Raw genomic sequence first — 141,456 nt, 5'->3', positions numbered from 1 at the left:
ATTTATCTATTTTCGTGTCCTTCCCAACATAGGTGTATGGGGTTCATATCAAAGTATCTGACCAAGGAGATTTATTACCGGGGACAACTGAACGGTAAACTTCTTTGCCAAATTTATTGGTTTCTGTAACTACTTTTCATTTCTGTATTGTCTTAATAAGAACTTAAATAAAAACAATTTTTTTTTTTTTTGAGATGTTTTAATAGTTCATAAGCACTTTTAAATGTTTTCTAAAGCTGTGTTTGGATTTTGGTTGATGTAGCACAATAACTATTGTTGGAAGCATAGATAATGTATATGCAGCTCAGCATATGATCCAACAGAAAATAAGTCAAACCTCATTGGTTGATCATACAAAATGAATTGCTTTTTACCTTGACGGCCTCTCTACAGACTATCACAAACGGAGACTTCAGATTATGTGGTGAAACAAGAGGAGAATTCGTTGAAGTCCTAATATCGTGTTTGTTGATCCTACAAGAATCGACGTCACGAACATAATGAAAATTTATCGAATCATTGAGAATTTTCTCTCAATTACAGAATAGAAAGGAGGGCAAGATTTTGTGTTTTGACTAACCTTCTGGTTTTCATCACACTTTTGTAACATTAATGTGTGTTTTTTGAGTGGTTTATTATTATTATTATTTGTCTTGAATAAGGCCGAATATTTTCCCTTATTAAGGATGAAAAAGCGGGGATTTGAACCCTTATTTTTAACTTTGCTGACACTATGTATGTATAATGATGATTTGTAAATTGTCAGTTTCTATGCTTACAGATTTTTGAACTTCAACTCTCATTGCCACTTTGAGTGTAGTGGAGGAAGGTTTGGTAACATTTAATACACATAACTTGATTAATGAATTGAACTACAATCATTGTCACCTCGCCATTCTCATCAATTTGTTAGAGGAGAAGATAATGTTTTTACAAAAATACAAAATGTATATGTAATATCAAGTAAAAAGTTGAGAATGCCTCAAATTGAAATCAGAATGTTGTCGACCATCTTACACAAGTATGTAAGTTAAAGTTATTGTTAGGATATTCAAATAATGGATGATTCAAAGAACTAATGAGAAAGCCTTTTTTGAAATGCCAATGTGTCACAATTTTGAGGGTCATGTTTTCACACATTACATTACATACATTGCACAATTTGCTTCTCTTAACGTGTAAACTACAAAATCATCTTCTTCTTTCACCATGCAAATTACACCCATCCATACATGCTTAGGGACCATTCCCTTGCTTATAATATAGACCATCCATTCCATTTGACTAGCTCACATTCTCTTTTATGTGAGACAAGGAATTGGAAAACCAAGTAGGAGACTAATCAACTAAGCATGTTTTGGTCCCAACAAGAATATGACACATTCTCCATCAAACCTCTACTTATTATCATAATCAAGCTTGTTTTCCCTACATTTTCAACCTTGACATAGCCTTATGTATGTTTCTTTCTCAATCCCTCATCAATGCATGAGTATTACACATTCTACTACATGTGCTCTGCCCAAGATGACATTCAAGCTTACTTTCCCCACGTTTTCAACCTTGACCTTGCCCTACACACATTTCTTTCCCAAGTCTTCATCAATTGCACATATGTCATATGGAAGCGATTGATCTTGTTCCAATAAGTCACATATGCCATAACAATAAGATAGCCATCGAATCGAGAGAATCCAAAGTATTTGGTCGTTGCAATGCGCTTGGCCTTGTCAATAAGGGCATATTTTGGTTTCAACTTTCAAGTGATATCTATCTATCTATCTGTGTCACTAGCATTTGAAAAGGTAAATGCTATCTATATTTTAACTAAGGATATAGTAGTAAATACATATATGTAGTTATCAATCTTTTTGTTGTGTTCCTCTGTTCCTCTGTTTCTCTAATGGAGCTAGGAATAAGTGTAGGGAGGAGTTTCTTCACACCTCAATCTCCTCACAGGAGCTCCATTTCAAGACCCTCTGCTTCTTGCCTATGCTTAGCTTCACCATTTCCACCTCAGGTGAGTAAATCCATTCATTCGTACGCACTTGTCTGCCCTTCTCTCTGGTTTTTTAAATTTTCAAGCAAGACCATCATTTTATGGTGCTTCCCTGTTATGATTTAAGCAGAGAAAAAATGTGATTATGTTTATGATTCTCTCTTTCTTTGTATGTGACATTAAGTAAAGAGTATTGATGTTTCTCTTTTTCTTTACATGTGGTTAAACAAGAGAAAGAAATGTGATTATTTATTTGTTGTCCTCTTTATATATGTCTATGCGATCAGGTAGAAAATGCGGTGAAGTCCTTGCAACCCTGTTTCTTGGAAGTAGACCTTACTGTGGCTACCCTTATGAACAGAGTTCTAAAAGCTTATTCAAATGCCAGAGTTGGCCCTCATGTAAGTTCTTTTTTGTAGTCTTCATGCAAATTGAAATTGGGAACTCAATTTAGTTTTAGGCATAAGAAGTTGAGCAAACGGTTGAATTTCCATTATCTTTTTATTAAACAAAGTGTTTGGTACTGTACCATGTTTCCTATATTAAGTTTCCAAGTCTTCATGCTTTTGGCTAAGCATGAGACCAGATGTTTGGATTTTCATCGTTTTCTATGAACCAAATGTGTGGTATTGCACCATGCCTTTATACCATTAGAGTTTCTGCTGTATAATATTTTAGAATGAGTTCTCAAGGACATGCAACTTATTAAACCTATTTTGGCAGCATTTTAGTGGCTCCACTGGCTATGGCCATAATGATGCCGGCGGACGTGAGGCACTGGATAAAGCGTTCGCTGAAATTGTTGGTGCTGAAAGAGCCATTGTCCGTTCTCAAGTATGCATTGTACACTTATGTCAGAAAAAATATGCATCTGGGAAAATATATTCACGTGTCATGCGAATTGGATATCTGTTGAAACTTTACAGTTATTCTCTGGAACTCATGCAATCGCTTGTGCATTGTATGGCATCTTGCGACCTGGAGGAGAAGTATGTGTGTCAATAATATTGTCTTTTTGAACCAGATAGCCTTTCGTAATAATACAAATGTTTGATGTTACTTATGTAAATGATTTTGTCATCAACTCATGTAATCTTCAGCTTTTGTCAGTTGCAGGAAAGCCATATGACACATTAGAGGAGGTTATTGGGTTACGGGGCACTCCTGGTCATGGTTCTTTGATAGAATTTGGTGTCAAATACCGGGAGGTTGGAGTGAGTATGATGTACATATTACAGATAAACAGATATACTCAGCATAGAAGTTTGTAAACTAGAGCCAAACTGAGGAAGTAAATGTACACACTAATATTTTGGTACTCATAGTTTGCTTCTCTTTATCGGTGCATTCAGCTCACAGATGAAGGCAAGATTGACTGGGATGCATTGGCATGTAGCGTAAAGCCAGAGACACAATGTGCTCTACTGCAGAGGTCATGTGGCTACTCCTGGCGAGATACCCTTACGATTAATGAGATTGAATTAGCAGTAAAGTTGATCAAGGTATGCGGGAACTTGGTTTCATATGTCTACTTCAGGTTTCTGAAAGTTTCATCATTCTTTCGTACAGGATCAAAACCCAAATTGTGTTGTTTTCGTCGACAACTGTTACGGAGAGTTTGTGGACCTGAAGGAACCAACTGCTGTGGTTTGCTTTTATCCTGACTATGAAGTTTGTCATAAGAATGAATAGTAAATATTGCACATCCTATCATTAAATAACTAAAATCTGAGATACATATTTCCATCCAATGGTTAATATACTTGGAATTTACTTAGAGAGGGACAGAAATTCATTCTGTTTTACCTGTGGTTATGGGTACAGAGCATGATCTACAATCTCATGATGTTAGAGAGGCCATCCCAATAGAGAAAGTATATACATGACCTACAAAAGAGAAAGCTGTTCCTGTTTTACTTTAGTAGATGAAGATAAAACCAATACATCATGATCTAGTATCCCATTAGGCTCATAGAGAACCCATATACATTGTCTAGACGCAAAAGAAATGTTGAATTGTTCAAATATATGAATGATAATGCACGTGTATGGGATTAATGTTTGGCCAAATCTATTCTTCTTATTAGGGAGCTGACATTATGGCTGGAAGTTTGATAAAGAATCCAGGAGGCACTATTGCTCCAAGTGGAGGTTACGTGGCAGGAAGGGAGGATTTAGTGAAAGCGGCGGCTGCTCGTCTTGCTGCCCCGGGGTTGGGCATTGAAGTAGGATCAACAAGTGGAGAAATAATGCGTTTGCTATTCCAAGGTCTTTTCTTGTCTCCACAAATGGTTGGAGAGGCCATCAAGGTAAACATCATATGGGGTTGGTTAGATGTATACCCTATTTCTTTGTTTTTTTTGTCAGAATGTGTATTATAGTATACAATACAAAAAAGGATACAAATAGTTATGTTATGCCCTCTGAATCCTTCGATCTATTTGTGTCAGGGGAGTCTTCTTGTTGCTGAAGTTATGGCTAGCGAAGGATACAGGGTAAAACCCCTTCCCCGTGTCAAACGTCATGATATTATACAGGTCTGGAATCCCGACTCATCTTCTGTATCAGATGTTATAAAATATGTGAACAGTGGGTAGTATTCGAAATGTGTGAAGCTCATGTCTAATAAGTCTATATATGTCAGATTTTTCATAAGTCTTGATTACAATATGGATCTAAGATTTAAAATAGACTGGCGCATGAATATACAATATCATCTAGCTATAGTTCTCCTTGTTCCATTTTATTTATGAGACACTGCTACAAAATGGCCCATTGTATAGTACAAAATGCTGAAGAAGTAAAGATGATGGGCGTGATTAAGCTAAAAGACCTAGACTAAAATATTTGTTTTTCCTTCTTCTTTCTTATGTTAAAAAATATATGTTTTTTACAATGAGCATCATGATATTATAAAGCTGAAATACCTGATATGTTTTAACTGATAAATGTAGGCAGTGGAGATGGGGAATGCAGAAGGGTTGGTCAAATTCTGTAGAGCGGTGCAAAAACGTTGTCCCATTGGTTCATATATTAACCCAACAGCTGGTGCAACTGCAGGCTATGAATCTGAGGTAAGAAGAAAAGAAAAACATAACCGTTATTTTCAGCTGCATATTGCAGCATGATCAAAACCTTTTAGATATTTGCTAGATAAGTTCACAAAATATCAAATGAACTGATTTGGGAGTATTGTGGTATTATTTTATGGTTGTTTTGATCTAAAATCTTGTGTTTGTTTTTCAATAATGTGTCCACTGCTGTGGGCCAGGTTATCTTTGCTGATGGAACTTTCATTGATGGGAGTACAAGTGAGTTATCATGTGATGGACCTCTAAGAGAACCATTTGTTGCCTTCTGCCAGGTCAGACCAAAGTTCAAACGCTATGTTCGATTTATTCAATATTCTCTTGTTCTCTTTATCTTCTCAATTTTATCCATTATTATTGACACAACTAACAAAATGTATATGTATTGTGAAGCAATTACATGGACTTGCATCCAACAGTACTACACATGCACACCTCTTATTCTCGATCCAAATGATAATATATCATACCATTCCTTTCAATTTGTTAACATAAACTGGGTATATTTTTTCATGTAGGGAGGAACGCATTGGACTCATTGGGCTATAGTATTGGAAGATGTCTTGGAAGCATTGAGAAACTCGTGAACTTTTCCATCTGATATAATCAAAGGAGCAAAGAGTTCCTTTCTCTTATCGGCTTGATGACGGAAGAAGATAACATAGATCTCATTGTTTTATCATCTTGGTTACGATCTTCCATTTCATTGTTAATGAGATACCAATTTGGCTGAGAAGAAAGTTTCTTGCCTTAAATTTGGAAACATATCAGTAACTAGATTTTACTGGTTTGAAGAGAATCTTGTAAAGCTTTGAATCATTTGTAATCGTTCAATGTTTTCTTAGCAACTTTTGCAGCTTCAATAACAAGAAATAATGGCATTGCTTAAAATCAATAATGAGAGTAGTCATGGTTTAATACAAAAGTTTAAGAATCGATAATTCTAATCTGCAATCACGAATGCGCTTTTATTGCATGTTCTCAATATACTAGCTGAGTTCGATTTATTGATGAAATATGTTAACATTTTCATTGTACCCATTGTTAGAAGGTCTGACATCTTTTTAATGATCCATATTTTTTGGGGCTTAGGTATTCTGATGCGTGCTCAAGTTTCCTAATTTCTTAAAATAGCTGACATTATCATTCTTTGATGTACCTCTTCTTTTCTCGTTTGGCTTATACGATTCCGTTCAAGACTTGTTTGATACATCGTCGTGTGATGTTGACACAACCATATTTGCATGATATATACCTATTTCTTGATAAATCAATGAACTTTAAAATATATTATGATAATCCTTCCATGGTATTAAACCATCTTGAGGTCATTAAAGGCAATCTTTACATGGAATCATTCAAATATGAAGAAATTCAATGGCAAAGTATGCAATATACATCTACATAAAGATATGATCCCCAAAATAAGATTGCACAATAGGGTGATAGGAGTTAAATAATTGGGTTAACGTGTCTTTTCTAAGTTTTGGCTATTAGTTTTATAGCTCTCAATAGAAATTCTGAAATGATTGTTTTAATTCCATTCTAAAATAGTGACCATCATAATAGCTTTCTAAGATAATGCAATTCCCAATAGGAATGGTAAAGTGGTGTAAACAGTAGACGATTGTCATTAGGATTTTCTAACATGCTCAATGCATAATTATGAATGTTGTACTTTTCGTAAGACCAAAGAGACTTGGATGGATCTAAATATAAAAAAAATTCAATAGGTTTAAATGTGTATCATGCATCCTTGTAAAGGTAGATGGTTGTATTTATCTATATATGGAGATGTAAAAGAACATGTGCACAACATAGGAAGATGTAAGTGTAGTCGATGTGAAATAGGAAAGACTTACAAGGGAAATCTGGTTGAGGATAGCAAGAGGGAACACAAAGATCAAATGTACATCCGTAGGAGAAGATCATGATGTGGGGTAAAGGGTTTATCTCATGTTGACATAATTGAAGGGGTTGAAAAAGCCATTGGGTGGGCACCTAACCTAGGTGATGAACATATATCAAGTTGTACAAGTTTAGATATATAATGGAGGGAACAAAGAGATATCAGTGGTATGGTCATCATATTGCACTATGTGGATATATACAAGCTTAGGAACATAGGAGACAAACACCATATATAATTGAATGATCTGTTGCATTCCTTTGACTTCAACCAAAAAAGAAGGCAAAGCATGGTTCAATAGACAATGTTGATAAAGGAAGGGGGGCACACTTGTGGGTGGGATGACTTGTTTAATGGTACCCCGTAAGTGCGTTTGTGACATTCGGAAAAAGTCGTAAGAGCGCATGAAGATTGATTTGATAAGAAAGTAAAACCTATCACGACCACAGTGGGCAGGATAACAAAATATACCCAAGGAATTGAGGCATATCCAAACATAGTGTCACGTTCTAACGCCCAACATTTAACATTTTAGATATTATACAAGAGGCATTCGCTACACTTTAACTAGGTATATGATGGACCATCTAAAAGTTTTACATGTATCATTGTAGTAATGGTTACATATGTATAACATTCATGTGTCACATTCATTACGTATCTTATCTTTGCAACCACATTAGGCTGCAATAATGTCATTTTGCAATTTTAATCAACACATGAGATATGATGAGAACACCATTTCTCAAATCAATGACATGTTGTTGATATACAATCCACAACAACATTACCGATAAATTATAAAATGATACATAATGCTACAAAGCGAAAGTGGGTTAGAGGAAGCCAACTATCAACAACCACTAGTTATTGGAGCACTTATTATAAACACACGCAACATCCCATCACATATAGCAAGGTATCTTAATCATTGTAAAAGTAAAATTAATGCTACTACTATAATGCTTTTGTCATGTGTCAATATTCTCTTAACCTCTCTTCTATATAATATAAATTATTTATTTATTATCTAGAAGCCTTCAGATTGTACAAAACATTCATATCTCACATGCCAAAAGGACTCGAGCATAAGTGCACAAACCATGCACCTTGCAATGTCTGTCAATGGATGTGAATAAATAACCGTTTTCATAAATGAAAAGCTTAATCCCTTATTATTTATATTTTAGCTTTTGGGTGTTCACGGTGGCTTCTATCTATGTAACCATACATTAAGGCGGAGACCTAAGTTTTCCATTGTCAAGTTGTTAAGTTTGACGTAATGATCAAGCAAACCAATACCATGTCTACATTTCGTGCAAGATGAAAGAACACCCATTGTCAACACGATGTCAATCAAATGGAACATGAGCTCGGAGAGCATCGTTGAGTGTTTTGGGTAAATGTGCACAACAAGATTATGGATGAATGCATTTATATCTTAAAATATCTAGACATTTACATGAAAGTTGAAACTGACTATCACATGGCATTTGAGAAATGAAAGCAAAAACCTCTCTTCTCACGGAGCCCGTGACACACCCAAATGATTTACAAAGATGGAATGTGGCTAGAGATGTGGTGACAAACATCAATTCATGCTTTATATATGTGGTGACAACCAAATGGAACAAATTGGAAATACCTACACTCAAATAAAACCAATATGTTGGAATATCTACAAGGAAATGACAAGATGCACCAACCACATCTTTTGACCCTTAAATGCATTTCACACAAATGACAATTATCCTCCGTTGCGATCATAATCATGCTCTTGAATTTGAGAATGGAGTTTGGAAAGGACCAGTGAGATCAAGCAAACTACATTTGTACATTTTTTCCTATTCAAGGAAACGAGGATGAGTAGCATCTTTAACCCAACAATGTTTCCACCATCAACTCTAGAATGCATGAACCTCCAACAAGTTCTCTAAGTTGTATACAAATATGTGCTTAAGAGAATTTGTTACCTCTTAAGTGCATGTGTGGTCTTTCCTTAAGATTAGGAGTGATTGTAACAAAATACATGAGCCGCATGTGGTTCCACCGTCTAGACAAGTGGAAGAGACACTAGTGTGACATTGTTTATCAGGTTCCGTAAAGCCAGTTTTCAAGACATTGAGATATCCTGAGGAACCTTGTCTATCCCAAGCTTTTGTTGGACTCTCGAGGTTGTTAAAAATATTGTCTCCTCTCGCACACAACATGTGGGTTGTCTCATAGAGAGCCGATTCTTGGCACATTTGGGTTGTCTCCTAAACAACAGTTTCTCGACTAGAGATTCTTGGCACATGTGGGTTGGCACTGTTTCTTGGCTCTGGTCGAGCTTAAAACCCAATTGCTTTCACTCTTCCACATATAGAAGTGTGTGTGCGTGTGTGCGCGCACACACACACACACACACAAACATTCGTGCATATATCAATATTACAAGTGGTCTCTTAATGAGGAGGAAGGCTAGATATATGTACAAACATAGGGCCGAAACAAAGAGGGACCCTTGGGAGTAGAATTGAGTTACACTTAAAACTATGGAGGAGAAGGAGAGGGAGGCGAAGGCGGCATTGACGGCGAAGGAGGAGGAGGTGGCACGCAGACGAAGCACGAGAGTGGGAATGCGGTGGGGTATCGTGTGGGGTGGTGGTGGCGGACGTAGTGGAAGACGGGAGGGGGAGGGGGGAGTTTAAGGTGTCTCCGACACATGGGGCACGACGTGTGGCGGGAGAGCCAAGTGTCGACACACTTGAGGTGGAAAGTGTGGTTGCACGTGGGTAGGACTCGAACCCGCTCCCCTTGCTTCAACTCACAAAGGCAAATTGGGCATTGGGAAGAAGAAGAAGGAGAGGCGGACATCTTTAGGAGGACCACACCACTACTAGCCGCCCCACTCTTTTGTCCGCCCAACTTCACCACACATTCTGGACCCTTCTTCCTCCTCTCTCTCCCCCACCCATCCTGTCCATCCTGTCCATCCTGCCCATCGCCATCCCCATCGCTTCCTGCTCCTCCTCCTCCTCCTCCTCCTCTTTCGTCCACCTGCTCTGCTCTGAACCGTCCCATGAATCTCACCACGCACTTTATGATGAAATGCGTGCCCAGCGCGCATACCAGGGCCAGCAGCAGCGCCGTGGTCACCGCCACTGTGTAAACCGAGCTCCTGTGCGGGACCGCCCCATGGCTGTGCTCATCATCAGGTGCTGCTGCCGCCATGGCCGCCATCACAGACACAGAGAGATATAGAGAGAGAGCGAGCGAGAGAACGAACAGGAATTTCGCCTGATTGATTGATTGATTTTGAAAGAGAGAGAGAGAGAGAGAGAGAGAGAGAGAGAGAGAGAGAGAGAGAACAGAACTTCGCGTATACTGAACTGAAATATCTCTATTTTATTTTGTATTATACATATATAAATACACAAATATATAAATAACTATTAATATTCCCACGCATATGTATATACATACATATATATATATGTATACTATATTCCACGTGGCACATTCTCACTGTCTTACGTGGCACATTCTCATTGTCCTACGTGGCAACATTCTCATTGTCCTACGTGGCACATTCTCCTTGTCCCGCGTGGCACACCATCTCCACCTCACTACTAGTTGCTAAGGCCTATGCAACTCACACTACACACACATTGATCTTCTTCTTCTTCTTCTTCTTCTTCTTCTTCTGCTTTTGTTTCCTCGGACGCGCACACTCTTGTATCGAGTAGACCCATTGGCCTCATTGAGAAAAGAAGGAGCTTTTCTTTCGTCATGTTTTTTTTTTACTTAGGCGCCTTCATTCTTCACCATCCTTTATATCATTCCCCCCAATTTTCTTTTTTCAGTCCCTTGGGTCCTCCCCCCACCCTCCCCCCTACCTAGATTTACTGTAACTCATTTGACCTCCTTGTTGGATTATAATGCGTCTACGTCTTGTCGAGATGTTCCGTGATTAAAGGTCCAAAATTTTAGGAGCTACTCTCTTGTGAAAGAAAAAGCTTCGAAATGAAAAACTACGAGAGTGCCCTCACGACTCTCTTATCTATCACAATTAGAGCATGCTCTTTCTTTCTCTACCACGCAAATAAAGCATGTTCCCATGACATTTTCATTCACTCTCTTTAGTATGAGCATGTCGATAAGCCTTCCCTTTAATCACAATCAAAGCATGAACCCCGCTTTTTGTTATGTCTACTAACTCACCACTACTAGACATCAATATATGAAGACAATAGGGGCTCACTTCATATGCATGCTATTTGTCGCTAATCTCATTGGTAACCATACATTTGAACTACAAACAATGTTGCCATCATCATTTTATCTCTTCTTTTTTGGTTTCTATACACTTAGTGCAAACTCATTGTCACTAGAATATCGGCTTCTCTTCATTGAATCATTGCATTAGTGTGTCCAAACTTCGGTCTTCAAGATTTCTAGATTGTGTTCATTTACAGAGCAAATTTTTTTGTACGTAATATCATGTCAATACCTTGATGTAGCAAACTATGGTTCGGTAACGCACACATATACATACGCAAAACGACAAAAGTTGTTGGGGGGGTCATGATTATTGAGGATTCCCACCTCCTAAAATCGTTAGAATCATGTGTGGAAGAAATGTGACACCTCAATTATTATGTAATGCTACCATTGGCATGTAATCTTACTTGCTTTTGTGCTCTATTAGCAAAGGTGTTATTGGCAACAATGTAGTTTTTTGATAATATGTATTTGTGCAGAGGAAACAGTATTATGTACTATTTGTATATTGCCTTTGGCTTTTTATTAATACCAATGGAGCATATTTTTATGGAAAAAAAAATCTTACTTGCTCTCCAATTTCATCATCCTATGGTTCCAAACTAGAACTTGCAGTATTAATATTCCTCTTGTAATTTACTATCATTTGCAAAGATATTTGATGTATGTATGTATGTATGTAACACGTATGGTTGAATGCCTATGTATGTATCCATTCATGCAAGTTCTTATTCACATAGATTTTATAAATACATATATACATAATATATAAAAACACCATGAGAAAGAACCTTGTTGTTTTCTGAGACATCAACACTATGGAACTCCTCTAAATTTGGTGGTTGTGCTTCTTATTCACATTATTTTACCTGGAGGCTTGACAAGTTGTAATTGATGATAATATGATCATAAATATATCTAAAGTTGAGTACTAGGAGGCATATATCCATAGCCCAGAGTTAGGGAACATCGACTAGTAATGATATCAATCGATTAATGATTAAAATTATGAGCGCATGATTGGAAGCTCATCAATGAGTGCCAACCTATTGTAACAATTGAACAATCGCATGAGAAAAGGTAAACATGAATTTCAAAAAGTTTCGATGCTTTTTAGACGATGTTGAATAGGTTGCTGCTTGAATCAACATCAATGTAAGAGTATTAATGTGAAGAGTAAAGACACAAATTTGGATATGTGATCCAAGGTGAGACCTTGCAATGGGCAAAATAATGTCCAAACTTTGGTTTGTTTGTTCAGGCTAGATTGTTAATAACATCATTTTTTTTGTAGAATGTACAACTATCTAAAACTCTGAGTATATTTGATTGTTCTGTTTAATATATGTCAATGACCTATTTTATTTGGATCAGTGTGGAATGATGAATGGAAAGGACTGATTCCTGTTTCATTTGGATCAATGTGGAATGATGAATGGAAAGGACTGATTGATTTCTCTCTCTATGAAGCCACATCATATTGCTTGCTCCACACATCCGCTCAATGCACTCCTTCAAGTCATGTTTGAAATACAAAATCTTGGCACTTCTTTTTGTATTGCAGTTTGTAAAGAAAGAACGCTTTGCGTAACTTAAGAAAAGAAACTTGAAGGATGTATGTATGTCTGAAAATGGAATGGAACAGTGGATGTATATATTAGATGCATCAAGAATTGAAAAAGCATTTTGCCAAAACATTGAGAAAATCATTCGGGATGCTTCACTCATTTCCCCTTTTACAACTACACTTTGGTTGTACATTATATTAAGGGGGAAATCCAAATATGTATAATTCTGATGAGGTTGTATCTCTTCAAGAAGATCAATCAAGAGTGAAATAGCTGTGTTTTGTTTTGAGGAAGCACATTGAAGCACTTGCTATTCATTACACAAAAAGGAAAGAGCAAGTATGGTTCAAACTTTGTTTTTTTTATTATCAAAACCAAAGCCTCAATCTTCCTCTTCCCACTTCTTCATCCCTTGATGTCAATATGCAAAAGAAACAGAGATGCAAGTGCTGGCAAAAGGTGGACATTGCATTGATGAATTTAGAAATCTTACAGAGTGTAGTAAAAAAGTAGAGAAAACCCCCGAACGTCTGTTGCTGAGAATAGGTCTAATGCAAAGAATGATGAAGCTAATGTTGCTCAAGATGTGCAAGGGCATGTGTTGTTACAGGTCATTATTATGATTCATCATCGCATTCTACATTTATGGCTGATAGTGAGACTGATTCTGGTTGGTTTTTTGATACACAGTGGGGCATTAAAGCATATCGCTTCCTGCAAAAGATATTTTGCATCTTTGCACCCAAAGGAGAACATATTTTATACCACGCAGTGCTTCTTATCCTATTATTGAGTTGGAGAACTGATTGTTACTGTCAAGAATGCACATTGTATGTAGCAGGTATCAAGAAATTTTTTATTTTGGTTTCTGCTATTGCTAGTTTGGGACTTTACATGTATACGTTGTTGATAGAAAGTGTATATAGTTCATGATTTCAGAAATGATGATGTACTGTGATGTGTGGGGCACTATAATGCAGTGGCTTAAATCATTCAGATACATATAAGAGAGTTGCCTCAAATGTCTTACACATACACATACTGTTGGTTGCAAAAGAACGATATGGTTATTGGTTTGACAACACTTAGACTCCCTTGAAAAGCATGCATGTGAAGATTGTATGCTTCGAAAAAGGCATCATGCTTCTTTTCCCAAAGATGGTACTACACATTCTACATAAAACTTGCAACTTGTTCATAGTGATGTATGTGGTCCAGTGAAAACTCCCATCTTTTGGCAAGCATGTATACTTTGTTACCTTTATTGATGATGATGTAACACACCACACCAATATATCTGGTTGTATCCTCTTACTTTAAAGATATTTTTAGCTTTAGCTGAAATTTATTGTTGCAACAGGCTTTTGACTCTTCATATGGATTATGGTGGTGAATACATGTTACATGAAGTCAATGTTTTTCTGTTTGAGAGAGGTATTTCTCACCAATGTCCAGTGCCATATATATCTCAACAAAATGGTGCTGTGAAGTTCAGGAATAGAACACTTCTTGAATTGGCATGATGCGTGGTTAAAGGAAAGCATTTTTCATAAATGTTTTGGATGGAAGCAGTCATGTGTGCAAACAATGTATTGAATCGTTATCCTACAAGAGTGTTGAGGGTCATTACACCTTCTGAGGCTTGGAATGGGCAGAAGTCAATGGTTAGTCATATGCACAGATTTGGTTATTTGGCATAGGCTGTTGTGCTGTCACAACAACATCATAAACTTGATGACGAGGCTAAGGGATGTGTATTTGTTGGATATAATAGTAAGAGTAAAGCTTATTGATTATACACTCTATAGGTGGATAAAATTATTATAAGTTGAGATGTGGTAATTGTTGAAAATTCAGCTTATTCTTTACTTGATAGTAAACTTAAACCAACAATCAGCCTTTGTTTCAAAGTGGTGCACTTGAATATAGCCATGTTAACCATCCAAATGAAGTTCAAGGAGCTGAGAATTTTCATCCCAACATGGTTGAAAATTTGCAGCCACATAAGGCTGAAAATAAACACGATTTTCAGTCCACCAATTATTTACATTCTGATAATGTATTACATGAGAATAACACTTCTCTGAAGGATGTACAATCTATAGTTAAATGGCTACAAAAGACGTTGCAAGATAGCAAATTGAGTGTGCCTTGGTAGAAGAAAGTGAAGCTCTCACCATACATCAAGTGACTTTGTAGATGAATCTCTTATTGTAACTGCATGTAATGAAGAGCAACTCATTTTTGAAGATGCATGTAATGATTCAAATTGGATGAGCGTAATGCAATTGGGATAGGATTCTACTCCAAAAACTTGTATTTGACAAATATGCGACTTGCCAAAAGGTAAGAATGTCATTGGTACCAAGTGGGTTTATACAGTCAAAAGAAAGTCAGATGATAGCATTGATGGCGATAAAGCCAAGTTTGTTACAAATGGTTTGCACAAAAATATGGCATTGATTATGAGGAGACATCTCCACCTACCTCACGCTTGACAGCTATTTGTATTGTGATTGCACTACCTTTCCCATCGTGGATCAATTGGGCAATGTATCAATTGGATATAAAAATAACTTTCTTGAATGATGATTTGAAGGAAAAGTTCTATGTGAAGTGGCATCCTAGATTTTCCATGAAAGGTCATAAGCATATGGTTTTCTGCCTGTGTAAAGCTTTGTATGAAGTTAAGCAAGCTTCACATGCATGGCATGAAAAAAAAACAGCATAATTTTGATGTTACATATCTTGATCTTTTGGAGTATTCTCTTAGCATCCAGTTTATATCCGTTGATGGGGGAATTGTGTGCATCAAGCAAAGTATATTGAGGAACCACTTCAGCATTTTGGATTTGTGGATTGCCAGCCTATCTCAAGACATATGGAACCTTGACAATGCAAATGATGCATTTGATACTTCTTTTTATTAGCAAGTTGTGGAATGTTTAATATATGCATGTAATACAATGCCGGACCCGCAGTTTTCCAATTGAATCAATTGATGCATAACCCTGACACTACGCATTGGCTAGTGGTAACACTTGCATTTAGCATCAAGCAAAGTATATTGAGGAACCACTTCAGCATTTTGGATTTGTGGATTGCCAGCCTATCTCAAGACATGGAACCTTGACAATGCAAATGATGCATTTGATACTTCTTTTTATTAGCAAGTTGTGGAATGTTTAATATATGCATGTAATACAATGCCGGACCCACAGTTTTCCAATTGAATCAAGTGATGCATAACCCTGACACTACGCATTGGCTACTGGTAACACGTACATTTAGATATCTCAAAGGAACTTTGAGTTTGGGTCTCTTTAATGGTAGAGATGCTAGATCATGCTTACATGCTTTTACAGATAGTGATTGGCCTGGTTTTTAAAGATACATGAGTATCCACTTGAGGTAAATGCATTTACCTTGGAGAATCATGCATATATTGGAGAAACCCAGTGTTTCATGCATACACAAACATCATTTGCCCATGTGGGGTTTGTTACAATTATGTTTCCCTCCATTAGTTTTCATGTGAACCGTTTCCCTGGACAAGGACATTTTTTACTCTATAGCTGGCTTGAGCATTTTTTCCCCATGTAACCAACCACATTACACACGTAACACAATATACTCCTATTTGGTGGTACATAATGGTTAGGGGGTTCACTTGTAGCTATCTTCACTTATTTTAATACATAGATCATTGTTCATTATCTATCAATAGAGAGCTCTCTCTTCCAGCCATCACACTTCTTCGCGTGTTGATCTGATCTCCGTCGTCTCTCTTATGTGTGCTTCTATGCATGCTTCCTCACTCTCTTAGAAACTCAACTGTGGTCACTAATTATTCAAATAACTTTAAACCTAGTCTATACACCACTGGCTTGGGTAAATCGGGCCTGATCTAAAATGCATTTCATAAAACTATTCAAATGATCTCTTCTTGGGTCGAAGTGGCATATTGTATTCCAATGAAAGGGTTTAGTTTTGGTGAAATGATCGGTGCATCTTTGCATAACTATTTAAATGGCCTTTTTTTTAACCATCATGGAATTCTATATATTATCATAACAACTTCGCTCATGCTCCCCATTCCTTCACCTTCATCATTTTGTCAATGATATCTTCGTGGATATCCACCACCATGTTTCAGCTTTTGGTTAATGAGTAAACAACATATTCTCTGACTCATGGGTTTTCCAATCTATATGTATACAGTATCACCTATAACACTTGTAGGTCAACACTACAATCTACAACCCTAATCGAACAAAGTTAGTTTGCATTTTAGCACAATACTTCTTTCTCAAGCTCGTTATGATATTTCTAGTCACATCAATTACATCAATTTTTAAGACTTGGTCTCTTGTTTTTATGCCCCATGTAGACTAGTGATCCTGGAGATTGGCATGCATCCATTGATCCTCCCAGAAATATTCTTTTGGCCAACTCTTGATCTTTAGATATAAACACATAGTAAAACATTTCTTGAGTTTAAAGTGCTTCCACAAAAGTGGACGAAAGTTTCATCATCCAATTGCCACAAAACGCCATGTTTGTTCTTTCACTCCCCATTTAACTCTAGTTTGCATTTGGCTAAGCTTTTCATAAACATTTGTAAATGAGTTTCCATACAAAATTTTGATGTTGGAACTCAAAAGGAACTCCTATATTTCTAAGGCCATATTTGGGAGCCAAGAAAAATGTTATTTCTTTCTGCTCGAGTATGTGAACAAAATCTTTATATTATTACATGTTTGTCTTTCAAAGAATGTATAATTTGGCAGACAGAATCCTCGAATCACCCCAAGAATTGAAATTGAACTATGCACCTTCGTGACTTTTTACCAAGTTGGTTAGTGAGTTTTGAATCTTTTGATACATATGTACTTGGGGTCACTTAATCAAATTATATGAATTTTCATTGCAAAAGTGCATGCATTCTTACACTAGTTCTAAATTTTTTGTTATGTTGAGCTCAATTTCCTTGTCCAAATCCTCTTATTATATGTATCCTAAATTACATAGTTTTTGGATCATCCTTTTTTGTTTGACCGTGAATGGTATGCTCGTATGGAAATTCATGGACAGAGTTATGTGGGTAGATGAGTACTTCTTTTTCTAACGTCATAAATGTGATATTATGGAAGGTTGCGGACACATGTGGAAGAATATGAAAGAGACTCTTCATGAACATATGTGGAAAGTGTATATTTTGAGTTCTCGATACTCCAACCAACATAAGGCAACGACCATAGTAGCATCAAGATAGGATTATCCAAATGCTACAATACTATACCTTTAAAAACTTTCATCGCAATCACTTAATAATTCATTTAAATGGACATATTAACAATTAAGATGCGAAGGTGCTTTTAGAATTTATATGAATTTCTAGGTAGAGAACCCAGACGCACCTAAAAACAAAGATATTGTACAATATGAAAAGGAGTTATTGACTATTGAGCATCGTGTTGTCTTGCTTGGGCCATGTTGTTCATGAAATTAAGTTGTTTGTCCATTGCTACAATAATGCATGACTTATTTATTGATTGATAGGTTTGAGCATCAACCTACAATATCCTAATGCTCGATATATCCTTGAAGAGTTGGCCCATAGTTGTTAACATTCAAGTGAAAATATGAAGATTCAAGAAAATTGCAATTGTGGAATATGAACTCGGAAAGAGGAGCGAAGTTTATTGTGCAATGATCTCAAAGTAGAAACATGAAGATTCAAGACTTATTGCAGCAACACAATGCAAAACCCATTGCTATAAACTTGAAGCCAACACCTCACTATTGGATTATTTCAAGAAATCTCATAAACTAAACACTTTTTGCTAACTTGGATTGTCAAGTATGTCTAAATTCTCCTGTATGATGTAAGTATAAAGACAATGGCTTCACATTTTGATTTAGTGCACTAAACATTGTAAAAGCATAACCTGCTTACAAGTCTTGTTAGTTTATTCAAGAATAAAAAATCGTGATGATTCAAGGAGGACATAATCATGATAAGTTTTATATGAGGTTGCATGCGTGACTTTAACCCCCAAATGAATAGCCAAAATAACAACTACAACAGGGCATGGTGAAAGTTGATTCGCTGCATTCTTTTACTCACCTGGCTATTAATAAATCATGATAAATAAATAAAAGTATGTTTTGTAATCTTTTGTTGTAATTTTTACCTTCCATTCAACAAAAGAATCGCAAAGATCATGATGATATGTTGAATGTGTTTGAGCTTTTAGAGTTTCATTATGTTTTTGAGCAAGCATCAAATCTAGAAACAAGACTTTGAAATATCTTTTGTGATTGTGTGCGCAATTACCCATTATGACAAGGCTTTAGTAAAATGCTTATAGTTGTAGCATGTTCCTTGATATGAAATACTTTCTAAAACTCATCCTCCATACGCAAGTGTGAATGTTGTGAAGCATCAACAACATGTGCAAGATTGTAAAGGCTGGCTTGCTCACTCACACATTATTCACACACAATTTATGCTTGGGAAAAGATTTACATCACGAAGCTCAATATTTACTGGGTATTATAATATACACTTGTGTTCTTTACACCCTTCTCGAATATTGTTTGTTGGAAATGTATTTTTAAGTTTTTTTCGTGCTATTCTAATTTCTCAAGACTCTGAGAACAATTATGCGTATTATTAAAAGTTTTTGGTAGATCTTATCGAATGCTCGAAATCAAGGGTAATGATGAGTCGTAAGGTGATTAAGAAAGGGGGGTTAGACTTAAAGGTTATTCTAGAAGAGAAACTGACACATAAACCATGTGAACCATCAAGAAAGTATAGAAAGGTGTGAGATTGATCGAGAGACTGAGGAAAAAAAAGTGTGAGACACCCAAGTTATTCAATGGCTTTGGTTTTTATGTGGAAAGGGTCTTCGTTGACTGACGTGAGGAGAGAAGTCATGCGTGGTTTTTTTAAAACACAAAAACGCGTACAGAGTTTGTAGACATTTAATGGTATGTGGGTTCGAATGGGTCAAGCCGAAACCTACAAGTTTATACTATGCAAAGAGACACATACAACATACAACAAAATACAACCCACAACAATCCACATGGGAGGCAGAGAGAGAGAGAGAGAGAGAGAGAGAGAGAGTGTGTGTGTGTGTGTGTGTGTGAGAGAGAGAGGCTCTCAAAGTAATTTACCCTCTGTTTTTTTGCTCTTAATGGGAACAAAACTTTTTACTTTGTTTTTTCCCCAAAAGCATTTTACTCTGTTTCTTGGTCCCAAAAAGCAATTTACTCTGTTTCTTTCCCCTTGCCTCTACTTTTAGGATCTATATATTCTTAGCAAAAGCATGGCTTAGAAGAAGAAGAAGAAGAAGAAGAAATACAAGCAAGAGAAGGAAGGAGAAAGAAGGAGAAAGATGGAGAAAGCACAGACACAAACAGCAGAACAGGGGACTATTGGCTATCCTCCATTAGGTATGTTTTGCTTTAGAGGAATCGATCAAACTTTACATGAAAATCTCACTCACACACACACAGATACATACATACAGACAGAGATAGGTAGAGATGTGATATGTGGTATGTGAATTTTGGGCAGGCTATCCTATCCCTTTGCAACAAGAGCAACCACAAGCTCCTGTTGCTATCAAAGCTCCCCAAAAGTCTATCTTTGGTCGCAAGGATCGCCCGCAAACTCGTGATGATCGTGACAAGGGTTGCATTGAAGGCTGGTTTGTGTTTTCCTCTCTCCCTCCCTCTCTCTCTCTCTCTCTCTCACGTTCCATTTTAATTTTTTTTCTAGTGCTTCTATGTAGGTATGTGTATGTAATTATTGTATGTATGTATCTATGTACACATATGTGTGTCTTGGTTGTATGCACTACGTCCATGCATATACAAGGCAATTTCGAGATTGTTTTTCACCATAAATTCATGCTTTGCAACTTATCAGAACATGATGAGATTCTTCAAGCTACGAAAACATCCTGAGTAATAGGATTCTGTAGGTGAGACATAGATTATGTAGGGTAAAGGTGCCGATATATTAAGGCAGGTACACATAAAGGGCATGAATATGTATGTAGCATAAAGATGGCAACTTATGGAGGTCTCATTGAACTTTGATTAAAAGAAAAAGTGAAGCGATCATATAGACATGAAGCTCATGATGCAGTCTAGAGTCTGATGGATAAAGTATGGGTTTAGCTCACCCGAGCAATGGATTGAAGAAAAATCAAAGTTAAGCATATTGCTCTGTTCGAAGACAGTGAAAAGGTCTTTGTAGCTTATCCAAAATGGGCTCAGGAGAGAAATCGATTATTTTTAGCTTATCTGAAATGGGCTGCAAAAGATGAGCATCAGAGGAGCGTGGATTACTCACAAAAATCGTATGAGTTAGTCAGATTTGAATTGTGTTAAAAGTAGAGTGCTCAAAATACTTAGACACAATCTATTTTAAGAAAACTAATAGATGACACCAGAAGGGGAACCCTTTTTTCTTCTTATTGATTTGAAATTTTCTGTGGTTTCGTTTTTTGTTTACTTTACCTTGGATCTTGTGTAAGGAAAAATAAGGGAAGAAGGGCCTCTTTTGGAAAGGCATAAAGAAAAATCCCAGGAAAACCTTGTTGAATAAGCCTTATGATAACATTTTGCTCCAATTCCATGGTCTGATTTTCTTTTATGGGTTCATGAATATAGCTTAGCCGCACTTTGTTGCTGCTGCGTGTTGGAGGAATGCTGCGGTTAACTGCGGTTAACAAGCAAACTACTATGTGTTGGAGGGGTATTGTGCATTTTAGAGGAATGTCCTGTTTTAGTACTACTAAAGAAAGAACCTATACGATACCTACATATAACCGTGTGTATTATGTTTGATCTATTACATTGATTTTAAAATAATCATTGCCTGTAGACAGTCAATAAAAACTATGGCTCATTTTGCAAATATAAGTGATCTATATTTTGGTCAGTCGATATGCTAGTGTTTACTTGAACTTGAACATTTATCATAAAGTATTTCAATATGATATCTCCAAACAAAACATGTGCAGAACAGTCGGACTGTTTTCCATTGTGTTGGTCCTCTGGATAAGGATTATTAGGTTTTATCCTTTGGCAATGATGACTTTCAGTATATAAGGCATCACTTTTCAATGTTTTTTTTGAAAATGAAGTGACTATGTATGTATCACTTTAATCTCACTGAAATATTGAAGGCAAATCAAGGAGTGAGAGGAATTTAATTTTGTGTTTTCTTAAAAGAAAGGTAGTAAATCTCTGAAGGGAAATCATTGCAAGTTCAAGTACATATTGATATATGCTAGAAAAGATAAAGTGTAAAGTGCTGTGGTGTAAAGAGAAAAAGATATTAATTTTGCCAAGCTGAGCACTGAGAATCAATATCAGTGTATGTTCTATTAGAGTTGAACATGTTGCACTACATGGCATTTACCTGATGTTTGTGCTTGTCATCACAATAAGAATTTGATTATACTTAAATTGGTTGGGATTGTAGCTTACCTTTATATTTAGAGTATAGACTACTCAATAAAGAAAATATTCAAGTTGTCCCCTTTTACGATGGTTGGCCTCTTTCAAGATTTTGAATGTGAGGGTAGTAGAGGGATGCCTTAAATATAGATCTGCACTAAATGAGGAATACATAGAACCTTAATACCTATTAGAATGAGAGAGTTGAATAGAGCATTTACTTACATTATGCTCTCACTACATGATTTCTATGCAAAATATGCAATTGAAGACTAGATTTGATTAAGCTAATTTACAATATGTTACATGTCATTTGGATGGACAACAATGTGGTGCTCAAATTCATGAACAACATAAGAGCATGTCAAGAAGATTGTACGAACTATGTAATTTCGTGACGAGAATGAGAAGAGGGAATGGAAATAGGTTCGTGGAGGCCTATGACAATATGTGACGGTTATCCACCCTTCTTGGGCCTCTAAAAACATCACTTGACATGTAAATTCTAGATGAAAGAGTCTAGGGCTCAAATGACACTTGTCAACATGAATGGGGAGAAAATATGTTCTTGGTCCATGGAGAAGTAGCTTTTTTAAACGCGTGTCCAAAACATATGCTATGATTTTTAAGGATAATGGTCAATACATAATTATATATGTGTCATCAACTCAATAATGAGTCATGTCTATAGTCTACGGTGGATATAGTTTTTAGCCATAGCTGATATCATATGATTTAGAAATAAATAACATTATAATATATATGTAATACGTGCTTGTTAGTGAGCATTTTATTGTTTGATACTTCCTTGGTAAAGTATGTGTCAATGATAGAAGGGTCAAGAAACGAATCCAAATAGAGAGAGTGGGGGAGGATAGAGAACAAGATAGAGAGATAAAGAATATTGTAAAACTTCAAAAGAGGGAGCAAGAGAGTGGATGAAGAACACCTCCACTCAATGCAAGAGAGTGTTCATTTGAAGACGTCGTCTCAAACAAAATAAAAACCCAGTACAGCCCTCTGGCCTTACCTCTTTCTTTCCTTTTTTCTTCTAGTTCACACCATTTCTACTACTACTTCAAATGCAATTCAATATTTTGTATTTGTTGCTAATTAATCACCAAATTATAACCCCTTTATACTAATTGATCCTTAAGTTATAAGATTAATCATTGGAAATCCTCTTTCATAACATCTTGTGTGTGTGTGCTTCAATATTGGCTTCATATTTCCTTTCATACTTTCACCCACCACAACAAACCAAGCATCACTTTTTATGGATAAAAAGTGATATAACCCATCAATGAAACCATAAAACCGACTTGTACTAATTCAAACGGATTTTCTAAGATGAATAATATCAAATTTAAACTTCAAAACTGATTTTCTAATATTAATAAGATCACAATTAAATTTCAAAACCAAAATATGCACGTTCTCTCAATCTCAGGAATGTAATTTATTTATGTTTGTGGGCATACATGAAATGAGACCAACTTTGATAAGGTTGTGGAGCTTATGTTTGGAAGTTTGGAAGGATATGAAGAATAGAAGAATTGGATAATTGGTAGCAACATAATATTATAAATGAATATGCCATAACATGTGTGTAGAAACATTATATTTCTATAATATCTCATGTGGTTTGTGTAGTTAATATTTTTTTCTCAATGAATTAAATCATCTCTATAATAATATTATGAGGTTTGTTTGAGAGAATACATTTAACAACCAAGTTAGAAATTTACCATTCCAATAAGATTGACTTTTTTAAGCCTACATACACATTAGCATGGCTTGCAGGCCAATCTTAAAGTTGGAGGCATACAATCCTCACAAAGAGTAAAAGAGAGCTCATAGAAAACATTGGGCTCTAATTATAAGATTTATTTTCATTAGGACACTGAAAACAATGTTTATAACCCTATGTTTTTCTTTGTTGTAAGACATTGACTTGAAGTCATACAAAGATAGACAGGCATAGCAAGGAAATTTACCTTACAAGAATGTGGATCCAACACAACTTGACAAAAATAAGTACGCACAATTTCAAGCACTTGAATTAAGTCTGAAATCATCATAAATTTACATGCCCATTCAGGCCATGACAACCAAAATATCCAACGAAAAGATACAACTTTCTCCATCGGTCAATAGTTGTCATACAACTACAGTTTCAATTTGCATCAGCATACAAATTTGACATTAGCACATATGCAGCAACATCCATTGGGTCTGAACATGTCGCATGTTCAAATGCTTGTTTTCCCAATGCCAAATTACCATGGGTAAGGCAAGCACCAAGCAATGTGGACCAAATCGCAACATCTCCTCGCATTGGCATACCTTCTAGAAGTTTCTTCACCTTTGCAAAATCGCCTGCACGTCCTAAAAGCTCTATCATTGCGGCATAATGTTTCACGTCTGGAGTTAGGAAATATATTTTCATCATAGATTTAAAGAACATGATACCCATATCAATGATACCAGAATGATTGGTGGCACAAATTAGAGAGAGGAACGTAACTCTATTAGGGCTAATATCAATAAGTTGCATGCTCTCAAAAATACAACAGCTGGAATGACAATCTCCTTCTAATGCATAACCAGCAATGCATGCACTATATACAAAAACATCAGGTTGAGGGAGTAGATCAAAGATCCCTTGTGAGTCTGCTGTGCTTGCACAACTTCCATATGCATGAATGAGGGAAGTGGCTAAATGAGGAGTCATTCCTGTTTCTGAGGCAGCAATCAAGAAGTGTAGTTGCCAGCATTCTTCTATGCTTCCCAATTCACTGCAAGCTTGCAAAACCCAAGCGCATGTGAATTTATCTAATGGTAGACATTTCTTTCGCATATACTTATAGAGCTCTAACGCCTGGTTAACTTGACCCTCGTGAACATATTCAGCAAGTAAGGCATTCCAAGAGGACACCGTGGTTCGGGACAACCCATTCAAGACAGTTAGTGCATCATTTATGCACCCAACCTTGCTATATGTACAAACAATAGTATTTCCAACTACGCAATCATCAGCTAATCCCTTATGTACACAATCAACATGAAGTGAATAGCATAGTTTTACCAACATTACTTTACTGAGTTCATTATCAATGGCAGCTTCTTCATCCCAAGAAATCCCACAGGCTTGAAGGACAATATTAAGAGTCCATTTATCTGGATTTACACAACATTTGTGCATCTCTTTGTACAGATATAGAGCCTTCTTACCTTCTCTCACCTCTAGCAAGGCTGAAAGCATGGCATTCCATGAGACCACATGTTTGGATGTCCTATTAAACACATTTTCTGCTTCATGAACACTTCTACATTTGCCATAAATACCCAATATGGTGTTCTCAACAAACACATTTGATGCAAAGCCTGATCTCACAGCATCAGCATGCAATGCATGCCCAATTTCTAGAATGCTTTTAAGACTCAATTTACTGTCCTCAATTAGAGGTTCATGCTCATCTATGAGGCAGCAACATGCACGGAGGGCAAACATTAAGGTTCTATCATCTGGACTGATGCTTTGCTTCTGCATCCACGAGTATAGTTGCAAAGCCTTTGTTCCTTGTCCAACTTCCACATAACCTGACATCAGCACACTCCACGACACAACATCATGCTGAGATAGTTTACTAAATATATCCTCTGCATCACGGATGTTTCTGCACTTGCAGTATGTACTCAAAATTGTGTTACCAACAAAGCATTTAGAGGTAAAGCTTTTCTTCATTGCATCTGCATGTAATGCATGCCCAATGTCTAAAGTTATCTGTTTCCTCAATATATCATCTGAAAATTTATCTTCTTCAACAGCAAGGAGAGCACATGCTTGCAGAGCCATTATAAAAGTCAGCTCATTTGGATTCATATTTTCCACATGCAATTGTCTATAGAGGAGCAAAGCTGTCTGACCTTCACCGTCAACGACATATGCTGACAACATGGTGTTCCAAGATATAACGCTGTATTGTGGTAAGCTATGAAACAATGCCTCTGCTTCTGCAACAGCTCCACATTTTGCATAGGCACTCAAAAGGTTATTAAAAATGAAGGTATCTGAGAGAAAATTTCTCTTCTTGGCATCAAGGTGTAAAGCTCTGATGATCTCCAATGCACTTATCTTCATCTGCATCCCCTCTATGTTGACGGCTTCTTCCTTCTCAGCAAGAAAACAACAAGACTGAAAGGCAGTCATAAAGCTCAGTTGATCAGGAAGCACATCAGCCTCTTGCATCCTCCTATACAGCTTCAAGGCCTTTTCATACTTCTCTTGCTCATTATATGCTACAAGCATTGCATTCCATACTTTCACATCATCCTTAGGTAATCGCTCAAATATATACTCTAGCTCCGGAAGTTCCATGAGCTTGCTATACATGCTTATGAGCATGCTACAAACAAAGGCATCTTCAACAAACCCTTCCCTCCGCACCTCCACGTATAGTCCTTGGACAATATCTCTATATGAGACTTTGATTGACTTCCCTTCAAAAACACTTGCCTTCTCTGCAATGATGCAGCATGCTTGAAACACACTGCTGTAACTCCATTGGTCTAACTTTAACCTATCCTCTTGCATTTGTCTATATAACTGTAAGCAATTTTCTCCTAGTTCATGCTCAATGTATGCTGAGAGCATTGCATTCCATGTCACAAGATTCTGCTCATTCAGTGAACCAAACACAAGTTCTACCTCTCCAATGCTTCCACATTTACTATACATACTAAGGAGGGTGTTGGCAACAAATAATTGAGACGAATGACCCTCTCTCTCGATATCAGAATGTATTGCCTGGCCTATCTCTAATGACAATAACTTAGCTTTTTCCTCATTCTGACAGAGATTTCCACATGCTTTAAGAGCAACTACGAACATCCATTCGTCAGGCTGTAGTCCTTCATCCTGCATCTTCCTATAAAGCTGTAACGCACTCTTTCCTCGGTTGTGATCAACATAAGCTGTGATTATGATACTCCAAGACACAACATTACGATCACATAAATCGTTGAATACATTTTCTGCTTCCCTAAGCCGTCCAAACTTCCCATATATTCTCAGAAGATTGTTCCCCACATACATGACAGAATCAAAGCCCTTCTTTTCAGCATCAGCATGTAAAGACATGACAATGTCTAAAAGCTCCATGTTTCCTAGTTTCTCCTCTGTATTATTTTGATCTATAAGACACACACATGCTTGGAGAATAATTGCATATGTCCGCCCATCCATACTCACACCTTCAAAATGCATCTGCCTATACATTAACAGCGCCCTTTCACTTTGACCTTGGTTGACATATATGGAAAGCATGGCATTCCAAGATACAGAATTAAGCTGAAAAAACGCTCCAAACACATTCTCAGCGTCATAAATGCTTCCACACTTTCCATACATACTCACAAGGGCGCTTGCAATAAAAGCATTTGATAACCCTTTCTCACATACATCCTTATGTAGCTCTCTACCCTTTTCAATATCAGCAATAGTGCCACAAGCCTTGATCAAGCTTACATAAGTATACTGATTTGGCTGGACCTCTTTTTCTATCATGCATTTAAATAGTTTAAAAGCTTCCACAGCTTTGCCACTATCTATATAGCCGGAAATCACGGCCGTCCACGAGAGAACAGTGTGAAGCGATAACTGTTCGAACACACAAATTGCATCATCTAGCCCACCACATTTAACCAATGTTAAAACCAGATATTCACCGAGAAAACCACTTATTTCCACATTGTGATGTACCAGATGGGCATGAAGATATTTTATATGGTGGAGTGATTTTCGTTTCCGGCACGCCTCCATCAGAGGCATGTACACATGATGAGGATGCAGAGGTGAAAGCCTCCTCTTATCCATGTTTTCCAAGGTTTCCATGGCCATGTCCAGGCTTCCTTCTTTGCACATGATCTCAAGCTGAATAGCATGTTCAGATATATGAAGAGAGCCTGGTTTGCCAGCGAAAAACCTCTCCCATTTGCATCTTCCTGAGCTCTTCGGATGGTGAGAGGAGAGGGTAGTGGAGACGGATGAGAAGCTTGAAGGTATCCGTTTCAGGGTATGCATGGGGCCATGGTGGTGCTGAGAGAGGAGGGGCCATGGCCTGGGGCTTGGCAACGACCTCTGCTCTGCAGCTGCATCGCTAGTACTGCTGTTGTGTATTCTTAGAGAAGATCAAGGAAGAAACAGCTAAGTAAGCACCACTTCACATGGCCTACCTACTTTAACTTAACTTAGCCTAGAGATTATTGGTTTTGATGGGAGAGAGACATAGAACTAATTTTAGAGAACTAATTTTAGTGTTGGTATGCTTCTTTATCTATACATAAGTTAGTTATATGAGATCCCAGGGGTACACAGACCCCCCCCCCCCATGTATCTTCCGATTAGGGTCTCCACCATGTCACGCACTTTTCATTGTCGAGGACCGAAATCACTCGGATCTGCTTTGTCTCGTGGAACATCCATCGTGTGGGGGGGCGGCGGCCATGTTTAGCTTCGCTATGTGGGGCAGCCCATGGAGGAAGCATGTAATTATCGTCGACCTTAACGAACGAATGTTCCTTGACCACGTACCACCTGCGCCGAGACTCGAGCCCATGTAGAGTAGACATGACACAAGTGAGCTTCCCTAAAAAGATTGCCTTTAAGAGGATTGAAGAAATATAGGTTAGGAGACACCCCCCACCTAGTTAGTAGAAGAATTGAGTATCCTCTCCACAAACATATAAGAACCATCATAATGAAGCAGAGAGAGAGAGAGAGATTCGTCCTTTGGTATTTGTTAACATGATCTATACATAATTTCCAAGAGACCAAAACAATGGCATATAGTTTGTTCGCTTGTAACTTTGAGGAGTGACAATTAACATATACTAACCAGAGAAAGGTAAAGAATTTGCCTTGTTGACCCATCCCTAATCACCATGATACATCTCATCTTGACGGCTAAACCCTAAACCAATTGTCTCACGGGCCAATTTTGGTCTTAGAAGAGATAAGATGTGTCACATTTGTTTCATGATGTGTCAATAAATTCCTTTACCAAATAAGCTTTTATGCAACGCCAATGTTCACAACTTTGGAAAGACATTGCGACTAGCATTTCACACATATGTTGCATTTGCACTATATTCTTCTCCGATCAAGAAAACCACATTTATGAATAAATGCCAGACACATCCGTTTGTTCACCATATGCACTATTCCTTTACTATTAGTGAGCTAATATTCTCTTTGAAGTGAAGCGATACGCTAACAAGTGAAAAGACTTGTCAATTGTACTTATTTTGTTATTTCACATACGAATATCTAATGAACTCTGAGAGCTTTGCTATCGCCATCGTTGCCCCTTGCACAACCTTTTTTCCTCTCCTACGGAAGCGAGTGGCCGCCAAAATCAGCAAGGATTAGCAGAGAAGAGTCAATTTATCATGGTAATCCTCTTCTCTATTCTTAATAACAAATTTATTTAACAAAAACTAGGGAAGTTACAGTATACAAAAAGGAGAGAGAGGGAATACATTAAGGAAGTACCTACTCAGTCATGGAGGGACCGTCGACATCAACGCCTCGAGAGCGATCCAATGCATCAACTCTCAACCCAATCTCAGTCGAAGAGACTTTAGACATTAGCCTAGCACCAGAGGATGAAGTGATTGTTATGCAAGAGGTGATTCGTCTTCAAGCCGTCTCAATAGTGGTAAATATTTTGGGAAGCCGGCCGAGCAAAGGGGATCTTCGACATTTGTTACAGGCTTCTATCCAATCTAATTTTGATAAAATTATTGACATTCAAATATTAGGACATGTTTGCTATCAATTGGAATTCGAGAATGGTGAATCGGTTTCTCGTCTCTTATCATTGGGCTTGGCGGATCTTAAGGGTGCCCTGGCGGCGTGGCGTCACGGATTTCATACATTTGCATTACAAGAGGATTCAGCCGCTATGTTCACTTGTACGACGGTTTTCCCAAATTTGGAGAAAGAATGGAGGAAGATATTGCCTAAACTAAGTGCATCTATTGGTAAGGTCTTGGCATTTCAGTCATGTACTACGAATGAGGTTTTGGAAGGAGGAGATCCATCAGTGAAATTGTTATGTAGGAAAGGGGACTAATTGCCACAATGGATTCGATTGCCGAAACTAGATGGAAATGCTTTTCCAAAAATTCATAAAGTTGTATATTATGGTTTACCAAATCAATGTTACATGTGTAAGGAAATAGGTCATATTGCCAAAGCTTGTCCATTGGAACAAGATACTACCTCGTTTGGTGAAGGTCTTGTTCAAAAATCTTTGCAATGGCAGACCGTGAATAGAAGTTAGGCGTCTCAGGGAAAGAAAAAAATTGAATTGCTTGATAGAATTTATAATAATCCTTTGCAACATTTTCCACTTTTGAATACTGTTTCACAGGCTGTAGAAGCACATTACAAGTTGTTACCTATTGTTGATACCCAACAAGCTAGTATGGTTCGGGAGGTTGGTCTTTGTGACGATGTAGTGCCTATGAGTAATTCTTCAAAGGTTCAAAAGTTGGTGCAACATTTAGAGAATCAATCAAACATGCAAATATGTCCTTTTAAGCCAGAAATTCAGTAAATTTCTATATCTAAGGATATTGTGCCATTTTCTTATGCTGAGATTGTGAGAAAGAACGTATAGGATCACTCAAAGAAGATGGTGTTGCATGCTGAAAATGTTCCCATTCCGTATAAATTTTTAGCATCTAATAGTGTAGTTGAGGTTGTAGGGAATACCAAAAATAGAGTATATAAGGATAATAGAAATTCTAATATGGAAAAAAGAATTACTAGAGCAGTTTCTTCAGCTCGGAAGGAATGACGTGATATCTTGAAGGATAAAAGGTTGTTACCTCCCTCCTTGTGATATGGATTCATTGACTTTACTCTCTTGGAATGTACAAGGGTTAGGAGGTGATAAATTTCATAAAGTGAAAGGCTTGTTTAATCAGGAACTATCATCTCAGAATGTAGGTAAATTTGACATTTTATTTATACAAGAGCATCGTTTATCACAAAATATAGTGGCTAAAATTCGTAAATTCTTGAAGGGAAGGTGATTTTATGATTGGATTCCAGTTTATGGCCCAACTAGAATGCAAGGGGGGCTTGCTATTGCATGTTCTGAAAAATGGGCTTCTTTGATTGTAGACAAGGGTTTTTTACAGGGTGGTCGTGCCCAATTTATAGTCTTAAAGATATTAGAGAAAAAAGTTGGCTTCTTGAATGTTTATACGCCAAATTCAGCAAGGGGAAGGGCACAATTTTGGTGCCAATTGTGGAATGATCTCCCTGTAATGGATCATTTGTGCATTGTTGGGGACTTTAATATGCTTGAAGACCCATCTGATCGTATAGGTGAGAGCACAGTTACAATCTTAGGTGTTGAATTGGCTGAGTGGGAAAAATTATGCTTTAAATTTAACTTGCAGCATGGTTGTTTAAGTACCCGTATTTAACGTTTAAATACGTACAATACCTCATCATTTGTATAGTACGTACTATACCTCAATGTTGTCCAGTCAAATATCATGTACATTTGTCCAATACGGTATTTAACGTTGTCGTGAAGATCCGTCACTACGCGCGGATCGTGAGGCGGAACCGCCGGGGTTCTGGACCGGAAGGATTCAAAGTCGATACAAGCTTTGGCAAGAAAGTACTTAAGATAGATTGGGAAAGAGAGAAGTTGAGATTAAACGATTGAGAAAGATTGATTGAACTTTTAACTTTAGATTTAAGAAATAAGTTACACGATCAATTTGATAACGAATTTCCTCTTCTTAATTTTCATAAAAAAAAACCGTGTTTTTTCTCCTCCCCCTTCCCTCTTTTATAGATGCATGTGAGGGTACAAGACATGCATAAATTGCATGTTTGCCATTTGGCGCTTATGTATTACATGTGGTGCATGATAACCATGTCACTCATTTTAGTTCTCATGTATAAGAATTTACATGTAAAAGTATAATGATAGAAATATAATTTTAACTAAAGAGCATGGCTTAATGGTAAGCCAATTGACTCCTAACTTGGAGGTGCAAGGTTTGAATCCTTATATACTTGCCCTCCTTGTATATGTAAATATGTATATATATTTATATATTTATTTATCTAGTCGTCGGATGCCGTCGGTTACCGTTGCCGTCGCCGGATGTCATCGGTTACCGTTGTCGTCGTCGGATGTCGTCGGTTACCGGTGCGTCGTCGGATGCCATCGCCAGATGCCGGTGCCGCAACCGGTGCCTCGCCGGATTGCCGTCGGATCACCGTCGCCGGATTGCCGGGTCCGGTTTTGGTTGGCCAAAACCCTTTACAAGTAGCTAGCCCACCTCCACTCTTAGTTCAAGTTACCTTGAACTCTCTATGCTCCACACATAGACACAAATATAATATCTTTTGCTCCACCTTATATATGATGAGAGCTGTATTTGTCGTGCCTATGTGGGATATCTCACAATTTTCTCCTTTCCTTTTACAAACTTTATACCCTCATATCTTGACATTTAGTTGTTTGTTTCTCGTGTAATAAAGTGCATTCGAAACCTCCATCATTTTGTACTTAGATATTAAATCTATTTAAAATGTTATCTTCACAATTATTGTACTATGTGATTCATACTCGATTTCGTACGTTTTATGGGATTTTCACACTATTGCCAAAAATCTTCACGACAACGTATTTATAAAAAACAGGTATAATATGTATTTATAAAGAAAATGTAAGTAAAACCCCAACAAAAACCAAAAGAAAAAAAAGATTTTAGTGAAAAAGAAGCCAAAGGAAGGAAGAAAGAAGAATAGAAGAGACGATGATGAAGAAGATGAAGAAGAAGAAGAAGAGAGAAAAGAAGACATAAACCTGTCTTGACTCTAAGTGTGATAATCGCAGAAGATAGAAGAAGAAGAAGAAGAAGAAAACGAGGAAAAGAAAAACCTATCATGAGTGTGACCTATCACGATTCCTCAATCTATGAAGGCATAATTGTAAATAATTACAATTTGAAATAGAACATCGTGATACACACTTACACTGATTTATAGAATAAGGGAATGTCGACATCCATATTACTACAAGTATTTTAGGATGTGAAATGTTCAAATGTCTTATATGCATTTTAGGATGTAGAACTATATTGTACATCACAAATTTGTGTAAACATAGATGTTTTTTACAATATTATAGATATTTTTTAGAAAGGTAAATAATTTTCAAATTCTAGAAGTATTTAACATACTATACGTAAAATACGTATTTTATAAGTATTTAACATATTAAGAAAACGTATTTAACGTATTTTTAAATTGGGAGGTACTATACACGTATTAATACATTATATACGTATGGTATCCGTACCGTACCTAACAACCTTGCTTGCAGGATTTAAGGTTTATGCAGTCTTTTGCAAGAAGGGTAGACTCTTTGCAATTTTCTCAATCGAACAGGCGGGTAGTGGATGCTAATCTCTCTAGGATTGGCAGGTTTTACACGGATCAATTTTTTTGGGAGTTAGGTGGATCTCTAGGGATAGTGTCGGGTACAAACTTTTCGGATCATGCACCAGTAAAGCTAACTTTGAAATTGCTAGTGATTGTATTTCATGATCATGCTAAGATTCCAAAGTGGATTCTGAAGGATGATTCTATTGCAGAGAGTGTTGCTTCCCTTTGGTCTAGTGTCTTTGCTCCTGACAAGTTAACTAAGGTTTTCGTCGCTTTATTTCAGCTTAAGAAACTGCTTTTAGGCAAGGCTAATGATAAGAATTTTTTTCTTATCTGTCGGTTAGCAAATGCAAGAAAAGGGCTAGCCTCGATTCAATGCTTGTAAGGAAGAGATATCAACTCAATTTATCTTGAAAACAACTTACGGAAGTTAAGAGATGAGATTTTTTTTATGCAATCTAAAATGGCTGATTTTAAATACTCTGCATTTGCGGCAAAAATGGTCTCAAAAAGGGGATAAAATATTGAAATTATTTTTTTATGTAGTTACTCCAAGATCGCAGAAGTTTCAGATGGGTGCATTAAAGAGGAATGATGGTACTCTCGCAACCGATCCAGATGAAATGCAAGAGTTGGCATCATGGTATTATGAACAATTGTTGTCTGCTGATAAGGTGAGTCAAAATGTATTTGTAATGAGGGGTATAGTTTTTGGTACAACAAAGCCATGTGTTACAGATCGAATGGATCAAACTCTTTTATACCTTTTTCTTCTTCTGAGGTTCTACAAGCATTAAAATCTTTGGGTTCCGAGGTTTGCCCGGGAGAGGATGGACTAATAAGAGATGTTTTCTTACGGTATTGGGACATTATAGTTGATGATTTAACTAGTGCTTTTCAGATAATTTTTTATTCGGGAGCTATGCTAGAGGAATGGAAGGAGGGGCTGATTTATCTTATCCCCAAAGGGGATGGAGCCTCGGAGGACATTAGGGCATGGCGGCCGATCACATTACTCGATACAGTTTACAAAATTTATGCTAAGGTATTGGCATTGCGTTTGCAACCTTTATTGCCTAATATTATTCATACTTCTCAGATGGGTTTCATGCAAGATAGGAGTATATTTGATAATATTTTTTTGTTTTGGGAGTTGTCTGCCTCAGCTACGGCAAAGAAAGAGGAATTAGTAATTTTATTGTTAGATTTTGAAGAGTCCTATGATAGAGTGAATTGGGACTTTTTAGAAGAGGCGGTGAGAAGATTAGGGTTTCCAGAAGCTTGGATTATTGGGGGATTATTGCAGTGTCAACTTTGTATAGATTAACTTATAGTTCTATCTTAATAGCACGAGGTAGAGGACGAAGGTTTCAAATGTCACGATCTGTTCGCCAAGGGTGTCTGTTAGCCCCTTTCTTATTTCTTATTGTTACGGAGGTATTTTCAGCATTTTTAAATTCCGCAGGTGGTGGGATCCAAGGGCTGGTCGCACTAATCTCTAACAAGATGATTTTAGATGTGGCGTTTTCAGATGATACATCACTATCCATGCGCGCTAAAGAAGGTAATTTGTATAAAGCACAAGCTGCATTGGAAACATTTTGTGTTGCCTCAGGTGCATAAGTTAATTGGTGTAAATCAGTGGGTTTTTGGGTTTCTATGCGGCCATTGCCATCATGGAGACCATTTGAGTTTTTTCGTTGGATTCAAGAAGTAGTTTTAGTTTGTTACTTAGATGTGTTGGGAAATCGGTCTCTTCGGTTGGGATCGGTGATGGATGTAGAAGACCCGGTCATAATTGGATGTAGAAGACCCGGTGATAATCAGATGTAGAAGACATATTTGTAAATAGCCCTAAAGGCATATTAGTATAAATATGACCTAGGGCAAACACTTATGAAAAAGGGTTGTATTGTTGTTATATTGTTGTAACTGTTGTACAGAGATACACAGAGAGAGAGAGAGTAGCTACGAGCACTCTCTGTTGTAACCGCCCTATGGCGAAGATCGCGAGCTCGAGGTCGTTGCCTCTATGCCTCCACTTTGTATTTCCTCTCATATAGTGATAGTTGGAGTTTGTGAGCTCCCGTGGTTTTTCCCTATTAGGGTTTTCCACGTAAACTCCCTGTGTCATTTCTATGTACTCTCTCATCCATTCCCATTTCTGTGATTCAAGACTCAGTTGTGGCCGAGCTATCTTCCGCGATTCTCAACAGGATGTCAGGTTGGTATAAATATGCATAAGGAGCGATTGTTAGCTCCTCTAATGTTATCACTTAGGAAAAATTTGTTGATTTGGGACATTACAGAGTTGTCTTTAGCAGGCAGAGTAATGATAGCTAATCAAGTTCTCCTTTCATCGATGTGGTATATTGCATCTACATGTTTGCTCTCTAGATCTTGTTTGTTACTGTTTCAACGACTAGTTCGAAACTTTATTTGGATAGGACGAAGTAATAATGATGCTCTTGCAAAGGTAGCTTGGTCGACACTTACAACGCAATTTTCTGATGGTGGTTTAGGGTTGGTAGACCCAGACAGCCAATGTAAGGCTCTTTTGACAAAATTTGTTGTTAGGGCTATGTTGCCTGCTCAAGGTATATGGTCAGAGTTGCTTTTAAACCGATTGCTTGATATTAAACCGTCTACGGGGGGGGGGGGGGTTGGAAACCATCTCTAAGATGGCCATTCTTGTCAAATTTTAAGACGAGACCGATACATGGTTTGATAGATGGTTTTATGGTTGGCATTTGTAAAGCATGGGATGTTGTTAAGTTTTTTTTTATTCGTAGATGCCCCTCTTCGAATGAAGAACTATTGCGGCAACCTTTGATTTGGAATTTTATTTTTTCTGATGAAAGGGGTGTATTCCTTGGCTGTAGACTGCGATTACAGTGGGCTACGTTGGATAATGGTATAGCTGCCACAATAGCCTCTTGGGGAAATTATGTTTTTCATCTTAATAATTCACAGCTAGATGCTACCATGTGTAGGGGTTTTAGACTTATGTTTGATGAAATTCAATTATCTTTAGGGAATTTTCTCTCTAATTGGTCACCTTCTTTTGAGCATGTTTTGGTTGGTGTTATTATAGGAGTAAAAGGAAAAACATCTCAAGGAGACTGTTACTATTTTGATGTGTTCGAGGAAGGAAGATTATGGTAGATTGATGTGGAATCGTCAATTTGGCAAATAACATTGCAATATCCGGTGAGAGTGTTTGGTAAATCGGGTAAAAGATGGATTTTAGATCCTTCTCCTTCAGATAGTATGTTGTTTTGTCAACAATGGGTTTTAAAAAAAATGTCATTGTTGGACTTGCATTGGGATCCATCAGTTTATCTTTGGAAACATACAAATCCTTCGTCTCATACTAAATTTTTTCAATTTTTTCAATATTCTATGAAGTTGGGACGAAAGTTGCTCTTAAGTAGGAAATTTCATCCACCATCCGCTATGAAAGTGTGGTTGGCAAATGGGGCCTCTTTAATGGATGCATCTAAATATTGGAAGTGGTTATGGAGTATGCAGATTCCCAGGAAGATTGTCCATTTTCATTGGTTATTGATCCATTATGCACTACCGGTTCGGGCTTGGTTGCGGCAATTAGATATGGATGTATGATAGAATAAATTAAGCATGTATTGTGGTATTGTCCCAAAATTATGCAAATATGGCAAAGAGTATTAAGGTTGTTGATATTGATACATGCTAATTGTGTGGTCACTTGGGGTGCAGTTAGGTGGGGCATTCTAGAGGGACAACTCTTGTTATATGAAAATGAGGATATAGTGGAAGCCTTTCACATAGTTCCTCCTCATATACAAATGGTTCAACCTCTTATAAGTGACAGTTTGCAATTTAGGGATGATATTATCTGGAAGACAATTTCATCTATTCTAATGTGGGTAATTTGGAAGGCGCGATGCGCATCAATATTTGACAATGCCACTCAAGATGCTTCTATTATCATTGTTGAATTCTGGTTGTTACTTGTTCATACATTACGTGGTCAATATGAAAGTTTCACAGGCAATGTTGATGCCATTTTCAGGAAGCAAGTGCATTTTAAAAGGATATGGACCTCTATGCTCATTTTTAGGGAAGATGGAGATCACATAATTTGGATGTATACTGTTCCCGTCATTTTGGGAAACAATGTCTACTAACTTTGTTCATGGACATTCTGTTGTTACAGATTTTGGGTGTTATAGGTTACATTGCATGCTCAATTGCAATTTGGGAGGAGTAGACGATAAAAATCTTGGAGATATGGTGTACAAATAGGTGTAGTTCTTGTATATACACATCAAATCGACTATGAGGAATGGTGTTGGAAAGTTGCAGTTGTTGCACAAGTTGCAAGATGGATTATGAAAGAGAGGCATCCGTCAGAGTTTGAAAAGCAGAAATTCAAAAACAACAACAGCATATTGCTTGAAGTTTAGCTTAAAACATTACTAGTTTCTGGCATTCAAGTGAAGCACTTCTTAGAGATGTTGTTAGAATGATAATGTTTCAATGTGAGTTTTATCAAGCAGTAATTCGGAAAAAACAGCCATCGATAAGGTATCGTCAATGTTGTGGCATTTCTCAAAGTTTGTGCTCAAAGAAAGGATCTTTGTGAAGGTTATAGAATACATGAATATATTGTGCGAAAAGGATTGCTTGAAAAAAGCTCATATCTAGCAACCGATTTGATAAGCATGTATGCTAAATGTGGCGCTCTTTTGAAAGCACAAAAAGTGCTCGAAAAGGTGCCAACCCGAAATGTTATATCGTGGAATGCGTCAATTTCAGGTTATGCACAAGAAGGCCGAGTTTATGAAGCTTTAAAAGCTTTGAAACGATGCAAAACAAGGGCATCTCTTCTTGTACCATCAACTTTATTTGCATCTTTAAAGCAGGTAACATAGCAAGGGATATAGAAATGGGCATAAAAATTCATGTAAAGATTGTTTCTAAGTGCTTTCCATTAAAAGATATCACACTTGGAAATGCACTAGTGGATATGTATGCCAAATGTGGTTTGATTATTAAAGCGCAAGATGTACTTGAAGAGCTTCCAGTCCAAGATGTAGTTTCTTGGAATATTATGATCGACGGATGTGTGCAAAATGAACAAAATAACAAAGCATTGAGAATCTACGAACGAATGCAAAGTGAAGGTCTTGCTCTAGATTCATGATGAGGTCATGAAAAGGAAATTGTTGGAGAATAATGTTTTCTTGCCACTGCTTTGGTTCATATATATGTATGTTTTATTTTATTTTAAAGAAAGATACACCTTAGTATATTACTTGAGAAATGTACATATAGAAAACAAAAGGAGACATTTCATCTCACCTCTATTGTAATACAAAAGCTAATACCAACATCTGATCAAACTGATGATATCATATAAGGAACAAATGGAGCACAATCTACAAGTTATGCAATAAAAAAGAAGGTATAGCATAATTCCACTTCATACCAGAAGTCGTATCTGAAAATAAGTGAAGCCCTCACCACCTTTTCTTAAAGTCCACTTGACGTTGCCTTTGAGCATTAGTTGAACCCTGCATATCATCATACTGTCCACGTATGGTATGGACAAATAACAACCAGAATTCAATAAGCATAGTATTGAGATGTATGTGAGCATTATTAAAAACAACCTTGCATCTCATTTTCCATATTGTCCAAAGCGTTAATGACGTAATAGTACGCCAAATAACCAAATTTTCAATTCTAAACCGTGGAATAAAAGATGGAAATGAAGTGAGATAAATGTACCCATTGGAAAAGTGAAAAACATGAGAAGCATGCATACTTTCATACTTCATAACATCTCCATGAAGGACACCCCATAATACTGCACTCCACGAGAAGATAGAACGAGCATAATGGTGTCTCAGTAATAAAAACAACTTACTCCAAAATTGCTTGATTTTGGGACATAACCAAAACAAATGCAAAATAGATTTCATAGATGCACCACAATGCATTCCACAAGCATATTGCTGATTTTGCCTCAACCAATCACCAACAGGAAGAGCATAATGCATTAACAACCAACGAAAACCAATCACTTTTTTCGGCAACTGCATACTCCACAACCATTTCCAAATTTTTGTAAGTTGTAATGCATTCACATTATTTGTAGTCCAATGCTTCATGGCAACATGGCATTTATACTTTGATTGCAATAATAAATTTCTACCTAGCTTAATTGAATACTGGAAAAACTCCAAGTGTTTACCATTTCCACTAGCATTCGATTTTTTCCATTGATAATCAGTTGGATCCCAATCCAAATTATAAAGCGGTTTTTTAAAAAAAATCCACAATGAACAGCACCGTAAGCATTCTTGAAAGGGTTCATATGTATGTTACCTGTGGTATGCTTGAGAAAGCAAGAAAAGTACTGGAATACCTTCATCTTCGATATGTGTTTGCTTGATTAGCCCTTATTGTTGGCTATGCTCAACAAATAGGCTATAATGAGAGTATAAGGGAATCGGTTGGTATATTTGTTTATCCAACACAACTTTTGTATTTCTTATGATTTCATAATACCAAGTCATATCTTTTTAGGGATTTTTTTTTTTTAAATTGTACTTATTTTGTTGTAAACGAGTTTGAGTCATAGTCACCCATTGGTACAATGTGTTTCATTCAACCACAATAACTTTGCTTTCCATATATTGTCATTAATTCATTAAATACAACACGTATCTCACTCGCGTAAAAGAATAGAAGCTTTGAAACTTGAGACTAAAGCCCAATGATTGAGCTCAAGTGTTAACAATGACTATAAAACCACATTTTAGAATCTCTTACTAGTAAGTAGACCGAATTAAAGTAAAATATACCCATTCAACCCACAACAATTGTCTCAATACCAAATTCACTCAATAACTTAACTCTACCAACCAATACACCCACCTCATTAGTGAGGACGATTTGTGTGATGGTTGTGATATTTTGTAAGAACAACAAATGTAGGATGTTAAAGTTGATGACCTTCAAGTAGTATGGCCATATCAAGATAACCACAAGGTTGTTTACAAAGTGGTGTACTTATTGGCTCAAGATCAAAGCTGGGCACATAGAGCAAACTATAATATCATTATAATGATATTATAGTTTCGTGGTCTAATATCATTATAATTCGGAAGATGATTTGGTACCAATATGTTGTGTACATGGAGCTCACTACTAAACAAACTATAGCTTGAGCTCAATTCAATTGAAAAGGTAGAGCAAACCATGATTCGATGACCTTCCCACTCGAGTTGAATACCCTTGTGGTTGGTGTGTTGTCACTCTTGGTGACCAATGAAACCTAGTTATAGTGAGTAATGATGTTACACTCATAATTCATATCAAATACATTGTTGGCACCATATACTTTCTAAATAAAATGGTTGATGATGTGTTTGTGAATCCCATGAGTGCACGTGTGGTTGCTGTTTGACCAGGGTAATGTAAAAACCAAGTAGATAGGGTGGTTTTGTAATTATAAAAGTACTTGAGCCTAAACTTCATGCAACGACTCCATTATGGGTCACATATGAATGACCAAAAGACACCTATTTACTTATTGAGGGGCAAGAAATGGTTTGATATTAGCACGAGTGACGAGAGTCCTTGCATGAATATGTGTAATTGAGTACATATTATATTCTATTATGCTATAGTGCAAGTCTCTCCACTTTAATAAATTATTAATTATGTGTCTATTTGTATGGGAGGCATGTCACCTTTGTGTGGACTTAATTGTTTTTTGTTAATTATTCAACAACTAGTTTGAGTGTTGAGCAACCTTGTGTAGAGATTGAGCGTATTTTATCCAAAGTATCATCAAGGTGACTTCTTGAGCTAGGTAGTAACTAAGTTAGAGGGAACGTTCGCATACACTTTCCTTTCTTCGTAGAAATGATTAGTTTCGTCAATTGTTTTCTTAGGGTCATCGATTAGAGACATCCCTTATCACTCACGAGGTAACATTCCCCTCATGAAAACGTTTTCACAAAGCTCAAATGCGAGAAATACCAAATGAAAGATGTCCTTTAGCATATGTGCTTCTCGCGGTTTTGTATGGAGACCATCAATCAAGAACTCGTTTCTCATACCCCATACATGCCATGGACACTCACACATAAGGTAGTCAAAGCTTTAATATTTGGATTGAAAAACATATGAAAGGGTTTTAATGAATACCATAGTTAACAATGTTGAGAGTTGCGATAAATCAACCCACACAACTTTAGCAACTATGCACATACAAATTTAGTGCATGGGATTCTCATTGACCATCCGAAATACGACATCATGTCAAAGATGTAGCAAATGGCAACCTCTATGCAAGTAAAGAATTAGTGCATGGGATTGTCCTTAGACCATCCAAAATACATCATCACATTTTAATCATATCAAATGGCAGCATACCCACTTTAGCTAGATGATGGGACAATAAACTTGAGCCGAAAATCCTTTGAGAAATGGGATCTATATAACCTTGTTTACTCCAACACTAAACAAAGCAAACACTATTTATACAAGATAGGAAGGAGAAATGTTTCTCATGTATATCATTAACTTATGAACGTCTCGAACCCAAATGTGAACTTGAGCCGAAAACATGCATCAAACGCCGTGTGCAATGTAAGTGACACCCCTTTTCACCACTAATTGAAGAGCCTAGTCTCCACGAACAACACCTCTGATATTTATACAAGATAGGAAGGAGAAATGTTTCTCATGTATATCATTAACTTATGAACGTCTCGAACCCAAATGTGAACTTGAGCCGAAAACATGCATCAAACGCCGTGTGCAATGTAAGTGACACCCCTTTTCACCACTAATTGAAGAGCCTAGTCTCCACGAACAACACCTCTGATATTTTGGGGAATAAGAAGGTACAATAGGTTATTGATGAACATGGGTTCATCCATCCATCCATCCATCCGTCTGTGTGCATGTCCATGCATTCATGTGTCCATGTCCATGCATTCATGTGTCCATGTCCATGTCCATCATGTCCATGTCCTTGTCCATGTCCACGTCCATCATGTCCATGTCCTTGTCCACGTCCACGTCCATCATGTCCACGTCCATGTCCACGTCCACATCCATCATGTCCACGTCCATCATATCCACGTCCATCATGTCCATGTCCATGTCCACGTCCATGTCCACGTCCACGTCCATGTCCACGTCCACGTCCATGTCCACGTCCACGTCCATCATGTCCATGTCCACGTCCATCATGTCCATGTCCACGTCCATCAGGTCCATGTCCACGTCCATCATGTCCACGTCCACGTCCATCATGTCCATGTCAAGAGTGTGGGTTGTTAAGGAAAGTGTTCCATTTGGTTACCAAAAACCCTTGGTGGTGGTACTGAGAGAGAGAGAGAGAGAGAGAGAGATCCAGAGATACAAATTGAAAGCTATGAGATGAATCCACTGCTGCAGCATCAAGGTCCGTAGAAATCCGACCACAGCAGCAGAGACGACGACCACGACGATCTCTGTCAACAACATCCTTTCTCCTTCTGATCAAAATAGGAGGAGGAAGAAGAAGACGCAGCAGCATCAGAAGGTTTCTCCTTTTCTCCCCCATCCCTGCAGACCTTTCTCAGGTCCTTCTCAACCTCTGCAGTGTTAGAAGCTCCCATGGCTCAAGCCCTGCAAGATGCATTTCAGAAAGTCGGCACTCCTTCCACCAAGCTTCGCATTTCCATCTTTAGGGATTCTGTTGCTTCCCTTCTAGATAATCCAGGTAAGGACGCATTGCATCACTTTGGCAAAAGAAAATGAAGCCTTTTTTTGATGATTTGGTTCACTGGGTTTCAAACAAGCTCGCTGTATTGGAATTGTGATAGATCATAGAAGCATTTTGAATAACATGCCATTAATTATTTCATATATGGCCCATCAATTCAAAATTATTTCCCTGTAGATTAAATGGAGTTGACATTTACTATTCCAAAATCAAACTCAACAATTGAAAAGCATTTGCTTGGATAGAAGTGATTTTAATTACTTGTCAATAACTAGCTGAAAATAAACCTCTCAAATTTAAGAGCATTAGATTAGATAGAAGCCACTGGGACAACATGTTATTAACAGTTTCAAACAAGCTTCATCATTGAAAGATTTGCTTGTCCAGAAGTGATCAAATGAACTGTGAAACGATCATCAATTGATTGATTGGAAGTAATTTGGATGATATGCCATTAACTGTTTCAAAACAAGGTCACCAATTTAAAGGCATGCTGGTGCAAGGATAGAAGTGACGTGAGTAGCGTGCCATTAATTGATTGTGTTAATACATTTGGCATCAAACCACCAAATCTTCTCTGATTGTTCTTGGAACTCAATGTGGAGACACTTAATCTCCTCATCCTAGGTTTTGTCACACAAGTTGACTCCCAAATATTCATTTGATATACAATGTCCATTATTTCCCCCATGCAGGTGACCTATACTCCAAATGACTCTGATGTTTTTGAGGTCCAATGTGAGATCCTAATCACAGGAAAACTGTTGTGCAGCATTCAAGTGGCAGTGGAGTCCCGAGTCTGAGATAAGATGAACGTAAAGTGAAATGAATGTACTAAAATGGAGATAATTTTACCACTTATAATGTCTATCATTCCCCTGCATTGTGCAATGGATGTTTCCACCTCATCAACATCAAGATAAAGACAATAGAGGATAGGGCCCCTCTTTGTTTCACTGATATGGCATTGGAATCATCATTTCTTCATCTCATAAAAGTAACATCTTTGTGATCACTTGCTTATGTTTTTTAACAATCTCTTATTATGTAGAGCCTTTAAGTCTTGAAGTTCAATACTCGTCTGCTTCAAAGTTCATTGGAGTATTCATTCTAGAAACTTATTAAACTGGTCACACTGTGTTCTTGCGCTGAATCTAGCATTGATTGTTGCGAGATAATATTTCCTATAATATTATTGATGATTGAGAGCTGATATTACACCCTTTCCAAGTTGGCGTTCAATCCACGCTGATATTAATTCATGACATCCCAAACTATTGGTTTGAGTTTGGTTATGTGAAATATGCTCATACTCTCTATAGGGGTCATGGTTGATGATGAGCGAGTGCTCAAACTTTATGTGTATGATTTCTCGAAGTAAGTTTTTATTCTTTCTAACGTCACAATGTTGATATAGAGTCCAGATTTAAAAATTTAACCAGTTCCACATCATGTTTCTAGCTTCATGTGGAAATGATACGAGAGAACTCAGTCTTATTACTTCTTTCTAATTTAGTTCTAAAAACTAACCTGGCTTCCTAAGCAAAGTATTATATACTGGTTTGATAATCTCTCATATACTGGTTTAGTACCAAAAGCAAACTAGAATTTATGTAAAACGTGTCCTTCTATATTACCTTTCCGTTAATTCTATTGCCAATTCTCATTGTAGAATTTAAGAGTGGACACTTAGTCTAGTTCATGTAATAAACTCATTGGTTCACATTCATCTATTTTATAATTTCTTTATTCTACTAGTGTTTAAACTGGTATATCGAAAATCAATTGTGTATGAAATTTTCTTGCCATTATTGAATTTTTGTTGGGATTGTATATGGTGTTTTATGATTGATATGATTTCTTTCTTTCATATAGATGAACACCTTGCAGATTATGGAATATCTTTGGTGGAATTGATTTTTGAGACACTGTACCTCTATAGTGATCGGCCTTCCCAAGCTGCAGTTGAATTTGTTATCGTAAAGTCTTTGAAAGAGTCCACCTTTGTAAAAGCTTTTACTGGGATGTTGGTACAAACTGCAGACAAATGTGTGAAAGCAGGGACAATCTCTGTATATTACAAACTACTAAGGTGGTCTTGCCTATTGCTGCGGTGGAATACTGATATTTTAACTGCAAAGACAGCATTTGCCAAGCTTTCTGTAGTGCAGGGAAGTCTCTTGTTTTCTCTTCTGCAAGGTCCTTATCGTGTAAAGAGAGCAACCAAGCACATCTTCTGGTACACCTTGTCTCAGGTATAACCGAGTTCTAGTTTGCTTTTGGTAGCATTATCTTCTTTCAGCCTGAAGCTGAGAATCGTGGAAATAATTCAGGTGCAAGGCCTTTTTGAACTATATATGAATGAGCTCAAGGGAGCAAATCTGGCGTCAGAATCTGCCTGTGGCTTGCTTACAATATTACTAGATCATTGCAGTAAGAATGCTGTCATATTTGATCGTCAAAAGGTATGATCTAAACAAATTCTTCTAGAACTTCATAATTCTCATTGGGTATTATGAAAATATTCCTTGCACTTTTTCTTTCAGGACATATTCTTGGACTTCTATATTAAATCTGTGCTAAGTTCAAGGGAAAAACCCTCTGGTGTCCTTAGCTATTCATTCAGTCCTCTTTTAAGGCAGATGACACATGAAGACTTTGGAAAGATCCTCATTCCAACAGCAGTAAAAATGTTAAAGAGGAATCCGGAACTTGTTTTAGAGGCTATTGGCATTCTTTTGAAAGTCACTAACCTTGATCTGAGTAAATATGTTGCTGATCTGTTACCTGTCTTGTTGGTTCAAGCACGTCATAGTGAAGAAAACAGGAGAAAAGAATCCTTAGCAGTGATTTCCAGTCTTGCATTGCAGTCAAGTGATCCTGATTCTATATCATCAATGTTCCAAGTCATGAAGTCTGTTCTTGGAGGTAAAAAGGAAGTTGCATTTTTGTTGCCAGATTATTTACGTTGTTGTTTTGATTTTTGATTTCCTTGGTTAGATTAATGCCTCGTTCATGCGATATACATTCTCAACAAGGAAGCTATTGTAGTGTGATTAATGATCAATGTTATTACATATTGTGGACCAGCTGGCAAGATTACTATATTTTAGTGCTGGTGTAATTACATTTGGTTGACTCCCATTTCTAGAGTAACATATTGTAGTGCTATGATTTCAAAAGGTAAACATAGGAAATTGAATGCTGATCATTCTTATGTCTGACGTTACTTGATCATTGATGACATATCCCGACCTGGATCAACTTATTCTTGCGCATCAGTGATGGAGATGAGTTCCACATCTACGAGAAATAGTTCCATAATACCTAAGTCACGTCACATGCACATGGATGTCTACCTCTACTTATATGCAGTGTACATTAGCACATGCAATATGCGCTAATATAAAAGTGACCTTTTTGGTAAATATTGTGGATTTAAGTGCACATTTTGATCTTGCAATGATATATTGATGTTAAGACAGGTTCTATATTGATATTTTCAGCTCATTCCTTGTAGCCATTTGTATTTGTATGATTGAGATACATATGAAAATATGTAGCTATTTTTATAGACAAGTCTGCTCTCATCGGAGACGTTGACATAGTCTTTCTTAAGTTCTGTAGTTGTATTTATGATTTCTCTTTTTGTCCGTTTGAAGACTTAACATAATATTTCCTCCGTTTCTTTCTTGTATCCATTGATTTGGTATACTCTGCTTTTGATCCCATATGCTTTTGTGGCATCCTAATATGACTTTCTGTCTTTCTTCTTTCTCTCCTATGCATTATTTGCAATGGAACTTATAGCCTCATTAATAACCATGTCTTCAAGCATTCTGTGTTTTCTTATATTCATAAGTGGGATAGTATAAATGCAGTCTAACTGTATGAGTGATGATGGTTTTTTTTGATAAACGAGTTTTTGCATCTTCCACCAGGATCTGAAGGAAAGCTTTCTTCGCCGTATCAAAGAGATGGTATTATAAACGCAATATATGCATTATCAAGTGCATCAACTGGGAAGACGATAAATCAGTTGGCTGCCACTGTTTGCCTTTTCCTCATGTCGTACTATAAGGAAGAAGGTATGTATCTTTTTTCCTGTTTTGTGAGAGTTTCTTTCCTGTGATATTAGTCTCCTCATCGTTCAGACTCTTTACTGGCTACATTAAGCAGGGAATGAGGAAGTTCGGATTTCGGTATTATCAACTTTAGGAATGTGGCTTTCTAGGGCAGGGGATCTGATCCCCGACAGTACAACTGTGTTTTTTCTGGCCGGGCTGAAGGAAAAAGAAAATTTAAGACGTTCTCATCTGCGATCTCTTCGTTTGGGCTTCAAGAATCCTAGTTTTTGCATGAAGGTGTGTTACTGCAATTTCTGTTTCTGTCTTAAAACCATATGTATGGTGCATTCTCAGATATTCATTTCATATGCGCAGATGTGTTCACTCCTGGAATCACTTCTTATTCTCAGCAAAAGTTTGGTAACCAAGACTTCACAGCGAGCAGACTGTGTATATGCTCTTCTAGTATTGTTCCAGATTGCTTCAATTGATGTTAGAGCAGGTTATTAGTAAAGTTCGCACTTGCATTTGCCCATTTCCAAATGTTCTTATTGGATATCCTTTGATTGCAAGATATATTGACAGAATTCGAATGCAGGATCCGCACATTGTCTGTTTTATTTCTGATCACATTCAACTTAATGCTGAACTGTTGTTTCCCCCTAAATCAGATGACAAAGTTGCAAAAGAGAAGCTCTGGGGACTTGTATTACAAAAAGAGTCTTCCATTTTCTCTACTTCATTGGTAATCGTATCTAAATAGCAACATAAATTGGGAGATTAAATATCTAATAATCCTGAATACTGGGGAGTTCAAAACAATCGACCAATTTTTTTCACTTGTAGGTAGGGAAATTGCAGAATGAAGATTGTATTGCTCTTATAGAACTGGCTGAAGTTATTGTTTTGAAGCACTCATCAAGGTTGGCCTTAAATCTACTTTATGCACATGAATAGAAACTCGACATATCGTTTTTGCACATTGTTAGCTGGAAATTGAAAAACAAGCTCATTATTCTGCAGATTGTCTGAGTATGCGGAAGGAAGTCAGCAAGTGTTTCAAGTAATTAAAATGCCAATGCAGTTTTATTCTATCATGTTAACTTATCTATTTTTTTCATGGTGATCACTCATGCTAATAGATACTTGTCTGGGTTTGGTATTGTAGATAATTGTCTTCTTTCTCTGGCATTCATCAGCAGAAGTGCGTAAAACTGCATTTGAAGCAGTTCGCCGCATGCATTCTGCATCAGCAATTTTTTCAGAAAGTTTACTAGATGGATTTACATCATGGCTTCTCTTGTTTGAAGATCAATTGGCTCTGAAATCAAGGTCTGTAGATCATAAATTTCTATTCAGAAGATTATATCTTTTGTTTCAACTATCTGTATGATTGCGTAAGGCAGTGATATGGAAAGCACACCAGATGCTGAAGTCATGCCAAATTCTGAAGCTTTATCAAAGGCTTTGACAGCTTTGGCCGTCCCTGCAATCTTCTATCAGTGTAAAAAAGGTGCCCAGCTTATATTGGCATGCCATAACGAGTGTCTTGTACAAGGTTGCCATACAGATGCAATTTGGAAGGTATGAGCAAAAAATGATGTATGATATGATCTGGCTTCTAAGTATTTTTCTGAAAGTGAAGTACTGAAAATCCTCTATTCTAGTATTGCGTTCATATTTATGCTGCCGTTTTGAAGTTGCATAACTATTTGCAAAATTATATCTAAAGACATCTTTTGGAGATATATGTAAATTATATAATGGGTGCCAATCACTATAACTCTGAATATTAATGGGCCATTTTCTTGGATGCTGATAGATAGTACCTGCTAATATTGATTTAATGGATCAATATGTTTGGTTTCATTGTTGTTGCCAATGTCAACAATTTGGTTCTCAAACACATGCTTCAAACTTTGTGTATCAGGTTATATTTACGAGGTGGAAGAGACAACATGTTGATATTATCAGCGCTTTGGCCTCTGACACTGACTCCATCTGTGAGGTATACTTACTTATGTTGTTAAGGTTAAGAGTAAATACATTGATTATTTATGTATGCTAAATGGTGTATCATAATATTAGCAATGCATTGAATGCAGGAAATGCAAGTATCACACACTCTCTCTTTTGTATATACACTCATAAACGTCCACATATGTATCTATTTATTATGCGTTGTGTGTGCAGGCTGTCTATATATCTATACGTGTGTCTATCTGTAAGCTAATTCAGTGCTTTATTTGCAATGGGCAGGCGTTGCTGGGAGAACATGGGTTGCTCAGTAGAAGCAAATTTGAATCTCAAGCATCACTTCATGCTCTCCATTCCATCATGAAGACCATACCTATGGAATTTTTTCCAGAATTTCGAAATGTAAAAATACCTCTATGCAGACATACCCCGATACTGTTCTATTTATAATTTCGTAGTTATCGTATTATATGCACAAAAATCTCAGTAGTGTTTCTCATGCAGGCACTGGGAAATTTGCTTGATAGGCGTGAGCATGATCAGCTCAGTGAGAATGATATCAAGGTATTTGATTTCGCATAATTTGGTGTGCCTATGCATAGATATCTATTTTCTCTATTTACTTAACCTTTAGGTTTCTCATATGAAGAAATAATTTCTACTCTAGAGTTGCTCAAGTCCAATTACAATAGATCAGCAAGTCATTAAATTGCAATGAAGCAATAATCCCACTTTTTTGCTCAAAAAATAACTATTTCTCATCGAACATTTGGCCTAAATGGGCATCTCATAAGAGTGGCATTGTCAAGCAGTCCAAATAAATATAGCAAGATATCCAGAACCAGTTTTCTTCAGTCACAGAACAATGGTTTTTGAAATTCATAAGATTACAGTTTTACAGGTATACACATGCACGTATAGATACATAAATGTAATGTATGTTTTATCACCAACAGCTTTTTGTGTCAATGGCTTTGTGAATATTGCTGCAATCTCTGAATTGCATTTTATTAATCTCGGAAATGTCTTTAACTTACTATATATTACGTATATATGTATCAGTACACTATGTAAATATCAGAAATTGCTATTCAAAGCTTTTTTAGGGCTAGTCCAATCCTCCAGTAGGAAATGTCAGATTTTTAGAATTATAGATATGGTAATGTTTTTTGAAGGATCATCTGAGTGAATCTCAGCATTTAATATCACATTATACATCTTCCGAGAATTTCTTCTAGAAAAAGCTTGGAGATTCGTTTATAGCTTGTCTGTGTATGATTCTGCAAATCTACCAGATAGGATTTTTAGAGTGCTCATTTTGTTTCCGATATGAAGTTATGTATTAAGGTAATTGGTCAATAGAAAACTAAAAAGATAATGGATATTTGGAAGGAAGAGTTGTTTTGCATTCTTTCAGAGGTTATTTTGTACTTTCGTGAAGTGATGTAAGGTTTATTTTAGTAGAACTTGCATCCCTCCATTTTTAGCAAGTCTTAACAAATCAGGTAATTGACACTATTTTTCGTACCAGATATTTAATACACCAGATGGTACACTATCGACTCAGCAAGGTGTCTACATTGCTGAAGTTATTGCAGACAAGAATGTCAAGCATGCTAAAGGAAGATTTAAGATGTATGATGATGATGATGATGGCCAGGTATGTTAGCAAAACTCTAATCTTTGTTACCAGCTCTTCATTTGGATTGTGTTTTGATGTTGAGTAGGATATTTTCTTTTTGCTTATATTATGTTAGGAGCCTGTGAAGACAGTTTCTCAACCACGGCATCCGTCCTTAAAGAAGGACGGGCCTCTATCAGGAAAGAAGGATTCTTTAAAAACGGGAAAAAAAGTTGGTATGGTTGAGTTTTAATTAGTATCCTTAGTGACTTATAACTTTATTTGTTACAGTGAATTATGAATCCTGTTAATGTTGATACATGTCAAAATGTTTCTAGGTGAGGCTGATAAAACTAAATCAGCAAAAGAAGAGGCTCGAGAATTACAGCTGAAAGAGGAGGCATGCATTCGGCAAAGAGTTTACAACATAAAGCAAAAGCTTTCTTTGGGTCTTAAAGCAATTGGAGAAGTTGTCTCGGGAAATCCAGTTATGTCTCACGAAGAGCTTCCCTATCTGGTCAGTATACAGTTCATTATGAATCCGTGTCTGATCTTAGGTGGGGAAGAGAGAGTGCTTGTGCTAAATATGATCAATGAGAAGTTGGATAATTATTAAGTCATCTAGAGCAACACCACAAAAAATATTTTAGTGTCGAACAGCTGCCATAAAACTTCATCTTTGAAAACAAATCTTGAAATAAACATTGCAACAAGTCTAATTTCAAGTCTGGTCTCATTTGGATCCTAGAAAAAATAAAGCAAGCTGTATGTGTTGTCATCTTTGTGCATCCCTAAGAATTGCCTTTCACACTGATTTTAATTCTATGCAAGCCCTTGCTTGTCAGTTAGCCATGCTTTGATGCAGTTTTAGGGTAGTCTAGAATTTTCTTGCTGAAGCTCTATGTGGATAATCATCTTTGGGCATCCAGGAGATGCTTTTCAGACTGATTTTGACTCTGTACACATGGTTGGCCGTGATTCTGCCAGCCTTCGACCATATGACACTGTTGGGTGTTTAATAATTACAATTCTTATGCACCATGATATAAACCACATTATATTTGCATAATACTAATGTATTTATATATGGTTTTGAAAATTCTTGAATTAATTCTAGGTATTATTGGCTTCCTTTCCTCAATAGATATTTTTTTCACCATATCCTTATCTAACTTGCAACAACGATGATATGATGATCTTTATGTCACATGCACTGATATTTGTTTTAGATGGTAATTGTAGGATCTACATATCCATATTCTTTCATCTGCCTTAAATCTGCATTTATAGTCCAATAGTGCATGAATGATCAGGCATGTAATAGATTGTTCAATTAAAAACTTATTTATATGCATAAATAGCACACAGGAAAAAGGCTGATGTTAATGGCAGATTTAGAGGCAAGTTGCCCATAATTCTTTTTCATTGTGTTATTTTTGCTGATCACTAAGTTGTCTTTATATTCTAAAAACCTTTTTTGGGGTCACATGTTTTTGTGATGTAGTCATTTCACCTGAATTTTCATGTCTTCCTGAGAGACAGCTTTTTTCAAGTGAGTAAGATAATTTGATGTACATACTCGATTTGCATCTTTATGTCTTATTCTAGGGAATTGACAATGGTTAAATAAAAGTCATCAAGGGGATAAAAAATCGATTGAGGACATTAGTTTATATTGCTTTTAAGTGGCATCTTATTCTTATTGAATGGAAGAGGCTTAAGCTAAAAGATTGCTTATATACATTGCATGCCACTTATGACCAAGACCAGAGGCATCTCTTGGAAAAACAAATTATATGGACCTTCAACGGAAAGATGATATACATATCACAATCTCTTCTTCTTCCAATATGACGCTTCTCATTTTTTGGAAGCATTCTATAAACTTTACTCTAAAGATTCAAGTATATCCATTAAAAGAACTTCAAGACTTTCAACCTGCTGCAGATCATGCTATTTAAAATGTGTTGATCGTTATTGAGGAATTAGTAATCTATTGTTCATGGTAGAACTCATTAGGATGTTCTGAATAACACATTTATTTATTGTTATTAAGATGTTCTTCTGTAGGCCTAACAATGTATTTATAAAAGGATTCAGGCGGAATTAGTAGTCTATTGCTCATGGTAGAACTCATTACTATTCCAGGAGGAAGAGATCACACCATTGCTGAAGTCTCCCATTGTCAGTGAAGAAGCTTATGAAGCAATGATCAAGCTTGCAGGATGTGTGGCACCATCATTGAGGCACTTGGCAACAGACCTGGCAGCTGCTTTAACAGGATTATCAATATCACACTTCTTCATTATGCAAGACCTCCTGAATCCCCCCAAAAATTTGGAAGCTCAGAAGAAAAAACCCACACTGTTGGAACGCATTGTTCATGGGTTGGTTATTGCTTGCAAGGAGGGAGCACTTCCTGCTCCGACCTTTGCTTTTGTATTCCCGGTAAGTTGGATTAATACAACAAAACTCAGCTTGCAGCATAAATACAACTGATGTGTTACTTGTATGCTTATAGATGTCAAGCAATTGGAGCATGTATATCTTGCATTTGAATCTCTCTAAAAAGATATTCCTCTTGACAGATAATTGAGAAAATTTTGTTTTCTCCAAAGAAGACAAATCTTCATGATGATTTGCTGGAAGTGATTGCTCTTCACACTTCCCCAGTTATGTCATTACCAAGATTAAAGATGCTCGAGGTTATGACTCAAATTCTATTGCTTCAAACACTTAGACATATTCATGTATAAATATTCTGAAATTGCTAAATCTGAAAATTGAAGGGTAGAATTCGTTTGGAAATGCTAAATGTAACTGTCAATGCAGGTTCTGTATCATGTTCTTGGTTGGATACCTTCATACCAGAATGACATACAACCTTTACTTTGTGAGCTTTGTGCAGGCTTGAAGTCAGAAGAACTTTTTGATGTAAGTTGTATAGATTTGACAGGTAATTTGGAACAAACTCTCAAAGGTTTTAAATCCGTTCTTGAAATGGGAATTACTGCTGCAGGCCCTTAGTGGACTATATTCTCAACATGCACATGTACGGGCTGCGTGTTTGTTTGCAGTGAAATATGTCCCCGCACTAAAAAAGCAAGCAGTTCCATATAATTCTTCTTTGGCAACTACCTTGTGGATGTCACTTTATGATCCTGATGAGGTTTCTATCACAATGAAAGTTTAACGCAAGAATTCAAGAGTTTACACAGTTTCAATATTTGTTATTTTATCTTGCTTGGTGGATCTAATGCAGTCTAATGCCGAGTCAGCTGAAGAAATTTGGGATATGTATAATCATGATCTGGGAAAAGACTTCACTGGACTCTTCAAAGCTTTGTCACATGATAATTATAACGTTAGAATGGCTGCTTCTATGGGGTTGGCAGCTGCAATGGATGAATATCCTGATTCTGTGCAGGTGCTACGCCTTTTTACTACATTCCTACATTTATTATGCCTTTTGTGTACTGGATAGACTCAAGGCTTTCTGTTTTACCCAGGAAACTCTCTCCACACTGTTTTCTGTATATGTGAACCATCTTCCTAGATCCCATGCTGATGCAGATGTGACATGGCCTGCGAGACAAGGGGTGGCACTTGCACTATGCGCTGCCGCAGATGTTCTAACAATAAAAGACCTTCCAGTGGTTTCAACTTTCCTTATAGCACGTGCTTTGGTTGGTTCTATGGATGAATGTGGTTTTCTGTTATGTTGATGGTTGTATTTGTGTCTAAAATGTTATGAACATGAAGAGTTATCTGTATGTGGTTTATGACTATCATTTTGAGCAGGGAGATGCCAATATAGAGGTTCGAGCAAGAATGGTTGATGCTGGGATCATGATAATTGATAAGCGGGGAAAAGACAATGTTTCCCTTTTGCTTCCAATTTTTGAAAATTATCTTGACAAAAAGGTAAGCCCTAGAGCTTTGCGGTTAATTGGTTATCCATTCTAGAATGGTTATCTAATGTTGTGCTTGTTTTCTGTTAGGCAACCAATGAAGAACAATACGATCTTGTACGGGAAGGTGTTGTTGTTTTCATGGGAGCACTCGCAAAGCATCTCTCCATGGTAAGCTTTTTCAACGATAGTGTATTTTCAGTCATAGAGAGTAAGGGTTCTCTATGTTATAATCTGATGTTTCTTTGTACTAATCCAAAGTTAATCTTTATCTTATAGCTCTGATGTGAAAATAAGGGAGTTATTGCTTAACTATCTGTCACCTGGAAATAATATACAGAACAAAGAATTTTTGTTTATTTAAAATTTGGCATTCTCTGGATTTAATGTAACTTTACCTTCTGAGAAATCATCTTTAATATAGGACGATCCAAAAGTGTCAACTGTAGTGGAGAAATTATTGGAAGTTCTGAAAACCCCATCAGCATCTGTTCAACGTGCTGTTTCTGATTGTCTTCCGCCTCTTATGCAATCTCAACAGGTCAGCAAGGAAGAAATCATTTTGTTTGCTGCTTTCAGAAAAAACTTGATATGGCTCCATTGTATATTTTTCAGAAAAGTCATTTTATTTGGTGGCTGATATGGGTCCATTATATATCTTTATAGGGAAATGCTGAAGTCCTTCTCTCCAGGTTATTAAAGCAGTTGATGCAAAGTGATAAATATGGCGAACGTCGTGGAGCAGCATTTGGGTTGGCTGGGGTTGTAAAAGGTTTGGGTCTCTCTAGCCTTAAGAAACATGGCGTTATGGATGCATTGAAAGCAGGAGTTGAGGACAGGTATTATGGCCTGAACAATGCAGGTCCTTTAATTGTATGCATAGCTCTTGTTTCTTTGGGCTAGAATTTCAAATTTAATGTTCTTATTAAATAAAAATGATGGCTGGGTTTGATTTCTGGTTTATAGGAACTCTGCAAAGGCTCGAGAAGGTGCACTGTTTGGTTTTGAAGCCTTGTGTGAAAAGCTTGGCAAATTGTTTGAACCGTAAGTTTCGGGTGATGTGAGTTAAATGGTGTAATTTTTATGTAAGAATTGATACATTGTGTAGCATGGAATCTTTGCAGGTATGTTATACACCTGTTACCTCTCCTATTGGTTTGTTTCTCTGATCAAGTGGTTGCAGTTCGTGAAGCAGCTGATTCTTCTGCAAGAGTAATAATGGGTCAGCTTAGTGGACAGGGAGTAAAGCTTGTCCTACCAGCACTACTCAAGGTTTGTTTTGATAGTTATTTGTACTGGTGGCTTTAATTCATCAGGTTTGAGACTCGCATATACACTTTCCAACTTCTTTACTTTTCAGGGTCTGGAGGACAAAGCTTGGCGGACAAAACAGGGAAGTGTCCAACTGCTTGGAGCTATGGCATTTTGTGCTCCCCGCCAGCTATCACAGTGTCTTCCTACAATAGTTCCAAAGCTAACTGAGGTTATATTGCTGAAACAATTAGTAAAACATCCAAGGTAGGTCCCTGCATAATATTAATTTCGAGATTCTTGTAGGTTTTGACAGATACACATCCTAAAGTCCAAACAGCTGCCCAGACTGCTTTGCAGCAGGTATGCTATTCAAAGTGTTATTGAGTGGATATTTGTAATGGAGTTTTTACTTTGAGCTTATTGGAAAGGTATCATAGCTTTGGTAACCGGAATTTGTGTAGATTGGTAGTGTGATAAGAAATCCTGAAATTTCAGCACTAGTGGGCACGCTCCTACTGGGTATTTCTGATCCAAATGAGAACACAAAGCACTCTCTGGATGTTCTTTTACAGGTATGCGGTAACTATTGATTAATTCTATTTGGTTGCTGCATTGGGATAATTATAGCTATCAATCTTTCAATTGGATCTGTATGTGTAGACTACATTTGTGAATAGTGTCGATGCCCCGTCATTGGCCTTGATTGTCCCTATTGTCCATAGAGGACTGAGGGAGCGGAGCTCAGAAACAAAGAAGAAAGCTGCTCAAATTGTTGGAAACATGTGCTCACTTGTTACAGAACCTAAGGATATGCTTCCATACCTTCTGTTATTACTCCCTGAAGTAAAAAAGGTATGATCCCTGCCCCTTGGAACCATTTGACATAGCAGTTACATGATATTCTAAATTAATCTGTAAATGTGTATCAGGTTCTCGTGGATCCAATTCCCGAAGTCCGTACTGTTGCAGCTCGTGCATTGGGATCTCTAATCAGAGGCATGGGAGAGGAGAATTTCAAGGACCTGGTTCCCTGGTTGCTTGAGACTCTGAAGTCTGAAACCAGTGGAGTGGAACGATCGGGAGCTGCTCAGGGTTTGAGTGAGGTATATTTGAGAAACAGTTGAAGCTGATTTAATTTTTTTCTCAATGGAGCATATTTCACAAAACGTTTCATACACAGGTATTAGCAGCACATGGCACGTCACACTTTGAGTCCCTCCTTCCAGAAATTATTCAGAATTGTTCTCATCAACGAGCTGCTGTTAGAGATGGTTATCTGACCTTGTTCAGAGTAAGTTTCCTGTGTATTCCAAATAAGTTTCTCATTGGTTTATGCAGATGAAAATTTACATTGTTTTTGTAGACTGGGGTTTATCTTTTGATACTACTTGTGATTATAACAAAGAAAAACAATAGTAAAAATTCATCAAGCTCTTGAGGCATTTCAGGCAAACCTTGCATTATACAAAACTTATGTTTTGCAATATGGAAGGTTCCTTGCATTGTATTCGTAGATTGGGATTCATATTTTGATAGTACTGGTGAGTATCACAAAGAAAAGCAAGAGTTAAAAACCCATTAAGCTCTTGAGGCATTTTGGGCAAACTCCACAGTATAGACAACTTATGTTTTGTAATATGTAAGGGTTCTCCACCATAATTAGACAAAAAAGCCCAAGGTTCTCCATCCTGCTAAGGAGGGGATTTTTAGAGCCTTCACTTGGGGGACAAATTGCCTCTGGGAACTCCATTCGATTCTTTGCATGGTTGTAGCACAATTTGCCTTATGCTGGATGCGTATGCTACAAATATGATAGACTGAAGTGTAGGCATGTCAAATTGATATGTAATCCACACATGGCTATTTTAAGAAGTTCGTTCTGTAAAAGAGCTCAATGATTTAAATAAAAACTCCATTTTTAAATTTCATTCTGACATGTTGCCTATAATGACTAGGATATAATCTGGGGCTATCAGCTTAAAGTTTTTTCAAAATTTATAGTGCTCTATGCTTAAATTTAGCTGTAAATTTTTGTAATGTTTTTGCAGTACCTACCTATTGCATTGGGGACAACTTTTCAACAATATCTACCACGTGTTTTGCCTGCAATTTTAGATGGTAATAATACATATATTGTTTATAGACTTTGAATTGTTATGCATGGTAGTAATTTCTGATTAAAGATATTCTGATCGTCTTCTTGTACATTTCATTCTTCGTTTCTCATCTGAGAAGGAGTTTTCATATTATTAACTTACTATTTTATTATCTGACCTGTGCTGATGTATATATGCCTACGGTATTAGAGTCTGTTTGCAAATATTGATTCAGTTTCTATACGTTTTACGTTAGTTCATGTTTTGACTGCTGGACATCAGGGCTTGCTGATGAGAACGAGTCAGTTAGAGATGCTGCATTAGGTGCTGGACATGTTTTTGTGGAACATTATGCCACGTCGTGAGTACCGCTCCCTGCTGTGGTAATTTGTCTAATTACAGTCACTAAATAAAGACATTCTCTTTCAGATCGCTCCCATTGCTATTGCCTGCTGTTGAAGAAGGCATATTCAATGACAATTGGCGCATCAGGCAAAGTTCTGTAGAGTTACTAGGCGATCTACTTTTCAAGGTTTGATCTCACAATTACTTTCTAAAAAATCAGATGAAAATTCATACAAAGGCTAAATGAAGTTTGATCAATGTGTATAGGTTGCTGGAACTTCAGGAAAAGTTGTTCTTGAGGGTGGAAGTGATGATGAAGGTGCGAGTACTGAGGCACATGGACGTGCTATTGTAGATATTTTAGGTAAAGCTCGACGGAATGAAGTTCTTGCTGCAGTGTATATGGTTCGTTCTGATGTTAGTCTCACAGTCAGACAAGTAAGTAGCTTCCCACTCAGTTTTGTGATCGTTTTCTTGTGATTCTGGTCTTTATATGAGGTTTGCATGTCCAGGCTGCTGTGCATGTTTGGAAAACTGTGGTTGCTAACACCCCGAAGACCCTTAAAGAGATTATGCCAGTATTGATGAGCACGCTAATTGCATCACTGGCCTCTACATCATCAGAACGCCGTCAGGTGACTTGCAATTCTAGTGTGAAATTTTTCCTTGCACATGTGGCTTTGTTATAATATTGGTATGTATTTCTTGAATCATAGGTTGCAGGGAGAGCACTTGGTGAACTGGTTCGTAAACTAGGGGATAGAGTCTTGCCTTCGATCATACCCATACTTGCTCAGGGTTTGCAAGATCCTAATGAAAGTACTCGCCAGGTATGAAATTAATATTGTGTTTCATTGATGATTAGTGGCCCATCGAGGGTAGAATACTCAAAAGTCACACGAGTTTAAAGAGGACCTATTATCCATAGCATGTTGACAAAGTTATCTTGTAATTCAGTTCTGGTGGAAGCTTATTGTTGAAATCTATGAACCATAGTTACATTATCTGGCCCATTGAGAGTAAACTACTCACAAAGCACATCAGTTTAAAGAGGACATATCATACATAGAACATTGACAACGTTATCTTGTAATTCAGTTTTGGTGGAAGCTTATCATTGAAGGTTATGAACCATAGATACAGCCCATCAAGAGTAAACTACTTGTTAGGCACATGAGTTTAAAGAGGACTTATCATCCATAGCATGGTGACAAAGTTATCTTGTGATTCAGCTTTGATGGAAGCTTATCTTGAAACGTATGAACCATAGTTACATTATCTGGCCCATTGAGAGTAAACTACTCACTAGGCACATGACTTTAAAGAGGACATATCATCCATAGGATGGTACAAATCTTGTAACAGCTTTGGTGGAAGCTTATCATTGAAAGCTACGAACCATATTTTCTGCTTCTTGATGTTAGCTTAAAATCTATTTATAGAGGTTTGTGTTTGCACAAGAATATACACAAAAACATATCTTTGTGTGTTTGCGTGGTAATCCGTATCGCAAGTTGCAGGTAGATTAACATGTCCTGGTTCAAAAGCATTCTTGCCATGAAGAATGTCATCAAACTGGTCAGAAGTGCAGGGACGTTGAAGGAAACTTCATGTTTGTAGACTTTATTTTGTGATAAGGGGTGATGCCAGTGTAGTTTACAATTAAAATTTTGCGTTAGAGCCTGATAGGTGGTAATATGTACAGGATTAAATCATTTTAAAATATTGGTTATAGGGCGTTTGTGTTGGCCTAAGTGAAGTGCTATCGAGCGCTGGGAAACATCAACTTATTTCTTATATGAATAGCTTGATACCAACAATACGTGATGCTCTTTGTGACAGGTATTGTCATTTAAAAAATTTCAAATCATTGAAAATGTAGTTCATGGTAATGTTTGCTCCACCCACAATCATGTAATGATAATTTAAATAAATATCTATGTGTTGCAGGGTTTCTGAAGTACGTGAAGCAGCAGGATTAGCGTTCAGCACTCTTTTCAAGGCATACAAATTTTCTCGTTTTTCAGTTTATGCATGTGAAAATGCAAATGTTCACGTATTAAGCTTTTTATACCGTAGAGTGCTGGAATGCAAGCTGTAGATGAGATTGTACCTAGTCTTCTGAATGCTTTGGAGAGAGATGAAACATCAGCCACTGCATTAGATGGCTTAAAACAAATTTTGAGGTTAGTTGATCATTTTCTTTTCGAGAACACATCTGGAAGAAATGATTCATTTTCATTCATGGATATCATTTTGATTGATCAGCGTACGAACTGCTGCTGTTCTTCCCCATATATTGCCCAAGCTGGTTAAACCTCCATTATCGTAAGTTTTTCATGGTATTTCTGACCAGCTTCAATTCAACAATCTAACCAAGAGTTTTCATGCATTTATACTGTATGCTTGATGCACTTATACCTTACTGACAGAAAATAAAATATACTTATATTGCATTGGCTTTTGCACAGTTTCAAGGTTACATGAAGTTAATTAGGACTGGAAATTGTTAGTACTACCTGATTCATTTTCTTGCCAAAATATCTCCTTCTAGAAGCTTTTTAGATATTGCTTTGTTGTCTGTTCAATAAATTGCAGAGCATTCAATGCACATGCTTTGGGAGCTCTTGCTGAGGTGGCTGGTGCTGGATTAAATTCTCATTTATCTATAATTCTGCCACCCCTCATCTCTGGAATGGGTAACAAAGAGCAGGTAAGCTCTGTTAACCAGTTCTCATTCTTTTACAGGAATTATTCTGTGCAAATATAGTGGACTTCTGCTAAGAGGTTGTAAGGTATTTTATATATCTTCCCCTATATGGATTTTCCTTTGTGTGAAATAGGACGTGGAACCTCTTGCAAGGAAGGCTGCAGAAACTGTTGTTATGGTCATTGATGATGAAGGTTTGTACTTGCTTATCGCAGAACTTATGCGAGCACTTGGAGATTCACAGGTTGACACATTCTCTTCCATGTACCCTAGGTTTGAAATAAAATAAATACTAAAGATAAATAAACTAAGCCTTCCTTCCCAGGTTTTTATGAGACGAGGCAGTGCATATCTTGTTGGGTTCTTGTTTAAAAACAGCAAGATGGATCTTTCAGATGAGGTTCCAAACCTGATTACCACTTTAACGGTTATGTTGACTGACACTGATGGTTTAACTGTGACGGTAATTATTATCCATTAACTTCTATGATTTGAGCTTATGTGACATTCTAAGTGACTTGAGATTGACTATTATGCAGGCTGCATGGGAAGCTTTATCAAGTGTCATTGGCTCTATAGCAAAAGAAGATCTGCCAAGTTATGTCAAAGTCTTGAGAGATGCAGTGTCTACTGCTAGAGATAAAGAGCGGCGAAAGCGGAAGGTTATAACATGCCTGCTAATTTCATGTTATCAATCAAGGCTAACTAAAAGGTAGATCATAAATAGCTCTTTTTTATGTCTGCTGTAGGGGTTGCCAATTACAATTCCGGGATTTTGTCTTCCAAAAGCTTTGCAGCCAGTTCTTCCCATCTTTTTGCAGGTTAATGTTGTTTGTAGGAAACTATTCTAGAGTTGTCATGTGTGGTTGTCTTAAGATTTCAATAATTTTGAGATATTAAATCTTGTGTCAGGGGCTTATGAGTGGAACGGCAGAGTTACGCGAGCAGGCAGCTGATGGATTAGGAGAATTAATAGATTTAACCAGCCCCGAGGCTCTGAAGCCATTTGTAGTTCCTGTGACTGGGTATACTGTATGAAATTTTGGAGATTAAGGCCATTGGTACATGTATGTCGCAAAAGTTGACTAGAATAGTGTATTATTGATTTTGCAGGCCTCTGATACGCATTGTAGGAGACAGATTCCCTTGGCAAGTAAAGAGTGCTATCTTGTCTACGCTTGGTATCATCATCTGCAAAGGTGGTATTGCTCTCAAGCCTTTTCTACCACAACTACAGACGACATTTATCAAGTGTCTGCAGGACAATTCAAGGTACATTAAGCATGCAAGTGTGGTATGCCATTTTGTGTATTTCATTGCTGTATTCAAGTGTCATTCTTGTGTTAATCTTGTCATGATTATTATTATTCCATTTTGTGCTAAGCCTGAAACTTTTGTTATTGTGCCATTCTGAACATTATTTGCAGGCCTGTAAGATCGAGATCAGCCTGGGCATTAGGCAAGCTTGCGTCGTTAAGTAATCGAGTTGATCCATTAGTGGGAGATCTTCTCAATGGACTTCTGGTGCACTATTTGCTCAACAAATTCCCTCACTTTTTTGTTGGATAATTTTCTTACATCCGTATTCTCTTGTTTTATGATCTTTAGACATCAGAAGGTGGAGTGAGGGAAGCCATGCTCAGTGCATTGAAGGGGGTACTAAAAAATGCAGGAAAAAGCGTTAGTCCAATTGTTATTTCTCGGGTAGTGTCAACTCTTCAAGAATTCCTTCAATCAGATGAGGATGAAATCAGGGGCTCTGCTGCCAGGGCACTGGGAATGGTCTCACAGGTTTATCAACTGTCCTATTCTGAAATCTCATGCCAGGGTTTTGAATTACTGCTTCTGCTTGTCAAGTGGCAACGTTTGTCATATCTGTAATGCAGAGCTTTACTAACAATGTTCTATGTAAAATTATGGACTGATTGGTTATTGCAAGTTCCCACTTTCTGTAGAAATGATGCAGGAGTACATAAACTTAGATTCTCATTAATATCCTTATTTTAGTCCTGTCGCAGCCTCTCTTTTGTCTTAGAAATGCCCTCATTCCTGTGTTCCTTCCTGTATGGGCAATAGGCTTATCATCTGTAAGGGTTGTAGCAGGTTAAAAATTTGGCTTATTTTCATTGCCTTTTTACTCTGTTAAATTTGAATTTCTATCTCAAGCACTTTTGCATCACAAACTGCAGTATCTTGTAGAAGATGATCTTCAAACTTGGTTGCTTGATTTATCAAAAATGGGGCAAGATCAAGCTTGGACTGTACGCCATGGTGCTATACTTGCTATATCTTCAATTCTGCGACATAGTGTATCCAAGATTTCTCCTTCATCTTCATCTTTGTCCGTAACTGTTGACATTATAAAAGGAAGGGCACGGGATGACAAGGTATGGTTTCATAACATACAGGAACATGAGGTATGGTTTCGTAACATATAGGAATTTTATGTCCTTTTGATACTCTATTTCTTTTGAAGGTTCCTATTCGAGAGTCAGCTGTCAAGGCTCTAGGCAGACTTCTGACACATCAGGTCAAAGAGCATCATGCTGGGCTTCCAACACTAAAAGAGTCAATGCCATTCATAGTAGCGTTTTTGAAGGATGATTCCAGTGATGTGCGGAGAAGGGCTCTTAGCAGCTTGAAATCAATTGCAAAGGTCAATTCTATAATCATCATTTACAGCATTTATGTGAAATGTTGTGCTCAGCTTTAATCCTTCTTAGCGTTTTTGTTATGCTTTCCATGCTAACTTCAGCTCTCTGCACTTCTAAATTGTGTCAGCAGGTAAATTCTGATGCAGTGACTCTACACTTGAACATTTTAGGCCCAGCTCTTGCAGATCTAGTAAAGGATGCTAATACCCCTGTGCGTTTGGCTGCTGAGCGATGTGCTTTCTATGTCATGCAGCTTAATAAAGGTATTACAATACAAGTCATTTCCTTTTACATAACATCAAATCATTTTGCACAACATAAAATCAGTTTTAAGTTAGCAAATAATTTGTGAGGTTATGTTATCAGATATGCATTATAGCCTCCACACCACAGTATGAAGTTAACAAATCATTTTTGTTGTCTCTGGATAATTGTCAGGTATGGATTCTGTTACGGCATCCCAAAAGTATCTAACCGGCCTCGATGCACGACGAATCTCTAAACAGCCTGACCAAAGGTATGTGGGATATCCTTAGTATCTGTTCAACTAGCTGTGTTTTACGAATCTCCATGACAGACATTTTCTTCTCAATCATTTCAGTGATGCAAGTGAAGATAGTGAAGAAGATTCTCCAGTCTAGATTTTAGGCGTTTGAAGTTTTGGCTTCTCTGGAACAGTTTTGACCGAGGAATTAAGTTTTGATCGAGAATGTAGAGATCTGAGCATGGAGTTCTATACAAATGTTGCTTGGAGAGATCCGGCAAATTGATAATGTTGTGGGATTGTTTGTACAATTTTGGTTAGCGGCTTGGTTTATGACACTTTTCAAGGCATGTGGCCAATTGTTTTCAGTGGCTTTGCCACTTTTCTGTTGTAATGTATAATTTTGATTATCAATGCTTTTTTGGTATCTTTTTCAGGGGAAGTAGATTGAGGAACAATGTTACATACTGAAAGCCCACAATAGTTGTAGCAGTTATATTTTTACAAAATTGAAGTTCTACAGCTTGAGCAAAGTTGATTGTTGGACCTGCATCTTCTGATATAATTTCTCACGCTTCCTTTGTTAATGAGATACATTTTTCATCAAATAAATGTCAGTTAACGAACATTTAAGAAAGTGAATTCTGCAAGCTTTTGTGTATATTTCCGATTGGATCTGCATATCCTTTTGTAGATATGAAAATCTCCTTTACATAAAACCTAGACCCTAAACCCTAAAGCTGACAACCAAGCTTTGAAGTGACAGAATGCAACAACCAACTTGAGTTTGTCGAAGGTTCATAACCAATCCCCACATGATTTATGATCTTAGCAAACAATGATATTGAAAATGTTGCCATGTGTTAGCAAATATACTTGATGCATAAAATTCAAAGGTGTATGTAGCCATTGGAGAGGACATGATTTCCTAGATACACCAAAAGACAAATATTGCTGACAATGTCATTCTTGCAGTAACATTGTCAATGTTGTATCTCCCACTTATTGGCATGGGTTTTGCAACACATAACCTTATAAATGTTGCTGGCAATATTTTGCAACCTAAGTTGCTTTTAGGCATGAAGCTCAATATTATTTTTTTTTTGTAGAAATTCAAAATGGAAAGGAAGTGGAACAAAATAAATTTTTTGGGAACGATGTGGGTAGTTTATTTTAATTGGGAAGTTAATGAATCTGGAACTGTTTTTGTTGGCTTGGATATGGTTTTGGAAACATCTATCTTTGATAGTGAAAATATGCGAGAACAAATAGAAGAAAAGATCGGACGAAATTGCATTGATCAATAGCCCAAATGATTGTAGGTTAATCGATGAGGTTAATTGGTGAAGACAGAAACATGATGGATTGAATCCTTACATTTTGCATTGGCACATAGTAAATCAATGTGCATACATTGAGATACGGTGAGTTTTGCACACCAGTGAAATGGGCTTGTAAAAACTTAGGTCACCTTGCAGGGCCATGATGTTTTGATGCTGTCTGCAATATGGCGAGAGAAGGATTGGATTGAACTATGTGAACTATGGAATGAGACTCTATAATGTTTGTGTACACTCTTTTTCCATTCCTCAGAATTAGAAGTAATATTTTCCTAGAATATCACATAATTGCCCTGTCTGGATTAGATTGTCAGGATTGCTGTTTGACTTAGACGATATTCTCTGGATTGTATGCTCTGTTTACTAACCAGTTCCTCAATCGGCCATACCTTTTCTGTGGTTCTTCAGGAGCAAAACAACAGGTATTCATGTACAATCGGGGTGTGTGTGTGCATGTGTGTGTGTGTGTGAGAGAGAGAGAGAGAGAGAGAGAGAGAGAGAGAGAGAGAGAGAGAGAGAGAGAGAGAGAGAGAGAGAGAGAGAGAGAGAGAGAGAGAGCTGAACAGTGGCTCCTCTGTCGCTAAAACCTTGGTTAACTTTGCTAAAATAACAAAATTGTGACATTTTTCCGCTTGATAATTCTCCAGCAGTATAGACTTCCAATTATCTATCTCAGAGTAGGTTGGCCTTCCAATCGTTATCATATAGTGCTTGACTGATTTTAGAAAAAAAAAAAGTCTCAAATACCATATAATGAATTACGGAGTTGATCACATAACCCTTTATTTAATGAAATTTTACGGTTGTATTCTCTTAATCTGCAGTGCATGGTTTATAGGTTCTTCTTATCACGTTCCTTGAGTGTAGCTTTGACAAACTATATACCTCTCGTTTAGGGATTAGTAATTTGTGCAATAGTCTCTTTAATAATTCTAGAATTTGGCATGATTCTCTTTTTTGTTGATTGCAATAGGTTCTATCTCCATTTTAGGATGCCATGAGCATTGAAAAGCTCTCGTTTGTTATGTCTGTGGAATTCAATGGTAGATTGAATGGCATTAAAATTGGTTCGATTTCATCATGGACAAAAAGGTCTGCAAAAGCATGTAAGTTTAGATGATCCCTTCTCTTTGAACTTGTTTATTTTAGTTTTGTGTTTCTTTATAAGTGATAGGATAAATGTATGGCAGACATGTGCATGAAGGAAGACAAGACACCATGGAATCAACAGGGCACTGCAACTTCATTTGACTCTGAAGATCTCTGGTCTTCTATAGCAAAATACATTAATAATGAGAATTTAGAACCTGGCTTGGACGTGGCATTAAAAGAGAATGGACTAGGTATTCCTCCTATTTCTTACTAGTCTGAATACCCTTTCTCTTATGCTCTGATTATCTGTGGCAACATACATTGCTACCCAGAATATAGTGCATGGTTTTCCCTCAGCATCCAAAGGTAATCTATTCTTATTTTTGCTAACAATCTGAAGTTTCTAGGAGGAATGCATGGAATGTTTGTGATTTTTAGAGAATACTCTTTTATAGAAAACATCTAAAATGAAATGAATGATAATCTTGTTCGATCTTGGTTTAGGGTTTGATGTAGTAAACAAACACAGCGTGAGAAAGTCCATTCAGAATCATTTGAGAACAAATTTTGAAGCATGGGTAGTTCTACTAATCGCAATGTTAATGAAATGAAATGTTAATAGCAACCTTAAGATGCTACTCTGTTTTTTAAAACATGAAAATTTCATGGCGTTTGTCTCATTTTGCAGAAATTCATATCACGGTTTTCCCATTCATGATAATCTTGTCTTGTTTTTTGTTGTGTTTCCTCAGATGTTCAAGCAAAAAAGAAGATGAAAATAAAACATGTAGGGCATATGCCAGATAAGCTATTGCATGTTCTATTATTTCTTGTTGAGCTGTGTATTTATGTCTCTAAGTCACTTGACTAATCTGATCGACTGCATATCTTATAGAAGTATTATTGATATGTGTTCCCATTCGATCCTCAACCATCGCATCACTTTAGATGAATTTCTAATCTTGAACTAGTATATTGCTCACTGCTTTGAGTACTCCAAAAAATTCATAATTTTAAGTGAATATTTTATGGATTGAAGATTTGTTTCTAGTGGCATAGTGCGGCACTTAACACATTTAAAATTGTACGGCCTAGGGCTGTCTGATTCTTTTTTTGAAGATGCGTCTACATTCCTGACAGAGAAAGAGAAACCTTCAGAATATTTGCCACCGCCTCCCATCAGTGAAACAGGTATTGCATTTGAAAAAAACTGTAAAACACCGCATTTGATTTTATCTTCAAAATAATGCGAGGACTATAATGGCAGGTGAACTCTGCTGCTTGTGAAGTGTGTTAATTTGTTTCAGTTGTGATGTGCATGCTTGAATTGACACCATCACAGAATTCACTTTAGGAAATGACAGGATGTCTTATTGGACGTTCAATTATTCTGCTGAATGAACAGCAGGAAGATTTTGGACTTAAAATTGAACCTTCTAAGAAATGTCATGTCATCGATTTACTTCTGCTTTGGGGTGCTTAAAGGTTGAAGTGATGTTAAGAAACCATATTAGCACACCATCTTTGGAAATTTCATAGTGAGAAAATTCTAGAACATGAGGGATTACTCAAACTTGAACATATATCTTATCAATGATCAACATACTTTGATCATATAAAACACGTGAAAGGTTGAAATCTGGGGGTGGAGGGAGTGAAAGTTGGTTATTGATCCTAGACCAGCTGTTCTCATATTGCTAATAAAATGCCATTATGGAAGTTTTGAATATCGACAGAAGCAGAATTTCACACAACAATGTAGTATATGTTTGTAAACTTAGAAGTGTGCATTGCAGATATGGCCTTCAATTCAAAACTGGAAAATGCACTTTACATTCTAAAGGATTTACTGTCCAGCCCCTTGAGGAAAACTGGGATGGAGGATGAGCTATCAGCGGCATGGATGTTGATACATGATGAAGTTAAATTTGAAGATCCGGTTCTATGTACATCTGGAAAGGAAAGGTATCAATGTACGAGCACTTCAGAATTTCAACAATTTGAATGCACTGCTTGATCCTAATTTTCCTTGTAATCAACAGATTGGCAAGGTGGTTAAATAACTTGGCTGAGAATGGTGCATCAGTGGATTTGCAAGAGATATATGCGGAGAACATCAATGCATGCCCTAGTAAATATTCTATAATAAACAAACATGCTTGAGACTCTTTGTTTATTTTTCTTACAGGGATATGTTTAGCATGAGATATGTACGCTTAGTCAGTTTATCTTCTTTTGACCAGGGAGGGGATGCATATATGCTGTGTGGACCTTATCATTCCGTACCCAACACAAAGAAGTTTCGGATCCTTGCTTTAAGAATCCTCAAATGATAACGGTTTCTGGAGAAACAAAGTTTGATTTGAATAGTAGTGGCCAGGTACTAATCAAAGCTAATTCTACTATATTGTATAAAAAAATAGTATGACCTATCAAAAACTCATTTATGTGATTCTTAGTATCAAAACCTCATGTGAAGATGAGGATTCTTATAAAGATATCACAAAATAATCGTTTTCTTTTGTGAGCATCAGTAGCTCTTCTAAATGAGTTTTTTCATACATTGAAATCATAAAAAGCACGATCTCTTTTCCTCCAGATAACCTCTATTCGATCTCAGTGGCACATAAAAGAAGAAAAAATAAGAGATTTTATCAAGGAGTATTTTGGTGACATGCTGTTGAAGGCCGAAATATAAAGGATATGGAAGCGTAACAAGGGTCTTTGCAAGGTCCCACATGATTAGCCAAACCCTATCTATCCCAACCCATGTTTTTTGGTTTTATCTTTCTTAGGTTGGCATATGTATTCACGTGTATGTTCATATAAGTCCATATGCATTTATTGTCAGTATGTTTACTGTAAAGATTTGGGCTTTTGTGAGTGATTTAGTACGTTTACATGTGTGTGTATATCAATCCAAACAAAAGAAATAAAGCATATACAGAGCAAACCAAACTTGAAACTCAAAAGTTAAGCCTTATAAAAAAAAGGGACATCTTTGATTGGTTGTGGACATTGACCAATAGACATGAAAAATTTTAGGTTGACAATCGAAAGGAAGCTCATCCGGCAAATAAATAACCCAAAAAGAGAGAAGATCAAGTAGAGAGTGCAAACCAACAATGCTTCTATCTTACATCACCATCCTCTTATGCATCATCTTTATCTTCCACTCTTTTTTAGAGCGGTTAGCTATATAGTTTTAGTTATAGGTAAAACCAAAGTTACATTGGACTGTATGAGTTTGAAACTCCAATTTATTCCCTACCAAAGTAGAATTGGAGAACTAATTCGAACCTGAAACCAAACAAAATATTTGTAAAATATTTCAAATTATCAGCCTATGTCATGAGCACTACTATCGTCACAATGTATGGATAGGTTTCCCTTTCATATGCTATCATATTTGAATATAGATACCTATATATACACACGATTAATTACAGATAATGATACTTTTTCCCAAATTTGGATACTGTGAGCTAACTCCTGTCATAGAGGAGTTGATGTAATCATCATGTGCCACATGTAAATTGACTGAGAGGTTAGGTGTATTTTCGGGTCATTGTGAACCTAACCCAGGCAGAAAAGTAGGGTTCAAAAATCTTCTTGAGATTTTAACTTTCTTCCCAATGCTTTGGTCTTCATGTGCTGGTTTGGGAACTCAAAGATCCTCCCTTTTTTAGATAATGTAAACGTAGAAGGTACATCCAATTTTGATTATATGGGAACAATATGTGCACACAAATTGCTCTGCCAAATTGATGCTTTCCAGCACCGACACAATATTAAGTGCTAATCTATGGTTTGAACATCTATCTTGTACCTTTCAGTAATTGAGGCTGGTGCCCAGATTCAATATATCAGCAATGGAGTTTGCTACATAAGAATACATGAGCCACTGATTGATGAGCATCAGAATTCAATGAATGATTCTACTTTGAGAATGTGATTGCCATAACAAAGAATCCATTCATTAAGGGTTATTGGACTTTGGTCAATGTTTTTTCGAACCACATCGATGATTGTTTGGGAGTGAGCTGCGACATGGAATATGGCGATGTCACTATTTTCTTCAAGGTAGTTATAATCAATCATTGATAGGAGAATACTTGTTTCCATGCAAATGACCTATACCTCCCCTCACAAATCTGTATGTTATGGTGTTGTGTTTGAGTCGGAACTCGTATTACATTTGCACCTAGGTTCCTAAGTCTCAAGTTGCAACTCATACTTAAAACCTGAAAGGATCTTATCTTACACATGTTGGTTTTCTTCTCTCTTTGGAGTAGAAGTTGACCTAAGGTTTAAAAGGAAGCTAGGTAGAGGGAACAATTTGATATTATGATTCTACCTATAGGGAAACTTACAAAACGTTTTTGAAAATGTTAGCTTCCCTTAGTAGAACAAGTTTGTTTTGTTATTAATTGTGGAGTTGTCAATATCTTGCTAGATGCAAAAGCATATGAGCATCAAACTTCGAACCAAATCTATTCAATGACTATATATATAATCACACCAAGAATCTTACCCCAACTTTCATGTTGCTAAATCATTTGTATAGGGTTGTTTGAATTTTTTTTCATTTGACCTTTTTGTTAAGACTAACCAATGAAGAACGATACTGATGAATTGAGAAATAAAGAGAATATCCTTACTAGCATCCATAGTGGAGACAACCCACTATTGTCACAACATCATTCCAACACAGTTATGGAGGGACCTTTCTTTTGATTTTCCTAGAAGTTGAAAGCCTCATAATTGTTTAGATTTGTAAAACCAAGGACATTGCATGTGGCATGTAATCAAAATACATACAATAGCGATAATAGAAAAAAGAAGGGCATTACATGTAATGTGCGAACACTATTAGTATAGAAGCCAAAGGAGAGAGCAAAAATGGAATGGCCAAATGTCAGGTATCCCTCTCAACCAAAAGCAAACATCCACATGCGATAGAAATGCTCCTAACATAATTGCATTTGTAAGGCAAGATAGGAAATCAAATAGAGAAAGTGGATTTCTATCGTTGAGCACGAAGAAAATAACAAATTTAGGCGAAGATTTAGCTCCGCAGGGTATATATAATGGTTGTGGAAAATTAGTTTTAAAGGCAAGGAGAGGCGCATTTCAAAAATGGTGGTAACGGAGTCCCATACTCGAATGAACGCAAACAACAATGATTTGAAGGCAGCAAAGAGAGACGACACATGCGAAAGCTTGGGGGCGGTTGAGTATTCTTTCGGGCACAACTGCCTTTGACCTATTCGTATGTTCCTTGGGAAGTCATTAATCCTCATCGTTGATTAGGAAAAGGCAGCCTAAACCGTGTCTTGGGATTTGATTTGATCCCTTGCAAAAAGAGAGGCCAGAGCAAGGTTCCATCACGTGGGCTCTTGCAGATTTGGCCGTCGACACCCGATCGGTCATCGGGCAAGCTTGACCTGGACCAAATCGACGTAATGTATGAATGATGATACATATTACAGACTCTAATCAGTTGGTGCTACTCTTTGCCTGGCCATGTTATGGATCGATCATCGGGCAGCCTGACCTGGACCCAATGTACGTAATGTATGAATGATACATATTTACAGGCTCTAATTAGTTGGTGCTACTGTTGTCCGCCTCGCCATGTTATGGAGGCCATATCTAGAGATCTCTAAAACATTAGCCCTAATTTCACACACAACTAACTCTCTTGTATGTATACATATAGTATAGAGTCTATAGACTATAGACTATATAGTCTATAGTCTATACTATATAGTATATAGTTCTTAGGGTCGTCCATGAAGGAAAATGAAGACACAAAATAATACCTTCTCCAATCAATCATAATTAAAAACAGAGGGTTCCCAGAAAAGCTCGGAAAACCCTAACCGAACACACAGAAAAAACGCAGAAAGACAAAGCTTTGTCAGAGACGGTCTGCAGCCATGGCTAAAGGCAAGTTCAAGCTCAAGCTTCTGGAGAAGAAGAAGGACAAGAAGAAGAACGCGCCGAAATCTATGCTTGTTGATTGTGGTGATGGCCTTCTTCACCATACCTCGGAGGACGAGCTCCAACCTGAAGGTGCTCACGCTTGTTTCCTCTGTTTTTTTTTTGTTTTCTTGTTTGTCTTGTGTCAGTCGCTAAAGGAAAAATTATCGCATCGTTTTGATCGATTCTCACCTCGGATACGTGGTTCCTTTTTCTTTGCTCACAGAAATGGATACCTCTGAAGCCCCAAAATTATCCATAAACAGAATCCCAATCAATCAGAGGTTTTCTATTGCTACCTTTCTTAGAAACGAAAATTCGACCTTTTTTTATAGATAAACTGAGGAATGTGAGATGAACTGATATAATACTCTCTGCATTTTCAGTGGTGTGAAGAAGAAACGTGGTCAAGAAAGGAGGTTGCAAAGGCTTCGGAAAGAGAAAGCTATTGAGAAAGCTTTGTCTATGAATGAGAAGCAACAGGCAAAGTCGCAAAAATCTCAACTCAAGTCGGATCGAGTTCAGTCCCTGAAAAGTCTGTATTGAATAATCGTGTATTCTAGTTTCTTCTTAGATCATATGAATACCAAGGTTTCATGCAGAAGATCAGTTTTTGGGAAAACATTCAATGTGAAGGAAAAAAACTTGATGAAACCACATGAGATGACTATTTTTTCATCATTTTTTTTCAAATTCCAATGTATCAATGGATATGGTAGATATAAGAAGAAGCGTTTGAAAGAGTCATGGACTTGCCATTTCTTACAAAACGAAAACTTGATGGATGAAACAAATAAAACTGTTTTTATACCAGATTGACCCAAATCTCTGCATATTTTGTGCTGTTAAGCCTCATTAAATGCTCTCACCAAGTTTCTATATTCTCACTCACACCTGTTGTGTTTTTTCTGGTCACTTTAGATTAAATATCTTTTGGGATTTATATCAACTTGAACATGGAGAAACTCATCATTGATTTGTTATTAAGTCTCTCTGTTCCTGGAAATTGGCTAGCAGCAGCATTTGTGGAGATAATAAAAATGCTCAATTAAGTAAACAAAGATTAATTCGGACATTTGGGAGGCTGTCCTAAGTTCATGGGTTTTTGTCATTAGAAAATATGGAAGCCCATCCCACACATGAAAATATGTATAGGATTGGAGATAAAACCTAAATCTCAGTTCAATGTTTTTATTGATGTTTTTTATCATGCAGAAAATTCATATGACAGAATGTTTTGCTTGTGAATACATTAAAACTTAAACCTGACTTGAATGTTTTTGACAAGCCAAAAGCAATTTCATTTGGCAAAAAAATTTATTTGCAGTGTGTTTTATTATGTGTTTTGACAAGCAAAATGAGCTAGCAATAGCTTTGCAAAGAGGCATCGAGAAACATGCATTCTCCCTTTTGCATTGGATTTTTATTTTCAACTATTATTGACTATCTGACAACAAATGTGTTAGACATTGCAACATATGCCATAGAGTCTGTGTCATTCAACTCTATTGTATGTTTGAAAGCTTCTCTTCCTAGTGCAGCATTTCCAGACTTCTCACATGCACCCAATGTAGCATGCCACATAGGTAGGCATGGATGCTTTGGCATATTTTCAATCACTCTAATTGCTTCACTTACTCGTCCTGCACGCAAAAGTAAATCAACTATGCAAGTGTAATGCTCCGGAGTGGGGTTGAGGATATGATTGCTATTTATAGAAATGAAGAACATATAGCCATCCTCTGGAAGGCCTGCATGATTGCATACATTTAGAACACTGAAAAAAGTAAACGAATCAGGGTGTACAGCTTCTCTTATCATGTTTTCAAATGTAACAAAAGCGTTTACACAGTCACCAAGTTGAGAATAGCATGTGATTACAGCATTCCACGAGACTACATCTTTAAAAACAAGTTGGTTGAAAGCTTGCGTTGCTTCTTTTGGCAAGCCACATTTAGCATACATATCAACCAAAGAGTTCCCAACTGCAAGTTCTCTTTCAAACCCCATCTTAACAATGTCAGAATGCATTTTTAAGCCAGCGCCTGATGTGCATATGCTTCCACAAGCAGACAAACCGCACACAAATGTGATAGCATCAATGGGTATACCTTCACGCTTCATATGTCGGAAACACCTAATTGCATCTTCATAACATCCATTGTCTATGTATCCTTTGATTATTGCGGTCCATGATACATGATCTTGTGCAATAACTCCATCAAGCAGTTTATATGCATCAACAAGCAAGCCCTGCTTAACATAACTCGTGACCAATGTGCTACGTATGGAAGGATCATTTGCGGGTACACCTCTTTTGATGATATCGCCATGTATTTCCCGGCTTTTGTCAATGGTTGCAATAGTAGTGCATGCTTTCAAGCTGCAAATCCATATTACAGAATTTAACAAATTTGTTTCATATCGGATTTGATCATATGAATGAAGTGCGTCTTCACAATAACCACATTCCACCTGTGCTGCAATCAATGCAGTCCAAGAGACTGCTGTCTTCATAGGAAGCTTTTTAAGTATACCAATTGCTTCAAGAAGGCATCCACAACCAGCATACATACTTACCAAGGCGTTCCCTATTACAAGTTCTCGATCCAACCCTCTCTTGAAAATGTCAGTATGTAATTCTTGACCTTTAATCTTGTATTGTATACTGCCGCAAACATTCAAAGTATAAAGAAAAGTGATATCATCTGGCAAGAAACCTTGATATTGCATCGCTGCAAAACAAGCGAGAGCTTCACTAGCATGTGCAGATTCAACATACCCTGCAATCAGTACATTCCACAAGATAACTGTCTGGTCTCGGAAATTATCAAACAATGCACGAGCTTCTATAAGTAATCCAGATCTGGCATACATTTGTACTAGAGAAGTGATGCTATCAGTTTCTGACAAACCCCGGCCCACAATCTCAGCGTGCAATGTCTGTCCTACAACTAGCATTTGTAGGTTAGTGCAAGCTTTAAGGCAACAAACAAATGCAGTAGAATCAAGAGTTATGCCTCCTTGTTGCATCTTCTGAAGACATTCCATCACTTCCTGGTCAAACCCATGCTCACTGTATCCGGATATAAGGACAGTCCACGAGACTACTGTTGGGGAAGAAAGCTTATCAAAGACATATTCTGCTTCAATAAGCAGGCCACATTTACTATACATATCAATCAATGAATTATCAACCAAGATCCCTCCAGCTATTCCTCTTTTTGTAATTTCAGCATGTACTTCCTGCCCATCAACAGAGCTTCCAATGCAGCTACATGCTTTCATGATGCTAATGAAGGTAGAAATATGAGGAAAAAAACCCCCATTTTGCATCATTTTGAAGTAGTGAAGAGCTTCATTGCCATATCCATGGTCAGTATAGCCTGCAATAAGGGCAGTCCACGAGACTTCATTCTGAATAGGAATCTTATTAAACACATATTGTGCTTCCTTGAGGGAATTGCCACATTTAGCATACATATCAATCAAAGCGGTTGAGATAAAGATATTTCCTTCCAAGAAACCCTTCCTTGTTATCTCGGCATGTATTCTTTTCCCCCTAATGAAAGCTCCAATATTACTTCTACAAGCTTTCAAAGTGCAAACAAGTGTGATGGCATCTGGTGAGATTCCCCTTTCTTGCATTTGCTCAAACAACTGAAGTGCTTCTTCACTTCGGCCATGCTCGACACATCCAGAAATTAATGCATTCCATGAGACTATGGTTTGTATACTGAGACTATAAAACACATCTTGAGCTTTTTCAAGGAAACCAAACTTTGCATACATATCAACAAGTGTAGTACCAATGAAAATATCCTCTTCAAATAACCCAATTCTAGCAATATCTGCATGAATTTGAGACCCTTTTTCTATATCTTGAAGCGAAATGCAAGCTTTCAATAAGGCCACAAAAGTATACCCACAAGGATAATGTACATGATAATTCTCCTTCATTTTTTGATACAAGCTAAGGGCTTGGATGGGATAGCCATGATTTATAAAACCATAGATAAGAGCATTCCATGAACTCTCATCAACATAAAGAAGCCTTTGAAAAGCTTGGTGTGCATACCATATTTTATCAAGTTCAACAAATAGTGATATAAGGTACTTACCCACTGATGGATGGGTTTCTAAACCATTGGTGCATATATAGGTATGCAATCGGAGAGATTTCCACAGCACTTTCTCATTTCTGCACATGATCAATATGCTGATAACGTCTTGTATGGAGGAAAACATGCATTTTGGATCCGATTCTGACATTACACTCATACTTCTGCAGCCTCTTTCCATCATGTATGTGCATCTAACCCATACATGCATACATAGATGTGTCATCCGAGGTCCTTTCTCATTTCTATACATAATCTGGATGCCAATGATGGCTTCTATGAAGGAAAATAAGCCCTTTCTGGTCAGAATCCCACACAATGTTCATAATTCTGCAGCCTCTTTCTTCCATACCCAGATAAAACATCAGATGGGACAGATGAATGAGCAATCTTGGACCTCGTGGAAATCTTTTCTTACTGGAGAGTGTGTGATTGTCGTGTTCTCTGTTGTAGTAGGTCATCATGGTAGAAGCTGTGTATGACATCATGAGCTGAAACGAGCTATTGTTCTGTTCTTGAACAATCTCAAATAACACTAGGAACATCATACAGTCAATACTTATTAAGTACTCATAAACATATTGACAGTGGAAAATAAGGTGATGTGGTATGTAGTGAAATTTTTAAACACCATACATCTATTCTGGACCAGACCTACATCTGTCTATCCTTCGGTTCGCCAATTGGAAACTATTCCATTTGTGCCTCATTATTGCGCGCACATGTGTGTGTGTGTGTGTGTGTGTGTGTGTTGGGGCTCAATTGCGCACACTATGTGCATGTATATGTATATGTACATGTATATGTATACATGTATGTGTATGTGTATGTATACATGTATGTGTATGTGTATGTATACACATACAACACAAACATATACATATGCATATATTATACATAGCAAATATTGTAAATTCAATGCTCTCCTATTGTGCGTGTGTTGTTACTGTTGATTAATGGCATCTGATTAACAGTGTCACCTTCATGTTCCAAACTACGGTTGCATATGTTGCATAATGTTGATACTCAATAATCGTGCATAGAGGCATTTGAGTACTACTATATAAATGGCTACTTTGTTTCTTTATCTTGCATAAATAAGAGATTATAGGACTATTTTGTTAAAGGATAAGAAATTATATCTTGAAATGTGCAAGAATGATTTCCATAATGCAAGCGATTTAGTGCCTTTTTTATCATGCCCGGTCGTTTTCTAGTTATACAAAGGTACCCCATCCGCCAACATGAATTTCACAAATCATGAGCATTATTACTGATCTACTACAGTATCACTTCGGATTGTGTTGCAATACCCACCGTCATCTGTCAGGGTTATGTTCAATGTTAAAATGTGTACAAAAATTCAAGATCGGTTCATTTCCCCATCATACACAACCTTTACAATTGAGTTTGTACGCACAGTTGTTATAAACATAAATCTCAATGAGCACCACCCTTATTTCATAACCACCATTCTGTTTCCATAATAATTGTGCTCACTAATGTTACCTTTATATTAAAGAAACCGAAGTTCACGCGTACTCTTTACAATTAAGTTCTGTAAGCATAATTACAGCACAACATTGTATGGAAGTGAACAGATAAACAATTGAATCTGTGTGGATAAAGAGAATGAGAGTTAAACAAGGAGTGGCCCTCCCAAAAGAAGAATGATCAAGGTGCACCTAGCATTGTTGAGAGGGTTATTTGGTCTACTTCAAATGTAACTTCACCATGTTACCAAGGTCAGCCAATTATGATTATTAATAATAATGTGTCCCTTCCTTCACATTTACACCATCCTAACTATGCTTCACTAAGGAAACTGAACTCCATTCAGCTCATTCTATTTTATCATGATTTACCCTGGCTCTAGTCACCGTGGTAACATTCATGGTTTCATCACATTGAATATTGAACTAGAGTATTATGTTTTAAAATTTAACAGTTGCAACTGACAATTCAAATCGAATAACTGATACAAACCAAGTGTATTACGAAGTGCAAACTCTGAATACTCTGAACATGTAAGAGATAAAGATACAGTGTTTCTTTGAATGCTCATTTGACATTTGACAGTACAAGCAACAAAGCTGTCAAAATATTAGTAAAACACAATGTTTACATCCAATAACCCACAAGGTTCTTGTGAAGCAAAACTCACTGAATAGATTATTTGAACCAAGTGTCAGCATCTTTACATATAAGCCCGACAAATGCCATTTCATCTTTAGGCCCCTAAAAGAAATGTCAATCATTAGGAACAGCTCTACCTAATGTTAAAATAAAACAACAGCATTACTTCCATTTACTTCTTTAAAGTTTATCATTGCCAGGCAGTGAATGTAGTCAACCACCACATTGTCAATCAACAAGGTATCCAAGCCACATATAGGTTAGAGCCAAACAAGTCATGGTTTAAAATGCATCATGACCATTATTTTAAGCATGTTTCAGGAGCCATCTACATAATAGATCAAGTTATTGTTCAAACTTTTCGCAAAATTTTTAGACCTTCGCCAACATTAATGAATGAAAATGGAAATCCCTTCACAAATCCACAGTAAAAATTGAATTGATTATCATGCCATTATATCCACATACCTTAAAAACAGGATTATATTGAATCTCTAGCTAGTGCTAGTATCTGTTGGCAACTTCACAACCGTCACGGGACAAGGAGCATTGTTCACAACGTAGTTGCTCACACTACCCAGCACTACCCTGAAAGTAAAGAAAGTTCAGACTCTCTCACAAACACATACCTCTCTCTTTTCCCCTCCAGATCCCAACAATAGCATGTGCCACTTACACAAAAACCAAAAACAGCATATTAGAGCAATACTATTCTGTGCAAGCATGGTAGAAACTCCAATTTCAGACAATGTTGTTTGGGGGAAAATGTAATCCCCCATTAATGGAAATAGAGAAAAGACAAAAGAAATGTCTAAACCGTCATTTTGGAGTTAAGAGCACAACCCTGTGCCCTATACTGCTAGAAACTGGAAGAAGACCAATAGATTTGTATACCATTCAAAGAGTTTACCAGTACACATTGAGAGTAAAAACAATGCCTCAAAATCACCTCCTCAAAGCTGTATGGGAATTTTATGCTTACCACACAAAAAACACAAAACAAATTCTTTAAATTGGCTGGGTATAGGACATCTGTAAACCATTAACAATATGGGATACTGAAGAATAACTCAAACTGTACGTAGAAGAAGAAGAGACAGAGCAGACATATACGACGCTATCCTCACAAAATGGAGAATGGCCCAAGACTGAAACAATCTTTTTTGCTTTTCATGTTTTCATGATCAAAACATATATTTTATGTGATTGAAGTGACTACACCAGCAATTCACACATAAACACTCAATATTGAGAAAATTAACAAGAGCCGCTAGCCCAGTGCCCAAGCTCGGATCTGGACACCCATCTTAACGCAACCTAGACAACATGCAATCACACTGATGCACATATGCTCATACACCTTGAAAATACAAACTGAGAGTTAGATCAACATTGTGCAACACAAGAGTAGGTATTCTACGTTGCTAAAAACATAAGAATATGTCTCTTTGGATTGCCTTGTATATGAGAGACATCACACATGAGTTTCAAGAATACCTAGATTTTGTACTAGATTTCACGAAGTCCTAATCAGGGCAAATGCATCAATGACAACACTAGGAAAATTTGTGAATCATCTACTCAATCACGGAAACAAATTTATGGAAGATCCAAACAGTGAAATCAAGAAACAAGCATGGTTTTTCATTTCATCTTTCAATTTTCTTTTCTCTTTGACTGTTCTAGAATCTCCCACCTGCATGGCTAGAGAGAGTGCTTTGTAATGATTGTTAGTCCTATGAACATTAAGATATCATCATCATGACGCCTCTCTCTCTCACAGTAAAAACTTTTCTTTTGCAGGGAATTGTTAACTTCATAAAGATGAACGGAGAGGCAAAGAATTGGATTTGCACCAAAATTAGGCATATGAATGCCTCAACAATAAGCTATAGATGTTAGACACATTTCATATCTTCATATCAATCTGCAAAGCAGGTTACCTCTTTAGTGTCCCTAAGCCCCTGCTCCCCATCACCAAGCAATCCAATGGGATTTCAGAAGTTGCATCACACACCTTCTCCCTAGCATCACCCCAATATACCTTAACAAGAACAGCAGCCTATAGGAAAGAACATAGTATATTCCGAGTAAGCCTTAATACATCTGTTTCATCTCATTACTGGACCATTATTTTATCTTCAAGATGTCCAGTCTATGAAAGGAAATTTACAACATGCTGAATTTACCTGTTTCTGTATGGCCTCTTCTTGCAAGAAAGAGATGGTACTAAGATCCTGGGTAACCCCATACTTGGTTGCAACACCCGGAGCAGTGAAATCGGAAAGACGAATGAAAGCTGTGGTTCAAGATCCGTAGGTTAAAGACCAAAAATAAATATTTTTCTCTGTTTTTTCTATCATCATAAGCTATTAGGCTATAAAGACAAGCTAGAGGGTTGGAAAACCTATTTTTCACACATTTCTTGCATCATACATCACTCCTCTCACCTTACATGACACATTGGTGTATCAAACTAACAATTACAGGGTCTTCAAAAGATTGACACAGCCATCTCAACTAATTGTCTCTGTGTGAGTGCATGTGTGTGTGTTGCGAAAAGCAGAGAAAAGATGAGCGTACGAGATCCGAATGCTTCCCAGAGATGCATCTCGCCGACTTCGTTGAGCTTCTTATTGACGATGACGAGGATGAGGTTATCCCCAGGCTTCACCATGTGTTGGAGAGCCCATTTAAGGGCATGGATGCTTCCGACGGAGAAATCCATGGCGAAGCCAATACGCCGGCCATCCTCCATTATTACGTCTCTGGGTGCAACCAAACAGCTCCCGGCTTCGTCTTGGAGGTCAAACCCTAGGCTTTGGTGGAGCTGCTTCTGCTTCTGCTTCTGCTTCTGCTTCTATGATGATTCCATGGCATTTCCTGTCGCGGTAAGGTTTTAGGGGGGAGGGGGGGGCAGTAATAGGAGAAATAGAATGAAAAAGAGAAGAAACTGATATTTGTTGTGTATGTACGTGTATTAAATAGAAACTGAAGAAGTAGTAGTAATAGAAGTAATGCACAAAGAGAGAGAGAGAGAGAGAGATGGGAGCCCAGATGAATGTAGCTCATTTGGTAAGGTTGCCCAGTGGAGACCAAGAGGTCATGGGTTCAACCCATACATTCCACAGTGGCATGATGCATCCTTAGTGAATTAAGAGGATATGTATGAAGTACTTCTAGTATATAATAGAGAGGTGAGAAATTTGGGTTTCTAACCCAAAGTGTAGTGTAAACAACTTACTAATAGGGTAAGTTGATTACGATAAAATGCAGGTCATGGGTTCAACCCAAACATTCCACAGTGGCATGATGCATCTAGTGAATTAAGAGGATATGTATGAAGTACTTCTAGTATATAATAGAGAGGTGAGAAATTTGGGTTTCTAACCCAAAGTGTAGTGTAAACAACTTACCAATAGGGTAAGCTAATTACGATAAAATGTGAAGCAAGTCATTTATCAACCTACATAAGGTTGCCCAATGGAGACAAGGAGGACATGGGTTCAATCCCTACATTCCATGATGGCATCCACTAAATTAAGAGGATATGTATGGAGTAATAGAGGTGAGAACATTCGGTTTCGAACCCAAGACGTAGTGCAACAACTTATCACTAGGGTAAGTGCACAGAGAGAGAGGGAACCATTTAGATGTTTTTGGGATCTCGCCTAGTGTAAGTGTGTGTGTGTGTGTGTGAGTGAGTGAGTGTGTGTGCGCGCGTATTGGTGAGCTTCATTCCCCTAGTTCTTTGGCTCATCCCACTCCATTTGAAAACTCTCTCAGGTCTCTCCAGCTCTACTTTTACAACAGGTCCTCTTGCTTTGCCCTTGGTCTAGCCTCCCCACAACTAGCCACTTTCCTAGAACCAAAACTTGGCACACGGGGTAGAATATGTACCTCGGATGAGGACCCTATTGAGACTAAGACGCACATGGTTTCGTACTCGCATACATTTCTTCATATCTAGTTCTTTTTCACATTTCACCCAAACATGGAATGCTAATATCTCGTACCTAGAGGTTACTTTACGATACGTTACATCATTTTGAAGCATTCAACTACACTATGAAGAGACAAAACCTATACCTAGATGCATATATAATTATGTACTTGGATAAGGACCCTGCGGAGACTAAGACACGCATGGTTTCGTATTCGTGTCCTATTGTTTATATCTAGCTCTTTTTCACATTTTAGCCCAAGCATGGAATGCTAATAGCTTGTACCTAGAGGCTAGTTTACACACGTTGCATCATTGTGAAGCATTCAACCGCACTATGAAGAGACGAAACCTATACCTAGATGCATATACATTAGCATATGCATTTGCATCTTTTGAGCTCACATGGTCGACTTGTAATCCAATGTACAGGAATGTGATTGAAACTCTTAAAAAATAATGTGTGGGAGTAGTTCTTCTCATAATTGGGGAGAGAATGTCCCACCTTAAGGATTGTGTGAGTGTGTAGTTGCACCTTGGGAGTCGCCTCTTGATATAAAGATATAAACTTAAACACAAAAGGCATGAACTTTCTCATCATCGTGGCAAGCATTGGGTTATAACATTCGGAATATTAAAGTTGATTTATAATTACAATAGTGTATGAACAGTTGTTCGACACTAAATACAACTTATAATTAAAATAAAAAATGCAAGAAGATTGGATAGATTTCCCCCTTCATACATAGATCTCATTATTCAACATCTTACTTAAATATTATCACAAAATCAGTGGATCATGTGGGCAACCAAGATGTGAGTTCCCATGAACCACCCATTCCTATCACTATGACATAAAAAAATAAACCATGGTCCCACAAAATATTTTACATAATTTTAATATTCTCTTTCTCGAACAAGAAGGACAGCCTGACAACTAAGGGAGAAAGAAAGGTCAAACCAACACATTGTCGTTACCAATCCAAGTTATGCAAATGAGACAACAATCACGATATGTAATCACGTTTCTTTGTGATTAAAGTTACTACAAATACTCAATGAAAATAAGGTAGGATATGCACTTCATAGTGAACAAGACTTTGTATGGACAAAATAGTAACTATGTGTTTGCCATATGACGGGCCAAGATTGAATTTGTGTCAAGTTATTTAGAATGCTATGAAAATGGTTGTGTGCATTATTTGTCCTTCATATCTATAAATATGCGTGAGTTCCTCAAACAAACAATTATACTTTCCTTTTAAATGGCATAATCTAGAAATTTCATCAATAATCCTCTAGTTATCATTTGGGTCTTGTGTTTTGGATCTTAGCATCTCATATATAATGATTTGATTTAGAACTTTCAAATTTGTAATCTCATATATTACCATTCAACATTAAATCACATATACAACCATTGCAAACCAATCATATATTATTTGTACAACTCTAGCTTTAAAACGTTTGTTGTTTCAAGTTTTATAAATCACATAGGTAGCTTTGATTCATGAATAGGACAAGAGTTTTTTAGTTTTTCCAATATTTTCTTGACCATTGGCAAGTTCCAAATGCACCAAGTGTTACACTTAGGGATCAGCAAGCCAAACTGGTTAAGCCTAAACCGTTTTGGGGTTCTCAAACTTGAACCAAACCAAACCGATCCCTAAACCAGTTTGGGAACCTCACCATTATTTTTCTTCCCATCAACCTCTAACAACATCATCACCAACACCATCTCAGATACAAATATTTGATAGCTATGGAGACATGCATGCCACTTTCCCTACTTCTACAAGACACCTTGCTTGCTAGCACATGGACATGGCTTGCCCTAGGCCTTGCCACCATTACCACCTTAATTTGAGCTTTCTTCACTCAGCCTCGTCTCTATGAACCTCTCTCTCTTCCTCCCTACTCTCCTCCCACAAATTAATCCACTATGTAGTGTAGAGGCTCTCTCTCTCTCTCTCTCGTCTGTGTAGTCTCCCTCCCTCCCTCATCTCTATGTAGTCTCTTATTCAACAGTGGTTGCCTTTGGCTATGGCTTCCTCTCGATGAGTCAACCTCTTTTTCCCAAGTTTAACTTTGAAGTTTTCCTCTAACCTAACTAGTAAACCACATAAACAGCTTAACCGGTTTGGCAAGGCTCAAGCCAAACCGAACCGAGCTCAAAATGTTTAACCAAGCTCAAGCCTAGCCGCTAAGCCATTTTAAATTGGTTTAGGCTTGAACCGAACCCTTGCCAATCTGGGACACTATTGTATATCTAAAGGTACCATACCACCTGGGATTTGTAATAGTTATTAAACCAAATGTATAAAGAAAAAAATTACATTGATCAATCACATTTTTGTTCATGATTGTCACATTTTTGTACCCATATAATGATCATTTGAGTGTTTTTTTCCAAAAAATTATCATTTGAGATTTCAACTTACTATTTCAAACCTAATGTTGTTTCCAACATTTGGTAATAAAATATTGCCATAAAGTCTTCTTTGAGTTGAGGTTCAGATTTTTACAAGGGAAAAAAATGGAGACTACATAGTTGCCTATGGCTAATAACATTTGCCCGATAAAACTCAACAGTGAAAGCAATAAAGGTTTAAAAAATCTTTAATAAACACTTCCAACAAGATTGATTACTCCCAAGTTTTATTTCAGCTATCTAATTGGAACAAAACAATGTGAATGGAATGCATTGCCTCTAACTTAAAAGCAGAACAAAAAATGAATTCACAATACTACATAGACAGTGTAAGAAATTAACAATCCTGACAACATTAGCGGAGCAGGAGGGAGTCACGCTAAGAGGGAGAGGACCTCTGAGGCAGGAGCAACGACCACCAAGGAACGGAACAAGAGCAAGAGCAACGCCCACCTCATCATGGATGAAGAGGAACCTCATCTCTACCACATCCACTTGCGGAATATTATAGACACCCATCTAACTGCAGGCTTTTTCTATTTCTATGAGAAGGAGGAAGGGGTGATTGAAGCTCACTAGATAGCCCACAAACTCCAGTCATGGATTTGGACCATCATCCCATCAGTGAAAATGATGGGATGTCTAAATGGTGAGTGCTCTCCACTCACGACCTGTTGTGCAAAGCATCAGGAACAACTGGTAATCTCTCACCCTATTCCATGAGTATGAACATTGTAACATGGAACGTCCAAGGACTCAGGAGTTGACTAGACCAGCAAAATAGATGGAAACTGAGAAGGGATCTTGAGGAATTTATATTAGGGGGTGCTACTAACATAATCATGTTGCAGGAACACCACCTCGATAGTACTTGCTCAAAGGAAGTCAGAGACCTTCTACCAGGATCATGGCGAACAATTTGGGAGCCAACAATAGGGGAGGATGGAAATCATGGTGGTATTTGCACTTTGATTCGGGAACATCTAGCCCAAGGCTTAATACATCAAGAAGCACTTATACCTGATAGGGCACATTTTTGCACGTTGGCCATCCAAGGGCAACACTGGAATTTCATGAATGTTTATGCTCCAAATAGTAGCATAGAAAGGGCAACATTCTAGGAGTGCATTTGCCTACAAGTAGCAGGTGTGGGGAACTGGTGCATTGGAGGGGATTTTAATATGATTGAATCCCTTCACGATAGTTCTAGCAACAATCCCATAGTTATACAAGGAAGGGAACGAAAACAATGGGAGAAGTTATGTCTACACCTTAACCTGAGAGATCTATGGCACTCGGACAACTTTCAATGAAAAAGAGATTCACTCTTATTCTCCCGATCAGATGGGCGAAATAGTGGACCCACCCTATCTCGCATTGACCGCATTTATGTAGGCGAGGCCCTAGAAGCGAAGGGAGGGTGGTGACGCATAACTCCAAGCATGACTTTCTATGACCATTACCCGATAATTGGTCACTTTCAATTACACCGAAAGTGGGGCCCATTTCAACCTCGAATCCTGCACACGATCTACTCAGTCACAGAGGTGAAGGATCAGCTCGTCAACCAATGGTCATTACCTGTCAATGCTTCATTAGCATCTGACAAACTTCTAGCTAAATTAACAAGAGCTTCAACTCTACTACACAAGATTGTCAAAATGAGAAGCAAGGATGCTCAAGAAAAGCGACAAAGGACAAAACGGGGACTAATAGCCTTACAACAACTCCAACAGAGATACCCGACATGTAGTTGGATTGCGAGACAAGTTGTCATGGCCAAACATGAACTCATCATGACGGAAAAGACAATCTATGACATGGAGTTTCATGGAAGCATGGCTCGATGGATTCGAGTAGGGGACAAATCCACAAAGGAATTCTTTCGATCCAAGGAACTGAGACACGCTAGAACAATGATGCTCTAGAAACAAATAACGTGCGAAAGCGGAAGCAATAGAAAACAGGTTTAATGGAGAGCTTAACAGTACGCGAGAGAGACAGAGAGAGAGCACATAGAAACTCAATTCAAAAATACTACTCAGTCTGTACATCGTATGTGTTCAGTGAACACTTTTATACAAGTCCATCCGGACTAACAGAAGTACAGTGTACTTCAATGCTCACATGAGCGTCTGACACTAACTACGAGATATTGACTCCCTAGTAGACTAGCTGCTACTTGGCTTCCGGTTACTGCTTGATCCAGTTAACCGGCTCCGCAGCTCACTGGCTCACCGATCCGGCTCATCCTTCTGGATGTCGATCCGGCTCAAGCTTATTCAACCGATACGGATCCAGTTGAGCTTGCCGCTCAACACTCCCCCTCAAGCTCAACTTGAGGTCGGATCGTAGTGTCAGTCTCCATGGCAGCCGGTCCATCCACCTGGCTCCCTATGGCATCATTCCGCCTTGCTCGCGCTTCTCGTCCGGTCCGGTCCGGTTTGCCGCGCGACCCTTCTGTTTCTGCGCATCTCGACCTCCTTGGTTGGCTTGTCTGCTCAACAGGCCCAAATTAGCTCCCTCGCTTATGTGACTTCGGCGCTTGTCAACCCGCCGATTCCTTCGTGTTGGCGTCGACTTTTGCTGCCATCTCGTCCTCTTGGCCTTGAATTGATCCGGTTCTTCTGAATCCTTTTGTAGAACCGAATCGGCTGTCTCCGATTTGTTCCAGCTCTTGTCTGAATCGGTTGCTCCTAATTCGTCTTCTGGTTCCAAGCCCTTCACCACATCGGACAATGTCCGGGTCTTGGCCTTCTTCCGGTCGGCTCTATCCTTCTTGACTCTGCCTCCGCTGCCGCTTGTTCCGACTTGTTCGGATGTGTCAACTTCCTTTATCGACTCGGTTCCTTTCTTCTTCCTGTCTCTCCCCTTGTCGGTTCTTCCCCCACCGGCGCAATCGGTAGTCTCTTTGCCTTTGCTCGTTCTGGTGGTGTCTATGCCCATTCTCCCCCTCAAGTGTGGCATGTCGTGATGCTGAACACCAATCATTTCGGTGAAGTGTTGCAACTTGTCTGATCCGAGCGGTTTGGTGAAGATGTCGGCAACTTGCTAATCCGTATGAACATACCGAAGTTCGACTTCACCGCTCAGGACACGCTCACACACGAAGTGATAGTGCACTTCTATGTGCTTTGTGTGAGCATAGAATATGGGGTTCTTGGCGAGCTGCATGCTACTCATATTGTCGCAATACATCAGGATTGGGGTGAGCACCTCGATCCGCAGGTCTTGCACCAGTCGCCGAAGCCAAATGGCTTCACAGGTGGCGATGGTAGCGCCTCGATACTCAGCCTCAGTGCTCGAAAAAGCCGCGCTACCTAGGGAAAACATGTAACCGGAAGTGGAACGGCGATCTGATGCATCGTCGGCCCAATCGGCATCAGTGTAACTGACTAGCTCTTCGGTTATACCTCGTCGGTATAACAGTCCCCGGTTCTTCGTGTCATTCACATACCGCAATATTCGGTGTGCGCACTAAATATGCTCTATGGTCAGCTTCTGCATGAATTGGCTAATCACACCGACCGGATAGCTTATGTCGGGTCGGGTGATGGTCAAATATATAAGGCTTCTGACAATTTGTCGGAACCGTTTCTCATCGCAGGCCGGTCCGGAGTTGGGACAGAGCTTCTGTTTCCGGTCCAAGGGTGTAGAAATAGGGCGGCATTCCGTCATGTCGAACTTGTACAACATATTCAACACATAGTGTCTCTGTGAGAGAAATATGCTGTTGGGGGTTCGGATCACCTCGATCCCAAGGAAATAGTGAAGGTCCCCCAAGTCCTTCATCTCAAATGCGTCCGACAACTGGGACTTGACTCGGCTGATTTTATTGAGTCCGGGTTCGGTGATGACTAGATCATCAACATACAACAAGATGCATACCGGACCGTCCGAACCTTGCCGGATGAGCAACGAAGAGTTAGACTTGGAGGCCGCAAACCCCATCTTACGCAACCGGTGCGTGATCTTCACATTCCAAGCTCGAAGGGCTTGCTTCAGGCCATAAAGTGACTTCTTCAACCGGCATACAACCGACTTGTTCATCTCCGACTGAAAACCGTGAGGTTGGGTCATAAAGACCTCTTCTTCTAGATCGCCTTGAAGAAATGCATTCTTCACGTCCATCTGGTGAAGATGACACTCCCTTGCCGCAACAACCGCTAGCACTACCCGAATCATCGTCATCTTCACTACCAGAGCGAAGGTCTCCTCGTAGTCGATTCCATGGGTTTGCACGTATCCCTTCGCGACGAACCGGCCCTTGTACCGGTTAACTGAACCGTCGGCATTGTACTTTACCTTGTACACCCACTTGCATCCGATCGGTTTACAGTGACGGGGACGGTCAACCAAGTCCCATGTCTCGTTGGCATCAAGTGCCCACATCTCTTCTTCCATAGCGGCACGCCAATGTGTGTCCTTTGCCGCTTCTACGTAGCTCTCCGGCTCACGCACTTCCGCCACCTTGGTCATGTACGCATAGTGATGCGCCATGTACTCATTGTACCCGTACCACTTGACATGTTCCTTCCGGCGGGTTGACCGGCGTAACCCACCGTTACCCGGTTTGAGGCCCTTCTTGGCTGGTTCGATCTTCGGTGCCAAATAACCGTCTTCATCCTTTCTAGAGTCAGATTCTCTCTGATCCGACTCAACATTGCCGGTTTCATATTCCGACATCTTCTTCTTCCCCTTCTCTTTGCGCGTGAACCGTCTCCTCGGTTCCTTGCACAGGGAGAGCACGGTAGAGTCTCCACTACTCGTCGGTTCCTCATCTGACTGGTCATCTCGACTCAGCCGCTCATTCGGTCCACTTAACCGAAATGAGATCGGACTCTCTTCTAGAGCGACGAGGCCCTCATCTTCTAACTGGACCGGTTCAGGCTCACTAGCCTCATCCTCTGGTATCGGGTCGGGGTCGGAAGTCGAAGCAGGTAAGGCATACCATGATGCCGTCTCATCAAATTCCACATCCCGGCTAACTCGGACCTGCTTCGTCCGGGGGTTGTAACATTTATACCCCTTTTGCTCATGCGAGTAACCGACTAGGATGCATTTCTCCGACTTTGCATCTAGCTTCCTCCGCTTCTCATCCGGTACATGCACATATGAAATGCTACCGAATATCCGAAGGTGTCTCAAATTCGGCTTGCGCCCGAAATAAAGCTCATGCGCGGACACCTTGTCACCGATCCGGTTTTGGATGTAGACGGTCGTCTGGACCGCCTCTGCCCAGTAGAAATGGGGCATGCTCTTTTCTTCCAGCATTGCCCTTGCCGCGTCGACAAGCGATCGGTTCTTCCTTTCGGCCACACCGTTTTGCTCCGGTGTGTATCTACAACTGAACTCTCTCCAAATTCCTTTTTGCTGCAAATAACTGTTGAATTGGTCGGAAAAGTAATCTTTTCTGCCATCCGACCGCAAGCACTTGACCTTCCTCTCCGATTCCCGTTCCACCATGCTTTGGAGGTTCTGGAAACAGTCGACGACTTCGCTCTTTCGCTCAATGAGGTAGATCCATGTGTGTCGGCTATAGTCATCGATGAAGGAGACGAAGTATCGACTCCCGCCAAAATGCACGTTCTATGCCGGTCCCCATACATCCGAATGAATAAGGTCGAGCTTGTTACGGCTACGGTTTCGTTCGGTGGGGAATGGAAGCCGGTGTTGCTTCCCGAGTTGGCAGGCTTCACATATTGGGGCCTTCCGGCCACTGAACTTTGGCAAACCAAAAACAACTTGTTTCGTTTGCAGGTTTTGAAGCCTCCGGTAATTGACATGGCCGATCCGCGTGTTCCAGAGATCGATGTCCGATTCAATCTTCTGTCCTTTAGCGAACAAAGCGGTGTCGACGTCATTGGTGTCGAGGATAAACATCCTCCCGTCTCTGCGCCCTTGCGCAATAATCCGGCCCTCCTCCTCAATGAAGCACCCGAGGTGCGTAAACTGCACCTGCATTCCCTGGTCGATGATCTATCCGACCGACACCAGGTTCTTCGTGATAGTCGGAACATGTAATACGTTCATCAGCTTCCCCCTCTATCTGACGTGGCTCAAAGGGACTTCACCGATATGGACGATTGGGTGAGGAGTGTCATCTCCGGTTTCAACAACTCCCAGTTGTTCTGGTTTCTCCAGGAAGGAGAACCACTCTTTGTGGTTCGTCATGTGATTTGATGCACCGGAATCAACGCACGACACTTCCTCCGATTTGGAAGTGGTCTTCTTCATCGAATTTGCCTCGTGCTTCATCACCAAGGTAGGCCCCTTATCGATCTTCCTGGTTCCGGATCCTTTCGATCCTTGCGCGTAGTGCGAGCTTTGCCGGTTCTCCCGACTAGTTTTGCTAGATCCAGATTTGTCCGAATCGGCTCGCTTCTTCCAGCACTCGCTTTCTCTGTGGCCTTTTTTGCTACAGTACCAGCATTCCGTGGCGGATTTGTCTTGACGGCCTCCAGCGCCACCTTGACTCCCCCTGGTTGTGGAGGTCCCGCAACTGTTGTTGACACGGTCTCTACGTTGTCTTTCCTGCTCTTGTCGGTCGCCTCGAGTGCGTGTCGACCCGCCTCGTCCACCACACCCACGGGGCCGATCCGCCTCCGTTTACAACATCCAGTTGTCGGTGGGTGCACTTGTTGCCGCATCGGTGTGGTTCTCCTCTACAAGGAGCATCGACTGTAAGTCGAAAAATGGCGATGTATTCTCCCTCGTATATATTCATGTCTAGAAAGCTCAGAACTTAAACGCCAGGCCCCCAAGACAGACCTGTACCATCTTGTCTTCCTCTACTGTGACGTTGATAGAGGCAAGCGAGTCACAGATCTCTTTGATTCGGGCCGTGGAGTCATCCACCGACATGTCCTTCTGCTGGACATTGCTCAACTCCTATCGGAGTTGCAGCTTTCAAGCTGTAGTGCTTGCGGCGAACACCTTCTTTAGGCTTCCCCAAGCCTCTTTCGGCGTCTTGGCATCTCGGACATGACTCAACAGCTGGTCTCCGACATTGGACGCAAAGCAGTACATCACTCTGCTTGCCGATTGTTCCCACACCGGGAAGTCCTTGTGTGCCCCATCAGGTGCTGTGTTGTTAGCTCCGTCGACATAGCTCCAATAACCATGCCCAAGCAGGTACTGGTGCATCTTGTATGACCAAGATGCGTAGTTGGATCTGTCGAGCTTCTCCACCGGGAGCGAGCTAGCCATTCCTCTATCCATTTTTTTTTCTTCTGTTCTATTCTCACAACTTGTAAGTCAGCTGCAGAGGTCTTCAACCCTTGCGTTTTGATACCATGTAGAAACAAATAGCGTGCAAAAGCGGAAGCAGGTTTAATGGAGAGCTTAACAATACGAGGGAGAGACAAAGAGAGAGCACACAGAAACTCAATTAAAAAATACTACTAAGTCTATACATTGTATGTGTTCAGTGAACACTTTTATACAAGTCCATCCGGACTGACAGAAGTACGATGTACTTCAATGCTCACACGAGCTTCTGACACTAACTACGAGATATTGACTCCCTAGTAGACTAGCTGCTACTTGGCTTCCGGTTACTGCTTGATCCAGTTAACTGGCTCCCCAGCTCACCGGCTCACCGATCCGGCTCATCCTTCTGGATGCCGATCCGGATCCGATTGAGCTTTCCGCTCAACATATGCGTAGCCTCAACCGAGAGGATGGAACGACCACTAAGGATGGCGACGAAATGAGGAATATTGCCACAAGTTACTACAAGCGCCTACTTATCGAAGATAATATGGCCACAAGGTAAGACACACGAGAAGATATTATCCTCCAGAGCATACCCGAGAAAGTCACGACGAAAATGAATACATGGCTTGTGCGTCCCTTATCAATCGAGATATGGGAGGCCCTCTCCGATTTGGATGCAGACAGTTACCCCGGAATTGATGGCCTCACTCCTCACTTTTTCACGTGCCTATGGGACACTATTAAGGAAGACCTCCTCCAGGCATATGAGGAGATCATCACCTTTGGAAACATGCTAGAGGAATTTGGACAAGGGATGATACATCTCATTCCTAAAAGTGGTGGGAGTGCCAACAACATTAGTAAGTGGTGGCCCATCACTCTTCTCAATATTGTTTATAAGTTGCTTGCAAAAACCGTGGCACACCGCTTAGCACCACTTCTCCCTCAACTCATTCATCTGTCCCAGACAGGTTTCGTTAGAAATCGGAGCATCCTAGATGACCTTTTCTCGTTTTGGGAAGCAATAGCCCTTGCCAAGCGTACCAACAACGGTGCTCCTAGATTTTGAGAAAGCATTTGACAGGGTATGCTGGAACTTTCTAGAAAGTGTGATGGGGAAACTCGGCTTTCAAGAGTTATGGATCCAAGGCATTACAGGACTTTATAGGAACAACAACAATTGTGTTTCATTACCAGGTGAAAGGAGCCCCTTCTTCCAACTATCGCGGTCTGTATGACAGGGATGCCCACCGACTCCATCCTTATTTCTATTCTACGCCGAACCACTCACGACAACTAAACCTATGTGGTCTTTGTGTGCCGCATTCTCACCAAAGCCTCTTGGATATAGAATTCGCAGATGACACCATAGTCCACCTACAAGGGGACTTGGAAAATCTACAAAAGCTAGAAAGTGGTTTAGACATATTTTGCAAGAGATCCAATGCCATAATCAATTGGCACAAATCTTGTGCAATATGGCTTTCTCCTGAAGCCCATCCTGCATGGCACCCCCATCCCGCGTTCAAGTGGATCAATCAAGGAGTGAGCACCAAATACTTGGGTTTCCAAATTGGGTTCAACATACCTCAGGAGACTATAATTGTACTAGTTATTCACTCCATTCGACAAAAGTTGATACATTGGAGTTCGAAAAAACTCTCGCTAGCGGGGCGCATCATAGTGGCAAATTAGATATTACTCGCAACAACATGGTACAACCTATCATGTTTGAAAATTTCCAAGGAAAGTATACACCAGATTCAGGGATTGATACACAACTACATTTGGTCTGGTAATGAAGATCATGCAACTTGGGCCAAGGTGGCGTGGCCTATACTCACATCACGTAAGTTGAGAGGAGGATTGGGTCTTATTGATCCCCTCTCACAATCAAAAGCCCTACTCGCCAAATTTGTGGTGTGAGGAATCCAACTAGGAATGATTGCTGGAAAATGTTGTTGCAGTTACGTTTCGCTTACTTTAAGCCAAAAAAGGGGGCCAATTGGGACCCCCAAATTGGATGGATTCTAAACATGGAGCTCAAACCTAGTTTCTCCTGCCAATTCGAGGATAGATTCAATGCATCCATGTGGAAGGCATGGTGTGACATTAGACGAGGGCTCAAGTGCGATTAACCTAACTCTGAACCTGCTTGGCTCAGTTAACGTATCCTATGGAACCCATGTATCAGAGATGAATCTAATCAACTAATTGGATCAAGTAAGGGGTTATCATGGGGATACATTGCGGAAGGTCCAGGAAAAAGTATAGAATGTTGGAGACGGTTTATGTCATTGCCAATACAAGACCAAGCCAACATACTTCATGGAATCAGGGGCGGATGGGCGATGAGATCTGAAATAATTAACGCTTTACTGATTAGGGAAGGTACTAATCTAAGGATGACAATAGAGGAATGGATAGGCTACGAGGAGGAGGGCTCTTTGCTCCCAAGAGGTAGGGAAACACTAGACAGGATTGCAAGCTCTGAATTGTAAGACAATGAGACACCAACACGGAATAAGGCAATTCGAGTACTAACATATATTGGGCATAAATGGATTGTAGATCTTGATCCTATCAAAGTACAACCAGATTGGCACATATGTACTCACGAAAACACATGGCTACGTAAGATTAGTTGGGACCCTTTGCAATGGACATGGCATGATCTTTACGCGGGGCAAGGAAGCAAACTCATCCCTTTCTTCCAATTCACAACTAGATTGGGTCGCCATATTCTAGCTGCTCAAACCGCTCGAGAGCCGGCTGCTACAAAGGTTTGGCACACATATCATGTTCCTCATACAATTATCACCAAGTTTTGGAAAAAAATCTGGAAACAACACGCACGACGAATCACCACCTTCCAATGGCTATTAATACATAGGTCACTACCGGTTGGTGCATGGCAATGTGGGTACCTTAGCTCTCCTAATTGTGTAGCGTGCCCAAATGCACTAGAATCAATCCGACACGCTTTGTGGGACTGCCCAGAGTCCCATCGAATATGGCAGGGGGTTGCAATTATTGCAACCCCCGCCTATTGCAATTATGTCAGGTGCAAGGCTTCATTAAGTGGGCCAATATATGTTGGCTATCATGGCAGGCCCCAATTGACAGATACGAGCATTAAGAGGAGGGGATTGTTTTGGTGATAAAAGCACAAGAGGTTTTTTCTCCACCATCGACAATGTCCACTCAACTCCTATCAATGCCAAATCTCAAGTGGTGTTGGAATTGGTCAGCCCAATAACTCTTTGGACTCTATGGAAACAACGGTGTAGACGGGTCTTCTCCCACCAAACTGCGCAACCAATAGTGTTAATGCAAGAGATATGGAGTGAAGTTGTAGCCACTCTAAAAAGCCAATATGATGGCCTCAAGGGCGACTTCGATGGAGTTGAAAGATACCGACTAGCCTTCATCCAGCAATGGTTGACCTCCCCCTTTATTGAGTCGGTGGGCATCCACATAAGATGGACCTATCGTGTCCCTATAGGGATTTGTATATATTAATCTCATATGTAAAATTTTATAACTAATGGAAGGAGTTTTTTTTGGAAAAAGAAATTAACAATAAACTATCAAGATACTACATGCTAAACATAATAGAATGCATTGTGCTATATGGTGCAGGGGGCGAAGAAGTATGCATGGGATAAGTTTTGTTTAGCATATAATGTGATAGACTGTTGGAATGCACCTAACTTTCAAATGCAAAAAGAAAAATATCTTCGATACTCTAGAGTAGGAGGAAGTGTGCATGGGAGGATGATGTCCAGGCTTACCAGATGGTATTTGGACCCTCAACTCATGGATTGGAAAGGCAGATGCATTATTTGTCCGAGTACAATGTTCTCTGATCATCCCCCAGTTCTGTTGCACATACAAGAAAACAATCGATGCAAACTACATAATGTGAAAGTGTGCAAGGAATTGGTCATGGATACTAAATGGACCAATGATATACAAAAAATATGGTCTAATATCAAATGGAGGTACCTTGACCCTACTCATAGGCTGGTTGGGAAACTTGAGGCATGTGCAGGGTTTTTTCAACAAAAAGCAATTGAAATTAGAAAAGAGATAAGGGAGAAAATGCAGAGAATGCAATGGTCACTCGCTTCTATGTAATGACTAAGAGAAGTATACACACATAATGTATGGATTGAGGCTCGATTAGAGGAGGCCAAAAACAAATTAGAGATGTACCAAAAACTTAGGAGCACCTATGCCTATCGAAGTAAGGCAGCAAGCTGCATGAGGGTAGGAGATTGGGTTACTAAAGGATTTTTTTAAGCTGTTAAATGCAAAGGATCCGGGATTCAAACTTCATGCTTAAAAAAGACAGATGGCACAACGATCACATGCAAAGAGGAAATGCTTGAAATAGCCACAAGCTATTATACTCAACTACTAAATGTATGCAATGAGGAACTAACTGATCAGGTTGCCTTTAGTAATATAATAATTAGGATACCAAGGAAAGTTACGGCTCAAATGATGGACTTACTAAATACCCCTATAGGTATGCATGAATTGTGGGATGTTATTGGGGATATGAACAAAGAAAGTTGTGCAGGAATTGATGGACTTCCTATATACTTTTACATCAAATATTGGGATTTAATTAAGGATGACATGTTGGCAAGGATGCAATACATTATGGTAGAAGGATTAATGCCCACAACAATGTGTAGAGGCATGATTAATTTAATACCCAAGGTTGGTAAAGACCTAAACGCTTGATAATTGGCGACCATTGATGATTCTCACCAATGCTTATAAGATAATGGCCAAAGTCGTAAGTAAGAGATTGAAAATGGTACTTGGGGACATTATACGTACAACGCAAACTGGCTTCCTGGAAAACCGGAGCATTGTTGACAATGTGATAACATTCTGGGAATACTTAGCATGGGCGGAGGAGCAAGAAGTGGACCTAGCAGTAATGCTACTCGACTTCAAAAAAGCATATGACAGGATTTCATGGGATTTCCTAGAAGCAATGATGGCAGCCCTAGGCTTTGAACAACAATGGATCCTTGGAATGGGTGCCTTTTACATATGTGCATCCAGACAGGTGTTAATGGCTGGACGTATGGGGAAGAGCTTTAAGATGCTACGTTCGGTACGCCAAGGATGCCCATTGGCCCCATACTTATACATCATTGCAGCAGAAGCTTTGCATTATCAAATTGATGATAGATCTTGGCAAATACAAGACCTTACCTTGCCCGTTGATGAAGGTATGGTGCTTGATATGACATATGTTGATGACACAATGACCTATGTCAAGGGTGATGCACACAACTTGGGTAGATTGCAGAATGCAATTAATGAGTTTTGTAGGGGATCGAATGCTAAAATAAATTGGAATAAATCAATGGGCATTTGGATCAATAATAAGCCCTTGTTAAATTGGGTCCCTAACCCCAATTTTAGATGGTTGAGGAAACGAGAAGCTACTAGATACTTGGGCTTCAAAATTGGTATGGACATCGATCGAGTAGAACACTACAATCTACTAGTGGACAAAATAAAAGCGAAGCTAATATGATGGAATGCAAGAAAACTATCCTTTGTGGGCAAGATTGTGATTGCAAATCAGAGTGTAATGGCCACTATATGGCATATTGTTGCATGCTGGATAATCGTGCCCAAGTTGATAAAATTGATAAAAAGGATTATCGGAAATTTCTTATGGAGGGGCACGAAGGAAAAACAAGCATGTGCAAAGGTTGCTTGGACCATGCTTATAAAAAGGAAAACTGCAAGGGGGGTGGGATTGATAGATCCCATGGTGCAAACGAAGGCCTTGCTAGGCAAACTAGTGGTCAGGAGCCTACAACCTCTTGAGGCACCTTGGAAAGTTCTATGGCGACGTAGATGGAAGATGTGGTTGCCGAGACAAGGTGGACGTTGGCGAAGCAACCCATTTTGGGGCTTTGTGCCAGAAATGAGACATAAATATTGGGGAAGCATGTAGAGTCTTTGTGCCATTGGAATTATGAAAGCACGGTAAGAAATCAGAAAGGGGATCACATGTATGTGGAGAAATGATGCATATGCGCGGATGTACATGCCAATTATGTGGAACCCATTGGTTAGAGATGTGGATGGGTTGATGATAGGACAAAAAGCAGGTTTCAAATGGGCAGAGTTAATCAATGCAAAAGGGAATGCATTAGTGGAGTGGGAGAGGTTTTTGTCCAATGAGGTGGGCACTCAAAAGGCTAGAATATGGAGAATAAGCATGGGTAAAGGCATGCTCAAGAGAATTACATATGCCATTGCATGCTACAGGAATACCTTGGAAGAGGAAGAAGTAACAACCTCTGAAATTGTGTGGACAGGACTTATAGATGCTGAGAATTGTTTAATTGGCATTAAGGGAATGAAAGTAGATTCAAATGAGGTATGCTACTACAAACTAGAGCACGGAATGGTAAGAGTTGAGCAAACAGCATTTCAAAGAGAAAGGCCGATTAGGCTGATCGCAAAAAATGGCAAGAATATGATTATTGACCCTAATCCAAGGGAGATCACAACGGCGACAATGTGTTGGCCTATAGAAGAGCATTTGGATCAGTTATCATGGGACCCAATGATATATTTTTGGAGAACTCAAGGACGAACTGATGGGGAAAAGCTGGTTCAATTTTTTTGGTATAACAAGAAGATTGGGAGGCAAATTATTCTAGAACAAGAACACGTTTGCTTTGCCATGCCTCTAGTTCATTCACCCTCAATTGGGGACATGCTTGTTAGATTTGTCTTGAGGATGATGCAACAAAATACGATAGCACATGCGATGCTCAGTACAAAGGGGAGAATGGCATTGTTCGATTGGTCACTGATAACAGGTTATCTACAGCTTGTGCATAGAATCAAAACTTGGAGATCTTTGGACGTTGCTTGCCCCCATTACTATATGGTGTATATGGACAGCAAGGTGTACCAAGGTATTTTTAGCACACAAACGCCCTCCAACTGAATCGATTAAGCTAATCTGGCACACATTAATAACTACACTAAGAGCTCAATATGAGCAAATTGATGGTACTAATGATGCTGCAAAACTAACAAAGCTGAATTTTCGACAGCGATGGTGTACTACACCGATGACCACAACAAATGGAATGGATATACTATGGAAGTATGAAGTACCTAGATCGTTGTCCCCCCCTCACAATAGTTGAACGAGGGGCATGAAAGACATGGCATGTGGGATAGTGAATGTAGGTGATGTGTATGAAAGGATGGCTAGAGACATATGTGAAACTGCTACACTAAGAGACATATGAGCGGATTGATGGCACTAATGATACTGTAGAACTAATGAGGCTGAATTTTCGAAAGCGATAGTGTACTACACCGATGGCCTTAGCAAATGGAATAGATATACTATGAAAGTATGAAGTACCCAAATGGTTATTCCCCCCTCACAATAGTTGAACGAGGGGCATGAGAGACATGGCATGTAGGATAGTGAATGTAGGTGATGTGTATGAAAGGATGGTTAGAGACATATGTGAAAGTGAAAGATAAATAAGCGAGATCTCTTATGTAGGATAGGATAGTCTTGGCATTGCCTACCCAAGAAAGGGATCGAGAGTATATTTTAACTAATGGAATATATTCTTTTTTGGAATAAATAAATAAATAAATAAAATGCATATTGCCATGAATTAAATGGCCTATTAGAGCAAACAAGGGATTAGGACTTAATATGTTGTCTAAACCCTAAACTAATATAAATGTAACTAAAGAGAAAAGTAGATAGAAATAGAATAAGACATGACTAAAGAATCTTGTCATCTATATAGAGTCGGTTTTGGGTTTAAGCAAAGAATTATCAAGGACTACAAATATCATGTGCTCTTTTTCAAGGAAAGATTAATTGTTCACTATATATTCAAGAAACATTTAGTCATTAGCTGTAATGTGTCACATATCAATTTCCAAATTAATAAAATTCAACTAGTATCAATGTCACCCTACATTCTAATAGGAAAACAACTCTCTAAAAACCAATTATTGCAGGCAGCTTTCTTGATTTGGTAAGGAATTTTCTTCAAGGAAATTTAGGAACATAGTTAGTGCAAACATTGACTTTGTATTAATTAGGTCAAAACCCTACTTGGAGTTTTGGATCAATTTAATCAGGGGGGTACTTGCTAAAACAATAAAATATCCTTCTAGATAATCATCCATGTCCACATTCTGAATGAGTTGCTTCCCCACTGGCAGATTTGAAGATACATTAACATCCCAATAGATCAATTTCACATTAGTAGAAGTGTGAGAGAAAACTACATGCAAGAAAAAGCTGCGTGAAAAAATTATATTAACTAGTGTTTTTCTTGTGCAGGTTGAGCAGCTTTTGTATGGCAATTTACAACATACTAATGCACAAAGCTAACTGTGAAAATTCACATGAACAGCTGAAGGTATCAAACATTTCCATACCATCCGGATATCCATTAGCAATATACCCTGATAAATCACAATCAAGATGCAACCAATGTAGGATTTCACATACAGCAACAAAAACTTATTAACAGCCCAAATAAAAAGATAACAAAAGAAGTCCAGTAGACTTCAACAGTACTCGCCTTCAAGTTTTGAATGATAATTAAACAAAGAGACCATCTGTAACACACTTGGCATCTAAATTCTACATAATAAAGATGCAACCATCTATAACACGTTTGAAGTTTAAATTCTATACATTTGCTTAGAAGATTGGACTGCTCAATGAAATCAGCAGTGAGGAGAGGAAGACTAAGACCGTTGCTAAATAGGGAATTTGAATTCCTGAAACCAAAATTCCAGAACAGTTTCCAACATGGTACTAGAGAAGAAATCAGGATTCAAATTTGGACTTCTCAACTAAACCATAGACCATAAAATATAGGGTAAGAATTAAATCAAACAGATACCAGTATTTCATAATATGAATATAGACATAATGGATTGAAGTAGGTAGTAGGTATCACACATTTTCAACTTTAACCTTCAAGATCTTTAAACATGAGAAGACTTTCTCAAAAAAATCCAATAGAATAATATCCACATTCTGAAATGTGTTTTAGTTTCTCTAAAGGCTGAAGAACTATGTTAAAAATGGCAATTTATGTGTCAGTTCCAGGAGTAGAAAACATCTCCGGCCCAAATCAACACTAGATCTTGCATGACAAGTCAACGGAAATATGAAACACCTACTTACTACCAGCCTTCAACTTTAGCATCCCGAATTCCCATCTCAAAACAGATCAAGACGACATTTGTAAGATTTTTAACGTGTGAGACGTATTACAGAGACCAGAGAAAGCTATATCATATTAATTTTGGCCTCAGATGACATTTTACAGGATGTTCACTAGAGTAAGTATGACAATAGTACACATATTATAATCAAGAAAAACTAAGCGTTTAAGTCTATATTAGTTATTGCAACAAAGGCCAATCCGAAGGTCATTCCTTTTCTTTATTAAAAAGGGGGTAGGTACTTCAGCAGACCTGACTGATCTCAACGCAGTAATAACGTAACCAAACGTAACCAAGATGACATGTTTCATGATTTCAACTAGGGTAGAATGCCTCAGATGTTGCTCACGCAATCAGATATGTCAATTCTAAGACTTCCTATCACATTCAAAGCAAAAGAATGCCTCTTCTGCACACGATTCTTTTGTTTCGTTTCTAAATGTAGAAGAAAACAAACACACCAGAAAAAACCTGGAGAACGGACACCGTTCAGCTTGCGGACACTTCAGAAGCAGGAGTATCAGGCGCAGAAGAAGATGAAGAAACTGCGGGAGAGGGAACGGGGCTGAATGAAACGATGTGTTTCCATGCCGTTTGGGCCCCTTCAGGGACGTAGCGCCAGCAACGCTTGTTAACGCCACCGATCTTCTGAGCTTCGTCTGTCTTGGGGGCTTCAGACTGATGAAAGATGCCCCAGGCAGCGCCATGGCGTCCGCTCTTGTAGAGCTTAACGTTCGTGACTCTGTAAAAGTTGCCTTCGGGCCAGTGCGATTTCGTGAACTTAGCTCCGACCCCCCAGTTCGGGAGGAACTGGGCCACCTCGATGAAGTTCTTCTTCTTGCTCCGCCGCTTCTTCTTGGCCGTTTCTTCGCCCTGTGCTTCGCTTCCTGCTGCTGCTGCTGCTGCGAAGGACCTTGAGTGCTGATGGGAGAAGAAGAAGAAGAAGACGGTGCTGCTTCTCCTCTGATTCACTTGGGAATGCGATGGCAGCAGTGCCGATCTTAGCTTGCTAAACCCTGGGCTCGCCATCGCGGGAGCTTCGATTTGCAGAAAGACGTTTACACAGATGGTGATTAGGGTTTTCGGAGGTTATTATTATTACTGCTACTACTATGTAATAGCCCTATTACCATTATTTATTTATTTTTTGTTGTTATTTTTTCTTATTTTGTTTCTTATTTTCTTAGCTTTTCTTTTCTTTTCTTTTCTTTTTCTTACATTTTTTATTTTAATTTTTCCCCTTTTCATTTTCTTTTATTTTTGTATTTTTGTTTTTATTTTTATTTTTGTATCTTTGTATTTTTGTTGTATTTTTCTTTTTTTCTTTTTTTTCTTTTTTTTGTATTTTTTGTATTTTTGTATTTTTGTATTTTTGTATTTTTTTTCTTTTTTGTATTTTTGTATTTTTGTATTTTTTGTATTTTTGTATTTTTGTATTTTTGTATTTTTGTTTTTGTTTTTTGTTTTGTTTTTTACTTTTATATTTATTTTGTTTTTTATATTTTTCTTATTTTTCTTACTTTTTTTATTTTTATTTTTCCCATTTTCATTTGTTTTCTTTTTTATTTGTATTTGTATTTCTACTAGTATATATTATTGTTACTCATCATTTCTCATACTCTAATCCTAATTTCTACCACCATAGAACCCAAGGCAGTCAAACATTACCTTGTATGTTGGGAAGGGCAGTCTTTCGGCTCCTCGGAGCAATAAGGGTGACCGAATTATCCCACTTAATAATGTTCAAATCGGAGATATAAAACAAACCATGATGTCTTTAAGAACTAGGCATGTAATGCATATGTGTATATCGTCGTCCTCGATCGGTTGTATAGAGAAAACCTGCCCCATCTCATATGTTTTTCGTGTTTTAAAGCCGCCAGTAAAAGCAACCCAAGCTTACTATGACTCACAAAAGAAACATTGTCGTTTTGCATCCAACACTCAACATTGTCATCACACATTGGATGATGTCCTTTGTAAGTAACAAACCCACCACCAACCCATCATTGTCTTCGATCAATGTATGATGGATGTGGTTGATATTCTCAAATACCCAAGCTTTCCACGATTAATCTTCCATCGGTTCGAGAACATGGGTGACAATTTGTCATCAAATATGAACTATATGACACACCTTATTCACATGGTTTTACATGCCACGATCTATTTGTATGGCCTACAATAACATTTGCATAATTACCAATCTAAATGTTGCCATACAATTTAATTTAATTTTCATGTCAATCCAAGTGTCATGATTTGTGGATAATTGTTCTGTATGACTATGCTTTCCACACATTTTGGACCAAACCCAATCCTCCAACAAAATTCTCTCACAATCACAATATACACCCTCGATTGTGACATTCATTAGTAAAGTTCTTGAAGATCGAGAGTCGCTGCTCAATTTCATATGTATTATGTGGAAATGTTCTACTTTTTGTCTCATACGACATATTAATTGACCTTAGAAGACGATAATAAAATCAAATTATTTCTCTCTCTTTCTAAGTAAATAATGTCAATACACACACACACACACACACACACACACACACACACACACATTCCTCTCATTGTTGTAATGTGCATTCTCCATCGCAATGTTTCACAACTAAAATTCTTGGACATCCATATTCAAGCACTCAATTCTTAACAACTAACTGCCAAATCATGGCACTCAATAAGGGTTCCATGGACTATGATACCATGGCAACAAGAGCATGCTAATGAAAGGGCAATTATGTAATTTACTTAAACCTCATGCAAATTATACCAATACCCCTCTCATTCTCTGTTATTCGCTGCATATATCCATGCGAGATTTAGGATGGTGTGAATCTACCTCTCCGGGATTCAGGTTTTATGCGTCTTCTCGAGCTTTCTTCATCTTCTCCTCATCTTCATCCATCTCTGAGGAAACGAAGGAGACAATATACAGAAGACAGGCTCTCATTCATCATCCGAACCTTAAGAAGCACAGAAACATGGGAGGATCCAGACAACACATATATTCGCCTTCTACAGTCATGTTGTATGATGAAAGCCCTTCCAGAAGGAAAACAAGTTCACATCCACATGCTAAAGCATGGTTTCAAACTCAAAAATCACTCATGGTTTACCCTAATTTCCATGTATGCAAAATGTGGTAGCTTCCTCGAAGCTAGATATAGTCTAAACAGCATGCCTCATAAGACCACTGATTCTTGCTCTGTTCTGATGGGAGCATATACACATCACAACCAACATGAAGATGCCCTTGTGTTGTTCTCGGAAATGTTGGATAGCACTTTAAAGCTCGATTTGGCTGGATTTGTATATGCACTCAATGCATGTGGTGGCCTAGTGGCTCTTGATTATGGGAAAGAGGTCCAATTTTGTGTTGTAGAACAAGGGCACGAGTCACAACTTTTGGTTCAAAATGCCATGGTTAAGATGTACTGCAAATGCCATGATTTGGTTGATGCTAAGAGTGTGTTTGCATGCATGAAGGAGCGAAACCTCGTGTCTTGGACCTCCATTCTCTCTGGGTACAGTAGCCATGGATGGAATGAAGATGCTCTGGTACTTTTCCAGGACATGCTTGATGCAAACATTAAGCCGGATAATGTAGCATTTGTTTGTGTTCTCAGGGTATGTGCTAATATGGGGAGCTTAAAGCTTGGTAAGCACATCCATGAATACATTAAAAGGAGCATTTTCTCTTCAGATATCCTCTTGAACAACGTTGTAATTGCAATGTATGCCAAATGTGGAAGTGTAAAAGAAGCTCGTCGAGTTTTCGATCAAATGCAAAGGAGAGATGAGATCTCATGGAATGAAATAATATCAGCTTACTTGCAACATGGACACCATGAGAATGCCTTTGAAATTGTTGAAAAAATGATACAACAAATCATAAAGCCAGATATAGTCTCTATTACCATGATGATAAATACATGCATCAACCTTAAAGACTTTGATAAGTGTAAGCGAGTTCACGCTTTTATCATGAAAAGCAGTTTCAAATCCAATACTGGTGTCCTAAATAATATTCTCGACATGTACATAAAATGTGGTGCAATCGAAGAGGCGAGGTTCGTGTTTGATCAGCAACGGAAACGAGACGTCGCAACTTGGAAAACAATGATCTTGGGGTATGTTGATTGTGAATGTGATAATGAGGCTTTAGGGCTCTTTCATCTTATGCAAGAGGAAGGTATTAAACCAAATTCTCTTACTGTCACAGGACTTCTCAATGCATGTGCTCGCCTTTCCTCTTTGAATGAAGGAAAGTTTATCCATAAATTTTGTATCATAAATAGTCACGAATCTGATGATTACGTATGTAGTGCAATTGTTGATATGTATGCAAAATGTGGAAGCATTGAGGATGCATTTGATGTTTTTAAGAAGTTACCAGATCGCAATGTTATTTCCTGGAACTCAATGATTGTGGGGTTCTTTCAAAATGGGCATAGCAATGATGTATTGCGGCTATTTTGGGCGATGCAAAGGGAAGGCTTGACACCTAGTGCATACACATTTGTGTGCACTTTGAATGCATGTGCTGGCTTAGGAATGATGGATCACGGCAAAGAGATTCATGCACATGTGATCCAAAATGGTCTTGAAACAGACACCTTTATAGTGAGTGCCCTAATCGACATGTATGCAAAATCTGGTAGCCTCATTGATGCACACCATATTTTTATCAAAATTCAAAATAAAGATGTAGTGCCATGGACAACAATAATTGTCGGGTTCGCTAGACATGGTCATAGCAATGATGCCATTATGCTCTTCGAGCAAATGCTTGAAGAGGGTATCAAACCCAACAAAGCTACATACATGGGGATACTTGTTGCTTGCACTCATTCAGGATTATTAGAAGAGGGTTACTGGTATTTCAATGCCATGAGTATGAAGCATGATATTTCTCCTTCAGTGGATCATTATGCTTGCGTGGTTGATCTTTTTGGTCGTGCAGGCCTCCTGGAAGAGGCTGAAAAGTTCGTGTATAAAATGCCATATCGGGCACATGATGAGATATGGATGACATTATTTACTGCTTCCAAGATTCACAAGGATATAGAACTAGCTGAAAGAGCTGCATGTGGAATGTTATGTGATCTATAATGCAAGGGTGTACGTAGATCAAAATTGTCACAAAGGATGGATGCTAGTTCCCTATTCCCATACTTTTTTGTTTTTCTTTTCCGTTATCGTACCTGAAATGTATGTTCCATTTGACTGATCTACAGTGTATATGGAACTCGGTCAATGATTGCGAGTGCTCTCCTAGGCTGGACACAAGAAGAGGATTGAGAAGCTCTTATAGGGCTGCGAACGCGAGATAACACATTTTGAATTGGTAGTTTCTTGATTTTTCCATTGTATCAATGGGTCATTGAGACTGTAGGTAGACAGACTCATGAGGGAGATTGGGGTATCTTCAGATGTGGAGTATCCATTTCCATGAAGCCCTAACTTGAAGTAACCTCTTGGCAAGTGTCCATTTTGTGAGGATGCCAAGCAACATAGATATTTAGATCAACATTCTGTTGAGAAGAAATTAAAACATCTAATGATGTACTTATTTCATTGTAGAGGCAAACTCTATTCTTGATAGGTGATCGTATTTAATCTCTTGAACGTGAATGTTTTCTTCCAGTTCAAGTGGCCAGGGGAAAGATACACAAATGGAGAAATTGCATTATGCAAGAATAACAGGTGATTGGTGGAGATACTAAAGAAGATAAATTGGTTAGATAATAAGTTCAAACATGGTACGTACAAGCTATAACCATACATGTTTTTAATTATGCAGGAAATGATACAGCCCATCACTAGCATCAAACCAATCTGTTAGAAATGTAAATTTATCCTGTTAGAAATATACTTTTGACCCCTAAGCCAAGGAATTTTAAGAAATTGGGGAATCCTGTATGTATTTCAACTCTAATAAGATCTGTTTCTCGCTAAATCTCTATATGCCCCTGAAATGCGCAGCAGTTGACTGGATCATCTAGGGTAAACTATATAATGGGTGGCGTAGTGCAACAAAAAATATTTAGCTCCTAGATGTCATTATCCAGGCTACAGCCTCCTGCTGTCTGTACAACCAGAACTTGCACACATTCAAATTGAAGGATTTATCATTTAACCATTTAGTTCATATTGAGATTGGTGATGTCTTTGGAATGCCATCGAGAAATATCATACATGTGTCCACAGTTGTCAATGCATTCCACACATTTACTATCATGGAAGTCTATTTATTGTCTAACCAATCCATCTTGGCTGAGATTTAATGTATTATTTGACATCCATATTCATAATAATTGAATGTGTGGGAAGTTTTCTCCCCCCCTCTAGGAAGAAATTCTATCCTTGAAAGCAAGCCAGAAAAACTATTGTCAAGAGTATACCACATAGTTTCCATGTCAATGGAGACCTTCAAATCATCACAGCATCGATGCTTCATGTTTGTTGTTTCTATCAAATTAGTATAAGGAAATGAACATAGTTTTCAATAGAAATGATTAATTTGTTCATTAGAATCTCTTTAGAAAGCACATGACAAAAAGCTCTTTCTCCCTTTAAAGAAACACAAAATTAAATAGCTTTAATTTCTTTATCGCAGCCTCTGAAGACACTGCTTGCAACAAAAGAACCCCATATTACATAATCAATAGTAAATATATCATTAGATAATAACAGATAAACACATAGATTGTTTGCATAATCTAGCTATGAAGAAATTAATTAAGAGACTAACTGATGTACATACACAGCATGCATCCCTCAACATCTTCCAAGCACTTGTTTAATGATGGCAATACATCATAAGCTTGTTGTAATACTTTTCAACACCATTTATCAAACAAGTTCTATCGCATTACCATTTATCAAACAAGTTCTATCACAGTTTTAGATACTCTGATTTCTTGTAAGTCCATTCTAAAACATCCTGAAATAGGATTAAAAATCCCATCCACCAGACAACCAATGAATAGCAAAAAACAAGATCCACCTCAGCGAGAAAATAAGTTGTTGGATACAAGCCACACATGCACAAGAGACTATCAAAATTCCTAAACAATAATCGAATGTTGCCGGCATATCCAGTAGACATAGTATGAACCTGCAAGATCCCAATATTTCTTCTTAAGCACATTTCCAGAACATGCTAATGAAAAGGTATAAGCGTGACCTATCACCTTCTCAGGTTTAACTAGCAAATTTTCCTGGAGCCATTCCCCCACTCCCTTGACCTTCAGTAGATGCATTTTCCACATCAATGTGATGTATCCCAGAAGTTCTTGCATTATATGGTACATTAGCTCGCACCTAATTGGAGTAACCTCTTCCCCAGCCATAACATAGGCCCCAACCTAATATCCATGAGTTTAGAATTGAATGGATGGTAGAAATTTCAAAATTTTAGAACAAAGATTCCATTACACGTTTACCTCCGGTGTATATGGATTTTCTCTTCTCAATATAAGCTTTTTTACCATCAATTAGTATAGGTGATGCCTTTCATCCATTAAAAGTAAAGTAAGAACTAGCTAAGGACGAGTTTCATTCATTAAAAAGCAAAGAGGCACGATCATATAACCCATTCAACATTTCAAAATATTTCTCCACGGATCCAATATATAACTACATAAACCAATGATGTACAATAACACTATCAGTAAAAGTCGTACATAAGGCTCATATACAGAATTGGCTATCAAGTTAGTAAACTCTAGCTGAAACCTCCTTTAGAAAGAAAAGCTGACCCTCTTAGATTCAAAGGATTACTAAAACAATACCTCAATGGCCTTACGCCCTGATTCCATGTCACGAAAATCAACAAATGCATAGGCTCGACCATCCTTTATCATTAAATTTATTGATATTTATGAATAGGCATATGTGTGAATATAGTGAAAAAGAAAGAAAGAAAAAATTATCAGCAAGAACCTTGTGGAATTTGAGAACAACACTACTAGGTCTGGACGTCCCAATCTTCATAAGGTACATCTCGAGTAGAGATTTGGTAATCCTCGCTGGCAGATTCTTGATATAGAGAGAATGTACAGCGTTTACTGGAGGTATACAAAAGGATATAATCAAATATGAGCAATATCTCTCTCAGTCCAGGGACAAAAGTGTTCATTACTACTTGAACATCGTCAATAATATTTTAGAGTATTTATTCACAGTTGAATATGTATTTCCTCAGCTGTGGATTTTGCCAGCAAACCTGCCTTACTGTTATTTTTTGTGTACAGAGTTGGTCTGACCTTGGTCAAATGTTGATTTCTGGAAAGAGATCTTCATAGCCGGAGTTTTTCCACCTTTCCATGGTTGTCGAAGCTATTATTAACATATAAAATAGCTATAGACATACATAAAATAAAGGCAAAAACGATATCACGGGGAGCCAGACGAAAAAATGGTTCTGCATGCTCACAACAGAGGCATAGGACGTCTTTTGATCTGCTGAGCCATCATGAAAAGAAGAAGGAGACGGTCTAGTGTCATCCGCTTCTGAAATCTGTTCAATAGATTCGATACTTTCAGTTGGCATTCTATTAATTGTGATATGCTCCATCTCAGCATTTTCCTCAGCAACTTCTGCTTGTTCAATCTCAGGATTTTCATCAGCAACTACTTCTTGTTCCATCTCAGCATTGTCATTAGAAGATATTACTTGCCCCTCCTCAGCGGCAGTGGTATGGTTGGGATTATATTCATGACACAATAGAGGTTCTTGTTCTATTGCCACACCTCCTTCCGTGCTACTTCCACCAATACAGAAATTTCGTGGAGCGTTAAAAACTGCAAGTAATAACCTGATTTATGTTGCCTGGGTTGCAGGTAAAATATCGGCTTTTACAACAAAATAAGAACCTTTAGAGAAGATATTTCTACCTGCCTCTGAGGGAATCTGAAACATGAATGCTGGTGGCTCGTTATTTAGGTACGTAAAAACATCGTTCAGAACAAGAAAGTCCCCCTCTTGAGGAGTTAGGAAGAAAGTCTGCACAAATCTTCTCCTTATAAAATCACGTCTGTGCATTATGCCAGTTACCAACAGTAAGAGACATCCTCCAAGTGATTCTGATGAATGTATTGTCAAGATTTCTGCAATACATTCTTCATATCGCAAAGAGATGATTAGATTGTGGATATCCTAGCACCACCAAAAACAAGAAGAAGCGGTCAGTGCTTCCATGAAGCGGAAGCTGTTATTATGCACACATTACAGCTAGATCGTTGGATGAGAAAACAATAGATATAAACTCAAATGGAGTGAATGAGGAAGGATGGAAAAGGTTCTGCCGTAATATTCAATGGACTCCTGTGAAAAAACTAAAATTCTACAAGTTAAGAATGCTCATAGTAGAGGCATAATTCAATGGGAAGAAAATGCTTAGCGTTTCCATGAAGTCGACATTCTTAATTAGAAGACAACAACAGAACGATAAAAGCTCAACGTCAATGGAACTGAAGGATAGACGAGAGGAAGACCAATAATCATATATACATACAGTATTATCGAGAGGATTCATGGGAAGGAAACTACACATGATTGAAACCAGAGATAGGTTCTTAACAGATGCCATAAACCACAAGATACTAAAAGCTGAAGGACGATAAATGAAGAGAAGAAGACGAAGAACCGCATATCGTATTCCTAAACAGAAGAAACAATATATACTAAATGTACGCTCGACGACAGCAAACAAAGTACAGTTTGATTAGAGGTGTTATGATCATGAGATCAACGGAGCTACTTTAATTAATATTTATACCTGTCGGCTTCTAGCAGATAACACGGGGCCATTGAGAGCAGATTCTGCACGAACGACGCAACTGGAGTCTGTGTAAAAGCGGTAGGCCATCTGAGGCTGGTTGCGAAGATAGTTATAGTACTCGATTACAAAGGCTTCTCCCTTCTGAAATATTCATATATAAAACAAACGTCAGCGATGATCAAATGTTTAGAGCGTTTTTTCTTTTTGATCGTCTAAATTAAACGGCATTGCAAAACAGAAAATGGATGTTGCGAAGACGGGGAGGGAAAGCTTCAGAAATCAAAAGCAATTATAATAGAAATAAAGAAAACAATGAATGATCAAAGAGACGAAGTAAAGATCGGTGTAAGAAAAGAAGACGATGGGAAGCTTTTCCGCAGGCTTTCGGGAGAGAGAGACTCACTCACCTCTTGGGGACTCGCATCCCATCTAGACGACATAGCCGATGAGGTTCTGGACGCAGGGAGAATCGATGAAACAGTAGCAGCAGAAGAAGAGGAAGAGGAAAAGTAGTAGAAGAGAGCAGCTCCAAAAACCCGGATTCTTCGTTGCTTTCCTGCTGCTGCAGCTACTGGCTCTTTCTTGTTCTTTCGATCGCGAAAATTTCTTCACTTTAGTAGAAAAGCAAAAGGCAAAAGATAAAAAGCAAATACCAGAAGACAAAAATGGTTGCTAAAGTGCTCAGGTTTTTTTTTTCGTGTTTCCTTAATCAAAATAAGGATAAAGGCATTTCAGACGACGATGTGAAGTCGTTTTTGGAGGAGACTCTGGGCATTGGATATGCCAGAAAAAATTAAAGCTTGGTTATGGCTTCTTAGCCACAAGGCGGTACCTTTAGGCGAGTGGTGAGGCTAGTTGTAAGTTATGGCTTTGGAATCAATCTCTCACTGTTTTTGGAATTGTACAGAGGCGATTAGCATTTGGAGTAGAAGCCTTCAAATCGTGGCAACCTGTGGTGTGAATGGGAACCTTGTGTGGGGCTCAATACAAGGATTGTCCCTAAAAGGGGAAAGCTGGGGTGAACGGTTAAACCCACAAGGACATGGATTTATAGTGCAGGGTGGTAGCATGTTCCAATGTGATGAGGTGAGACCAGGCACAAATTCTGAATTTTTTGAGGAGATTTGGCTTATGGTGGTGTGTTTGACGGCCTGGCACATCTAGGTCAGGCGTTGTAAGTTTGTTTTTCAGTAACAAAAGCTCTCATGCGGGGAGATGATGTTAAATATCTAGTTTGATCTTGTGGCTTGGTTGCGCGGTCGGTATGATTCGATTCAAGGGGATTCAGAAGAAGCAGAAAAGGGCAAGGTCCAAGTTCTTGCTTAAATGGAGTAGCTCTCCCATGCTAGTCAATTCTTCATCGAGGCCTAAGTGGAATTACCAAGCACCTAGGTGGCTGTTTCCACCGATGGCCCTCAATATTGTACATGGGTTGTAATTATGTATGTATAGTTGACACAAACGTGCGTTAGTATAGTCATGTTACCCAGATAATGTTGTTAGAAAATAGTTGGTTGGGAGCTGTAGAGTCAGGGTAAAATAGGGTCTATTTCAATTTTGCTTGAGTTAAGGATCGGTTGAGTTTTTTTGTTGTTTTTGTTTGATAGTTTTGGAGTTGTTTCTCCAAGTTGTATATGTTGTTCCCATTGTGGATTTGGTCAAACTCTGTTGTATTCTATTTGCTAACTAATGCGAAGTAGTGGTTTTTGGAATAAAAATATAAATAAATAAATAAAATAAGAGGGTCCTTTTCACACTAGGGCGGACACAACGGAGAAGCAGAACTAAAATACGTGTAATCCATCATAAGAAAGTCTCGATTTTCAAAAGCAAACCATTTTACTTCCTCTTCTCTTGATATTTGTTTTCAAGAGAATCCAAGGTCAAATGAATCATCAACTCTAATAGTGATCGTATCGATGGATGAATGCAAGAAGCCTGCCCATCAATCAATGATGGACGTATTTGATGGAAACACCCAAGAGACAAACAAATGTACAATGCTCTCGTGGGCAGACTTTCTCTCAAAGAATCGCAAAAATAATAAAGGCACTCCTCATGGTGGGCTGTCTACATTTGCAAAACTATACAGTGTGATAAAGAGAAGAAAAACATGGAGGAGAAGATCGCCCCCACAAATTGCAAAAGCTAATACAAAAAACTTGTTAGTAAATTGGTAGAGAATCACAACAAGAGCCATTGCCCAACTCTTTCAATACTATCAACAACAGTTATGTGAGACACTTTGCCTTGGAGGATGTTTCTAATAAGTCATTATGCACTACGATATTAAGTGGAATCATTGACTTTATAGATAACCACAAAATATTGTGTAAAGATTAAGAAGGCTATTGAACTGTAACTTTAAAGTTCAGATAAGATGGCACAGAGCTTATGCTTTGCAACTTAACGTTGTGGATTGATGTGAAATGAGAAACTCCTCATACTTTTATTTTAAATTTTAATCATTTGCTCCTACCTTCACCCAATCATTCACGTATTTTCCCTGACATGTTTGCATGACATCTAGTGAAATTTATTGCTCAGCTCTTAAACAATGTTAATCATAGTATGAACCATAACGTATCATACTTGCATTTCGCATTCGAGAATGTTTTTGATCATTCGAGCATGGTAAACACCCTTGAAGTATGGTAAATACCATACGTTTGTATTCATAATTTATTATAAGGTAAGAAAGTTAAGGTAAAAAGCGTAAAAAAAACAAACATACGCATTCGTTTTGTATTTGTGTGAAAAAGAATGTTTGCCAATGCATTCGAGAATATTAGGTACTATGATGTCAATGATTCATTATGAAAACTCTTCGTAGCTTTCGAACTTTCACACAACAACATTGGTTTTTTTGTATTCTCCTACAACAATTGTCTCCTACTTTGCAACATTGACATTTGACCAAAGAATTTCAGCACAATGAAGTGAACAAAATTCCATGTTTTGAAACAATACTACTAAAGCAAAAGCCTTTGTTGAAAGTCACCAATGCTTTCACGATTTCATAAGATCCATTGAAATTTAGTTTCTAAAACTATTTGAAGCCCTCAAAAACAAGGATGCCTATAAGAATCCCCCAATTCAAAATTGCAAGATTTGGAGAAACAATATATTTGTGCATTGAGTTTAACAATGGCTAAAAGAATCTACAAAAATGTTTCTTTCTTTCTTCTTTCTTTCTAGGAAACCACACCATTGGTGAACTTCATGTTAGGACATCTAAAATGGTGCTTCCAGCCGCCTTAATGGCTCTACCCCCCGGTCAACATATCACCCGTATTGCTTTCGTTGATACCAATGTCTAGTTGCATTGAGAAGCTTGCTATCTGTGTCATGCAACCATTTGATGTTGTTACGTACACAATTATTGCCCCCTTTTTTATCTAAGGTGTCATACAACAATAGCCAAAATATATATGAAAGTGATGTATAAATAGTATTGAGTATCTATAAATACTTAGAGTGTACATAGCCTAATATGTATATGTGATTCCTATAACTAATGGGGAGCAACTTTTTCTCAGGAATAAAAAAATCATATTAAAATGATATTGTGATAATGTGTCAATGTACCGACACAAAATGACTAAACGAAGTTCGTACATATTCATATACAAAAAATATATGGAAGTAGGCAAATATGGACCATGGTTGTAGTGTCATATATTGACAAGTGGCATGGTTAGACATGTATTATAAACAACATAGCTCACCGTCAAATTCTTCTCGTGTTTTATTTACTCAAAAGCACGTGACACTTAGGTAGTGTTTTGTTTAGTTTACCAATTACTCATAACCAAGTCGATGAACTAGATGCCCATTTTTGCTGAAATAACATAACATGAATAAGAAGTTTTTGGTATCATGCATGATCATGCGCGTAAAAATCATCACTAAATGCCAAGCTTTTAATTGTAGTGGTTAGTGAGGGCATGTTCAAGAAAAATGGTTAGAATATTCAATAAGGTTTAGGAGCATAAAACTAACTCTATTGATAGAAACAAAGTGTGCAAAAACATTGGAAGTCCATAGATATGATATGTAAAAAATATCTAGATGAGGTTGTAAAAAATGGAGTTTGAAGACAAAGTTATGATAAAATAAAGATTCAGATTGACGGAAAACTAACTACATACAATAGTCAAAGATGCGGGTGGTTAATATTAAGTATTGCTAAGTCAAGGTTAAGGGTAAAATATTTCTATATGTTTATATAATAGCGAGAACAAACTACTAGATGATAAACCATATAAAGATATTTAAGAACTATTTATAATGTTTTGAGTATGGATATAGCTTTACCATAAAAATATGAGATGTATGAGGGGGTGTGGCTTTGGAAAAATTAAACAATTAATTTCCCTTGACAAAACAATCTCTTTTCGGCATGCTCATGGATTCCTCGCTTTAGAAATAGAATAGGGAATTTTAAATTAACTTTAGAATGAAGTTATTTGGACTTCCATGTAGGTTGGCCTAATCATGAGGATAGAACAAAAATCGAGTAATGACCTTTACATGAAGACTCTATATTTATCAAGTAGTTGAGAGAATCCTTCAAATGAACTCCCTTTTCACACAATGGACAAGAGGGAGGGAGATAAGTGAGGAGAGGGACAAATACTTAGATGATCTAATTGATTAAAGTTCTTCACGTAGATGGTCAAAGAGATGAGCTAATTAGATAAGTGAGGTGGTTGTGTTAACAATAGATCAGGGAGATCGTGATGTAAACAAAAATGTACAATGTATGAACTTAAAACAAGTTTTGATGGCAAACAAATAATGTACCGATTACATGTAAAACCCCAAAGAGAAAACCCATCACCACTTACAAAATTCTACAATTTGTCGGTTGCCCACACTACCTATATAGTTATTGGGAGGAGGAGGGATGGTGGAATATAACATGATATATATATATATACAAATAGCTGTACACAACATAATAAATTGTTATATACAAATACTGTTAGAGCTAGATCCTAATGTAAGCATATGATAAGGAATTAATAGATAGAAAGGAGAGAGAAAGAAAGGTGTCGATCCGCCTGACCACCCTTCAGCGAAGGAATCAAGACGGACTCAAGCCTCGATCGGCATCCCATACCACCGTCGTGACATCAAGTCGTACCTGGTATTGGCGCGCTCGCTACAAGAGTTTCATCCACCACAAGGACAAAGTCTCGACAAAGTCAAGAGATGTCAAATGAGGGTAACTAAGCTTCATATTTATAGCTAGACCTAAGGCCCCTAGGCAAGTTCACACTTGACATTAATGGATTGTCCCAATCCCAAGGATTAAAAGTAATCCTTCCCTTCTTTACACTCTCGTTTAACCCTCACACTTTATCCACATGTATAGAATACTACGATACAATCTTACCACGGGATATTATATGGTCATGCCCGTAACATATACATACCCATATACATATATACATGTGAGTGTACCATAAGAATTGTTTATCCTATGTAACACATAGACATAGACTAGTATATATATGTGCAAATCTATATGTATATTACTTAATTTATACTAATCTCTACTCTTTTTTTGTGTTTTGTGTCCTTCTTTATAAAACCTCCCCCCTTCAATTCCCCCCCACTACCCCCTTATTTCATTTTTCCTTTGGAGGTTAGAATTAATAAATCAAATGTATTAGCGACTAAGTAAGTAGAAATAATAACCAAAGTAGAAACAATGAATCGTTTTACATGTTAAAAGTTATAGAATAATTAGGTTGAAAGCAAATAGACAAGAAAACTTGAGAAAACAAATAGTAAAATTATACATATATCATATATGTATAGGGGACGACAAGCCACCTACCGGATGTGAATTATACATATAACATGGTGCAATACACCACACACAAGGATTGAGCACTAACATTTTGTATTTTTGTTATTTTCTCTAGGTTTTTGGTATGTATTGATGACAAAAACCCATATATACATACTTACCGAATAGTACCAAAATGTTTCTAAAGATGATTTACATCTCGTACATAGTTTGAAAATTTGTTTTGGTTGTTTGGCCGCATTATTCGTCAATCACAAGAAGTCACTATGGACGAATTGGGTAGCCTAAAACCATGTTAGATTTGGAAAACCACATATTGATAACTTTTGTTTATTCAAGTTCTTTCTTGAAAGATCTCTTTTATGATTGTTTTCATTATTTTGAAATTTCCATATGAACATTTCATCTTTAGTTTGAGTGCTTTTGAACGCCAAAAGTTTGTAGAATTTTGTGGGTTTTTTTTACCTCACATTAAGGTTTCCCAATAGAAAGCAATATATAGGTAGTGGTAAAGAAGACGAAGAAGAAGAACAAGAAAAAGGATAAGGGTAAGATTGATAGGAAAAAGTATGTTTAGGGATTCTTATGAGTCAAGAATATACATGATCGATTTCGGTTTATTTGGTTCAGTAATTGCTTTTTTTGAAAATAAAATTTCCTTATTTTCTCTTCCTATTGTTTTTGGAGTTGGGTTTGCAATTGTCACTGAAGAAAAGGAAACTAATGCTCTTTATGAACTAATTTGTTTTTCGCTTTACGGTGGGTTAAGGAAGCTAAAAATTCTCGCATGGTCTACTACACAACATAAATCGATCGGACGGTGGAGATGGAAGAGGATCCGACGACTCGTAGTGCTCCTAGAAAAGACTCGGCATATTCGATGGCGTGTGGGGCCCGGCCCGATCATGAGAATATTCAGAATTAATCCTACGGTCATTTTACATCTGAGAGCTTCGGGAAAGATATGGACCGTACGATGGATTCTGTGTCTGTGGTAAATAAGGAAGGTCTGGTGCCGAGGTAGATGTTTATGACATCATCATTACTCAAAAAATAACAGACACAAATTTTTATATATAAAACAAAGGACGTCATTGATTAATTATTGGGAATTTCTGCTTTATCTTTTTTTTTTTAATAATAAAAAAGTATTCGAAAATAAAGAATTCCAGATGAAATACACGAAATATTTCTTAAATTGACGGCAGTAAAAGCAAACATAATTTAAAAAACCGAGCAAATAATCTTTAATTTGTTCTTGGGTATATTTTCCCACATTTGTTTAAAAAGAAAAGAAAAGAAAAGAAAATTTTCATTTTAACGAGAATCTATTTATTTATGTTCCCTACGGAAGGGCTTCTTTTCAAACTATTATATAATATCAGTATTTAATAAAATAAGAAGTTAGAAAAATAGAGAAATTTGTACTCTGAATGCTATAATTTATAAATAAAAATTAGATCGAGATATTCCCCCCTTACACAGACACTACACAAATCGCTCCCGAATAAAATAAAATAGACAGAGAAAAAAGATAAAGAAAAGAAAGATCTCTCTCTCTCTCTCTCTCTCTCCGCTTCCATGCTTTGATATTGTTCTCCAATATACACACACACACACAAACGCATTCATTCTTTCAATCATTCATTCTTCTGTGTAGCCATGGCTTCGCAAACCCTAAACTCTCTCTGCACATACACACAAACTATCTCTCTGTATCTCTCTCTCTCTCTGTATCTCTCGCTCATCGCTCTACACACATGCAGTCATTCATTTATTCTTTCTTCTTTTGCTGTGCCAGCCATGGCTTCTCAATATCTGATTCTTTATGTCATTCGCAATGGCGGATTTGCATTTTTGTCTGTCAGATATTTCTGGAGTTTTTCTTCTTCTGCTGCTGATATTTTATATAACACTGAACGTACTTTAGAATTGGACTCCCTCTTCTTCTTCTACTACTACTAATTCTATGACAATGAACATACTGTAGAACATGGATTCTCTGTTCTTCGGCTAGTATCTCTGTAGCTGTGGGGTAATACTCTCGAATTCTCTTTTGATGTTTTGCTACTAGACGGGTTTACACGCTTATCCCGCCCCTCATGAAGTTCTTTCCTTTGGTGTTTGTTAGTATGTGATATCAGGTGGATTGTACAAGCTTTAGCTTCTCGATAGTCCCCAAACCATGGCCATCAATACATTCAATCTCTCTTCTTCTTCTTCTTCTTCTTCTTCTTCTTCTTCTTCTTCTTCTTCTTCTGATATTTCTGTAGCTATGGTTGGATATACACAGGAAGAAGGTAAACTTAGGATTTGCTTCTCATTAGGAAAATAGCTATCTTTCGTATACACATCGGATCTTCGTTTTCTTCGCTAGTTCTAGTATTTCTGGGACCGGTTCATGAAAGGGAGTTAAGTCTCTGATCAAGGAAGGTGAATAGGGTCGATTGTGTGCTAGTTTATGTGTTCCTCTTCAGATTTAGGTTAAAATTTTCTGTCAAAGCAGTGACTTTTGCTGATCTAAATGATGTGTTGGAAGAAGAAAGTGTTCTAGAGGACATGACCGGGATGAACTCGAGCGAAAAAACGAAGAAACTAGAAGAATGGAACGGAACTAATACTTTTCATATTAATCGTAACAAGAAGACACGATCTTCCTTACAAGCTGTTTCCTGCCTTCGAACAGAAGAAGAAGAAACTCTTGGAGCTATGGAGGAAGAGGAAGTAAGCGCTTCTGAAGAAGATTCGGATTCTTCTCTTTGCACTATCAAGAGAAACGAGAAAACAAAACATAAAGGAAAGGCTGGTACCCTAAACCCTAAACTATTTATCTTAATGGTAGGTTTGTTCCTCTTCTTCTTCTTTGAATTGAGCTCGTCAGTGATTCTGATTAGAGAGCTCGTTTTCTGAACACAAGTTGCAGATACCCGAAGGAGAGGCCATATTCTGCAAGGTAATGAATGACCAGATCCCTTCTGTTCCACGTAGAGCTCGAACAGGTTTTATTTTCTCTTTCCATTTTCCATCTCTCTTCTTCTTCTTCTTCTTCATCTTCTGAGCAGACATTTAGCTTCTTGCTTCTTCACCATCAGGTACTAGAAAGAGACGTCAGGAAACAGCACACGGGAGAATGTTTAAACGACAGTCACTTCTCTCTCCAAATCCTGTGGTTTCTTCATCGATTACAGTTTGGAGCTCTCCATTGAAGCTTGTGAAAGTGACTGTAATTACCATTGTCATCAGCCTTGTGTTTATCGTTCTTGTTAATAATGAAGCATACTGCAATGGTCATTGTTATCTATCTTCTAGTATATTATACCGTTTTATTGCTAATAATTGTCGTACTTATCATTTTGCCATGGCCTATGCAGGCAATATCAAACAGCATAAAGCCTCGAGCCTCCAAACTAGCTAAGGTATTAAGAAATCTCAGCACAAGTAATGTTTTTTCTGCATGCGGCTTTACTTGGCCATGGAACCATGACCTTGAGTTATTCTGATTCTAAAATTGTTCAGCTTTCTTCGTCAAGTTGCATATCACAACAAGAATTGGAGGTGGTGGAAGCTTTATTCAATCTGGCAAGGATGAGATCTGAATTTGAGAGCCCTCATTCTGGTAGCAGAATTAAGATTAAGCAAGAAAATGTAGAAACGAATATTCAATCATCAACATCCTGTATTTTTCCATGCTTATCACCTGTTCACGTATCTGTCTCTGCAGCTTCATATTTGCCTTCTTCTCAGTTGCTATATGTATCCGAATCTGAAGGTACATGAGTCTTCTCTGGAAAAGGCTTAAACTATGCTCGGTTCTGAATTTCTAACTAATTTCAAGGGATAATGCTCCAATCTTTAAATTTCACCCCAATTTTTGCCTTAAAAAGACCATTTTGGGTTTCAAATGAAGTCCAAGAAAAGTACTGTATGGAAGTAATTATTATGTATATATATGATTTAGAGAGATTATTTAAAATTTAGAGTTCATATTCAACTTATAAGTTTCAACCCAAAGTTTGGTAAGAGACAGTACACTGGGCTTCAGATTTAAGCTATGAAGTTAATTACTTTCTGCCTTTTGCCAGTCCCTATCAGGAAAAACGATCGAATCGAAGGTGAACTTATGACTCCGTTTCCGCCAAGGAATGATTCAGAAGGCTCACTTGTGGGTGTTCAGGGAGAAGTAAATTATCACACTTTTAAATCTAGAGGAATAAACAAGTCTCTAGTTGAGGACGAGGTTAAATTGACAATGGAAAATGGCAGTGCATTGATACATCATGGGTGTATAGACTTATCTGTTTCTCAAGATCCAACATTTATCAAAGAACCTACTAATATGGATTCCATTAGTGCTGGAATGGAAAGGTCACTTGACAAAATTTCCTCACCCATCATTCCAATTGAAATTGGCAAGTCAGGAGCAATTGGTGTGCAGGATAAAAGGTGAGTGTCATATTCTCTTCATTATTGTGACTTCAATATACATGATTGAAGGTTTCTCAGAGGTTCTTTTCTGTAAACAGAGGGGATCATCCTGGTCAATGTGATACTATTTCATCGGCAACTGCTTCAAGTTGCAAGTTAGGTGACCGGTCTAGTCAAAACAGTTTGAAGCTCAATGAGAAGGTGAACTTTTGCTTCTCTGAATATCACCTCTTTTATGGCCAAAAGTTGTTTGAGTATGCGCTAAAGAGCTCGTTTACCAATGATGTTTTTTTTTTCCTGTAGGACCTGGTTAAAGGACAGAAATTAAGAGAAAAGAGTGGCAACACAATGGGTGTTGAGGAAAAAAGATTCGAGGTTCAAGTAGTCGAGAGGATTGCTAAATGTAACGGAGCATCTACAAAGAAGGAAATTGAAGAAGAAAGGATGAATGTGATAAATAAAATTGAGTTGCCCAAAAACAATGACTTAAAGCAGTTGTTTGCTACAAATTATAAGCTTGATAAAGCACAGCAGGACAATGATACATCTAGTAAGTAGATAGAAAAGGCATTATGCTTGGAAAAGAGTATCATGCTATTGCCTAGTGACTATCCTGGGTTCTTTATATTAATAATTTTCTTTAAATTTGTCTTCTTTACAGCTGCAGCAGTATTGCCACCATGGCACAGGGGTTTTCCTGATATGAAGTGAGATTCAATAATCTTATACTGATCTTATTGTGCCACATTTATTGTATCTAATTGCATCAATAAATGCTATAAAAACAGATATCTTTCTACTATGGCAGCGAATGTAACAACAGTTGTGGGAGCTCTTCAACCGGAAGATAAGAATCATGTTTTAAAGGTAAACAATAAGCGTAAATTTTATATTTTTATATGAGCTGAAATGGGAAAGACAAGAGAAAAGAAAGAAGAAAGAAAGAAAGTCATTCTTATGCCCATGAATGACTTGATAGCATAGGGAACCAGAAGTTGATAGTGACAAATCAATACAATTCACTTTGGAGAGGTTCACTTAGGCACATGTATGCATAAATGAAAAGTTAGGCGATTAAATATAGCTTTGATGCAGATTTTAAGGAAACATGAACTCCAAAGAAACTAATATTCCTGTATAACGCTTCTAGTAATTCAACTCGGCTTTGGTTTAGAGGGACAAAGGGAATGTATTTTTTATGCGATATATGTTCAAATGCAGGTTGCTGGTAGCAGGCAACCTTGCAAGAGGTGTTTTATCCATGTATATATAGCTCGTTTCATCAATACTCAGCAGAATATTCAACAGAACCCTCTTAGGGCAGAGCCCAACACGAACATGAGAGCAAGCTCCTTTGATATCAGGCATTACAATCTGAAGTGTTCCCATCCTGGTAACATGGTTTGTGCTCCAAGTTCAATGAGTGGATTGACAAGTTTTTCAGGGAGTGAATCCCCTGGTAGCAGGAATTCAAGGCCAGTATCAGGCTCTCAAAATCAGAAATCCCAAACTATTGTATCACAAGAGAAAGGGCTGATTCCATATGTTTCTTCACCACATAATGAACAAATATTGCACAACGAGGTTTTTCTCAGCACTCTTCTCTCAATTTGCAGAATTTCTAAACTAAACATTAAATTTTTATTTGGGTTGGACCTTTGTTTAATGTTAACTTAACAGACAGGTTTAAGAACCAAGGCAAGGTCAGAGAATATGTTGGTTAGCTCCGCAGTTTCAGACTCGCAGTCTTTAAATGTACTTCGTACTCATATGTCTTATTTGCAAGCTAGTTGTCAGCATGGTGAAACATCATTGTCGTTTCCTGGTGAACATTTTGAATCCCCTCAAACAGTATCAAGTCATGAGAATCAACAACAGGTTTGTTATCACTGTTTTCCTCATCTGCAACTATTAAGTTCTTACTACAATAGTATGCTTATATCTTCCAATATACCACATTACTTTAAGAACCCTTTCTTTCATGTAATTTTGCAGCCACAACCGAGTTCTGCCCCCAAACAAAAGGGCTCTAAATTAAGTTCTCTACAAAATTGGACTGGAAGCAGTATAACTCAATTACAGCAGAAAAACTTTTCCCCTGCTTTGTGTTCTCAATCTCATCATGATTCACAACGAAATTCTAGAGAAAGAGAAGAGAATAATATAGGTGGACAATCAGCTTCATCAGCTGAGAGTAAACAAATGACCGCAGTTCAACAATATATGTGTAGTGATGGGATCTCTGATATACAGACTTCCGGCCATTGTCATTACGCAGTATTTACGGCACAATCTGATGATGAAAACCTCAATGTGAACCAACAGCAACAACCAGCTCTGCCTGCGCTGTCTCTGCAGCAGAGAAAAGATTCTTCACAGCAGCTTGGCCCGTATGATAAATCAAATAAAACAGCATTGCATCTAGATGAGAAGATCAGAACTTTGCAAGCTTCACAAGATTTATCTGGTAAATCAGCATTATGCTCAAGTAGGGGATCTCTTCAATCACATATTGGATTGAGCACATATGCAGTTGGTGGTTTGAATGTAAGATCTTCAAAGAAGAAATCTCAGCAGCAGAGATACAATAAAGATATGGTCATTCAGAACAAAGTGTTTGTTGCAAAGCTTCCGTCAAACTTGGAAGGGACCAGATTTTCTTATGGGATTGATCAAGGAAAGGCAGAGATGGCAGCAGTTGGTCTCTCAAGGATGAATAGAGGGTCTGCTACAAACACAACAAGAAAGTTGAAACAAGACTCTAAAACTAGCAAAGTGATTAATGAGAAGAATACAGATATTTTTTCAGGTGTAGCATCTTTGCCACAAGGCATTCCCAGTGCTTCTCTTCAGTTCTCAGGTTTATCTCATGGAAACCTTAGTTTCATTTCTTCTACTGCTGCAACATCTCTAAAAATTGGAGGAATAACTATGGTCAATGAATATAAATGCAACAATATGTCCATAGCTTACCAAGGACAAACTCAGGGGAGTAATAATGATGGGGCAAAGCAGAGCCTAATTGCAAAGAATCATTATGAATCCCAAGGAAAGATTTCTGAAAATCAAGTGGGACCATCTACAATGTCTCATTCAATATATACTGAATCACATGGATCTGTTACTGTTCCAAGACACCAAGATTATTTCGCCAAAAAACAACAAGATGCTTTTTTGCAGCAGAGGCATTTGCCCACTGTGTCCAGAGCTGCATCTTTTTTTCATTCAAGTTCTTTGAAACCTGGTACCAATTCAGTTGCCGAAAATCTACCCAGTGCAGCTAATATGACGCAGAAGCAAGCTACAACTGCGCCATTTTCAGGGCCTACTACACAAGTTCTTCGTCCGTCAATTAGGGTAACTGTGGGAGGTTTCCAACCACAACAGTCCTGTCATCAAGATAATATATATGATATGAAACAGCAACAGAATGTTAAGAGTGTGAAGCATTCAGTGGTTCAGACCTATCCACCACAGGAAAAAACACAAATAGATTCAAGAAAGTCACAAAATCCAAGAATGCAATCGCAAGAGGAGGATATCTATATGCAGCCACAGTTCTATCATCACCAACAGTTTCAACACTCTGTATCAAGGCAGACTTCTTTACAATATATGCAAGGTTCTTATGACAACTACCTCTCATCACAACAGTATCCTCATTCCTCACAGGTTGACTCATCCAATCAGCAAGTTTCACTTAGCATTAACCAAAAACACATTAGTATGAAGTCGAGTGGGCTTATTAACTCATCAAAAGCACTGAATGGAGCTATAGACATACACGCACATCCACCACGTGCAAATGTGGGCTATTTGCCTTATGTTTATTCTGTTGGATTCTCACACTCTATGGGAAATTATTGTCAAAGTGGGGTTTTCGTAACTAATGCAAAAACTCAATCAGCTGTGGAGAAGGATCATGTATTGCATCAAAATGGAACAAACTCTGGGTTTCAGTCTCCTCTCCTTACTACTCCTTGCCAGGCGGGGGAAGCCTCAAAAGCAAAAGTAGTAAACACCGTTTCTTCTAATGGGTCAGCAATTCCTGTCGAACTTAATTTTGTTATTGCTTAGGCTTACAAAGTGATGGCGGGCAGTGTGGAATAGCTTGACTTGTGGTGAATTATGTGGCTGAACCACCCTGAGGATAGAACTGTACCTGACCTGTGTAGGGTAAGGAATGACCTGGTTAGACTGAGCGGCAGCCATCAAGGTGAGGGTCTGTCCCTCTAGACAAAGGGCACTAAGAAGAAGAAGCTTGACAGTTGCTCAGACAGAACCTGTGGATTAACAGAGAAAAATGGTAAAGCCTCAACAAAGCCAAAAACAGCAGGAAATGAATGCATTTTATGGAAGGACTTGTGTAAAAACATAGGTCTAAGGAAGAGATGCTTGTGCACAAAGTGAAGTACTCGCTCAGAGATGACAACGGTAAGTTCAAGGTTCAGTTGTCTTATGAACCTTGTAGATGTTGCTTCTCATATATAGCTTGTATATGCTCTCAATTTTCCTTTCCGTTGAACCAACTCGTCGTAGTAACCAAATTATCTATATAAGTCAGGACTGGTTGTATCTTCTGACCTCTCAATGGGGTGTTATTAGGGTGGCCTTGGGATATGGAAACAAAATGTTGTCTGTCATGTAGAACTTCAGATCGACAGAATGCAACGCATCTCCAATATCTTGTTCTTGGAACCGAGAAGAATGCTATCTCCCAACCAACTAGTGTGCCTCTGATTTATCCTCTATTTCTATTCAGATGGTGTATAAGTAAACCCATTCTTTACTAGTCACAATAGATAAGCTTTCAGGCATATGAAGATGACCCTGTATAATTGTATGTAATGCATCTCCGATTCCTTGTTCTTGGAATCGTGAAGAATGTAATTTCCCAACGAACTAGTGTGCTACTTATCCTCTACTTTCATTCAGTTGGTCGGAATAGGAAGAAAGTGATTACATCACATTCTCCTCTTTAACACGACATGGTGCATCGTATCAATTCTGTGTTCATGTTGTTGCTCAGTAACCAGTTGTGAAGATTTATAACTTAATTAGGCGAAGCTTAACAATAGGTTCCCAATTTGTCAGTAAAAAACTTAATAGTAGGTGGCACTGTGATGTGAATCTTACCTTGATTTGGTAGGGAGATGTGTGATAGTTGTTTAATCTGATAGGTTGGAAACGATAGCTTTAGATTGAATTTGGTAATGTATCTACATCAGCGTAACTAAATTTATGGTAATTCCATGTAAGCCATGCTGATCTAGTCTAGTTCTTTCCATTTGTATTATCCATTTGAAATTCTGAAAAATGTAGAGACCTCCATGTATATTTTGGAAATTGATGTCTTTAAAATACTTTGAACCTTGGAGGTGAAAGTGGAAAAGAGTAAATTACATTATTTGAGTGGAAGCACCATTATATGCCATTTTGTTTAACGCAAATCAAGATAGATCCATCATGGATTGAAATGTTATGTCACGCATAATGGAATGGATGTGCATTTGTTGTCAGTAGATTTGTATGGGCAGAGTGCATTCTAAAAGAGAAAAATGATTGTGCATCATAATCCACTAGAGAAACTGACTTCTTCTTCAGCAACCAGCTGAAAAAATAGAGGTTGTTCCATCAATATTTAGTGGAGCAGAGTTATTGTTAATGTACAAGAATAACGATATACTCTTCTTAATGAAATGGAAGAATGACCAAGGGAACAACGTGAGCATGTTCTCCTGTGGAGGAACTACTAAAAAGAAGATGAATTACTAAGAGAAGAGATCCACTGAATACATGGGGCCAGAATACACCTAATACTGATGAACCACGTTTTAATATTGATTTTAATACTGTATTAAACTACATCGGCTATAACATGATAGCACTAATATATCTCCTAATTCATGGAACCTATGAACATATCCCCCAGTTAGCAAAAACATTATAGCTTTTGGTCATTTTACATCATCACAATGTAAAACATGGCTTTAGTTTTACTCATGTGGCTAATACTCAGGCACAAGATCTTTATTCATGTGACTAGTAACACTGTTACACATGGCTTTAGTTTTACTCATGTGGCTAATACTCAGGCACAAGATCTTTATTCATGTGACTAGTAACACTGTTACAAAGTGGTAAATTAAAATCTACTAATAATTACTTCTATTTAAGATACCTAACATTGCATCATTCTGGAATCCTGCCTGAGATGCATTCAACTCATGTTTGTATGAATCTGTATAAACAGAGAAGTCTGTTTCCTCATTCATACAAAGCAATCTTAGCAGATGGTTTTTTCTCTGCCAAGAGATCAAGGCACGATCAAAATAATGACTTCAAAAAATCATAGCATGCATTTTTCCTTGCATGAGATCAAGGCTCCAGTAAAACAATTAGGGCATCTATGCCAAAAGCATTTTCTTATTTTCCATAGCCACTGCCTTGACAAGACATGAGAATAATGGTTTCTTCTTTTTGTGATCCATCAAGTGGTAGGTTTTGATGTTAGTTTAGGTAGGTTTTTGGGAATATCTACCCTTTCAGACAATAATAAACATAGAGCCTAAAAAGGCACACTAGCTAAAATAAGCTCAACTAACACTGCATTGATTATGTCTTCTGTTTTTTTCAAGCCTATAATGTTTTTATTCAACAATACTGTTGTAGCAGTGAAAGCTTTTTTTAGATGCTTTACTGTTATTGCACTGAACTATGTGCCGTAAATTCTTCTATCTTCATGAGAACTATATTAGTTCTTGAAGAAATGCCTTGTAATTCTGTTGATCTTCCTTCACATTCTTGAACCCCATGATTTGATCTAAGATGGCTCAGGTTTTACCATTCCTAAACAATCATGGCTTCTGAATGTACATGTCCTGAGCACAGAGTTTGTTCTTCAAAATCATTCGAAAGGAGCTAAACAGACATTTCAATTAACTCATATAACTGAACAAAGAGGCATGTAAAGAAAGCAAAATGTTTATTCTATATAGCCCATCAACGACATCAAATCATGCATGGAAGGTTTACAATGCAGAAATGCTCCACCCATGATAGAAACATTCAGTAGAGCAACAATAATGCATGTTCATAATGATGGTGATGGAACTGCCTGAGGAAGATTAAACAGATCCTTCCCGGCAAATGGTGATGTCCACTCATGACTTGTATTCCCTGAGCCACCAGATGTGTTTTCCTGCGAGGCAGATGATGAACCTACCTTCCAAACACCCATCTGATTGTTAAGAGACTCTCTCTGAGATCCTCTTTCTTCACCTTTGTTCCAGTAATAGCGCTCTCTCTCCTGTAATGTGAAGGAATTCATTGATCTTGAGACACGATGATGATGTATGGTCGGGGTAGGGGATGCATTCATACTCCAATCAATGTTTCTGTAGTCAAAATTTGGCATGGGACCTGTGCTCCAATCCACAGAGGAACGAGATAGACCACTGCCCCAGCCAGTGAAGAGGCCATATGTTGGTGCCGCAGAACTCTGAGAATGTCTGGGAGAGCTTTCATTTGAAGTCATCCCATTCCCAATCCAACTTGAACTGCCCCGCTGATGAGAAGCCAGATGCTCCAGTTGTATTGATCCCATGGCACTGTAATGGCTTTGCATCTCTGCTCTCCCAGTTTCAAAAGTCTCCGTAGTTTTTTTCCTTGCATTCACAACCTTTGCAATCACATCATTCTGAGCAGGATTAGCATAAAGCACTCCATGTGGAGACCCAATATCTACCAAACTGTGACCCCAGCTGTATGGAGAGTAGGCAGGTGTTGAAGACATAACAGGGATATTATCCGAGGGTGCTATCGTAGGGATGCTTGTTTGAACAAATTGACGATTGTGAATTGGATCCTTTGATGCTGTAGTCAGGATTGAAGTCATGGTAGGAGCATTAGTCAATTTTGGATCTCCAAACACGATTCCAGATTCATGTTTTGGAACAGGTGGAAAATGTGAAGTATATGGTGGAGAAAGCCCTGTGGGAATCAAAGGAATCCTTGCACCCTGAGCGTATCCTCTCCTTTCTGAAGGCAACGCTGGATTCGGAAAATCAGTTACTGTGTTTAACACTTTCGCAGTATGAGATGGATCTTTAGACAATGCTTCCGGAGACGTAGAAGCAATTGTAGTATTAGTTTGTGCTTTAGGTTTTGCAGACTGGGTTGTAACCCTCTCATCCCTTCGAAGCTGATAAGCTTGTTGCAATATTCCATTGGTTCTTGGTGGATTTCCTCCTTGTGAATGCAATACTGCTGCTGCTGCTGCATGTAGTTCTGATCTGATGGAGTCTTTGGGACCATTTTGAGGTTTGCTCCCTTCATCATGTGTAGGTGAACTACTCTGGCATTGTGTTCGCAAGCTCTCCAGTGCTTTGTTTAAATCTCCTTCACATGACACAATAGCCCTCTCAATCTCAGGCCTTGAGAATTTGTACTTGTTCTCTATTTCATGGATACGACCAAGCTCCTCAGATATATCTATCTTTGGATTGGTGCCTGCATTCCAATCTTCCTGCACCTGGCTTTCTCCTCCCTCTAAGAGCCATGCAACAGACTGTTCGACACGACCATCATTAAAAATAAGAGCCATGGTAGCTCGCTCTTGAGAAAACCCCATTGCCACTAGCTGTTGTGAAAGAGATTCAAGCTTCCTAGACATGAGGTAACTGGTACACTTATCTCTCAGTTCTTGTGCTCTCCTCTCCTTTTGTCTCTGGTGTTTACGTTCATTCTTTCCCCGCACTTTCTCCCGTTTATCAGCGCCACCTACAATTCCACCATTATACCCTGCTTTTCCTGATGTGTGCCTCTCCTTCAGATCCTCTGATTCCCCTGAACAACTACCAGTATTTGACATGCATTCCAACTCAGTGGTGCCTCCATTCCAACTGGCACCATCATCATCTTCTACTATCGATTTAAACCTTCCATTAAGATATCCAACCCCTGTTTCTGTGGCAGTAGAATCTAGGGTATGAAATGTTCCAGATAGAGGATTATAAGCACTAGCACTTCCATTAGCCATCTGCCGAGCTGCTGACGCTTTCCGGTCTCGTGCTGTCTGTTTGTCTTTTGATTTTTGCTTCACTGGAGACATTGCTGCAGATGAATGAAAAATCAATGTTCACTGCATACATCTCAAGCTTTTGTTCTAGATAAGAATAATTTTAACTAAGATAACAGCCTTAAGAAAATGACAGGAAGTTGTATCAGACAGAAACAAACACTCCACAATTTAATGTTTAAAACTATAACGAACTTTACTGTACTACAGACAGGAAAAATGTTTACTGCATCTAATACAATCAAAGTTTACATAATTAAAAACGAACAGAATTTTTACTTCATTAAAGGCAAACAACATGGTCCTCAAATGAAGGCAAACCTGAGATTAAAGCATGGAAAGTTAAAACAAAGACATGAAGCAATAGCATGTATACAAGCACACTCCCAAACATAACAATTAGAACAATAACAACATTCCACAGAATCTTAACTCATCTCCAGGGGAATTTCTTCCATTTAACATCTGTAGGTTCCATAGGATGCTTTCTGCATCAGGAAATCTGTGTCACTGTTTAGAACTAGAATACAAGGCACCATACAATATCTTCACCAAATGAAGAAATAAAGTTTGTTTAATATTTCGAAGTAGAACATAAGATTCCGTTTCATATCTTCATTGTTTCAGGAAATCTCTGCAGTTTGTCATCTAGAACTAGAACAGGTTTCATTCGATATCTTCACTGCACCAGGAAATCTCTTTTGTTTAACATCTAGAACTAGAAAAAAGGATTCGATATCAAGCATCTCCACTGCGTCATGAGATTTCTGCAAGTCATAAGTATGATCAAAAGCTCCATAGCTGGCATTTCCACTGCATCACGAAACCTCCATCTTAAAGGTGTAAGGTTCCATAGCTGGATGGCTAATGAATCTCCAGTAGAGCATGAAATCTCTGTTATTTAAGGTCAAAAACTAGAACAGGTTCCATAGCTTGATGTTTTATACAGAAGCAAATGAAATCTCTGGGAAGCAGCACGCAGATCAAACATGAGTCAACCAATTGCTAACCAAAGATCTCGGCAAAAAAAAGGTTAGCAGAGGAGAAACGCCATCTGAATGGATGTCCGCATGCGGAAACAAGAGGTGACAGATCCAAAGACAAACCAAACACTCGACAAAATCCAGCAAGAAACAGGAAAACCGGAGCCAAAACAGAGAAGAGGAAATAGATCAATAATAATGCGAGAAAGAAGAAGAAATATCGGCCAGGCCGAAACGTAGAGGAAAGCACAAGAGAGAAAGGGCGAAGAAGAGACGGCCGAAGAACAGCACAGAAAGGAGCAGGAGGAAGAGAGAAGAGCTTTACCTGATGAAAGAGCGCAGCCTGAGAAGATATGGAAAGGGAAGACAAACCAATATTTAGCGATGGCGAAGGAAGGAATTAGGGTTAACAGCTCTGTGTGCGTGGCGTCTGCGTCCGTCTGTCTCTGTGTGTGTGGATGGAAAAGCCTAGATCATTCCATGTTCTCTTTTTAGTCCTTAAAATTCTTCAAAATTCCAAAGAAGGCCCCCCTCCAACTATACATATACACACACACACATATAATATATATATATATATATATAATATGTATGTATGTCATATATATATATATATATATATGTATGTATATATATATATGTATGTATGTATGTATGTATGTATGTATGTATGTATGTATATCTATACATATGTACGCTTAGTATATTTATATGGGGGCATAAGTAAAAAGGGACTTCTTTTGTGGCAATTGTCAGTGCTAGAGAACTCGCGAAATCTCAACCATGAAGAGATAGAACCCTGGAAAGTCACATATCGTCATATTCGACATTTGAATTGGTGTGTAGGGTGGGATTGAGTTTGTAGTCGTAGTAGTATTTAAATCCCTGGAAGGGCTCCATACTTTGTTGTAAGGTAGTCATGGTGTTGTGTTTTTTCCTTTCGTAATGAGAAGTCATTCTTTATGGAAAAAAAGAAAGAAAGAGAGGCATACTCACACACAAGATTCCTCTTATTGTCTTGTATGCTTTCGTGGGCATTGGTTGTTGCAAGACATGAACATGATGCCCACCCTTGCCCTCCTAATCATGCCCTCCTAGCTCAACGTCTAACTCAACGAGCTCCGTGAAAGCATGTCGCTCCTCGTAATCAAGGCCAACGTGAACTTAATGAATGCTCTTTAGCATGTTGGTTGCTGACTAGCCGGCCACATTATACCTTCCTTTCCCATGTCTCATTATGACCCATGAGTAGGTGACATAAGGTGATGGCATGATGACCCATAAAAAGACGACAATCCAACATGCATATCTTGCTGAAAATGTTGTTCCTTAGAATTATAACGCTACCACGGTAAGTCAATGACCATCAATTGCACACAACATGCCAATTGACAACCGTTGGGCACTTTGTGAGACCACAAATCAAAAGTTTTCCCCCCTCACTTTTGTCGCCATAGGTTGAACAAATGGTTATGACTCGTTATAATCTCAAACATATTATCCCCAAATAATCTCTTGTTTTTCAATGCATGGTTAAGATGCACATGTCTACAATCTTGTAAGTTGTGTAGTCTAACTAGTATGTCCACATTTCATGATAATGTCATAATTATACTCCATCATTAAGGGCATGCCAATACTTTTGGAAGAGTTCATGATAATCTTGGTCTTCAAGTAAATGTATATGGGCCCTTGCTTTAGAGTTATCGTATAAAACTATAAAATGATCCACCATTAATTGATGCATGAACACTCATGTCAAATCATCAAGGTTGAACCAAGAACATAACTTGGAACTTGTCCAATGAGTTGGGAAAATCACTTGCACATGAAGTTTACTAAAAATATAAAACCCAAATCCATGGGTCGAATTTCAATTGGTTTGTACATCTTCAATGCTCACTTCCCACTTTATGAAGAATAATCAATTTGAGGGAGTTGTGTGAAATTACTAATTTGGTATATTGTGAAACATTTATTACGTATGTTTGTTGTGGTCTATAACTGCCACGTAATTACAATTTTCATTTGATCTATACATATCGAGAGTGATGTAGATATATCACAATGTCCACATAGAGAAATAACATTAATTTCTTTACCTTCACTTTTAACATTGGAGTTTAACTTATGACTATATTATGATTTGCACGTTGGTCAAGTTCAATGTATTTGTATGTGCAAAAAAGGTAGCTCAAAATTACAATCCCACCTTAGAACTTGTCAATGTATATAAAGACACCTATAACTCTAGGTCTCACATGATCATAGATGGGGCTGATTGAGCACAATTTTGTGTTGAGTAGGATGGGATAGCTTAAGATGAATACCATGTGGATAGAGTGAGGATCTCATGATCAAATGAGGAGTATGGGGTGAGGTCTAGCGCTTTAGAATAGGTGCTTCCCGCTTGGTGTTTCTACAAGGTATAAAAGACAACAAATCAATACCTCGGTCCTCACCATACAAATCAATACATGCCCATCACATAGTTCAAAATTTCAATCATGTATGCTCAAAATTTCAATTCTAAAACACTACACAACAACTAATCAAATCCATATAAGGATGTAAGGAATATTGATTTGTTGGTTACTTTCAATATGTCTGCATGTGTGCGTATATTTGCTCAATTTTGTGGAAATGTGAAGCATTGATATTATGGTTTCTTAGTTTGTCCCAAAGGAATACCTTTATATCTGAAATTGGAGAAATCTAAATAGCATCAAGTGACTTAACAATTCAATTAGAAAACAAATAATAAATATGTTTAGGCATAAAACCTTATTTATTTAGCAATATGAGAAAATGAGAAAGGCTTCTTGTTTAATTGTCTCCAAGAAGTACTGTGATGGGTACATAAATGAAAGGAAAATTGATTTGAAAGTTTTTGCAACTTCTTCATGGAGACAATCCACTTAGGAGTTGCATTTATGTCATTTAAACTTACAGCACCTTAGAGAGTTTGGCTTGCCATAAGATCCACACTATTGTAAAAGGAACAAGGGTTATTGTACTATCCTGTTGTTTTAATATAGATACAATTAAGAGAGAGAGAGAGAGAGAGAGAGAGAGAGAGAGAGTGTGTGTGTGTGGTTTCACATGTGTATGCATCAAACCAATATACATAACATATTTAATTAGATCCTATGACCAATAATTACTTTGAAAATTAAGGGCCCTTAGTTTCACGTTGTGCAAATGCAATACCCATCAAATTTGTTGATATGAGTATTGTATATTTAATAGTCCGTGTTAGGAGGGTTATCAGGTTTAGATTTAAGTAAGGATTATGTATACAAATAGTTGCATTATTATTTTAAACTTAGTGGGATTGGGTTTGTTATTCAATGGAACATTGATAGTACAATCATGGGGGAAATTTCTTATAGACCTGATTTCTAAAAGATGTTTCCCTTACTTCTTATCCCAAGAGAAAATTGAAATTCAAATAAAAGTTGTACCAATGACTAATGCTATAGATAAGCCATCTTTGTATTTAACAATTCTCAAAAAAATCCAATTTTAGTAGAATTGTTCTTAGATTATAAGTCCATTCATCAAATTTATGATTGAATGTCCATAGAATCCACCGCATTCATTGTCGTAGGACTATACAAAGTGCTTACTGATCTTGTGCTAATTAACTCTTGCTCATACTCATGTGGCACATGAAGGTGTTTGATCAATCTTGTACACCAACATTATGTGACACAAGAATGGTATCCTCAACTATCACAAAAGATGGACAAAGGCTCCCTTTTGCTAATGAAGCATGCTAGTGACAATCCACTATTGACATTTACATTGTTTGTGTAAGACCCGAAGAAGCGAAAACCACAATGTTGCCCCCATGAAAGGGGGTTGATACCATATTAATGTGGAGAACAAAATAATGGAACACAAGTAGGAGACGCAACCATTCAACAATCTTTATCATGCAATTAGTAGTAACACTTAATGAATGCACTTGCACGGTAGAAAAGTTTCCAAATTTTGATAATCTATTGCTCCAAGCCAACACTATCCACTTTCTTATTAATGAAAATGAGTGAAACGTTGCCCCCTTCCAGGGCAACCGAATACCATTGCCATATACAAGGGATAACACTTGGATGAAATAAATATTGGAGTAAAGCTTCTTATGGAACTGGCTGGCACAAGGGTTTTACCTCTCTGTCATATAAACTCTTTTACCACTTCAACATTTCCTGAACATCAAAGAAAATTCTTGAAAGTTGAAAGTATGCCATTACAAAAGAAGAGCTTTATTCTCTTGCCATTGATGTGGAGCCATCCTTTTTAATTCATGACGAAGAAAGTTAGATTTGATTTCGGCATTTTATGACCTACAGGAGCTGGATAAGCTTTCTTGCCTCTCAAATTCCGAGGCCAGCTTCTCCCACACTTCATCAATATCAGGGGAAAAGTTTATAATGCTCGCAAGTGGATCAATCCGCATAACCGATGACAGATTTTTATCTTCCTGAAAGTTGAAATCCAACTCAAAGTTAGTCATTGTGGGTATCACACAATATATGAATATTTTATGCATCGATCAAATTTATCCTTGGATTCGATTGTATGAGTTAGCATTAGGGAACTTTGACTTACATAATCAAGATACCCCATGCATTCATCAATTCATCTTTTCATTCCATTAATAGGCATAAAAAACTTTGCATAGAAGTTCAGATTACATCAAAAAATTATGTTATAGGCTACATTCCATCAAAACCTTTGCACATACTATTATTCATAGTACAATGAAGAAATTGCATATTATAATTCACATTACATCAAAAACTGTGTAATGGTGCACATCACATTTAAAAAATTGTATTAGAGTTCACTTCATTTTAACTATCTTGCATTATAGTTCACAGTATATCAAAAAAATTCATATCATAGTTGAACTAGATAAAAACTTTGTGTTTTAGCTCACATTGCATGGCAAACTTTGATTTATAGTTCACATTCCAGCAAAAAGTGTGCATTATAGTTGAGATTTCATCAAAAACTTTCGACTTATAGTTCATATTACATCAACAAATTGTGGTATGGCTCATCCTGAACCAAAAGCTTACCTGGCATATCTTCACATGGCAAGGTGATTGAATTCGTTCTTGTTCCCACTTGCCAATGTTATGAATCCGCCGATCACGCCGTGAATTGAGAGAGTCAAACTTATAATCAGAATTAATGCCACATTGCTGAAGTTCCGCTTCGTCTTTACTCACACAATTGTGTCTAGGACTACTATGTCCTTCCTTGAATTCCTGTGTATATGATGAAACTTCAATGACGTTTTTCACCCCTGGACCATGATGTGGAATCTCTAATGCATTGACCACACTTTTCTCCTGCTCTTTCATGACGATCTCATGTGATTTCTTACTTGGCTGCATTTGTTCTACTTGAGGTTCTGGACCTAGTATCTTAAAACCAACATTTTCTACAATTGCGGTAGTCTCTTCTTTGATCTTCTGGTCAACCCTCACTTCATTGATATTATGATCAATACTTGTCCTTTTTATGTTGTGTTCAATACTTGCTTCTTTGATATTCTGTTCAGGTTTTCCTTCTTCGGTCTTCTGCTCAATATTTGCTTCTTTGATCTTCTGCTCAATATAGACGTGTTTAGTGATATTCTGCTCAGCCTCTGCTTCTTTGATCCTCTGCTGGAAATTTGCAACCACAGCTTCCTTAAAAATCTTTTCCTGAGATGCAACAAGTTTTTCTTGAGTGAGAACAAGCTTTTCTTGAGACGCAACAAGCCTTTCTTTTAGAATTTCTATGGTTTCTTTCTTTGCCTCAATAAGTACTGCTTCTTTCTGTGTAACTAGGCCGTCCATATCCTTCCCCTGAAACGGCTTAAGTTCCTCTCCGTTTCCATTCTCTTTTGTGAATCCTGAAAGAGGAAGCTTTGTCGCTTGCTGCAACAGGAGTATCATTCCCATAAGAGACCGCGTCTATATTTTTCTAGAGACGTTAACAAAGAATAGAGAAATGAATGAACAGAGACAAACCTCAAGGAGAAGTGCTTGAAGGGATGATCCTTTCTCGTCAATGGTGTCTTCAAGGGTCTGGTCCATGGAACCATCAAATTCAGTAGTCTTCGGCTTGGTGGAGCAGCCTCCCATGTCTGAGTGAGCAAAGAAAGAGTGAATGACAGGAAGAATGTCAGTTTAAAGAAGCGACGGAAGAATCTTGAAAGAGAGGGCCGATAGAAGAATCGCCAGAAAAAAGGATCGACCGGAAGTTCTGAGCGATGGAGGAAACTTCAAAGAAGGAAGCGACGGAAGAATATTTCAGAGAAAGGAGCGATGGAAGAATCTTCGGAGAAAGGATCGATGGAATCGAGATGAGAGATGATATATATATATGTATATATATATATATATATATATATATATATATAGAGAGAGAGAGAGAGAGAGAGAGGAAGAAGGAGAAATTGTTCTCCTTGTGTTATGGTTCTGGTTCCTGTGTAGTTTTCTTCTCTTCTTCTTCTTCTTTTGCTTCTTCTGATCTCCTGATCATTTCTTTTTCCTTCTCTCCATCTGTAACCTTCTTCTTCTTCTGTCTTTTTCCTTCTTCTTCTTCTTCTTCTTCTTCTTCTTCTTCTTCTGTCTTTCTTCTTCTTCGGTCTCCTTCCTTCTGCAGCGACTGATGAGCGCTCTCCTGAGGGTGAATCGAAAACACTAGAGAAGTGAATCCAATACGCTGTGTGTGTGTGTGTGTGTGAGTGAGTGAGTGAGTGTGTGTAAGAGAGAGAGAGAGAGAGAGAGAGAGAGAGAGAGAGTGTGTGTGTGTGTGTGAGTGAGTGAGTGAGTGTGTGTGTGTGTGTGTGTGTGTAAGAGAGAGAGAGAGAGTGTATGTGTGTGTAAGAGAGAGAGAGAGAGAGTGTATGTGTGTGTAAGAGAGAGAGAGAGAGAGAGAGAGTGTGTGTGTGTGTGTACTTGTTTCAAAAGCTCTTTTAAGAGAATTCAAAAAACACTTTTCTCTAACGAGAGAGAGAGAGAGAGAGAGAGAGATGAGATCCATGATCCTCATCATTGTTGCCTCCACATAAAGTTCTTCTTCTTCTTCTTCTTCTTCTTCTTCTTGTGTCATTCGGACTCATTCCTATCCCAATTCGTTTTATTGCGCTCCTAACCACCACCAATTGAATTGTGTGCCCTCCCTCCCTCCCTGGATTACGAACCTCGGACCCCTGCCTTTCCCCACTGGTACACCACCGAAGTTTTTCTTTTGTGATTTAGAGTGGATTATCCGATCGGACTCGGATTCGCTTATCAGCACTGCTCGACTGCGTGAAGGATGAGTAAGTGAAGAATTTGGATCCATCGAGCTTACCCTTTATCCCTCTCGTGAGTCATCGATGTATCTTCTTCATCCATCGAGAAGACTTAGAAGCCCACGACTCACAGGGCCTTCTCTACCTCTCGAGAAGACCCTCACCTCAATCCGTCGAGGTGGTGTGTTGTGGTTTTCATCATAGAACCCCTCAATGCAATGGATCTACCCGTCAAGAAAGGCCCTCACCTCAATCCATCGAGGTGGTGTGTTGTGGTTCCAATCACGAAACCCCTCAACACATTGGATGTGTCACACCCCCTGCCCCCCATCTGAGAGCATTTCGAATTCCTTCCTTTCCTACCTACGTCTTGAAAATGTATGGGACCATCCTTCCATAATCCTGAATCTTTCTTTCTTTTTTATTTCTTTCATAAATCTTATGTTTGTATTAAAACAACACGACAATACAAAACCTCTCATGCAATTTCACGTGATACTTCCATCGGAATTGAGTTAGTCTTATAATAAATGGAATAAAGAACAAGGCGGGAAGAGTAACGCTCCAACACAAGCAATTTCTTATGGTGAGATGGGCCAAACAATTCACTAGTTGGTTTATCTACATGATATAGATCATGTAAAGAGATCCACATAATGGTGCATGTGATGAGTAATGAACCAAGATATATCACAATCGGTCTCCCATGGAACAAGACTCACGAATATTAGACCATCAACCTTTATAACCCTTTTTGTATCTATTGTGGTGGTGAATTTTGGTGCATTTGCTTGAAATATAAGTGTTGGATCATTATCTATTTTTCATGTATTCACAAACTTAATGAAGTTATAAGATTGAAATGTCTTTTCATACCACGGATGGATAATATTTACGAGAATCTTTAAAGGAAAGAGGCAATGACTCAGAAGTCTTGTGGATCATTTCTTTGTTCAGGATGATCTAACTATTGTTGAGTAGTTGCTCTCATAGATCTTGCACCTTTGTTATATAAACTATAAAGACCATCTAATTTATTCTTTGACAATGCGCTTTGCAAGCTCTTTTTACAATTGGATTATGAGCATAAATATAACATGATTAACTTCTCATTAGTAAAAGAAATCATTTTCATTACGTTTGCATATTTCATATCTGATCTCTTTGTGATATTTATTGGGTAACCCATGAGACCTATGTGGATGGAGTAGTAAGACTTATTCTTAAAGGAAAAGAAGTAGAACCCATACATTTGGGCGAAGTTTCATCATCAAATCTTTGAGACAAATATTTTTTTTAATAGGAAACCCCATGAATTGTGATTAACATGATTAACCTCTTGAGAGTAAGAAAAAATCATTGTCATCATGTGTAAATCTTTGATACCTCATCTCTTTATGTTATTTATTGGGTAACACAAGAGGCCATTGTGGGTGGAGTAGCAAGACTTACTCATGAAGGAAAAATATTAGAGCCCATACTATTGAAGTAAGATTCATCATCAAGTCTTTGAGACAAAAGTCTTTTTTACTAGGAAACTTCAACAAATTGTACTTAATTCCATAAAGTTTGTCTTCGTGAAAAAAGACTATGAAAACGTACTTCTCTTGAGCTCAATCGTAGATGGATATAAATATCAAGCAATAAAGAAATTGATACATATGAAGAACTAAATGCTTATTGTCTTGTGAAGGAAATCATGCATGTAACACTAACTTCAGAATAGTCATAAATAAATGATCTCTTGATTGAAAAGCGAATTGCAAATATGAAATTGTACTACTTTTGTAATGAGATTTGAGGCCATAGT

The 141,456-nt window shown here is 38.1% G+C and overlaps 17 protein-coding genes across 26 annotated transcripts in view; 8 read left to right on the top strand and 9 right to left on the bottom strand.

Moving 5' to 3' along the window:
- The window catches only part of LOC147852868 (protein BTR1-like), a 4,034-nt gene extending 3,238 nt beyond the window's left edge, over positions 1–796 (top strand). Inside the window, exons 8-9 of the mRNA XM_087333587.1 lie at positions 33–94; positions 263–796. Of these exons, the coding sequence (XP_087189713.1) occupies positions 33–94; positions 263–362 (162 nt within the window). The 3' untranslated portion in view covers positions 363–796. The remainder of the gene's footprint in view (positions 1–32; positions 95–262) is intronic.
- Positions 797–1,872: 1,076 nt separating this feature from the next.
- LOC147852867 (uncharacterized) lies at positions 1,873–5,936 on the top strand. The gene is made up of 12 exons (XM_087333564.1): positions 1,873–2,020; positions 2,287–2,400; positions 2,723–2,833; positions 2,926–2,988; positions 3,100–3,213; positions 3,352–3,501; positions 3,569–3,646; positions 4,087–4,308; positions 4,450–4,536; positions 4,954–5,073; positions 5,271–5,363; positions 5,607–5,936. Exons 1-12 carry the CDS (start codon positions 1,904–1,906, stop codon positions 5,673–5,675), a joined length of 1,338 nt encoding a protein of 445 aa, XP_087189690.1. The 5' UTR covers positions 1,873–1,903; the 3' UTR covers positions 5,676–5,936.
- A 2,689-nt stretch (positions 5,937–8,625) lies between these two features.
- Positions 8,626–10,770, bottom strand: LOC147852866 (uncharacterized). Its single transcript, XM_087333260.1, has 2 exons — positions 10,647–10,770; positions 8,626–10,368 (listed from the first exon to the last, which is right to left on the bottom strand). The coding sequence occupies exons 1-2, from the start codon at positions 10,768–10,770 to the stop codon at positions 9,530–9,532; spliced, it is 963 nt and encodes a 320-aa protein (XP_087189386.1). The 3' UTR covers positions 8,626–9,529.
- Positions 10,771–20,132: 9,362 nt separating this feature from the next.
- LOC147852865 (uncharacterized) lies at positions 20,133–21,793 on the top strand. Its single transcript, XM_087333253.1, has 3 exons — positions 20,133–20,295; positions 20,420–20,552; positions 21,523–21,793. The coding sequence occupies exons 1-3, from the start codon at positions 20,238–20,240 to the stop codon at positions 21,569–21,571; spliced, it is 240 nt and encodes a 79-aa protein (XP_087189379.1). The 5' UTR covers positions 20,133–20,237; the 3' UTR covers positions 21,572–21,793.
- Positions 21,794–24,352: 2,559 nt separating this feature from the next.
- Positions 24,353–29,676, bottom strand: LOC147852864 (pentatricopeptide repeat-containing protein At2g39620-like). Its single transcript, XM_087333306.1, has 3 exons — positions 29,639–29,676; positions 28,361–28,496; positions 24,353–28,327 (listed from the first exon to the last, which is right to left on the bottom strand). The coding sequence occupies exons 1-3, from the start codon at positions 29,674–29,676 to the stop codon at positions 24,491–24,493; spliced, it is 4,011 nt and encodes a 1,336-aa protein (XP_087189432.1). The 3' UTR covers positions 24,353–24,490.
- Positions 29,677–43,426: 13,750 nt separating this feature from the next.
- Positions 43,427–65,308, top strand: ILA (putative protein kinase regulator ILITHYIA). Its single transcript, XM_087333417.1, has 60 exons — positions 43,427–43,574; positions 45,453–45,832; positions 45,911–46,042; positions 46,124–46,505; positions 47,519–47,665; positions 47,757–47,941; positions 48,020–48,146; positions 48,316–48,389; positions 48,491–48,567; positions 48,668–48,707; positions 48,813–48,976; positions 49,051–49,228; positions 49,575–49,652; positions 49,904–50,023; positions 50,126–50,185; positions 51,153–51,281; positions 51,379–51,478; positions 51,581–51,759; positions 53,391–53,690; positions 53,831–53,947; positions 54,075–54,176; positions 54,262–54,411; positions 54,505–54,669; positions 54,752–54,928; positions 55,044–55,166; positions 55,244–55,324; positions 55,578–55,694; positions 55,820–55,992; positions 56,120–56,197; positions 56,278–56,425; positions 56,514–56,636; positions 56,711–56,767; positions 56,869–56,979; positions 57,068–57,259; positions 57,337–57,510; positions 57,588–57,698; positions 58,456–58,525; positions 58,786–58,864; positions 58,933–59,035; positions 59,116–59,286; positions 59,361–59,483; positions 59,565–59,678; positions 60,584–60,690; positions 60,799–60,850; positions 60,928–61,034; positions 61,117–61,176; positions 61,447–61,561; positions 61,692–61,802; positions 61,884–62,021; positions 62,098–62,220; positions 62,308–62,379; positions 62,471–62,583; positions 62,672–62,830; positions 62,986–63,082; positions 63,167–63,349; positions 63,748–63,945; positions 64,035–64,214; positions 64,343–64,475; positions 64,651–64,729; positions 64,814–65,308. Exons 1-60 carry the CDS (start codon positions 43,469–43,471, stop codon positions 64,851–64,853), a joined length of 7,884 nt encoding a protein of 2,627 aa, XP_087189543.1. The 5' UTR covers positions 43,427–43,468; the 3' UTR covers positions 64,854–65,308.
- An 835-nt stretch (positions 65,309–66,143) lies between these two features.
- Positions 66,144–70,017, top strand: LOC147852862 (uncharacterized). Of its 9 annotated transcripts, none has more exons than XM_087332751.1 (8): positions 66,144–66,259; positions 67,010–67,142; positions 67,241–67,379; positions 68,224–68,319; positions 68,925–69,093; positions 69,171–69,259; positions 69,372–69,508; positions 69,728–70,015. In XM_087332751.1, the coding sequence occupies exons 2-8, from the start codon at positions 67,089–67,091 to the stop codon at positions 69,824–69,826; spliced, it is 783 nt and encodes a 260-aa protein (XP_087188877.1). In that variant the 5' UTR covers positions 66,144–66,259; positions 67,010–67,088; the 3' UTR covers positions 69,827–70,015. The 9 variants fall into 9 exon arrangements, with proteins under 9 accessions (XP_087188877.1, XP_087188876.1, XP_087188872.1 ...); XM_087332750.1 differs by having other exon boundaries at positions 67,010–67,128; positions 67,227–67,379; positions 69,728–70,014; XM_087332746.1 differs by having other exon boundaries at positions 66,147–66,259; positions 67,227–67,379; positions 69,728–70,006.
- Positions 70,018–73,001: 2,984 nt separating this feature from the next.
- Positions 73,002–73,717, top strand: LOC147852861 (uncharacterized). Its single transcript, XM_087333282.1, has 3 exons — positions 73,002–73,206; positions 73,340–73,397; positions 73,500–73,717. The coding sequence occupies exons 1-3, from the start codon at positions 73,071–73,073 to the stop codon at positions 73,657–73,659; spliced, it is 354 nt and encodes a 117-aa protein (XP_087189408.1). The 5' UTR covers positions 73,002–73,070; the 3' UTR covers positions 73,660–73,717.
- An 839-nt stretch (positions 73,718–74,556) lies between these two features.
- Positions 74,557–77,394, bottom strand: LOC147852860 (pentatricopeptide repeat-containing protein At2g39620-like). Its single transcript, XM_087333305.1, has one exon. The coding sequence runs from the start codon at positions 77,392–77,394 to the stop codon at positions 74,557–74,559; it is 2,838 nt and encodes a 945-aa protein (XP_087189431.1).
- A 1,839-nt stretch (positions 77,395–79,233) lies between these two features.
- On the bottom strand, positions 79,234–82,190 carry LOC147852859 (universal stress protein PHOS34-like). 2 transcript variants are annotated; one of them, XM_087333481.1, is made up of 5 exons: positions 81,954–82,190; positions 81,560–81,669; positions 81,314–81,432; positions 79,839–79,958; positions 79,234–79,472 (listed from the first exon to the last, which is right to left on the bottom strand). In XM_087333481.1, the coding sequence occupies exons 1-4, from the start codon at positions 82,126–82,128 to the stop codon at positions 79,865–79,867; spliced, it is 498 nt and encodes a 165-aa protein (XP_087189607.1). In that variant the 5' UTR covers positions 82,129–82,190; the 3' UTR covers positions 79,234–79,472; positions 79,839–79,864. The 2 variants fall into 2 exon arrangements, with proteins under 2 accessions (XP_087189607.1, XP_087189608.1); XM_087333482.1 differs by having other exon boundaries at positions 79,234–79,462.
- Positions 82,191–102,293: 20,103 nt separating this feature from the next.
- LOC147852858 (uncharacterized) lies at positions 102,294–103,342 on the bottom strand. Its single transcript, XM_087333705.1, has one exon. It carries the CDS (start codon positions 103,268–103,270, stop codon positions 102,731–102,733), a length of 540 nt encoding a protein of 179 aa, XP_087189831.1. The 5' UTR covers positions 103,271–103,342; the 3' UTR covers positions 102,294–102,730.
- Positions 103,343–105,087: 1,745 nt separating this feature from the next.
- LOC147852857 (pentatricopeptide repeat-containing protein At1g15510, chloroplastic-like) lies at positions 105,088–107,827 on the top strand. The gene has a single exon (XM_087333578.1). It carries the CDS (start codon positions 105,110–105,112, stop codon positions 107,360–107,362), a length of 2,253 nt encoding a protein of 750 aa, XP_087189704.1. The 5' UTR covers positions 105,088–105,109; the 3' UTR covers positions 107,363–107,827.
- Positions 107,828–109,141: 1,314 nt separating this feature from the next.
- Positions 109,142–109,605, bottom strand: LOC147852856 (uncharacterized). Its single transcript, XM_087332814.1, has 2 exons — positions 109,447–109,605; positions 109,142–109,370 (listed from the first exon to the last, which is right to left on the bottom strand). The coding sequence occupies exons 1-2, from the start codon at positions 109,603–109,605 to the stop codon at positions 109,149–109,151; spliced, it is 381 nt and encodes a 126-aa protein (XP_087188940.1). The 3' UTR covers positions 109,142–109,148.
- LOC147852855 (nuclear transport factor 2-like) lies at positions 109,240–112,478 on the bottom strand. Its single transcript, XM_087333304.1, has 8 exons — positions 112,446–112,478; positions 112,036–112,179; positions 111,152–111,413; positions 110,691–111,058; positions 110,521–110,593; positions 110,198–110,322; positions 110,047–110,109; positions 109,240–109,765 (listed from the first exon to the last, which is right to left on the bottom strand). The coding sequence occupies exons 1-8, from the start codon at positions 112,476–112,478 to the stop codon at positions 109,670–109,672; spliced, it is 1,164 nt and encodes a 387-aa protein (XP_087189430.1). The 3' UTR covers positions 109,240–109,669.
- A 7,184-nt stretch (positions 112,479–119,662) lies between these two features.
- LOC147852854 (uncharacterized) lies at positions 119,663–127,202 on the top strand. The gene is made up of 15 exons (XM_087333302.1): positions 119,663–119,780; positions 120,366–120,665; positions 120,754–120,858; positions 120,952–121,082; positions 121,231–121,275; positions 121,376–121,628; positions 121,942–122,302; positions 122,383–122,485; positions 122,588–122,834; positions 122,946–122,991; positions 123,073–123,151; positions 123,506–123,868; positions 123,965–124,162; positions 124,280–126,418; positions 126,563–127,202. The coding sequence occupies exons 1-14, from the start codon at positions 119,663–119,665 to the stop codon at positions 126,359–126,361; spliced, it is 4,431 nt and encodes a 1,476-aa protein (XP_087189428.1). The 3' UTR covers positions 126,362–126,418; positions 126,563–127,202.
- Positions 127,203–129,252: 2,050 nt separating this feature from the next.
- LOC147852853 (uncharacterized) lies at positions 129,253–132,834 on the bottom strand. The gene is made up of 2 exons (XM_087333064.1): positions 132,672–132,834; positions 129,253–131,398 (listed from the first exon to the last, which is right to left on the bottom strand). Exon 2 carries the CDS (start codon positions 131,394–131,396, stop codon positions 129,378–129,380), a length of 2,019 nt encoding a protein of 672 aa, XP_087189190.1. The 5' UTR covers positions 131,397–131,398; positions 132,672–132,834; the 3' UTR covers positions 129,253–129,377.
- Positions 132,835–136,323: 3,489 nt separating this feature from the next.
- On the bottom strand, positions 136,324–138,517 carry LOC147852852 (uncharacterized). The gene is made up of 3 exons (XM_087333663.1): positions 138,376–138,517; positions 137,434–138,282; positions 136,324–136,832 (listed from the first exon to the last, which is right to left on the bottom strand). The coding sequence occupies exons 1-3, from the start codon at positions 138,487–138,489 to the stop codon at positions 136,689–136,691; spliced, it is 1,107 nt and encodes a 368-aa protein (XP_087189789.1). The 5' UTR covers positions 138,490–138,517; the 3' UTR covers positions 136,324–136,688.
- Positions 138,518–141,456: the final 2,939 nt, after the last annotated feature.

This window comes from Azolla caroliniana, unplaced genomic scaffold, assembly GCF_043228905.1.
Source record: "Azolla caroliniana isolate FFs.n. ecotype wild unplaced genomic scaffold, voAzoCaro1.0.p SCAF_17, whole genome shotgun sequence".
NCBI classification, from domain to species: Eukaryota; Viridiplantae; Streptophyta; class Polypodiopsida; order Salviniales; family Salviniaceae; genus Azolla; species Azolla caroliniana.
This window is presented reverse-complemented; position numbering and strand designations above follow the sequence as displayed.

Coding starts and splice junctions, on each gene's coding strand:
- LOC147852867 (XM_087333564.1), top strand. CDS start 1,904: ATGGAGCTAGGAATAAGTGTAGGGAGGAGTTTCTTCACACCTCAATCT. Junction 3,502..3,568: donor TAGCAGTAAAGTTGATCAAG/GTATGCGGGAAC, acceptor TCTTTCGTACAG/GATCAAAACCCAAATTGTGT. Junction 3,647..4,086: donor TGAAGGAACCAACTGCTGTG/GTTTGCTTTTAT, acceptor TCTTCTTATTAG/GGAGCTGACATTATGGCTGG.
- LOC147852853 (XM_087333064.1), bottom strand. CDS start 131,396: ATGTCTCCAGTGAAGCAAAAATCAAAAGACAAACAGACAGCACGAGAC.
- LOC147852860 (XM_087333305.1), bottom strand. CDS start 77,394: ATGAGTGTAATGTCAGAATCGGATCCAAAATGCATGTTTTCCTCCATA.
- LOC147852857 (XM_087333578.1), top strand. CDS start 105,110: ATGCGTCTTCTCGAGCTTTCTTCATCTTCTCCTCATCTTCATCCATCT.
- LOC147852866 (XM_087333260.1), bottom strand. CDS start 10,770: ATGACGAAAGAAAAGCTCCTTCTTTTCTCAATGAGGCCAATGGGTCTA. Junction 10,369..10,646: donor AGAAGAAGAAGAAGATCAAT/GTGTGTGTAGTG, acceptor GAGATATTTCAG/TTCAGTATACGCGAAGTTCT.
- LOC147852864 (XM_087333306.1), bottom strand. CDS start 29,676: ATGGCGATAGCAAAGCTCTCAGAGTTCATTAGATATTC. Junction 28,497..29,638: donor TCAGAGTTCATTAGATATTC/GTATGTGAAATA, acceptor ATCTTCTCTAAG/AATACACAACAGCAGTACTA. Junction 28,328..28,360: donor TACCTTCAAGCTTCTCATCC/GTCTCCACTACC, acceptor CACCATCCGAAG/AGCTCAGGAAGATGCAAATG.
- LOC147852858 (XM_087333705.1), bottom strand. CDS start 103,270: ATGGCGAGCCCAGGGTTTAGCAAGCTAAGATCGGCACTGCTGCCATCG.
- LOC147852852 (XM_087333663.1), bottom strand. CDS start 138,489: ATGGGAGGCTGCTCCACCAAGCCGAAGACTACTGAATTTGATGGTTCC. Junction 138,283..138,375: donor TTCAAGCACTTCTCCTTGAG/GTTTGTCTCTGT, acceptor CTCCTGTTGCAG/CAAGCGACAAAGCTTCCTCT. Junction 136,833..137,433: donor GCCATGTGAAGATATGCCAG/GTAAGCTTTTGG, acceptor TTCAACTTTCAG/GAAGATAAAAATCTGTCATC.
- ILA (XM_087333417.1), top strand. CDS start 43,469: ATGGCTCAAGCCCTGCAAGATGCATTTCAGAAAGTCGGCACTCCTTCC. Junction 46,043..46,123: donor TCATATTTGATCGTCAAAAG/GTATGATCTAAA, acceptor TTTTTCTTTCAG/GACATATTCTTGGACTTCTA. Junction 57,260..57,336: donor TACTCCCTGAAGTAAAAAAG/GTATGATCCCTG, acceptor AATGTGTATCAG/GTTCTCGTGGATCCAATTCC.
- LOC147852855 (XM_087333304.1), bottom strand. CDS start 112,478: ATGTCGTCTAGATGGGATGCGAGTCCCCAAGAG. Junction 112,180..112,445: donor GGGATGCGAGTCCCCAAGAG/GTGAGTGAGTCT, acceptor TGAATATTTCAG/AAGGGAGAAGCCTTTGTAAT. Junction 110,323..110,520: donor GAAATCAACATTTGACCAAG/GTCAGACCAACT, acceptor GTATACCTCCAG/TAAACGCTGTACATTCTCTC.
- LOC147852859 (XM_087333481.1), bottom strand. CDS start 82,128: ATGGAGGATGGCCGGCGTATTGGCTTCGCCATGGATTTCTCCGTCGGA. Junction 81,433..81,559: donor AAGAGGCCATACAGAAACAG/GTAAATTCAGCA, acceptor TCTTTCCTATAG/GCTGCTGTTCTTGTTAAGGT. Junction 79,959..81,313: donor GGCTTAGGGACACTAAAGAG/GTAACCTGCTTT, acceptor CTTTACTTTCAG/GGTAGTGCTGGGTAGTGTGA.
- LOC147852856 (XM_087332814.1), bottom strand. CDS start 109,605: ATGGCTGGGGAAGAGGTTACTCCAATTAGGTGCGAGCTAATGTACCAT. Junction 109,371..109,446: donor TGCTAGTTAAACCTGAGAAG/GTGATAGGTCAC, acceptor GGGATCTTGCAG/GTTCATACTATGTCTACTGG.
- LOC147852861 (XM_087333282.1), top strand. CDS start 73,071: ATGGCTAAAGGCAAGTTCAAGCTCAAGCTTCTGGAGAAGAAGAAGGAC. Junction 73,207..73,339: donor GGACGAGCTCCAACCTGAAG/GTGCTCACGCTT, acceptor CTTTGCTCACAG/AAATGGATACCTCTGAAGCC. Junction 73,398..73,499: donor AGAATCCCAATCAATCAGAG/GTTTTCTATTGC, acceptor CTGCATTTTCAG/TGGTGTGAAGAAGAAACGTG.
- LOC147852865 (XM_087333253.1), top strand. CDS start 20,238: ATGGAGAAAGCACAGACACAAACAGCAGAACAGGGGACTATTGGCTAT. Junction 20,296..20,419: donor TATTGGCTATCCTCCATTAG/GTATGTTTTGCT, acceptor AATTTTGGGCAG/GCTATCCTATCCCTTTGCAA. Junction 20,553..21,522: donor AAGGGTTGCATTGAAGGCTG/GTTTGTGTTTTC, acceptor TCATGAATATAG/CTTAGCCGCACTTTGTTGCT.
- LOC147852862 (XM_087332746.1), top strand. CDS start 67,034: ATGAGCATTGAAAAGCTCTCGTTTGTTATGTCTGTGGAATTCAATGGT. Junction 68,320..68,924: donor GCCTCCCATCAGTGAAACAG/GTATTGCATTTG, acceptor TGTGCATTGCAG/ATATGGCCTTCAATTCAAAA. Junction 69,260..69,371: donor GAACATCAATGCATGCCCTA/GTAAATATTCTA, acceptor TCTTTTGACCAG/GGAGGGGATGCATATATGCT.
- LOC147852854 (XM_087333302.1), top strand. CDS start 119,663: ATGGCTTCTCAATATCTGATTCTTTATGTCATTCGCAATGGCGGATTT. Junction 120,666..120,753: donor AAAACATAAAGGAAAGGCTG/GTACCCTAAACC, acceptor GATTCTGATTAG/AGAGCTCGTTTTCTGAACAC. Junction 123,869..123,964: donor AACAAATATTGCACAACGAG/GTTTTTCTCAGC, acceptor TTAACTTAACAG/ACAGGTTTAAGAACCAAGGC.